The sequence below is a fragment of the Dromiciops gliroides genome, chromosome 6, assembly GCF_019393635.1.
Source record: "Dromiciops gliroides isolate mDroGli1 chromosome 6, mDroGli1.pri, whole genome shotgun sequence".
Lineage (NCBI taxonomy): Eukaryota > Metazoa > Chordata > Mammalia > Microbiotheria > Microbiotheriidae > Dromiciops > Dromiciops gliroides.
Window position 1 is genome coordinate 149,845,057 of NC_057866.1, and position 144,179 is coordinate 149,989,235.

Here is a 144,179-nt window from a genome sequence, read left to right on the forward strand (position 1 = left end):
TTAAGTAGCACTGGATTTTGAGTTAGAAAAATGCTACCTTCAGAAGAATATCTAAATCCAAGATGTATTATTTGCTTCCTGTGTGAACAAAAACTAATTATTCCTTCTCCCAGGATCTCTATTTCCTTTTCTGTAAAATTGAGTGATTTGGACTACAAAATTCCTAAAGTATCGTAAAATTGCTGAAGGGATACCAGATACCTTTTATTACAAACTCTTCATTTACTAAGGAAACTGAGATTCTGTGAGGATAAATGACTTGTTCAGGGCCACATAGCTAGGAAGTGATAAAGACAGAATTTGAACCCAGGCATATCTAAAATTCTGTGAATCTATGAACCTTAGAACAACAACTTATGGTTTGATGTTTTGATGAATCTATTAACCCATAAGCACAAATATTTCCTCCATTGGTCCAGTTCAAAAACTGCCTATACCTTCTCATCTTATAGGATTCTTGTCCAAATGTCCCACTGATAATCATTTGATATTCTAGGTGTAGTCTTCTGGATCTTTTAATAGTTCACAATAACAAGTGCAACACTAAGATTGTATACTTTTAGATCACAGACTTGTCACATGACAAGTCTATTTCCTTTTTTATTTGTTGATATTCTTCATATTTCTTCTTGTGTGTAAATCATTATTAGCAATGGGCTACAATTTATTGCTACCTACCATGCGTGTCTTCTGTTATCCTTTGGGTTATTTGCACTAATTAATTATTTTCATGGCTTTCATGATTTTTATCTGTGCATATTCCCAGAAGGATACTCATTTCTAAAACACAGTTTCACAGCAATAAGTTGGGAATATTTAAAGTATTCTGTTCAATTTCCCAAATGTGATCCAGTTTGTTCTTCTCCTATTTGATTCTAGGCCTAGTGTATTGTTTGTTAGTAGTCCTGATCAAGATTATATATGTATATGTGTGTGTGTATATTATATATATTTTTGTATTTGTGTGTCTATAAATTCTAGACTCAAATACCTAATTAATTCTGTGTCATATTCTAGCAATATGGATTTTTTTTCTTTATGGATTGGTCATTTTCTTTTTGAGCAGATCAAGATCTCAACAACAATATCCTGTAGTATCACATAATTGGCTCCATCTGCCCCACATCCTCTGCAAACATGAGAAAGTTCTTATGAATTAGATATATCATCTTCCCATGTAGGAATATAAACACTTCACATCTTTTAACATCCCTCTTAATTTATTTTTCCTGTTTACCTTTTTATGCTTCTCTAGAGTCTTGTATTTGAAAGTCAAATTTTCATTTCAGTTTAGGTCTTTTCATCATGAATACCTGAAAGTCCTCTTTTTCATTGAAGTTCCCTTTTTTCCTCTGAAAGATTATATAAATATGGAAAGATTCATATGAACTGATGTATAGAGAAGTGAGCAGAACCAGAAAGACACTGTGCACAGTGACAGCAGTATTGTTCTATGAGCAGTTGTGAATGACTTTACTACTCTCAGCAATGAAATGATCCAAGACGATCCCAAAAAGCTAATGAAGAAGCATACTATCCACTTCCAGAGAAAAAAAGTAATTGATATTGATTGAACACAGACTAAAAAAAAAGTGTACTTGTGGATTATACATATGTAACCTTTATCACATTGGTTGCTGTCTTGTGGAGGGGGGAAGAAAGGGAGGGAGGGAAAAAATTTTGTAATTCTAAATCTTGTGAAAATGAATGTTGAAAACTACCTTTAAGGGGCAGCTAGGTAGCACAGTGGATAGAGTACCGGTCCTGGAGTCAGGAGAACCTGAGTTCAAATCCGGTCTCAGACACTTAACACTTACTAGCTGTGTGACCCTGGGCAAATCACTTAACCCCAATTGCCTCACTAAACAAAAAAAAAATTTAAAATTTAAAAAAGTTAAGATTAAGTATAGCACTAGAAAACTACCTTTACATGTAAATGGAAAAAATAATTTTTTTACAAAAAAACCCAACAACAACAACAAAAAAAGCAAAACAAAACAAAAAACAACTTATGGTTTGATATTCTGATGGGTTTATTAACTCATAAGCACAAATATTTCCTCCATTGGTCCAGATCAAAAACCACCCATACCTTCTCATCTTATAGGATTCTTGTCCAAATATCCCATTTTTATGTCTGTCAATACTGATAAACAGAGAATCCTTGAAAAATGTTTATTTCTGTGTTTAACTATCAATAAATTATGAAAAATATTAATGTATTCATGGAAAGAACTATGTTGAAGAAAGAATTTAAGAATTTATTTTCTTTTATTGAGTACATTTTTTAAATTAACAATAAACATTTTTATATAACTTGTAACACAAGTGCTTCTGTGAGTTCATGTGAGACAAAGCTGAATGTCCTAAATATCCTCAAAGATTTCTTAGACTAATCTGCCACAGCTTCTAAAATTTGGGTTGGATTGTCATCTGACAGCTAACATAAAATGCAAATCCTAGGTTAAATCATATCATTAGCAGTGTTAGCACATTAACATGAATTAGATTTTCAGATTAGCAAACTACAAATGAGCAGACAAAAGAGCTCCTGTTAGTGACATATAAAGATCAAGTCGATTTAACGGGCTCAGGGAAGAGAGAGAAAAGTAGTACATTATACTGCAATATTGAGCTCCCTTGGGCACTAGGAAGGGGACTTGAAATGCCAGTAGGAAAATTAGAAGCTCTTCACATCCCAACTTGAGATACTTTTGTTCAAGGATCCTGTGATCATTGGTATTAAAGAAATTATAAAGCAAATAAAACAACAGATATTTGCCACTGACATACTGATTCTCTTGTGCAAAATTCAAATACAAGAGGTATTCTTTAGAGACAGGTGGAGTCAAGCCTCAGAACCCATAATGAGATCCATGATCACTCAAAAGAAAGATATATAGTGATCCACAAATGAAAAAGAAAAAAGCAAGAAAAATGGATGAGGATTGAGTATTGCATAGTACAAAATTCACAAAAGAAATAAATAGAAAAATAGAATATATACACATATATAATGCATTACTGAAATCAGCTGTAAATGAGTAATTCCCAGGTCTTCCAACTTGCAGTGTTATAATTGGTGTTTTCCAACTCACCATCCTAGGAAGCTAAGTGATACATTGGTTAGAGAACTGGGCCTAGAATCAGGAAAACCTGCGTTCAAATCCAGCCACACTTACTAGCTGTATGACCACGTTTGCCTTAGTTTCCTCATCTATAAAAGGAGCTGAAGAAGGAAATGGCAAACCACTCCAGTATCTTTGCCAAGAAAATACCAAATGGGGTCAAGAAGAGTTGGAAATGCCTGAACAATAATGATAACAACAAACCTCACTACCCTAGAAAAATGCTTTGTATTGATGTTGTATGTATTTTATATTTAGTTATCAGGTTTTGCGATGCTGTCCCACTGCCCCCAACATAGGCAATTTCCTTGACAGAAAGTATTGTTTCAATTTTGTGTTTGTATCCTTAGCACCTAGTATGTTTCCTGTCATATAGTGAGCATGGTTTGAATTGAATTGAACTACAAATAAAAAAAGAGGAAGGTTGAGCAAAGGATATGCATTTAAGATAAATGACATACCTAAAAATAGATTTCTGATTTCTGTAATTTTCTATAAGTAATCATATGTTCATTGGAGATGAACCATAATACAGAATGGTAATCATTTAAAGAAATAGTACTATTTTGGGTTCAGACCCATGATTTCATTAGTATTAGGGGACTCCTCGTTAGGGAACTATGTCTACAATGTAAATACACACCATTTTTTCCAACTAATATTCATAAAAAGTTGCTTTACTAACTTAGAGGTGAAGTGCCCAATAAAGCTGCATTAAATTAATCACAATGATGGAAAAATAATAAAAACTAATATTAATATGGTTTGGGATTTTCAAAGTGTTACGATACACCTCAATAATTTGATCTTTATAAGAAAGCTGTAAAGTAGGTGCTAGATTTGTCTCCATTTTATAAATGAGAAAATGGAAGCTGAGAGAAATGGAATTACTCACAGAACTAGTAAGTGATTGAGGGGCTACTAGGTGGCACAGTGGATAAAGCACTGGCCCTGGATTCAGGAGGACCTAAGTTCAAATCCAGCCTCAGACACTTGACACTTACTAGCTGTGTGACCTTGGGCAAGTCACTTAACCCTCATTGCCCACCAATAAACAAAACAAAACAAAACTAGTAAGTGATTGAGGCAGGATTTTCAATCAGGTTTCCTGGATCCAAGTCCAAAACACTAACCTCTGTGCCACCTTCCTTCTCACTGACATGTTCCCAAAGTATTCATCTTTTCATATTTTTCTAGTGACCCATGCCTATAAGCTTCCTGAAGATAATATCTAATATCTAATTTTACCTTTGTATTGCCATCAGTGTCCACTTCCATAATTTGCATATCATAACTGCTTAGTGCTAGTTTGATGTTGAATGATAAATACCCCAAAGTTTAATAACCTTCTCAAACATTGCTATGGATAAAAAGAAGAAAAAGAAATCTTCCTTTGTAGCTTCTGACTTTTGGAAAGGAGTCCTTGAATACTAAGCCCTTCAGTAATTTTCAATTCTGTCTTGATATAATAAATACAAAATTCAAAATGTATCTGGGACATGATTAAACTGAAAATACTTAGGGAAATAAAGCTAATGAGATTTTTTGCAACCAGACAATCTCCACAATGTTAGTTATTAATTATTGAGGATGAGAGACAATGATATAAGGGTGTGTTAAAGTCATCAATACAAGATGTCAAGATGAAAAAGAATTACCCTACATTCGCATTGTACATTGGTCCTTTGAGAACAGAGGACAGGTCACTATCAAGTCTTACATCATTTGAGATCTATAATCATTCTCCTCTTATGATCTTCTGATGAATCATGATTTGGACAACAGCTGTAAGAGAACAGGCATTTTGAAGCATATACTTTATTATTCATATCTCCTGCCTGAGTTGAGTTCATCAAACAGAAGCAATTCACTTTCGCTGAAAGTTAACCTAAGGACATGATTGTTTACTTGATCTTTCTCCCCTCGATGAGGACACTGAACTAAGGAGAATGTGCACAGGATGGATGATGGGGTGCACCCATATTGCAATACAGTTGAATCTATAAGCAACACAGTTGCCTTCTTTTTGTGGAAATGTTATAAATTTGAAAGATGGCAAGAGAATTACTCAATACATATGACACTTATACAATATTATCCAAGACTCGCCATGCTTTCTTCATCAAAATTACCATGAGGGCTCAAAAGACCAGGGTAAGAGGCCCATTAGCTGTTCAACAATTCAAAGTACAGCCCTATCAACATTCAATCAATCCTTTCCTTTCTTGGGGTAAGGACAAAGAAGTGTATGGTAGGGACAATTTGTCAGCATAATTGCACCCAATGTACTTAAGATTATACGAACATACTTAGATGGATGTGTTATTTTATGAGTTCAGGGCTCTTCCTCCAATATTTCAGCTCTCATCCTTTCAATGTTTTCTCCTGTTTGATCCTCTGAACTGTTTTGCTATAGATCTTTTGTGGAGCAGTTATCCACTGTCCTGAAATTCTTTCTTTCTTTCTTTCTTTCTTTCTTTCTTTCTTTCTTTCTTTCTTTCTTTCTTTCTTTCTTTCTTTCTTTCTTTCTTTCTTTCTCTTTTCTTTTCTTTCCTTTCCATTCCTTTCCTTTATTTCTTTCTTTTTCTTGCCTGCCTTCTTTTTCCCCTTCCTTTTTTCCTTTCCTTCTTTCCTTCCTTCCTTTTTTCCTTCCTTCCTTCCCTCTTTCCTTCCTTCTTTTCTTTCTTTCTGCAGGATTTAAAGTCAGAAGACTTCAGGTCTTAGTCAATCTTTTTTTTTAATTAAATACTTTCTATATTCCATCCACTAGGAAAGTTTGAATGCTGGGTTCTGCTGTTCATGACTGGCATTACTTGGCCAACTCAAACGGAATTCATTATCTTTTCCTGAAAACTGCCTCCCTCCCAACTAGCTTATTACTGTGGAAAGCACCATCATCCTTCCAGTCCCTTAGGTGTCATACTTGCAATGCAGGTGCTATTCTAGACTCCTCACTCTGCATCACCTTCCTTCCATCCCATCCGTTTCCAAGGCCTATTGATTTCATCTTTGCAACATTGCTCCAATACACTTTCTTCTTTCCTATTTCTACTGTCAACCCTTTAGTGTAGGCCTTTATGACCTTATGCCTGGATTATTGCAATAGCCATCTGGTGGGGGTCTCCCTGTCTCAACTGTCTCCCCACTCCAATCCATTCTCCATTCAGCCACTAAATTGATTTAGTAAAGTAAAAGTTCCACCCTGTTACCCGCCCACCCTCACTCAATGAATTCTAATGGCCCTCTATCTCGGGGATCAAATACAAAATCCTCTGTTTGGCATTCAAAGCCCTTGATAACCTCCCCTCTCCTACCTTTCCTGCCCATAATTAATAATGGAAAACCAGTGGAACCTGCTTGTACTAGCATTGTGTCTCTTCATTGCCTTTTGGGTCAATTTCAGCTTTGACATTTTAGAGACTGTCCTTTTCTCATAGGATAGTGCTGAAAATATGGGTCTTTGTTTCAGGGAGCTGTTTGGGATCTTAAAAACACCATGAAATTTCTCAAATACACCAAGTTACTGTTGGATCTTTGAAGCCAAGTGAGGAGAGGGTATTTAGTAGGAAGGGAAAATAAAGTACATTGAATTCCACAAGCATTTGTTGACTTCCAAAACATCACAGTTAGCTGATGTATTTTGAAAATTATGCAGTGTTTTCTATGATCTTAAAAAATGCTTGTTGGGTTGAATTGAATGGAAAGAAATGAGAGTGGTGATGATTCTGAGCACATTAGAGAAATAGAGGAGGAGAGTTGGGGGGGGGCAGGGCTGAAATCTTAGGATGATCTCAGTCTTCTCAATAAAATGGGATGCTAGGTTATCCCTTGTAAATTTGGAGATTAAAGTTGTGGATCCCCAAAGTCAATTTATGGAACTGTAGCTGGGCTATTAAAAAGGAAAAGAAGACATTTGTGAGAGTTAGTTGGCAGATGAAAAGATTTGATCAATAAGTAAATAAATGATTGTCAGGCAGTAGCAATGGCCGTGGTAGAGATTAAAGTCAGATCTTTTAATTAACAATGTATCTGCAAGGGTGTCTTTTCTTTAATATACAACTTCGTAGAGTGAGTAGATCAGTCATGAAGAACAAGGGTCAAATTTCTAACACTGGTTGTGTGGCTTGGCAAAATCATTGGACCTTTCTGGGATGTAAACAACTCTCTATGACTTTAAATTGCAAAGAATATACTGATCTGTGTGGGTAAAGGGAATTTCTTCATCCAGGAGTTCCCTATATCAATGAAATCACAGATCCTATCCCTATATCTTGTTCAGATAAATTTGAGTACCAGATGGGATTACTTCTTGGTTATTCAATTTCAACTGAAGAATATTTTCATTTGCTTTTTTTTCCTCATTCCATGGCTTTGTTTTATTAATCTTACACAAAAACGTTAGGATGTGTAAGCCTTTCATGTTTTGATGTATTCTGAAATTGCCCTGATGGATAATAAATTCTTTAAAGTCATCAGGATCTCATGTGAATGAAAATCATTTACAAATGCTCAGCAACATTCTAGAAAATATGACCCATCTTTATGGCTTACCTTGTGTTTTCTCATTTGATCAAATATTGTTTCCCCTTGGTTCAGTAAAGCAAATAATAGATTGCTAAGAAAGCTTCCCACTTGTTCCCCTGAAATATCAGTGTTATGGCACTATAACTTTACATTTACATTTTACCTCAAATTTACCCAGGGTTTAAAATTCTCTGATTCATTTTATTACTTGCCTGAACATATCAGTATTTAGAGAATAGACCATCTTCCCAGTGCTGAACTTGAGAAACAAGCTTATTACAGACTTGTATAACAACCAAAGCACGATCAAGGAATCTTGTTCTCAGGGTGAAAATCCCCACTATCTGGAGGCTCTTTTAGGATCCCTGAGAGGCAGAAGCAGATCAGAGGTAGATAGGGGGCAGCAATGGCATCCTCTATACCATGTCAGAAGTCTGATCAGAGTTTAGAGACAGTCAGAAGTGGCAGAGACTGACTGAACCTCTGTGTGTAATAAACTCCTCTGATGGTTTACTACCACGCTACCTAGACCTCAATGCACTCTGCAATCCTGTTAAACTGGACACCAGGGTGTTCCTTGCACAAGACACTCCATCTCTCAATTTCAACCATTTTCACTGACTGCTCCATCTTACTTGAAATACTCTCTTTTCTCATCTCTGACTCTTGGTTTCTCTGGCATCCTTCAAATCCTAGCTAAATTTCATCTTCTGCTAATACTTTGTCGTATTCTTCCCTTTGAGATCACTCCCAATTTATCTTTTATACATCTCATTTGTACATCATTGTTTGCATGTTGGCTCCTGGAGAACAGGGACTATTTTTTGTTTGTTTAGTTTGGTTTTTGCCTTTCTTTGTATTCCCAATGCTTATCACAGTGCCAACACATAACAGGGGCTTAATAAGTGACAGTCGTCTTACTCACTGACTGCCAGGGAGAAGGTGAAATGTTTGCTTTCAGGAGTTTGGACAGGAACTTTTGGCCTTTATCCAGTAACTAAAGAAGAATATAGAAGGAACTGTGTCATTTATAGCTAGTAATAATAATTATCTTATGTTTACATAGCCCTTAATATATATAACATAGCCCATAGATAGAGATAGAGAGAAAGAGATAGAGATAGAGAGAAAGATAAAGACAGAGATATGGGAGGCAGTGTGGTATAATAGATACTGCTAAGAGTCAGGGAGATCCAGGTTCAAATCCTGCCTTTGCTACTTGCCAACAATGGGATCAAGGCCTTGTCATTTGACTTTTCTGATTCTCAGACAACTCTCTTCTTACCGAGTTTCCACAAATTGCTATAGATAATATCGTTGCACTGGGCCCCTTGCAAACCTGAATAGTTCCATGGACACAAGCATCTTCCTAGATATCTATGAACTGTCATTTCCTTCTTTGCAATACCCTCCTTTTATGCTGAAAGTATCTCTTTTGCTGTATTTTTGTGTTGATTTAATTGAAATATCAACAAATCCTGCCCTGGAATCCCTCTATTTTAACTGCAACCTCTGGCCCAAGAACACAGCATATGGGAATACTGCTCAAAAGACTGCTCACTGCTCATAAGTGATGAGTCACAGATCAAATAATGTTCAAAGAGAAACATTTAATTAGGGACTATACTGATTAACTGTTCAGAAAGTTAGAGACTGGCATTCTTTCCCTCTTTTTTCTAGTTCTGTTCTTTAGCTCCATCAACAGTCAAGGAAAAAAAAATCTTACTGTCAAATCACTCTTTACCTCAACCCTCTAACCCTTGAGTATAATCTATAAACGTTCATCAGATAAATTAAAAACCCCATAATTCAGGAACAGCATGTAATTACTTTCTGAGATATTTGAACATCTACCTCCTATACGGCACCCTTATGAAAACAAATGACTTCTGAGACCCAGTGTCTTCCTGAAGTACAATTGTCCATGAATGGCAGTCTTCCTAAGTATCAAATGTCATTTGCTATTATGTCACTTCACTTCTTTGGCCACAAGAGATACTATAGGACCTGAGGAAATTGCAGTCAATAGGCTAGGAAACATTTTAAGAATGCTGACCTGTTTCATTTAGCAAATCGATGCAAGTAGATAGATGGATGGATAGGTAGTTAAGTAAATAGGCAGAGAGATGGATGGGTGGATGAGTGTTACACGCAGCAATCACACTGGAGATGCCGCCATGCCGGCGACCTCTTCCTCTCATCAATTCCCCCTTTAGAATTTCCATTTGCAGAAGCAGTCGCTTCCGTCGTGATCGCCTCCAAACAGCTCAGTTCAAGATTCTCTAGATTACTTTTCCTAATACTCTTCCTCTGTTCCCTGCCCCAGATTTTCAGTCCCTTTGTTGTATTGTCCTCTCCTATTAGAATGTAAGGTACCTACAGTATCAACAGCATTGGGTGTCAATCAACTGTCATAGACTTGATCCTTCTCAGAAATTCAATGGTGCAAGATATTTCCAAAGGACTCACGATGGAAAATGCTCTCCGAATCCAGAGAAAAAAGAAAAGACAAACAAGACTGTGGAATCCAGATGCAGATTGAACCATACGATTTCTATTGTTGTTGTTGTTGTTTCTTCTTTTTTGAGGTTTTTCTTTTTGCTCTGATTGTTCTTTCACAGCGTGACTAATGCAGAAATATGTTTAATGTGATTGCACATGTATAACCTAGATCAGATTACTTGCTGTCTTGAGGAGGGGCGAGGGAGGGGGAAAAGGGAGAAAAATTTGGAACCAGAAATCTGATAAAAACAAATGTTGAAAACTATCTCTACATGTAACTGGAAAATAAAATACTTTTATGGAAAAAAAAATGTACAGTACTTGAGAGAAGGAACATTCTTTTTGCTTGTATTTGTATTCCCAGTGTTTGGAAAGTGTCTGGCACATAGGAAGAGTTTAATACATTCTTAACTTATCTTTCTCAATTAATCAATAAGCATCTATCAATTTTATTTACCCATTATATTTCAGGTGCTGTTAGGTGCTAGGAATATAAGGACACACACACACACACACACACAAAAGTATTATTTCTTGCTATTGAGATTTCTGTCTTGGGAGACAGAAGGTGCAAAATGTGATTAAGATGTTAAGATACTAACAGCTAGAGCCAAATCAAGATGTAAATAGTCAGTAGACCTTGAACTGAGTTTATATGTGTGTATTTGGGAGAAGGACTCATCACATGTTCATAGGTATCATATAGATTTAGATCCAGAAGGAACCTTAGACCACATTTAGTCCAAACATTCATTCTATGAATAAGGAAACTGAGGCCTGAATAGGCAAAGTTACTTGCCTAAAGTTACAAAGGTAGTATCAGGAATAAAATTCAGGTTATAACATAATTATTAACTCGACAGAAATGTTTAAGTGTTTAAATTATAGGAAACAAGACTGTATTAAATAAAATACAGTAATACCCCAATTTAGAATGCACTATTATCATTACTGCTATTTTGTTGATTCAGATATATTAGAACAAATCATGCTCTCAGAAGGGCAATATGAAACAGCTTAAGAAACAGGTGTTGAGTTCTCACAAAGCAGCATTTTAAGGTACTACCGTATGTCAATATATAAAACATGTTGAAATCAGGAGAATGTGTATCACATGCATGCCTTACTATTGTTAGAAAATATTTTAAGATTATTGTTCAGCAGGAGGAAGAGGACATCAGGACATTTTGTTTTTAGTCACGTTACTGATTGATCATATTTTTACAAGTAGGGCAAATCTATGATCAAAGTTAATTATGGAATGTTTACACCCATCCTTAACGGCCCAGCTGGCTCAGATGGCACATCTTCTATGAAGTCTTCCAGATCTCAGGCTATATATTTGGAAGAGTCATTACAAATGATCTAATCCAATCCCCTCATTGTATAGATGGGGTTAAGTGACTTGTTTGAGGTCTATGGCTACAAAGCTGCAGAAATAGGGCTGGAATCCAGATTTTTCTGGTTCCAAATCCACATGCTTTTTCCTCTATGCCAGCGTACTTTCTCTTTTTTACCCTCCTACTCACAAAGCTAATCTCCCTCTCCTTTAGCTTCCGTAGGCTTTTTTTTATGCCTCACGTGTGTGTGTGTCTGTGTGTGTGTATGTGACTCAATTTAGCATTTTATGTGTTTTCATATCAACTCTACAGCAGTGCAGACTCCTTAAAGGAAAGAATTATCTCATGATCTTGTTGTTATTTTTTTTTTTGGCAGGGCAATGAGGGTTAAGTGACTTGCCCAGGGTCACACAGCTAGTAAGTGTCAAGTGTCTGAGGCCGAATTTGAACTCAGGTCCTCCTGAATCCAGGGCCAGTGCTTTATCCACTGTGCCACCTAGCTGCCCCCCATATTGTTATAATATACTATAATAGTACCTGACATACTCAATCCTTATTATACTATCACATATTTATATCACAGTAATGTTCACTGTTTTATTATTTAATATATATGTATATATATATATATATATAACTTATTTACATTTATCTTATTGTCTATTCATTGATAATGTTTTATTTGTCCCGCTTCTGATGATACTGATGGTGGGTAACCTGAGAAAACCACTGAACCTCTTAGTGCACCTGGACAACTGTCTGGGGCTGCCATTTGCAGGGTAGTTGTAAGTCTGTACTCCTAGAGAATTCCCTCGCTTGTAGTTCTCTACACTAATGAAGTCACAGATCTGTGTTATGAAATGGGGGACTAATCAATAAGCATATAATATCAAGAATGATAGCTGACTTTTTATAATGCTTTACAGAATTATCACTTAGGGTCCCTATAGCAATTCTGTGGACTAGGCACTTCAGGTGTTATTCTTATTATTAACCCCATTTTACAGATGAGACAACTGGGTCTATGAATACTTCTAACTTTTATAATTATGGAACTAACAAGTACATGAGTAAGGATTTGAACCCAGTTCTTGTCAGAATCTGAGTCTGAGTCTTTGTAAGGGACTAGGAAACATATTAAATATGGTGCATGCTTCACATTTATTTGTTCAACTGAATTGAGTTGTTCATAATTTGGTCTCCACCGGTTCAGGGAGCCCAGATTCCTTCTTCTTGTTCAGAATGCTTTATAGATTCTTCCATGCATTGGCTCAGATGATTTAATCTGTTTATCTGCATTGTTGAGTAATACCATTCTCACATTTTTCTAAGAGGAAAGTAGTACAATATCACAATCCCATTGTAAGTTTATTCACTACAATTTAATTTGCATGCCAGTTTTTCAATTCTATTTTTACCTTTCCTGGCAACTCAAAAATAATAACTTAGAAAACTTTGGTTAAGTAACAATGAGAAGAAATTATTTCATGTTTTTCTTGTGAATATTGCGGGGCATATTGTCAATCTATATCTTTAGTGGGGGCAGTATCTACCAGTTTCATCTATTACAGGGACACTTTTAGGTTTTCCATCTGTAGCAGAGGTGGAAAAGTCTTAAATTTGAAATACTTTTCAAGTTTCTTATATAGTCAGATCCATGACTTTGCAAAACAGGATACATTTTTCTTTGAACTGGATGGAATGCATGAGGGAAACCACATATTTCACAAATTAAAAACAACCACAATTGACACAAAGAGCAAAATCCTAGACTATTTTATATGTGTGCCAAAAGACTATACCAATGTATCATTTCACCAATATATAAGAATACAGTGGAAAAGGGAATCAGCAAATGTAGGTCCTAATCCTGGCTCTGCACTTACTAAGTTTTCAACCATGGTGAAGCGACGTTTGCTCTCTAAGCCTCAGTTTCTTCACCAGAGAAATGTGAATGATGAACTCTGTCCTACTTAGATGTCAGGTACTCTGTACATTCATTCTATTCAGTTTAATAGAGGCAGAAGATGCATAAAGCAGATTTGAGCTGAGCAATATGGTAGCAAAGTCCCTGTTGGTAAATGGCCCAGCTTGGAACATGTCCACTCAGACTCTGGGCAAGAGATAAATTAAATACATGGTCTTTGCTCACCCCCATTTCTGTCCCCTCATACAAAATTCCCAGGTCCTAAAAAATCTAGATTTTGTTTTTATTTATCTCCCCTTACTCATATCCCTCATACCACCTTCCTCCTTTAAAATGCAATATCCTTGCAAATGGGTATTGTTAGTATTTATATCTCTAGTATCCAATCACAGTGCATGGCACACACTGGACCCTTTAATAAATGTTTGTTTATTGATTGATTGTTATGCTTTCCTGGCTTTGACTGCTTTTCTCTCGGACCATTGATCAGCTTTTGCTCCTGACCCTTCCTGCATTCTAAAACTGGTTGGGTGCTCCTGCTCCTGCAGGCCATGGGTTTCAAGCCTATCTTCCATTTTACCACAGCAAGCAAGGAAATGGATGTTCAATTTTGGTTTCCTAAACATGCTCCACAGGATGACAAGTGAAATGAGTAAACACCAAATAAATTTATTTTTTACAGTTATCCTGGAAGTCATTAGAAGGGTCATCTGGAGATAGCTTTTCAACTGCTTGTCCTATAGGGATCATCTGGGAAGATTCTTATGATAATGAAAATCCTATTGTTCTGTTTGATCACAATTTCACTTCTATTAGGGAAGGATCAGACAGAATAATTGATTGTCATCCCCAATGAGGATAATTAACTTTCACATGACCATGAGAATCATTTTGAAGCTGTAAAGAAACTTACAATTATTATAGCCTAATTTCTTCATTTCATAGGCTAGAAAACTAATGGCCGGAGAAATGAAAAAACAAAATAAATTAAACTAGAAATTGATAGGCTTTCCTTCTGTAGATACATTTAAAAATGGAGCAATCTCTTACACTCCACCTGGGAATACCAAGGTCTTGGATCTGTCTTTCTTGGTGTCATGGTGTCTTGAATCCAGCAACAAGGAAACTTGAAGCTTGCCTTCACCTTGGTGAAATAGCAAGCAGCTCAGCTTGTCCCGTCATTGAAAATTACCTGCTTGGGAGCAGGTAGGTGGCACAGTGGATAAAGCATCGGGCCTGGATTCAGGAGGACTTGAGTTCAAATCCAGATTCAGACACCTGACGCTTACTAGCTGTGTGACCCTGGGCAAGTCACATATCCCTCATTGCCCTGCCAAAAAAAAAACAAAAAACAAAAAAACAAAAAATTACCTGCTTTACATATTACCTGTTTAGGCCAAGGTCTAGAGTACTTTTCAAAGTGAAAATGATCATCAAAACAACTCTGTGTGATAGGTGTTATTTTATCCACACATCTCAAAAGAGCTATAAATCAAGGAGAACTTTTTTTTTTCTCTTTTTATATGTTCCTGGAATGAAATGGATTGCCTGAGTTCAAATGCAGATTCGGGGCCTTGGGTTCTGAAGCATGGGCCAAAGAAGGAAGAAGTCCCTAGGTGGGGCAAAATGTTTGAACTCAGAGCTTGAGGGTAGGTATCCTGATGAAGGCTGAAACTAGGAAGTCTGAGCCACAGTCTCCTATGACTATGTGAAGCCTTTCAATCTATCTCTAGTTGTTAATGCACTCTTCTTCCTCCAATTTTCTTCTTTTTACTTGTGTGTGTGTGTGTGTGTGTCTTATATTCTAAATTATAATATAAACTCCTTGGGAATGGGAAGAGAGAATACATTTTTTTTCACTTTATTCTCAACATGTACTAAAATATCTATTCCCTTTGTACCTTGAACCTGAGATTTCATTAGTATGTGGAATTCAAGTTCAATTTCCTTGCACAAATGCATTTCCACAACTCATTATAATTTACGGATTTAGAGAGTTTCCTGGGGGTGATTGCAGGTACTTAGAAGTTAAGTTACTTACTTGTGTGAGAGGAAGGACTAGAAGTCATAATTCCCAGACTCCAAGGAACTAGCCCAATATTAACTAATCCATGCACCCTCACATTGTTGTTGGAGCCTGCTTAATGAATGTTTGGCCAAATGATTTGGTACGAGATGGGACCTGCCCAGAATAGGGTGAGAAGGGGCTAAGCTAATAGACCAATAGGAGGAACAGGCAGTATCAGATGTGCTGAAGGTGGGGTGGCAAGGAAGGAACCTTTCTGAAGTAAAACTCAACATCTGGAAGCTGGAATGTTAATAAGTGCTGATAAGAACTTCCTGAGAAACCCTTGCTGCCTTGAATCAAGTCATTCAGGGCCTTCAAGGTGTTATGGAACCCTAGTCCCCAAGGACATATTTGTCTATATTACCATGGCTTCTTTAATATCCTCATCTCAGAAGCCCTTTGAATTATTTTAAAGCATCAGTCACATTTTCAGGACAGCAGGAAATCTCTATGATGCCCAAGATTATGAACTGCTCTAGTACCCTTATTCCCTATACAGTTCTTTTTTTCTTTAAATTTTGTCAGTCTCTTGTTTTTCCAGATATACATGACCCCTAGCACCAGTGAGGCTATTTTTGTTAAGACAGAGAGAGATTTCAGCAAAACCAATCCATGCAATAAAAAATGTCTGACAGTATATGCAACATTCTGCATCCATAGTCACCTAACTTTCTAATGAATGGAGGGAAGTATATTTCTCCTTTCTTCTCTGAGAGATAGGTCACTACAGGATAGGTCACTACAATTATTTTCTGATTTTCTTCTGTACAAGGAACTAGAACTCTGACATCAAAAATAATTCAGAAAAGGAGGTAGATATTTGAGTTTAGTGCATTGATAGTGATGGGATGTCCTTATGGAAGTGGTGAGAGAATGGGTTTGAATAGCGGGTTGCCTATGGTACTCCCAGGTCTCCAGTCCTTGTGGGCCTATGACAAAGCCCAGGAAGGTGAAGAGAGAGACCTGATGAAATGATATTTTTTCTTCATAAAAGTATAGTTCAAGCTCTGGTAGCTGATAAAGTGCTGTGTGGACTTATTCCATGTGTTCTATAACATCCTGGAAAAAAAAAAAAGATGAGAATGTGTCTTTCTAGGAAGGCAACAGCAACATGGTTCACGGATATTATTCAATAAGTGTTAAAATATATTTGGGGTTTTAACCAATTCAGAGGTACATCATCAAGCACTAGCTATCCAGAATGGTTTATCAAATGAGGAGATTTAAAAAAAAAAAAGACTTCCAACACTGGGTTTCATTTAAAGTTGGGATTGAAAGAAAAGTTGGTATAAATTCACGCTGAAATTAAAGCCCAGAGGAACAGTGACCTATTCAAAGTCATATGAGTAGTGTGATAGGTAGGATTTGAACCCAGATCCTTTAAAACTCCTGAGTTAATTCTCTTTCCACTGTGCCACATAGACCATCTGCCACCTCAAACAGGACCTGTTTAAACACATCTGCATCCAGTAGTCTAGGAGTATTCTTATCAAGGGGTTTCCTATAATTTGCTAATTTTTTTCCTCAGAAGCTCACATGGGCCTCCTTTTTTTACAAACAGAGATTAAAAAGGCCTAATCAATATAACTTCCTGATATTTTACAATCTAAAAGCAATCCTATCTGTGTTGGATAATTATCAGAAGATCTGGATAGGGTATAGCTCTAGAGCAGCTGTCTGTCCAGGCCCCTGGCCTCTGATGCTCACCTGCCATTCCCTTTCCTCAAGAGTCTCATAAATCAGAGAGAAGGCTTTATATACTACCCAGATTTAGATTCTCAGAGAGGAATGATAGTTTTTAGCCCAACTTTGGGCCAGGGACCTAAAATACTCAAGGTGTTTCTAAAGTCAACACAGTTTTCAAATTTAAGAAATTTTTGGGACAACGTATATATTATGTGTATGTGTGTGTATGTATATATATATATATATATATGTATATATATACATACACATGCACACACGCATCTGCACATACACATAATAAAGGTATGGAGCTTTAAACCTACCTCATTCTTAAAATGTACTTAGCTCATCAAAAGCATAAATTCACATTAAATTTGACAATTGCTTTCCTGTTGATAAGACTTAATCTCTAAGTATATTAATGTTTCAGTCTGTCAGTAAAGACTTTTCATTCCATTATCTCAATTTACTGACCCCAACTCATCACCATTTACTCTCCAACATAAAGCCTCTTCTCCAATAAACCCAGTTTCTCTGTGGCTTACACTCTCCCATCTGTAATACTCCCCCTCTCTCCTTCCCCTCCTCCTCCACACATCCACCCACATCACACGCCTTTGCTTCTGTTCATGTCATTTCTAACAGGAATGGCTTCCCTCCTCCTCTCCATTTATCCATCCTTCAAAGCCTAATTCTATTTCCACCTCCTTCTTGTCATCTTCCCTACTGAAGTTTCAAGCCCACGGTAATCTCTTCTTTCTCTTAACTCCCACTATTCTTCTTGTTTGTATCATTTATTTCAGTACTTTTAATTTTATTTAAAATATCCTTTTATGAGGCTTGGCCACATTCTCTGTAATGTGTAAGTGACTTTGATAGTGTATGTTTTGTGTGGTTAGTGCTTTGTAGTAGAGTTAAAACTTTATAGACTTATATATCATTAAAAAAATAGATCCATTGACCTACACTTGAAATACATTAAGTATTTAGTACAGGAGAATTTCTTGTTAATTTGTTGCATGGAAAGCAAGATTTAAAGGGCATTAAAACAAGGATGACAAGCATTCATATTTATCTGTCTAATAAAAGCTACTTGAATTACAAACAAAAAAGAGTACACATGGTATCATCCCCATATTACCAAGGGTGTAAAAAAACTTAAAACATGAAAGTTTTATAGATTACTATTATCAATAAATAATTTGAATTGCATTTTCAAAACATTGAAGATCTTATATGTCTAGTTCCCTATCCTCTGTGTCTGTCTCTCTGACTTTTTTCTGTCTCCTCTGTCTCGCTATGACTCTCTTTCTTTTGTTCTCACTCTTTGTCTCTGTTTCTCCTAACACTCTCTTGCCTCTCTTCGTTTCTCTTTGTCACTCTCTTTTCTGTGCCTGCCTCCGTGTGTCTGTCTCTTTCTCTGCCCTTCTCTTTGTCTCTATCTCTCTCCTCACATCTATCTTGACCCTGCCTCTCTCCTGAGCTTGTCTCTGTTCACCACATGACTCTTGGACATTTTGAATTATATTTCCTGTAGGCATCTCCAACTCAATGACTCTAAAACAGAACAGAAGTCACTATCTTTCATCCTAAGTGATCCCCTCTTCCACACTTCTCTGTTACTACTAAAGGCATCACACTGGCTTAGTGCCAGCCTTCAGTATTATGCCCAACTCCTCTCATACTCATGCCACACACATAATATAGTTTCCAGTCTTGCCTTTTCTGCTTTCCTGACATCTTTCACATAGGTCCCATTCTCTCCACATACAAAGCCACAATCCTGTTGAAGGCCCTCATCACATTGTGCCTGGACTAATAGCCTTCTGGTTCCTCTCCCTGCCTTAATTATCTAACAATTCCAATGATTTTTCTACTTATCTGTCAAAGTGTTTTTTAAAAATTCCTTATATGAAGGTATAATAATACCACACCCCTACTTCATCAATTCCAGTGGCTCTCTATTACTTCCAGGATAGCACAGAAAATAAGTTTGACATATAAATCCCTTCACAACCTTGTCTCTTCTGACTTTACATCTGTCATACTTAACTCATTTGCATGCACTCAGTGATTTATCAACAATTGCCTTCTTCTTGTCTCTTACCACGATACTTCATTTTCCAACTGTCTTTTGAATGACTGTCGTTCATGCCTAGAATTTGCTCACCCCTATCTACTGACTTTCAAGATTCAAGACAGCTAAAATCTTGCCTTCTGCAAGAGACCATTCCACACTCCTCCAACTCCTAATGCCTTCTTACTGGGATCCCTTGAGGTCAAGAGGTATATTTTTGCCTTTATTTATGTACCCATAACTTACCCCAGTGCCTGCTGCATAGTAAGAGGTTAATAAATACTAGTTCAGTAATTGAATATCTGTCTAGCTATCTCATTTTAGAAGTATTTAAAACTAAAATATTCTCTTAAATAACCTAAGAAAATTTCAATCTGATATATTAGAAAGAGTTCTGAATTTGGGGTTGGGGAGCTGGGCTCATATTCTGACTACCATTTACTAGCTTTGTGACCTTGAAGGCTTAATGCAAGAGGCAACATTTGAGTTGGCCTTTAATAGAGGAATAGATATTCAAATCACCTAAGGTTAGGTCAAGGAAGGAGAGTTGGCTAGGAAAAAGAAAAAAAAAGTAAGATCAAAGAGTTGAGAAAAAGTTTAGGATATTTTCTGGTGGTAGCAAGGAGCTCAATTTGATTGGAGTATAGAATGCATAGGAGTGATAGCAAGTATTGTGGGGAAAAGTTATAAAGAAAATATAATTTCAGGTTCACAGACAAAACAGGAATGAACTTTGAGGTCATCGGGTTCAACTTCTTCATTTTAGATGAAGAAAAACTAAGGCCCAAGTGAGTTATCCACTGACTCACCTGGTTAATTTAACAAATATGAAGAGCCAGTATGATTATCTATAATGTGTATATATATATATATATATATGTGTGTGTGTGTGTGTATGTAAATGTGTATCATCTATGCATGCATTTAACATGTCTCTATCCTTTTCATGTATGCATGTAGACTATTCCTTAAATTAACCAAACACACAATTGAATTCTTCATGTAATCTTGTGTAGGTAAAGACAAATTCAATTTCCCCCAGTTGATGAAATAACATCCTGTTGGCAAATTAGGCATTTACAGTGATGGTTGTTATATTTTAAAAGATGAGGGGTTATTCAGGGTATTTCAGAAGATGTGAATAATTCTTTATTTTTTTTACTTCAATTTAATTCCAAGAAGTAGATAAGGTCTTTGATCTTTATTATATATGTGATTCCAGCAATACAATCAGTTCCTCCAATAATACAAATAGCAATTTAGCCATGATATCTCATGCTGTGTGACTCTTTTTCATGTCTTCCTTTAAATCTACTCAGGGGTACCAACCACCAAACTAGGAGTGTCAATTAGTTATCCCTACCTATTCCTTTATGGCTGTCCCTTATTTTTATTTTCTAGACATACATTTGTCTGGTGACAATCTTTATACAAGTCCTCATTTGTAGTACATGACAGGCAGGCTGCTAACACCTACTATGCACCTTAACCCTTCGGGCAACCAAAACCAATTCTTTGGGCTTGTATATTCTGTGAGTCACAAAATATAATAGGAAAAATACTCCTTTTAAAAAATGGTCATTGTGAAACCATGGAAAACCAATCGAAATCTGATGGGATATCATTTGCTTTGGACTCTTGCAGTTCCAAAGCTACTTCATTTTTCTCAGTACTTTTTGAAGCTACATTAAGTTTTTCATGACCTTGGGCCTAAAGAATCTAATAAGGGCTTCTTTCATAATAATCCTATACTGGAGAAAGTTGATAGATCTTTCTGGGGCACTTAACTTATTGTAAGGTAGCTCTGTAGAAGTAACACTCAGCCCAGAGTCATTCCTGTGTTTAGAGAGGTGGCCCAGAGATGTAGGGCTAAGGACAAACGCTCTCCTGCATCGTTTCATGGGTGACATAAAGTTCAATTGAACCTCAAGGAAATACTTTATTGAGAAAATAGATTATTAAAGTAACATATATCTTGGACAATGTGTACAGGCTTGCCCTGCCCCTTCAGCCTTAGTAATAAGATGACTAAGGACTGTAGACTAATAATATAAGCTTATTGAAGGCAGAGACTATTTCTTTCTTTTTTTTCGCTAGTGTCTGGCATAAGATGATGTTCTTCAAGCTATCAATAGACACTTGTTAAGGCCTCCTATGTGCTAGGCACTGTGCTAAGTGCTGGGGATACAAAAGATGGGAAAAGACAATTCTTGCTCTCAAGGGGCATAACAACCTAATGGACTGTTATGTTTTTAATGAAAGCTTGTTGATTGATTGACTGATTCATGTCAGCTGACAGAAAACCTTCCACCTCTTCCCTCACCCCCTTTAAAGAGCTGTCAAATAACTACATTTTTAGCAGTCCAAGGCAGACAACTGAAAGGAGTCACTCCAGGCAGAAGGTCATTGCCAGGTCTTGACTTGTCCTAAGGACGCCTTTGACTAGGAGAATTTTTTTAAATACATGGTTTATTTTGTCTTGATTCCTTGAAAAAATAAATAACAAAATTTTTGCCCCTTCAGAATTATTTTTTTCTGATTTTGAATTATAACGATTCTTCAAGTTCTTCAATTCTGGATATACCACAGCAAGTGACAGTTTGGAAAGAGGTTGAAAAATAATCCCCCAAATTACAGAAAGATATTTTGAACCACTTATTCAAAAACAATATAGTTAAAAAATATATTTAAAAAAAAACAACAACACTTTTCTTGCCCTTAATTATCTTCACTAGTCTCAACTTATTCTGCTGAAATTCCAAATAGCTATTGGAAAGAACAAAAAGGATTTAAAAAGAGATAGAATCTTTGCTTGGGGTAGATGGGACAAAGATAACTGATAACCAAAAGAAGTAAGAGTTACTCTATTATTATTATTTTGCTCTTGCTTTCTGGGCCAAAGACAATGACCTTTGCCCTGGAAATTACAGAACAAAAATGGCTAACAGGCAGATGATACTTGAGAAAAGGGAGGAGCTAATAAAAGGGCACTTAGCTGCCTTAGATGAACTAAAGTCACCTGGACCAGATGTACTATAATCTTGGGTACAAAAAAAGAAAGAAAGAAAGAAAGAAAGAAAGAAAGAAAGAAAGAAAGAAAGAAAGAAAGAAAGAAAGAAAGAAAGAAAGAAAGAAAAAAAGAAAGAAAAAGGAATATGTGACTGCCAAGCCATTGTCAGTGTTACTTGAAAGACCATGAAAAATAGGAGAGGTGTCAGAAGACGGGAGAAAAGACAATGTCCCAATTTTCAAAAAAGGGAAGACAACAATCTGAAAACTATAGACCGAAGATTTTCATTCTGATTCCTAAAAAATTTCTAGAATGGATCATTAAAGAGAAGTGTACTAACATCTGGGAAATAATTACTCAAAGTCAGCATAACTTCATCAAGAAAAGGGCATGTCAGACAAACCCCATTTCTTTTTTTTGCAGGGTTACCAAACCATTTAAATGAGAATAACTTTATAAATATATGTTGTTTCAGATCTTTGGTGAAGTTTTTAATAAAGTATTTTATACTGTTCCTGAAGAGAAGATAGAAACTTGTGGACCAGACAATGATACAATTAGTTGGAGTCATCACTGATTTGATCACTGGATTCCAGGAGTAGCTGTTAATAGTTCAAAGTCAATGGATTTGGATTCTCCAGAAGAGTACCCCAGAGCCCTGTGTTTGTCCCTAAGCAGTTTAGCATTTTTATCAATGAAATGGAAAGATGCATAGATGTTATATTCATCAAATTTACAAACAATACTTTAAAGGGATAGTTAATTCACTGGATGACAATTAAGATCCAAAAATCTCAACAAGCTAGAGCATTTTATTTCAATAGAGAAAAACCTAAAGTATCACACTTGGGTTCCAAAAAAGCAACTTCATGAATGTTGTTTGTCCTTCCTTCTCAAAGGAGACCATGATATCAGGGTGATATCATGACTTTCACTGAATTGGATTTGAGTGAGGGAGGGAGTTCATGAATACAAGATGGAGGGAAGGGAGAATGGTGGGACTGTATTTTATCTGAAAAAAAGACCTAGGGATTTTAGTATTTAGCCAGCTCAGTATGAGTCAGCAATAGATGTGGCCACCAGAAAAGAAGGTAGGGCAATTTGGGCTGCAGTAAGAGTAGTAGCTTTGAGGTCTAAGGATCTTACAATCCCTGCACACACTACCCTTATCAAACCTCATCTGGTGCACTGTTTTCAGCTCTGGGCTTCACAGTTAAATAGGGTCATGGCTAAGCCAGAAACACAAAGCAGTCCAAGGCAGACAACTGAAAGGAGTCTTAAGTACATACCATATATAAATCAAATGCGAGAGGTAACATAGCATAGTAGGAAAAATTTTGGATTTAGGGTTGGGTTGGTTTGAGTGTAATTCCAATCCCTGATACTTAGTTGTCACGTGACCCTGGGCAAGTGACTTATCTGTTTGGGCTTCAATTCCCTCAATGATAAAATGAGGGAATTTTATCTGATAATCTCTCAAGGCCCTTCCACCTCTAGAGCTATAATCTTATGAAGCGGGAATGTTCAGTCTGGAAAAGAAAATTTTCAGGGAAGAATTGATAGCTTTGCTAAAATATTTAAGGGCTGGCATGTGGAAGAGGGATTAGATTTGTTTGGTTTGATCCCAGAAGGCAGAATGAGTGGGAGGTTATGAATTTAGGCTTGATTTCAGAAAAAATAACAGCAAAACAAAAACCAACCACCTTCCACCAAAAGTAGTCTGTTTGGGAAGTTGGTGGGTTCCTCCTCCTTGGAAGTCTTCAGACAGATGCTGGATAACCTCTTGTTGGGTATGTTGTAGTGGGAGGTTCCTTCCTTCCAGACATAGGTTAGATTAGATGACCCCTAGGATTATATTCTCTCAAAATTCTGTGATTCTGTGAACATACTATATATTAAGACTAAAACAATACTCATAAATATCTATTTATGATTATTATTTAGTAGCATCATTTTGAGGAAAAAGCATTGTGTTTAGTGTTACAGGAAGTGGGTTCAAATCCCAGCTTGGCTAAATCCAGCTATATCCTGATTAGTGCAAATAATAAATCCCCTTGGAATGGTTGCTTTATTTGAATTGACTGTGCATACTTCCTTTAGACTGGTACTAATTAGCATATTTTATAAATTTTAACTTGAAAGAGTGCAATTTGAATGCTTATGCCCACTTCACAGGATGCATTATTCCCATTAAGAATAATATAGAGGGGTGGCTAGGTTGCACAGTGGATAAAGCACCGGCCCTGGAATCAAGAGTACCTGAGTTCAAATCTGGCCTCAGACACTTAACACTCACTAGCTGTGTGACCCTGGGCAAGTCACTTAACCCCAATTGCCTCACTAAAAAAAAAAAAAAGAATAATATAGGACTGGGGGCAGCTAGGTGGTGCAGTGGATAGAGCACTGGCCCTGAATTCAGGAGGACCTGAGTTCAAATTTGGCCACAGACACAACACTTACTAGCTGTGTAACCCTGGGCAAGTCACTTAACCTTTATTGCCCTACCAAAAAAAAAAAAAGAAAAGAAAAGAAAACAAAATAACATAGGACCTAGTTCACTAATGTTAACCCCATGGACAAGTCATTTAACATCCTTGGGCTTAAATCCCTTTATCTGTCAAATAAGGGAGTGAGATTAGATTATCTTTAAGGATTCCTTCAGGTCTAATGACCATAGGAGAGTCTTTTCCTGCTTCCAGAAACCTAGTTGATAGTTCTACATCTTAATCCCAAGAAGTCAATTTTTATATATGCTCTATTTATGTGTCTATGGTGGCACAACAGATAGAGCATTCAGCCTGAACTCAGAAAGACCTGAGCTCAAATTCAACTTAAAACACTTAGTAGTCATGAGACCTTCAGCAAGTCTATTAACCACTATTGCTCAGTTTTTTCCATTTTAAAATGAGAATAGTAACAGCATGTACCTCCAAGTTGTTGTGATCATCAAAAGAAATAATATTTATAAAGTACTTAGCACAGTTCCTGACACATAGTAGGTGTTATATAAATGCTGGGTATTATTATTATTATTATTATTGTCATTGTTATCATATTCCACCAGTAGATTGTACGCTCCTTAAAGGCAAGAACATCTTGTTTTTCTCTTCATCTGGTCCCCAGTTCATGGCACACAGCCTGGCACATATGGATCATTGACAAATGCTTGCTAAATTGAATTGAGCCTTTGGGGAAAAATGGATTGATGGAGTTTTCATATATACATTATAAATAGCTAAGCTATTTTTTCTAAATAATGCTGGAATGTTATATATGGAAATATAAAGAAACGCATAGGAAATTTGCATTTACTCAGCCATACCTTAGGGTAGTATTTGATATCAGAAATTCAAACAGGGATCTAAGATATTAAATTAATTCTGACTTGCACACTCGGTTTCTCTTAGTTGAAATAAAATTTGCTGCCTGGAACTGAGTATAAGGTTTAAACTCATACCCCCCCCCCAAAAAAAAAAGAAGAAGAAGAATGAAAAAAACTAGTTCTGATAAGAGATGAAAGAGATGAGATGTGAGAAAGGAGCAAAATTAAAAGCTGCAAGGCTCTTGACTTGATTAAAAATAAAAACACGCTTCTTTCAGAAATTTAAATCACCAGCTAAGCCCAGGGTCTAATTGGACAGACAGGCCCACATTGTAGCTTTCTTGGCCCTGTTTTGACAGGTTTTGCTTCCAACACACCCATCTAGTCAGGCCTGGCCGTATCTTTGCACTGCTATGTATATCACATTATATTAAGCATGTGGCATTTCAAGAGTTTGCAGGTGAGGGCTTGAAACACTTGTGGCAGCTGTCATTATCTGAGCAGCATATGAGAGGTGGGAGAGAAGTACCAAGAGTCAGGGAAAAGAAAGCCCTTTTAATATCAAAAAACACGATTTCTTCAACAGATGGCTTGATAGCTTCCCCACCCCCATCCTATGAGTTCAAAGTCTCACCATAAGTAAATATATTTCAACAGTACCTCAAGTGACAAGTTAATTTGTTGGAAAATTCAAATGTAGGGAAGATGGGTCACAGAGCCGTTGTGTGTACTCAGATATGAGAGGGATTTTGGCACAGCAGAAAAAAAAAAAAGTTCCATTTGGAATCAAAGGACCTGAGGTCAGAACCTGACTCTCACTTTCTATTTGTGTGGCCTTCAGGAAGTGACTTTGTGCTGCCACCCATGCCTCAGTTGGCTTATATGTAAATAAACTTGTTTGACTAGATGAACCTTATGATCACTTCTGGCCTTGTATCGGTGGTCCTTTAGTTTGAATCCAGCTTTACATCTATAATACTAAGATCTGAATGCTAATTCTGAGCTGATGCAAAATTCTTTGGGGTCTTAGGCTGTTGTTTAGTCAATGAGCAGATTGAGAGGGTAATCCAGCTTTGTACTAGGTATTGTGACAAAATAGAACAGTGCCTAGCACATAGTAAGTACTATATAAATGTTAATTGTTACTTTCATCATTATAACAGATTTTGGATTGTATCTGGGTAAGTAAAGGAAATGGGATTTAAAGCTGTTTCCACCTCTTTCCAGAAATGATTTTCATATCACTCGCCCTCACCCCCCTCACCCTACCCTCCACATACATTCTATATTCTAGTCAATCAGGCCCATTTTCTGTTTACCATACATGAACTGACATCTCTCACTTCTGTGCCTTTGTAAAAACCAGCCCCCATGTCAGGAACATGTATCAGGCCAACCCCTTGGAAATCTCTAGCTCTCTTATTGGTTAGGCTCAGGTCTTTCCTTCTACTTGAGGCCTCTTCTGAAATCCTAGTGGTTACATTTTTCTTACTGTTTAAATTACTTAGTATTTTTATGTATTTTATATTTATATAATATTTCAATGTCCTATCCTCCAATTAGAATGTAAGCTCCTTGAGAGCAGGTAATATTTTGTTTTTGCCCCTCAACTAGCACCACTCCTTATACATAGTAGATGTCTAGTAAGATTTTGTTGAATTGAATTGGTATCTGCCCTCAATTAGCTTATATTCTTATTATAAATGTGATTCAGAGAACAATTTAAGATAATATAAAGTCCTATTCCAGTACCAATGGATACAAACTGGGGAGGAAACAAACAAACAAAAACTAGGCCAATAGAGCATAATTTCTATACTTAATAAAATAGGAATAACAATGCACAAATTGGTTTGCGTTGGTAGCCAACTTTTTCAAAATGAGGACAACGGCACTACAGTGTGTGCCAGTCCAATTAGACCAAAGGTTTATCTAGTGATTTAAATTTCTAAGAGAAGCATGTTTTTATTTTGAATCAAGACATGTGCCTTGAAGCTTTTAATTTACTTTTTTTTTTCATTTCATTTCTTTCAAGTTAGGAAACCTTTGAATATAGGCCTAGAGACAAATTCCATACATACTCCATGGGAAATAGCCTAAAGTTAAGACATTGACTTTGACTACTGTTAGAAATGTGTAGCTGAGACGAAGCTGTTACTGTGAAAAGGAGGCCAAAAAAGCCCATTAACCTGCATAGACATTGTGTTTAATCTTTTTGTTAAGCAGAAGGGAATGGTAGTCAAAGGCAGCATATCTTTAGAGTATGAACTCATTTGTAAAACGTTACAGAAAACAGTAGATGAATATAAGCAGTATCAATCCACAAAACAGTGAAATGGAATTAAGAAAATGAGACTTCAGAGGGCTGGACATTCATTACAAATAAACAAGATTATCATCAAAACTTGTATTAAGCAAAATCAGGAGAACAAATATTTGCAAAAAGCAACAGATCTGCCAGTGTTTCCATAGACATATTTCTTATCAATAATGAATGATACTATGGGGGCAGCTAGGTGTCTCAGTGGATAAAGCACTGGCCCTGGATTCAGGAGGACCTGGGTTCAAATCCATCTCAGACACTTAACACTTACTAGCTGTGTGACCTTGGGCAAGTCACTTAACCCTCATTGGCCCACCCATCCCCCCCAAAAAAAATTAGTGATGGTAGGTAGAAAAACATCTGGATCTTGTCACTTCTATACCCAATACACTTTGTAAAGAATAAATCCCCTTTTCCAGGAGATGGCAATATTTTTAAAGTATTAGCATCATGACTCAATATTTTCTCAAAGTGGAGATTCCAGATCAATTAAACAGATTAGAGACAACCAATAAAAAAAAATCGGGATCTTTAAAAACCTATATAGGCTCACATCCATATTTCTCATATCCACCAACATTTCCTTCCTTCCTTTTTTTCCTTTCCTTCCTTCCTTCCCACCTACCTTCCTTCCTACCTTCCTCCCCTTTCTTTTTGTCTCTCCCTTTTCTCTTTTCACTGGATCTCCTTATCTTACCACTGGAAAGGCAGGGTCCACTCATGGCCTTAATTCCACTAGTGATCAGCACAGGAGATTTGGCCTGTTTTATTTCCAACCTGGGTTTTTTCACCCCTCCTTAGCCAGCCTGGTCCCTTATTTCTCCTGAGTGCTTGCCATATTGGAGCAAGATAATGCAGATACCTCATATGCTTGGCCTACTGCAGTTCAGGTTTACCAAGCTGAAGTGCCCCATTAGCCTCAGTCTTGCTTATAGTATGGACCATAGGCATGTGCTACTTTGCCTGGGATCTTTTTGAGACGTTTTGGTTGTCTGCTTATTTTCTTTTTTCAGCGTGTAGAAGATGTATGTGTGTGTGCGGTGGTGGTGGTGGTGGGGGGGAATAATGCTTGAGAATTTTAAAAATAATGTTTTTAATCTTTCTGAGAATCAGCAGAAGATAACAATAAGGCTGTCAAAGAAGCCTTTATATTTTAGAATGACTTAACATTCATACTTCTGATCAAGATATATAGATAATATAAAAATCCAACTATAATAATAGTTGGTTGATTTTAAGAAGTCATTTGATTGAGTGGGAGAAAATGCAGTTTTAACAGTTTTCCTCAAAAAAAACATCCTTCAAAATTCAAGGAATCTATGAAAGAGACAACCACAAAGAAAAAGATTTTTCAGTGATACAGAATATTAAGGAAACCATGAAACAAGGAGATAGATGTACACTTACCAGAACTGTTTAACAATGCCAGAGAGTAGATTCTGTGGATAGTCTAAGCAGGTAATGGATGCAATATTTCTCATATTTATCCCCTCCCTTAAGGAAAGCGTCACCACCCTAGTTGAAGCTCTCTTATCAAAGTGAGAGATGTTTTCTGCAATTTATAATCTTAGAAATTAGCCAGGAGGCATTAAGAGGTTAGCTGACTTGTTAGAGGTCACATAGCCAGTAAATGTCAGAGGAAGCCTTTAAATCCACATGTTCCTCAGTTCAAGTAGAGCTCTCTATCCACTCGACTACTCTTCTTTTCAGACTATTCCTTGCCCAATGTAAACATTTCTAAGCAGCATAATAAGTAGCAGATAGAAAGAAGGTCCTTGTGTAAAAAGGATTTTGTGTGACACAGACAAGATTCATGTCTCAAAGAAGCTCAATATGAGAGATCAGAGAGGGAGTGAAGTGAGATGGATTATACAGATCTCTCTTTTGGCCATTTTCCTGCTCATTAGCACTGCCAGAGGATGCACAGAAGTTGGAGAAGATGAAGCTTGGATTTATTAATTTGAGGGATTTATTCACAAGTCTCACATCAACACACTGAAATGTTTGCATACTTCTCTGTGTGGCTTGGAGCAATAAACAAAGAAATGAACAAATAAATAAATGAATGGATATATAGATAAATAAAATGTCCTTTCAATCTGCCATTTTATTTTTATTGTGTAAATAAATTGCTATATTCTCTATTTTGTTGTATATTTCCAAAACAAAAGTTTCACATTAACAATGATTTACGACTTACAGTAAAATGGTCCTAAGCAATTATTAGGAGAATATTCTGTCTACACTATGACAACACCGTGTACAAACCCATGAAGTTTTGTTTATAAATCATGGCTAAATCTTGTGCTTTTTACATTTCATTCTCAGTTATTCTCAATCAGGTTCATGGTCACACACATGATCCTGAGATGAGAGAAAGATTTGATCTCTAGATGAAGACCTTACAAATCCAGCATCTGCTGGATCTCAGGTATTTCTGTCATTCTTGCTCAGCCAATGACAGGCTGAGCTACAAGTGAACCACCCTACCCACCCACCCACCCAAAACCCTCCCACAATAAAGCAAATTAGATTATCTCTAGGGAGGGAGAGACTCCACCCAGGTGGCTCAAGCAAAATTCTGGCTAAAAAGCATTTTACTAGGGGAACAAGGTGTGTACTACTAGGCACATAAATAAGCAAATACATTTTCTAGATAGCTATGTATCTATACACCTTTATACATTCATATGTATTCATACATATGTGCGTGTACAATATATACATATACATTATGTATATACACATCTATTGTTACACACAACATGCATATACACGTATATATCGTACAAATATGCATATTTAACATCTCTATACATGTGTAGATATACGTCTTGTTTGTACACATGTAACATGCACAGTATATGTGACATACACAATGTGAAAAATATTGTATATATGCATACATGTATTTATACATAGTGTGTATATTTACATTATGTATAATGGGTATGTGTATATAATTCATGTTTATGCATGCATAATGTTTACATAAGTGTGTGCATATACACATGCATACACAAATCTATCCTTCCCCCCACTGTCTGTCTCTGTCTGTCTGTCTCTGTTTCTGTTTCTCTCTCTCTCTCTCTGTCTCGCTGTCTCTGTCTTGCTGTCTTTTTCTCTCTGTCTTTGTCTCACTGTCTCTCTGTCTCTCTGTCTCTCTCCTCTTTCTTTCTCCTTCCCTCCCTGGCTTATATATACCTACCTAATTTATATACTAAGATAAATGAAGGAACAAAATAGGCTTTTCCAGCCTGTGGGTCAGGTAGATGAATCAGATGATAGAATACAAAGGCATTTCTGCAAGACTTTACTAACATTTGGCAAATTCCAGATAATCTTATCATTTCCATGATCCAAAGATGCTGCTTTCACATATTAGAGGAAACATGTTCCAAGTCACGACTATGCAATCCTTGCCAGTATACATATGAAAAGAAAAAAATTCAACCTAATTGACCACAGAAAGCCACAGAAATGAGGAAGTGTTATTCCTTTCATTTACATGAGTCATTCGGGACCTTTTGGACATTAAGTTTAATGTGATTATATTAAATATTTCCATCTATGTCCTACAGGGACAAATTCATACTTTAAAAAAAATACTTGCTAATATGGAAAAGTTTAAATATCCATAGAACCAAATTGAAGAAAAAATACTTGCATTTTTTCTATGATTTAAAAAATAATCACAGAATCTCAAAAAATAGAAAGAACCTAACAGAATATTTGGTCCTACCTAACCCTGAACAGAAATTTTCTCTCTATGCAATCTCTGGCAAGTGGTTAGGCAGTCTCTGTTTCATAATTTCACTTTTGGACTGCTTTCACAGTTCATAATTCTCCATCCATCAATACTAATCCTGTCTTTCTTCAATTTACCCCATTGCTCTCTCTTTGACATTTAGGGCTAAATCATATCAAGTTTAATGCCTAATTCAAATGACAGCCCTTTAAATGTTTGAAGATGACTAATAAGTTACTGAATTTCACTTTTCTCCACCTTCCTTCCATCTGCAGACTTCAGCTCATTCTGCTTCTGTTCCCCAACACAAGGCCTCTAAACTCTAAAGAGGAATCATGCCCTTTTATAGGAAGAAAAGTACAAAAGATACTTTGATGAAGCTTGTGGAGATGTGACTGTGGCTATGTTGTCTCTCTAGTACTAACACTGATAATTATAACTAAGATTTGGAGTGGTCAGAGAAAGATAAATCCAAGTTAAAGGTAAAGAATGATGATTAAGCAAAGACCACTGTATGTGGTTCCTTAGTGATCTTATTGTGGTGTAATGGATAGAGTGTTGGACTTATAGTCAGGAAGTCTTGGGTTTACATCCCATTTTACAACCTTATTACTCATTTGATCTTGGGTAATTTACTCTCTTTAAGCTAAAGTTTTCCCATCTGTGAAATGGGTACAATAATACCTGCACTTCCTGCCTCATGGTGTTATTGAGGGAAACACTTTGCAAAGCTTAATGGACTCTATCAGTCTTGGTGGTGAAAATGATGGGATTAGGTAATGAGAAAATGGGCATATAAGAATAAACAGAATATTTCAGTTATGAAAGAAAGGAAAAATCAGGATAGCAAATAGAAGGAAGGTGGGGAAAATATTCCATGCTTTTTTCAAAAGCATTAATGATATAAATAACATATCTTACAATTATATAAACATGTATTAGTATCAACATAACTTAGATGTTAAAATTAAACATATATAAATGTATTATTCATCTTATCAATTATATTCATATGAGTCATATTTTGTTACATTTTATAACGTATTTATATATTTTATTTATAATATAACATTGTTCTATATATCAATAAAATAAGTTCACATTTTCATTTACTGAATCAAATTTTGAAGCCACGCATTGACTGGCCTACTTTACCTGTCTAACCCTATCTCTTCCTGACCAAAGTTTGAATATTTTCCACTTTACCTTTGCCAGTGCATTTAAATGAAATCAACATCTATTGATCTATTTCTTATGTCTTTAAAAAATCATACTGGGGTGGCTAGGTGGCGCAGTGGATAAAGCGCCGGCCCTGGAGTCAGGAGTACCTGAGTTCAAATCCGGCCTTAGACACTTGACACTTACTAGCTGTGTGACCCTGGGCAAGTCACTTAATCCCCATTGCCTCGCTAAAAAAAAAAAAAATCACAGTCTCTTCTTTGCCATGTATACTACACAGTAATGCACAATTAAACTGCCTAAAATAGCTCTGTCCATAATACGTCCTCGCTCAAAAAATGTCATTGGCTTTCCTTTGTTTTTGTTTTTGTTTTAGTGAGGCAATTAGGGTTAAGTGACTTGCCCAGGGTCACACAGCTAGTATCAAGGGTCTGAGGCTGGATTTGAACTCAGGTCCTCCTGAATTCAGGGCTGGTGCTCTAAGCACTGTGCCACCTAGTTGCCCCATTGGCTTTCTTTTAACCTAGCGTAAGTGCACCCCGGTCCCTAGATAAACTATATTTTGGGCTCCCAACATTAGATAGTATTCTCCACATGTCCCTGAACTCCTGCTTTCATACTTTGCCCACAGTGTTTCTTCTGACCAAAAGGACAACCCCCACTCAGATATAAACATCCCTACCCATGTGTGATTACTATCTATACTTTAATGACTAGTTCAAATGTCACCTCTTCTGTTGAGTCTTCATTCTGGAATACTCTCTTCCTACTCTGAACTTTATGCCTAAATTCAGATACTGTTAGAGTTTAAAGGGATAGCCTCTTCTAGCTCTTTCATTTTACAAATAAGTAAACTGAGGCCTAGAAACATTCAAAGTTGTATATCAAGAAGAAGGCATACGATGGAAGGAAACAAACATTTATGAACTGCCTCCTATATTGCATGTACAGTGCTAAGCATTTTAAAGCTATTATCTCATTTGGCCCTCACAACAACTCTGAGACAGGTGCTATCATAATCCCCATTTTACAATAAAGTACACTGAGGCAGACAGAATCAAGGCTCAATTTTCTACAAGATGCACCATCTTGCTACCTTTGTGTAAAACCCAGGTCTCTGAGTCCCAGCCCAATTCTACTTATGCAATATGTTGATTCCCTTCTTTTATTGCATTTTCACATTATATCTTCTAATTTAATTATTTATCATACATTGTACTATAGCTATTTACTTGTGTATGCCTTATTTCTGCTACTAACCACTAAACTTGGAGAAGCTAGGTGGCACCATTGTGCACAGAGCACTGGGCCTGAGCTCAAATCTAACCTCATTCTAGTTGCAAGCCCCTTGGCAATTCACCTAACCCCAACCTCATTTGTCTAAATTTTCTCATCTGTAAAATGAACCAGATAAGGAAATGATGAGACACTACAGTATCTTTGTCAAGAAAATCCCAAGTAGAGTCACGAAGAGTCAAAAACAACTGAAATGACTGAACAAAAACAAAAATCACTAAACTCCAGAAGGACAGTGATTTCATTTTTTTGTTACCCCGCCCCCAGTGTCTAGCACAATACTTAAGATACAGTAATTACCCCAAAAATATGTTTTGACTGGAGGGATGGATGGATGGATGAATGAATGCATGTGAAACACTCATCTGGTGCTGGTTTTAGGCAGTTATAAAGCAGACAGTGCTAGACTTAGCATCAGCAAAACCTAGGTTTTGATCCCATCTGTGTTAATAAGTGTCTATGTGATCTTGGACAATTATTACTATAATAACTTCACTAGGGAATAATTATGAAGCTTAGGTATACAATATGTGTAAAGTGTTTGATAAATTCTAAGCAATGTGGCTTATTATTATTTTAAAAAATCATCACTCGTGATTCATTACCTATCATCTCTAGGGTATACTTTGTCTAACATCAACAGCTCCCCCCACTCAAATGTATTACTATTTGTATTCTGTGGTGCTGTTAGTATACTCTGATTGATGGTGGTGGTAGGAGTGTGTGTGAGTGTGTGTGTGTGTGTGTTTGTGTGTGTATGTGTGTTTGTGTAATCAAAAGCTTCAGAAAGTTGGGGATCCTGTCATCTTTAAATTTTTGTATTGTAGAGCACGTGGTTAATCTTAGATAAATGCTTGTACAATGAATGGAGGGAAATGTTTCCCAAACTATGCAAAAGTAACAGTAAACATATGCATAACTTTCTTCCCTAAGTTTTCACTTGAGGCCATAGACTGAGCATATCCATGGAGACAATGAGTGAAACAGTAACTGTCAAAAAGAAAAAAAAAGAAAATAGAAGATGCCATGCATGCAGAAACATCCCTGGGTCCACATTACGCACTTCCTAGCAGAATTTCTTGTTGAGTAAATGCAGAACAGTTTAAAATGAATGAACAGCTCACTGAGCAGGCAAATGAGAATGATTAACAAAATACATTCTCTTACTGGAAAAAATAAATATATAGGGTAAATTATGTGTGTGTTTTATACATATTTTGGTAGGAAAGAGGTTTATGGATTCCTGTTTTTTGTCATAATTTAAAGTTCTGACCAGAATAAAAAACCCCAAGCTTGCCACCCCAAAATGCTTTCATTGCATGTCTCTATCCATCTTAGATGCTAATCTTTGTTACTCCCTTAATCACTCCTATTCCTTTCTAATATTTTCTGGTTCTTTCTATAGAGATATTATAATTCTTGACTTTGGATAACTAAGAATCACTGCCCAAATCTTAGTTATTTTTCCTTCCCTTCCCCCACCCCTCCAGGAGAAATGGAGGTAGATAAGAGCCATGACTATCTCAGGAATTGACCCAGAACACCAACTGATAGCTCTTTCAATCCTTCAGTAGCATAGAAACAACTGAGTTTTTCAGATGAACAGTGAAGATGAGTTAGAATAGAAAGCTGACAATATAAGGCTTTCCTCTCCTTGATCCCCAGGGAAATTCTACCCTAATGCCAATGGACCCCTGATTCTTGCTCCTCATAATCTATCATTAGCCTCATTGTATCCTGGGATCTGTGCCACCTCTCTCAACCCCGTCCCTCCTGCAGTTGAATTGAGAATGAGTTCCATGCAAAGTTCAAAGCTTGTTAGTTACAACTCTGGGTATAAGAAATAGGAAAAAAGAATGTCTGGGAGGCAGTTTGGGCCCCAGGAAAATTGTGACGTTGAGGAAATTTTCAATAGCTATGAATAAATATATACTTCCCAGATAATGGATTGTATAATAACCCTTTTTTATTATAAAAGATAATGTAATCTCATTGGTATATAAATTCAGAAAATAATAATGCTGATGTTGACAGACCAACACAGGGATAGATTCATTTATTTATTTAAAAACTATAAATTGAATAATATAAGGAGGATATGTTTCTGATTTTAAGGAGCTGAACATATGGTCGAAAAGGAAGGAAGGATAAAATGGGCATATAAGTATTTTTAGGACAAGTCACAAGGGAAAAGAGAGGTGTAAACAAAGTGTAATGAGGTTTTGGAGGGAGGATCAGTCACAGATTGGTAGGGTGGGGAAATCATCAGCAGAGAAAATGGAAGGAAGGATTTTGTAGAAAAGGCAGAATAACAGCGTGTACCTAAGGAACTGGTAGGATTTTGGAAGGTGAAGATGAGAAGACAGTATTCCAGGTGGAAAAAATCTCATGACATTCTCAAAAGCCAGAAACAGAGTTGAGGGAAGGATGAAGAATGGTATGGTTGATTGGCTGAAAAGATGAAGAATATGTAGAAGGAGAATAGAATATAAAGCTATAAGAGTGGGCTGGATTCAAAGTAGCAGGATGGGCCTTGATTGCCAAGGTAATGAGTTTCAACTTTTTTCATTAAATCATGCAGAGGCTTTAAAGATTTCTGAGCAGGAAAGCAAGATGATCAGAACTGTGATTTAAGGACACAAATTGAGCACGCACGTGTGTGTGTGTGTGTGTGTGTGTGTGTGTGTGTGTGTGTGTGTGTGAGAGAGACAGACAGACAGACAGACAGACAGATTGAAGGAGGGGAGAAACAGGACATAGGAAATGATCAAACAAACAAAAAACAGCAGTTCAAGTCAGAGATAATGAGAACCTGAAGGAGGGTAGTGATAGAAATGGAAACAGGGGAAAGATTACCATAAACAATAGAATGAGAGAAAGGAAGCTAAGGATCACCACGATCTTTCAAGCCTTGGTAACTGGAAGATTATCAATGCCATTAACAGAAATAGGAAAATGCAAAGGAAGATTTAGGAGAATGGAAAAAGAGAATAAAATTGAATATATTGGAAGTGTTTGAAGATTGGTGCTCATTCTTTGCTGATTGGAATATCCAAAGGAAATATCCAGAAATCAGTTGGAAATACTCACCGGTGCTTAGGAGAGAACCTATGCCTGGGATTATAGACTTGAGAGTCATCATATAAAAATGGGAGTTGAAACTTCAGTAATAGATGTGAGTCCCAAGGAAATAGTTGAAAGAGAGGAGGGAAAAAAGGTTCAGAATAAAAACTTGGGAAAGACCAAAATCATGATTGGGAGGGGGAGGGAGGGAGGTGAAGAAGAGCAAATAAAGATGATACTGTAGGGTCAAGACAGTCAAGCGAGAAGAGGATTTTGAGAAGATGTTAGTCAGCAGTGTCACTTGCTATAGTCACAATGAGGAACATAATATCAGAGATAATTATTAAATTTGTCTGTCAGAAAGATGTCATTGGTGACTTCTGAAAGAGGATTTTCAGAAAGTTATTGATGGGGACAGAAACTATGTTGGAAGAAAATAATAATAGTAATCACACTAATAACATAATTTTGGATTGTTTCACAGTTTACAATATGCATCAAATTAATTATTTAATTTGGTCTTTAAAATAATCCTCTAAATTAGGCAGGGCAGATACTTTTTTTTTTTTTTTGGTGGGGCAATGAGGGTAAAGTGACTTGCTCAGGGTCACATAGCTTCTGTAAGGGGCTAAAATTCTAGCTATACTGTGTAAAATATCTAAGGAATGGTCACCAATAAATTATAAGCTTTAGCAACAGTTTAGACTTTGAAGCATTTATTAAGGAGAATAAGAATTTGGTGAAGAGAAAGAGAAAGGCCTAGATTCATCTATCTATTAAAGGGAGAGCACATTTCTAACTCCACTCTCCACCAGTGTCCTGAGGAAAAAGAGCAATTGAGCCAACCTCTCCCCCTCTTCCTCCCACCAGCAAACAGTCACTTCCTGACGCCAAAGAAAAGCTGCATGGCCTTGCCCTCAGAAGAGGCCTTCTCCTCATGGTGGAGCTTTCCTACACTAAGTATCCAGCAGGTGGCATCATTCCAATTGTTACACTATTAAGTGTCAAGTGTCTGAGACCACATTTGAACTCAGGTCCTCCTGAATCTATGGCTGAGACATTTTGGGCTTTTCCCAAAAGAACACACACATGTAGGAAAAAAAAAAAAAAGGAAAACAAAACAAAAACTGGAACCTATATCTTAGTCCTAACCTGATTACTTCTCTCAAGGCTAGAAATGGAAGAAATGAGTATAGACTATTCCCATGAGAATTTTGAGGATGAAAGGAAGAGGACTTCAGTAGTAGTAGTGATAGTTCGTGAAGGGAGCTGGATTGAAAAGATGATTGGTGTTTCAATAATATGGAAAAGATTTTAAATGTCAACTATGCAGAATCCTAAAAAGATAAATAAAATGATTTTGAGCAGCATTTGAACCTCCAAAAACTTGATTTAATGATTAGGATTTATGATTGAAGGGGATAGGGATTTGGTAATTTTAAAAGGGGGAAAAAAGAACATAGAGAATAACAAACATGAAAAACAGCAAGGGTTTATGGGTCATGTCCTTGGCCATGGACCAAGGGAGGGAGGTGTGGAGGAAACCTGAGGAGAGAAGTAGATTGGACCCTAGAAAAAATGGGAAAAGTATTTGAGGTAAATTTTCTTGCGCTTTAGATCCCTAATAGGAGATGAGGTGGTTGAGTTGTGTGGGGACAAATCTTTAATTGGGGAGTGCTAGCTAAGCGGCTTGCCGCAATATTGGGGCAAGGAAGGAGACCAGCAGCCTCCCTCAAAGCAGAACAAGATTTATTTTAACAAGAACAAACTTAAAAAAAAAAACACAAACAGGATCAGTAGGATCAAGGGAAAGTAAATAAAATTGGGAAAGGGAAATTATAATACCTGAAAAATACCACCGCCCAGGAATCAGCTGATAATACGCAGCAGAACGCCTGTCGCTTTCCAGCTTCCACCTAGAATGCCCAATTCTCCTCCCCCAAACCTAGAAACTCCCCACACAGCCCCAGCCAATGGGATGGCCGCTCTGACAGTCACATGACTGCCCTCACTAGGTTTCCAATCGTTATAATTTTGCCAGGCCCATGTAGGTGTCAGTGAGTGGTGATGAAGTGAGGTGCCAGACCCCTGGCAAGGGCTACAACCAGTGGGTGGAGCACCGTGAGGTTTGCAGAGCCCCAGGCCAGTGCTCGCCAAGGCATGAAAACCTCAAATAACAATTAATTCTTTACAGTTGCTGTATGAAGGAGCCAAGAAGTAATGACCCGTAAATCAGATGACTTGGAAGATGACAACTTCAATCTGAAACCTAATGTGGTGGAAGAACCAAGCTTGCAGAGACCTTGCCTTATCAAGTTGGGTTTGATGAATAGTCTGAAAACTACTTGATATTTAGTTTATATTATATCAGGGGGTTTTCCTCACTATAGTAAAGGAGTTTTACCTTTTATTTGGCTAAGTTTGTATAGTATAGACAACCTGAAATGGAGAAGGGTGACAAGTGACCCATGACTGCCAGGTTTCCAGATTCTAGCATGGTAATAGAAAACGGGGAAAGGTTACAAAGTGTTTTTAAGGTGAGCTCTTGTCATTGACTTTCTGACACAATTGTTACTGACAGATACCTTTGGTGTATTATGCTCCTAAAGACCTCAAGAAATTCCTAGCATGATTTGGGTTACATATACCCCACTGGAGATTATAGACACACAGAGAAAGCGACCCAGGAAACAACAGATCTCCAAAGCTACACTGCTATGCCTTACTATTTCACCACTCCAAAACAGATTCACAAAATGACAGGTTCTGATGAATACCAGTCATATTTCTACTTACAGTTCACAAATTTCTCTATTTTCTGCCTAGAAATTTTTTTTTTAAGTAGAAGAGATAATGATATCATCCTCAGGGCTTTCTTCTCACAGTTACTATTTTGTCATCCCCATAAGCTTACCTGATCATGCTTTCAGGAACAAGAATGGGGGTTTTAAAGGAGAAAAATCTGATCCCTTCAGTCATGGTGGTGAGTGACCAGGGAATTGGTGAGTCTTTGTTTCAATATTAACTTCACCTGTAGATAATCTGCCTTGAGACCCAGCTGTGGGCTTTTTGGGAAAGGAATATATAAAGGCTACTTTATGAATATAATATAGGCTTCTTAAATCCAAAGGAACCTCCTTATGGCTTAATATTTTTAACCTCACTGTGGGTTGCTTTTATCTGGTAGCGTTACCAAATACATATTTTTAAAAAGTTATAGTTTATTAGAACCCTTAAAATCTCAGTCATTCATTTCAGTCATTCCCATTATATTTTAATTAGTGCTAATAATAATGATGATAATAATAACAACTAATATTTATATAATACATACTATGTGCCAGATATTCCGCTAAGTGTTTTACAAATATTATTTGATTCTCACCACAACCCTGGAATATTATTATCACCATTTTACAGATGACAAAACTGAGGCACACAAAAGTGACATGACTTGTCCGATGTCACACAGGTAATAAGTATCTTAGTCTGAACTTGAACTCAGGACTTCCTGGCTCTAGACCCAGTGTTCCATCCACTTCACCTAGATGCCTAATTATTTTGAAAGTTTTTCCTTACATTAACTAAAATTGCCTTACTCTAACTTCCACCCATTCCCCCCACCCACCTAGTACACCCTTGGAGGACAAGCAAAGTGAGTCTTTTCCCTCTTCTGTGTGTATGACCTTCAAATGCTTATGATAGCTATTTTGTTTCCCCTAAGTCAAAAATCTCTTCTTTTAACTGAAAGGTTCTTAACTTGGGATCCATGGATAAATTTTATGGGCTCCATGAACTTAGATGGGGGAAACACATCTTTATTTTGGCCTACCTCTTACTGAAAAAAATGAATTTCTTTCAATTACAAATATAGGTAACGAACAGTGTGGAAAGAGATCCAGAGTCTTCATAGCAAATGAATCTGCAAGACAAAAACAAGTCAGAAGCTCTAATTCTTCTAAATTGGGCATGGCCTTGAGGCCCTTCCTTGCCCCGATTGCCCTCTTCTGTGTGTGCTCCAGCCATAAATGTACCCACAGGACTGCAGAGGTAGAATCATGGCAAGAATCTCAGCCCCCAGCTAGGTGGCTCAGTGGATAAAGCTCCAGCCCTGCATTCAGGAGGACCTGGGTTCAAATGCGACCCCAGACACTTGACACTAGCTGTGTGACCTTGGGCAAGTCACTTAACCCCAATTGCCCCACTAAAAAAAAAAAAGAAAGAAAGAAAAGAAGAATCTCAGCACCATCAGTTATAAGCAGGAATAATAAGAATGAGCTAAAATAATAGTGGGAAAATCAAATGAGAAAATTTATGAAAGTGTTTTGTAAAGAAGTATTATTATTGAGCACATATTTCCTGTTTTGTTCTTGGAATATACTGAAATAAAAATGGCCCCCTTTTCACAGTTTCAAATATGCCTCCTGTTATCATTGCACTGTAAATAAGAGCAGGTTATTTCATGAAATATTCCAAATCTTGAATTAATTCAACATAGATGAATCTATAATCTTATACAAAAATCCAGAATCATCTAATATCTTTAGCCTTTGTTGACATAAAGTCATGGTCCATGGCGAAGCCTCCTGGATAAGATTCATATCCACTCAAAAGAGTTTAATGAAACCATTCATCCAGGAAAAAAAAAAGATGAAGAATGCCAATTTTCAAGAGTGTGACATGCAGTTGTCTGGATAGTCTATGGAGGCTATCCATCAGTGTATTTATATCAATGTCTATATCTATAGATCTAGGGCAGATACTTAACATGGATAATGACTTGGACCCACAATTGAATAGGAGAGTGGGCTGCCTAACCTTTGGGAAATTGCAAGTGACCCTAGACTTCGCTCTGAAACAAAGGTCCATATTTTTAGTATTTCTGAAGTGTTATATATAGCTGTAATACATGGAACAGTTCAATCTCCAAAAAATTGAAAATTAATATTGCCCAGAGGGAATTGGAAAGTTATATGGTGGGAGTGAGTAAGCTGCAACCCATTAAAAATGGGAAATTATGAAAGAGAGGAGGAGTGAAGGATATCACCAAAGAAATGGTTGAGCTAAAATGAAGATGGACTGATCTCATGGCATCCCTGCACCTCTGTTGCTTCATTCTTCCCTTCCAGCACAAATTGTGATCCTGTGTATTATGATGGACCATCCTTGCATTCAATTAGTGTCTTCTAATATCAAGAGAAAGCAAAGAAAGTCCTTAGAATGTTGGGAGGACCTCTTTGGTTATCTTTTGGGAGGTATAAACAGTAAGAGTAACAGAGGATCCTCAGTCACTGATAAGATTGCAATCTCCATCACTGGAATTAATATCCACAGCAGTGGAAATCGACAGTGTCATGTGAATGGATATATAGCTAACTCAGCATGGTATCTAAAGGCATATTCGGTATTTTATAAGAATTGAGGCCACTTTGGTTAAACTAGGATGAGGTTGAGAATGACAGCAAAGGGTGAGAGAACTTTACAAGCCCTGAAATAATCATTCCCTTGAATGGAAAAATTTCTCATAGAAGTTAAGGACATTTTCTCATTGAGCCTCATGCATTTAAAATCTGTGCTGTTCAAAGCCACATAGAAAATCATGTTCTAGTCTGTGGCTTTGATGTTCCTTACTGTCATCTGGCAATGGAAATGAGAGCTCTTCCTGGAAGGAGGAAGAGCTTTGTATCCTTAACCTAATGGCATCACTCCAGCCAAATCAAGCAAAGAAAACTATGTGTCCATTACGTTTTTTTCTCCTTATTATTCTGAAGAAAATTAAAAAAAAAACAGAGAGAAGATATTTGTTCCAAAGCCACACTAGAGGGGAGTAATGAATTTCAGAAAAAAAAAAGGCAACTTACATAAAACCCACATGGAAGTTGTCTCTCGGGAATCCAAACGCCACTTTCCATTCTCTTAGGGTTTGAGTAATTAGTCTAACGAGATAGATAGCTGTGTTTGGAGGAGCTTATGGGAACCAAACATTTTTTGAAGTTTATTTGTCAGTGGTGATAAGTGTAAAAGTTCATGTATGTGTTTTTTCCCTCCAATTTTTAATGAGACATTCAAGTTTCTTCTCTCATCTCATCTCCATAATGTTATGAGAAAACTGGCATATAGCTGAGGCAATGGGAACAATATAGTAATGTGTACAAATCAATGTAAAGGCAAATGACTTTAGTGAGACAAATAAAGTTATTTACTGCATTTCTATTTTAGTTTATATACATTTCTAATGCCGAATACTCAATAAAATAGTCAAATGCTAAAGTCATTTGTGTTATTATATTGAAAACTAAAGTGTCTTATAATATGGAAAACTGGAGGCTAATTTTGTGGACTGTTAACATATGCATCTGTCTCTATCTCTTTTTCTGTCTGTCTCTCTGTCGCTCCCTGTCTCTTTGTCTCTGTTTCTGACTGAACCTCTCTGCAACTCACTTTCTTCATCTGCATAATGTGTGGATTTGATTAGATATCTGAGATCCCATCTAGTTCTTCATTCTGTGATTTTCTATGAATAGAAAGTCTCAATGCATTTGCCCAGAAACTATTCTAATGACTAATATGTGGAACAGTGCAAAGAGTTTTGGATTTGACATCAGTGGTGCAGGGCTTAGAGTTAAAGAACATAGTTTCTTTTTTTTTTTTTTTTTTGTGGGGCAATGGGGGTGAAGTGACTTGCCCAGGGTCACACAGCTAGTAAGTGTCAAGTGTCTGAGGCTGGATTTGAACTCAGGTACTCCTGAATCCAGGGCCAGCGTTTTAACCACTGCTCCATCTAGCTGCCCCCAAGAACAGTTTCTAATCCTGCCTCTGACACTTTTCTACCTGTGTGACCTCAGGAAAGTCATTGAACCTTTCTTGGCCTCAGATACCTAAACTATAACATGAAGGGATTAGACTACATTTAATTAAATTCACTAAACACGGGGGCAGCTAGGTGTTCAGGAGGACCTGAGTTAAAATCCAGCCTCAGTCACTTGACACTTACTAGCTGTGTGACCCTGGGCAAGTGATTTAACCCTAATTGTCCCACCAAAAAACAAAATCACTAAACATTTATTAAGCACCTATTATGTCCCAGACACATATAGTTCCTGCCATCAGCTTTCAGTCTAATAGGGGAAGACAACACATAAAAAAAAAGCTGAAAATGGGTAACCAGCACAAGGGCATGATATTTCCTGAAGTCCAAACCAAGGAAAGCTGCTGGTGGAAAATAGTTACCTGGAAAATTCTGAGCTCTCTATAAAGGAAGGCTTTGGGGAAATTTTATTACATTATCTTCTAGCCTTCCAATAGGGGGAGAGACAATTGCAGGAGTGGAAAAGGTATTGAGTATTAGAAACTTTGTCAGTCTTCATGGTGAGGAGATTCCAGGTCATCAACTTATCCGGAGGGAGGTGGAATGTCCTGTGGAGTCCAAGTCAAGCAGAACTACTGATGGAGAATGCATTGACATGACAACTGAAGATTCCTTCTATCACTAAATCTGTGATCCAGTGACCTTGAATTTGATCTCAATTATTCCATTTAATAGTTTCATGACCTTGAAGCAATAAATTAATTTCTCTCAACCTCAGTTTCCTCCTCTAAACTCAGGATATTGGCCAAGATGATGTTTAAGTTTCCTTTGCTGCCTAAAATTTTGTCAGAATCACATATGATACGTGGACAGGATTTAGAACTTAAAGGGACCTTAGTAATATATGTATATATGTGTCTGTCATATGGATAGAAATGCATATTCCCAGTGTTTTCCAAATCTCTGAAGAAAGAAAAAGGACTATATAGGAAGCTAAACAAAAAGATAAACCTCATTCTTCCTATTCATGTTAATTTACCTTGCTCTTTTCTTCATTCTTATTCTTCCCTTTTAAAGATGTATTAATATGAACTTGTTGAAATACAAGAACCATGAACATTTGCATATACAAAGAACAAAATAGAACATTATGTATGAAACTATGAATCTCTATCATGTATAACTTGTTTTCTTTAAAGAATGTCATATAAAATAGTAGTTCCAACTATCATGCTTCATTGTGTCTCCTTTTGAACTACCTTCTCTTCTCTCCCGCATATTTTAAAAATATTTGACTAATGATTTTTGTTTCTTTCATTTCCTTCTTTCCTTTCTCCCTTCCTCCCTTCCTTCCTTTCTTTTTTCTTTCTTTCTTGTAAGTGGGGAACTCTACCACTTCCTCTTCCCCTAGCACTTTCCCTGATATAAACATAAATTTTTAAAAATACCTCCCTCATAACAAATAAGTATAGTCAAGCAAAAAAAAAAATCACACATTAACCATGTCTGAAAATTGTTCTCATCTCTGAACCTCTCTTAGCATAATTCATCACCCATGTTCTGGAAGCAGAACTGTTTATTGCCCTAGTCAATTTTTTTAAATAAGTCTTTTAGAGTTATTTTCCATTATAATATTTTAGTTACATGTTATTCTCTGGGCCCTTCTTATTTCACTCTGCATCAAGTCATACAAGTCTTCCCCTGTTTTTCTTTTTCTTTTCTTTTCTTTTTTTTTTTTTTTAGTGAGGCAATTGGGGTTAAGTGACTTGCCCAGGGTCACACAGCTAGTAAGTGTGTGTTAAGTGTCTGAGGCCGGATTTGAACTCAGGTACTCCTGACTACAGGGCCGGTGCTCTATCCACTGTGCCACCTAGCTGCCCCTTCCCCTGTTTTTCTAAAGCCTTCCCTTTAAAGGCATTGTAGTATGGTGGATATAGAGCTGACCTTGGAGCCAGGAAGACCTAGGTTCAAGTTTCGCCTGTGACTCTGTAACCCTGAAAAAATCACTTAACCTTTTAATGTTCTAGGCAAGTCTCTAAGAACATAAATATTAGAGAAAGTGCTGACCTAGAGTTAACGTTTATATGGCACTTACTATATGCCAGGCACTGTGCTAAGCACTTTACAATTTCCAAATATTCTCACATTGGATTCACATAACAATCCAGGGAGGTAGGTGTTATTATCCTTCTTGTTTTATAGTTGAGGAAACTGAGGGAGGCAGAGGTGAAGGGACTTGCCCAGGGCTCAGGTGTCTGAAGATGGATTTGACAACAGGTCTTCCAAGCCCAGCACTCTATCCACTGTGCCACAAACAGCCTCAGTGGGAGCAGAGTTCTACTACTGTCTCTTATGATCTGAGAGTTGTCTATAAAGAGGTCATTATTGAAGTTAAGGGAACTGATGAGATCAAAGTAGACAATGCCAAAATGTAAGAGGATAGAGTCAAAAACGAGCACTAGGGGATAACCACTCTCAGCAAGATGGGGACAAGGTGATGATGTAGCAAAGGGTATTGGAAAAAAGAAAGGTCAGAAGGTAGCAGTAGAATCGAGAAAAGAGCCCGGAGGTAATATAGTTAGAGCAACAGGCCTGGAGTCAGGAAGACTTATCCTCCTGAGTTCAAATCTGGCCTCAGTTACTTACTAGTTGTGTAATCCTGGGCAAGTCACTTCACCTTGTTTGCCTCAGTCTCTTCATCTGTAAAATGAACTGGAGAAGAAAATGGCAAATCACTTCAGTATCTTTGTCAAAAAACAAACAAACAATAACAACCACCTAACTGCAGTTATGAAGAGTCAGAGAAGACTGGAAAGACTTAAACAACAGGAACAGAAGCAAGAGCAGTGTTGTGGAAGTGAAAGGTTAAAATTTCCAGGAGGAATAGGAAATGATTGCCAGTGTCAGAAGTTGTAGAGGAACCACGTATACTATACATTAAAGAAATGCCTTTGGGACAAATCCAAAGGACTCAGGATAAAAAATGCTATCCATAGCTAAAAAAAGAAGTGAAGGAGTTTGTTTGTCCTTCATTTTTTTGAGGCAATTGGGGTTAATTGACTTGTCCAGGGTCACACAGCTAGTAAGTGTCAAGTGTCTGAGGCTGGATTTAAACTCAGGTACTCCTGAATCCAGGACCAGTGCTCTATCCACTGCTCCACCTAGCTGTCCTGTCCTTCATTTTGTTGTTGTTGTTGTTTTTTGGTGAGGCAATTGGGGTTAAGTGACTTGCCCAGGGTCACACAGCTAGTAAGTGTCAAGTATCTGAGGCTGGATTTGAACTCAGGTCCTCCTGAATCCAGGCCCAGTGCTCTATCCACTGTGCCACCTAGCTGCTCTGTCCTTAATTTTTTAAGAGGACCAAGAAATCAGGGTGATGCCATAACTTTCAGTGAACTGGATTTAAGTGAGGGAGGACCATGGAAGGAAGGTCACCAACCTCACTCTCTCCTTCTGAGCCATCTGGGGCCAGTGGAAAGATATACATCAGAATGACTAGAGATGGCCACGGATATTTGAGGCAATCTGGAATCAGATTTGAACTCTGGTCCTCCTGATTCCAGGGCCAGTGCTATACCCACTGCACCACCTAGCTTCCCATGATGAAGTTTGAATGCAGATTGAAGAATACTATTTTCACTTTATTTTTTTCTCCCCCTTTTTGTTCTGTTTCTTCTTTCACATGACCAATAAGGAACTATGTTTCACATGATTGAACATATACAATCTACATCAAATGGTTTACCACTTTAAGAAGGGGAAAGAAGAGGGAGGGAGGGAGAAAATTTGGGACTCAAAATTTAATTTAAAAAAAGAATGTTAAAATTGTCTTTACATGTAACTGGAAAAAAAAAAGAAAGAAAGAAAGAAAAGCCTTCAGCTCTTCAAGCAAAAGTCTGAACAAGCACTTGTCAGATACATTTTAGAAAGGGATTCTCATTTAGGTGTGGGGACCAATTTTTAATTGGGGAGTGTTAGCTAAGCGGCTCACCACAATATTGGGGCAAGGAAGGAGACCGGCAGCCTCCCTCAAAACAGAACAGGATTTATTTTAACAAGAACAAACTTAAAAAAAAAAAAAAACAGGATCAGTAGGATCAAGGGAAAGGAAATAAAACAGGGAAAGGGAAATTACACAACCTAACAAAATACCACTGCCCAGGAATCAGCTGAGAACACACACCCCCGCTCCTGTTGCCTTCTAGCTTCTAGCTGGAATGGCGAATTCTCCTCCCCCTTCCCAGCAAACCCCAGCGGCCCCCAGCCAATGGGATGGCCGTTCTGACAGTCACATGACTGCCCACACTAGGCTTCCGATCATTATAATTTTTCCAGGCTCATGTAGGCTTTGGAGAGTGGTGATGACATGAGATGCCAGTGCCATGGAGATGGCTACAACCAGTGGGTGGGGCACCTGCTGTTTTCGGAGCCCCAGAGGCCAGTGTGCATGCTGAGGTTTCTTTTTAAAAAAAATTCTAGCCAAAAGATGGGGTCATAAAAACCTCAAATAACCATTAATTCTTACATAGGTATGGGTTGGACTAGATGAATTTTGAGATCCCTTCCAACTCTAAGATCTGTGAATCTGTATAAATGTCACCCCTGTTCCCACCATGGTCATAGTGAGGCAGTGTTGTTATTGTTGAATTGTTATGTCCAACTCTTTGTGACCCCATTGGGGGGTTTTCTTGGCAAAGATACTGGAGTGGTTTGCCATTTCTTTTTCTGCCTCATTTTACCAATGAGGAACTGAGGCAAACAGGGTTAAGTGACTTGTTCAGGGTCATATACTTAGTAAGTGTCAGAGGCCACATTTGAACTCAGGTCTTCTTGACTCCAAGGCGAGGCAGCTAGGTAGTTCAGCGGATAGAGCACTGGCCCTGGATTCAGGAGGACCTGAGTTCAAATCCGGCCTCAAACACTTAACACTTATTAGCTGTGTGATCCTGGGCAAGTCACTTAACCCGAATTGCCTCACCCACAAAAAAAAAATCTTGACTCCAAGGCCAGAGACTCTATTCACTATGCCAGCCAGCTGCTCAATGAGGCAGTATAGCATAGCAAAAAAGTAAAACGAAACAAAACAAACCAACAAAAATATTGTCCTGAAACTAAAGTGACCTGGACTCTAGATAACTGTCTAGTATGTGACCTTGGGAAAATCTCTTCACTCTTTTGTAATCAGTTTCTTTATCTGTTAAATGATTGGTTTGGATTTGTCATCATTCTCATATCTGCCTTCTATGTATAAGATTCTATAATTTTGTGAAAGGAAATTTCAAGAAAATGAATCCAAAAGAGAGAATAATGTCTCAGGGCCAAAAACAACTTTATAAATAATAGTTTCTCTATTTTGCTCATGATGCTGTCAGGTTATCCATAAGGTAACTCACTAAAACACTGCTCAGTGAAGTAACGTTAAGTCATACAATCAGCTTGGACCATGAAGGACTCAGAGAATGCCTTCTACCTGAATGGGACTGGTAAAAGGCCAATATTTTGCTTGTCGGGAATAGCTTGGGCCAGTGGCCTCAGAACAACTGGATATCTGATTCTGTAATACCTCAAGAAAATACAAGCCTTCATAACATCATCCAACTCCAATTTTGAATATTCTTCTCACAAATGCCTAAAGAAGTCAGGTACTAAAAAGTACAAAGAAAAGAGAATAATACCGAGGCATGGTCATAAAACAATGACATATTTTTCCTAACTCTTAGAAGACAAGAAAATTTTAAAGATTGATAACCCTCGATGTGGCATAAATCACATTTTCTATCTATCTATCTAGACCTATCTATCTATATTGTTAGTGTAGGAGGGATCATTTTTGACAAGCTGTTGCTCTTAGCAACAAGTCATCCCTGATATTTTCTTTGATTATAAGTAAAGAGTAATATCCGTTCTTGCTACGTGGGTAAAAAGCATAATTTAAAGCTCATTAAAAGTGTGGCAGGTGTTCACCAAGAATGTGAGGGGAAAAAGCATTTTCCATGGCTGAGCTGTCAAGGCTCTAAATGCCTAATTTATTTTGTATAACCCTTTAGCAAATATTTCTGAATAGATATCATTATAATAGGGAGAGAGTAGGGTACTAGAAAGTAAGCACCAGCCATAAAGCAAGCAGAGTTAGACTTCTGACTTAAACAGGATGCTTTCTCTTTGAATATATTTCAAACCATTAACAATTGCAGTTTTTTCACATGTGCTAACCTACTTTTCTTCCCAAGTGCTTTAATAACATCCTTTTAACATGGATTTTGTAAGCCCCATGAAAGGCAGGTTGAAAAATTGAGAACTAACCTCCTTCTATACAACATAAACTCTGTGAGTTTTTTCTAAGTTCCTCACATATATATATATATATATATATATATATTTGTTCATTTATTCTGCATTGATTGGATTATGGTTGTGTTGAGAGATACTTATTTCATATTTTAAGGACTTGTGATTTAATCCATGTGGGTCCTCTAGGGCTTGACAGAACAAAGACCCTGCTTGCCTTAATGCGAAACTTCATGAGTTGAATGGCCAAATTTTTTTGTCCTTTGGGAATCAAATATCTGGGGAGAGCTCAACCTGATTCTAATGAGGCTGGCTCTTGTAAAATAGAAATCAAGGCCTTGACCTGGTCTTTACTGAAAGCCTATTCATCTTGGCATAAATTGCCAGACCTTATCCTCTTCTGACAAAGCCTTTGAGAACTCGGGGTCACTCCCTCACTGCAATGAAATGTCAGAGTGGAACTTTACATATGGGAAGATTGTCTAAAAGACGGGGGTTCGGGCAGCTAGGTGGCACAGTGAGTAAAGTACCGGCCCTGGATTCAGGAGGACCTGAGTTCTAATCTTGCCTCAGACACTTGACACTTACTAACTGTGTGACCCTGGGCAAGTCACTTAACCCTCATTGTCTGCCAAAACAAACAAACAAATAAAAAAAAAAGAGGGGGGTTCAACCCTTTGGCCAGATTTTGGGGGCTACAGAGTTAATTGGTAGGTCCACAAAGAAATACATACAGGTAGTTTAAAATGGAAACTGTAGTGGTTTCAGACTTCTCCTCTCTGAAATCACAAAAAGCACCAACCATCTCTGTAAATGGTGAGAGAAAAGACTATTTGGACTCTTCTCAGAACCCTAAAAGCAGAGAGTGAGTCTGGTTTCAGGCCCTAATATTTTGTTACCCGCCCACCCAACCTCCCAGCAGGGGGTTGCCTGGCATACTAGGCTCTCTGAGGATCCAAGGATCCTGGGCCTTATGCCTAAGCAAGACCTGGAGTGGAGCCTGAGTTTTGTGGGAGTCAGGCTGGACTGGAAGTTCACCTTGAGGCACCCTGAGGTGATCTCCACGTGACCCCAGTGTTCAAACCCTGACTTAAGTTTTGTTTCTTGACAAGTTGTGTATGGTTATGTGTATTCACACAGCACTTTTCTAGTGAGGAATGGGGACATTCTTTCCCAGAATAAGGTTAAGGCCTAGTGATGCAATCTTATTGGTTGACCGGTGCTATCTGATTGGCTGTTAATGGGGCTGTCTGATTGTCCGACTGATACAATCTGATTGGTCCTTACAGCTACCATATATGGGAGGTTGGTACGATATGCTGTGATTGGTTGTTTTTGTAATGCTGTATGTAAGTGGGAACTGTAATGTGATTGGTCCAGAGAGACCCTTGAGGGTTATAAATAGAGGTGAGGGACCTCACTTCAGTGCACTCTCTGGCACATTCAGAAGAGTGCCCATCTTCACAAAGATGAATAAAGATGCCTTCACCCACCTGCTTGGATTCCTTGAGTGATGACCTGCTAACAACACTAGAGCTGCTAACACTCAAACTGCAACACTAGGGCTGCTAACACTAGAGCTGCACAACATTATTTGAGTGGTTAGCTGCATTTCTAACAATGGCTCAGTAACATAAGGAAGCAAACTGAGCTTTAATTAATAATAAATAACATATGCATGGAAGCATTAATATTTTTCAAAGCTATATAGAAAGAAAATATTAGATATTTCAAAGGTACATGTAGAGAAAATGTTGAATATTGGCAGGGTTCAAGGCCTACTTCTGACACATACCAGTTTCATACATTTACTAGTTTGTGATCCAGGGCAAGTTACTTAAAAAGCCTCCTGCCTCTGTTTCCTCTTCTGTAAAAATTGGGGTATTTATAGCACCTACTTCCCAGTTTTATTGTAATGTTTATGTAAGATTGTATTTATAAAGTGCTTTGCAAATCTTAAAGCAGTATATCAGTTTTAGAGGGAGATAGGTGGCATGGTAGATAGAGCACTGGGAATGGAATCAAGAAGACCTGAGTTCAAATCTAATATTAGTTAGATTCTTATTAGCTGTGTGACCCTGGGCAAATTCCTTATCCTCTGTTTATCTTAATTTCCTCAGGTAAAAATAGGGGGGGGGGTGATAATAATAGCATCTGCATCCAGAGATTATAAGGCTGAAAGGAGATAATATTTGTTAAGCAATTGGCACAATCACCGACCCATAATAGGTGCTATATAAATGTAATAAATAATATAAATAGCATTAACACACTGCTTCTAAATAGTCTAGGCTTCATATGTGGAATTTGTGACTAGAAGTATATGAAGAATTGTCAAAATCCACTTTCTCTTGGGCCACAGGAAAAAAAAAATCCTAAAAATGAGATAGAAATCATAATATAACACTTCAAATTAAGATGTTATGATGCCTGCTTAAAAGAGACAGAGAAGAGAGACATTTGATAGCCCAATAGACTAAAGTTTCTTAAACTGTGGTTTGCAACCCCATATGAGGTCACATAACTGAATGTGGGGTCATGAAAAATTGGGTGTTAAATGTTTGATTTGTATACCTAGTTTATATACCTATATACCCAGGGTTACATAGAAATTTTCTCAGGCAAGTGGAAAAAGTTTAAGAAGCCCTACAATAGACAACAGCAAAGTAATTAGGTTTTGCAGCAACAGTTTCACCAATGAAAAATCCCAGTCCCTTTATGTTAACAATTTTGTTTTTATATCCTTTTAATTTTAAAGTATATCCTTCCTAGTTTCCATACCCAACAAGCCATTGCTTCTAAAGGCTTTTTTAAAAGTTGAGGGAGAAAGTGCATCAGAAAAACTAAGGGGCCTATCAACCAAGTATAACAATAAATCCAATGATTCATAGCTATAGGCCCCACCTTTACAAATTAGGAACAGAGATTTATTTTCTTATCTCTTCTCCCAGATGCAGCTTCTTCCAGACCATTATAATTATGTAAGGGTTAGGTTTATTTTTATATATTATTGGGACTTACATTTCTATTTAATTTTCTGATTCAGTGCCCACTTAATTTGAATTTCAGGTTTTTGTGAATGGGATTTTAGTATTTTATAGTAAAAATAATTTCTATATTAAAATAATCATCATAGAATCTTAAAGAAGAGAAATCTAATCATATCTATATACTAGTCTACTATATAAAGATATCCATAGGCAAAATTCTGAAGAGAACTTTTTAATGACATCCCTGTTGGGTTTTTTGTTTTTGTTTTTGTTTTTGTTTTTTGTTTGTTTGTTTTGGCGGGACAGTGAGGGTTAAGTGACTTGCCCAGGGTCAAACAGCTAGTAAGTGTCAAGTGTCTGAGGCCGGATATGAATTCAGGTTCTCCTAAATCCAGGGCTGGTGCTTTATCCACTGTGCCACCTAGCTGCCCCCCCCATTGTTTCAATGACTCTATGATATCTTAAGGAAGTGAATCTGCATCACTTTTGATGGAAATTTAACTTTTTCCATGTATTCTCATCTTGTGTAATTCTCCATGTTATTTTCATAAATCATCAGAGAGTATTTGTCAAATGCACTAGAAGCTTCCCTCTTGTTCTCCAATTAGTTTCTGAATAACAAATTCACCGTTCATTCTAACTATATGCCTGACATACTTCTTTTACTAATTACCTATATTCTAGATGATATGTTTCAGCTAATTCTCAATAAGGAAAGTCCTCATCGGTAAAATTTTGCATCTAATCTATGATGATTATGGATCTTTCCATTGAGTTCTGGGTTGACAGTCATTTGAATAATTCTGTAATCATGATGTCCCATGATTCTTAGTTATACAGCACGATCAGGAAATTATAGATGTTAAAGAGATGGACGTTTACAGTGGTGGGCAATTTGTGATCTCTGAAAGCATGATACAGTTTCTCAATTATAATTAAATCTAGTCTATTCTTCTCATCCATCTGTTAGCCTGGCTTATTGTACATAAAGAGCAATTACCCAAGATATACAGATTGGTGGAATAATTTAGTGGCTGCTCCATTAAAATCAAACACAGATTCCTCAATGTGCATAAAGATGGCCTTGGGTTTTTAAAAACAGTGCCAGCAAAGCTTAAGCTTTTTCAAGTCTTTCCAAATTAAAATGGTTTTAAGAATGGACCAGTGATAGACTGTGTGTCTGTTGTGTGTTTGATGTCAGAAGGCCTGTGTTCAAATCCTAGCTCTTCCCCTCACTAGCTTTGTGACTATGGGCAAGTTCACTTTTCTGATCCTTAATGAATTTATCTTAAAGAATTGGAGTAGTACTACACATGATAATCTAGTAGACTTGACTTTGCCTCTTGGGAAAAAAAAAAGTTATTGAATAGGTACTTAAAAATCTAGAAAAGGAAAGAGTGGTCCCAAATAGTCTCCATGGCTTTATCAAAAAGCAAGTTTATGTCAGACCCATTTCCTTATTTCCATTTGTGATGGTGTTAATAGATTTGTAGATCAGAGAAATTCTGTGATGTGTTTTTCTTAAATTGTAGTAGAGCATCTGTTGAAGTTTCTCACACTATTCTTATGGAGAAGACAGATAAATGGGGGTTAAACAATAGTACAGTTAGGTGGATTTGGAAATGCTATACTATATGGATGCAAAAAGTAGTAGTTAATAGTTAACCAATGTCAACTTGAAAGGAAGTCTTTTACTTCAGGAGCAAGGTGCTATTTAATCATTTTAGCAGTGTTTTGGATAAAGACCATGATGATATGCTTAAAGAACTTTGCAGATGACACATGGAAAAAAAATAGTTATATGGTAGAGTTAGTATCTAAACAGGCTTAAACATTATGCTGATTCTAATAAGATCAAAAGCAATAGTGATAAAATTCAATTGGGATAAATTCAAAAAGTGTAAAATCTTCCTTTTGTGTTAAAAAGTGAACAACACAGATACATTATGGGAGGGTTTGGCTAGACAGTAATTCATTTGAAATTGGTGTGGTTTTTATTGTTGTTGTTGTTCTTGTTTTGTAAATTGTAATCTAAATTTAAGTCAACAGTATGACATGGCAACCAGAAAATCAAATGTGATGTTAGGCTATATTGAAAAGCATAGTTGTCATGAATAAGAAGACAGTACTTCCATAAACTACTGTTGCAGTCAGACTATACTTGGAGTATTTTGTTTAATTCTGGACACAACATTTTAATAAAGATTTTAATAAGATGAACAACATTTAGAGAATGTCTTTCAAGGTGGTGATGGTCCTTGAGATTATACCACACCAGAATTCCTCAGGGGAACTGGGAATGTTCAGCATGTAAAGAAGAATACCTGAGGGGCACCTAGGTGGCACAGTGGATAGACCACTGGCACTGGATTCAGGACTACCTGAGTTCAAATCCTACCTCAGACACTTAACACTTACTAGCTGTGTGACCCTGGGCAAGTCACTTAACCCCAATTGCCTCGGTAAAAAAAAAAAAAAAGAATACATGAAGTATTAGAAGGGATTTTGCTTAGAAAAGGGAATCAACTTAATTCTGCTTGGTGTTGGAAGACAGAATTACGAGCCAAGGCAAATTTGAGCGTGAAGTAAGGAAAAACATTGCAACAATTAGAGCCATCCCAAAGTACACACAGAATGAAATACTGAGTTGTTGGCCTTGTTGCTGTTGTTAAGGCATGAGTAGGAGTGATCTCCACTTTTTAAACTTTTTCCATTCACCAGAGAAATTTTTACACAACCCCAGGTGTATAGGCACATTATGTATACATAACCTTTTATTTTTCATGACCCCCACATTCAGTTAGGCAACCCCCTATGGGGTCAAGACCCACAGTTTATGAAGCTAGGGACTAGATGGCCTTTGAGATACCTTTCAATTCTTGGGTGCTTAGATGACCACTGAGTTTCTTTGTACTTCTAAACTTTGGTTTACTGGCCTGAAAGTGCAGTGAATTAATCACCATAAGGTTGGCTGTAAGATAATTTTTACTTTTTTTTTTTTTTTGGTGAGGCAATTGGGATTAAGTAACTTGCCCAGGGTCACACAGCTAGTAAGTGTTAAGTGTCTGAGGCCAGATTTGAACTCAGGTCCTTCTGACTCCGGGTCTGGTGCTCTATCCACTGTGCCACCTGGCTGCCCCAGTTTTTTTTTAATCTATGAAAACAATTCCATTTTCTGTCTCTCCCCACCAATTTTCCTTAAGTTATTTTTTCTCTTTTTTCTAATCTCACATATCCCCTTTCAACTCTGGGAAACCTAGGTTACTTGTGTCCATTCCTCTTTCTTCCCTTTCTGAACTCATCCAAACTTGCTTAATCTTGGCCCCTTGATAAAGAGTTTTCAAGCATGAGTGAACATGAAAGATAAGGACTTTGGTGAGTAAAAGAACAGCTTCTACATAAAAAGCAGGAAGTATCACAGTAGTTGTGCTTATTGTGCATACATGAGTATGTGTGTGAAGGCTTGCATGTGTAGCATGCATTCCAATAGAAGGTAAGTTCTTTGAAGTTAGACACTGTTTCATTTTGTCTTTGTATCCTTTGTTCCTGTGACAAAGTAGGTGCTTAATGAACGCTTTCCAGTTGATGAATTGATGGTGGACCTTTATTTTTTTCGATAAAAGTATTTTATTATTTTCCAGTTACATATAGAGAAAGTTTGCAATATTTGTTTTTATAAGATTTCTTGTTTCAAATTTTTCTCCCTCTCCCTTCCCTCCCCTCTCCCCAAGACAGCAGGTTATCTGATTTAGGTTATATATGCACAATCACATTAAACATATTTCTGCAATAGTCTTTCTGTGAAAGAAGTATCAGAGCAAAAAAGAAAAACCTCAAAAAAAGAAAAACAACAACAAAAATAATAGAAATAGTATGGTTCAATCTGCATCTAGATTCCAAGATTGTTTGTTTTTTCCTGGATTTGAAGAGCATTTTCCACGATGAGTCCTTTGAAACTATCTTGGATCATTTGTATTGCTGAGAAGAATCAAGAGTATCACAGTTGATCAACATATAATGTTGTTGATACTGTGTACAATATTCTCCTGGTTCAGCTCATCTCACTCACCATCAGTTCATGAAAGTCCTTTGAGGTTTCTCTGAAATCCACCTGCAAAGCATTTCTTAAAGCACAATGGTATTCTATGATATTCATATACCACAATTTGTTTAGCCATTCCCCCAAATGATGGGCACCCCCTCGACTTCTAATTCCTTGCTACCACAAAAAAGAGCAACTATAAATATTTTTGTACATATGGGTCCTTTTCCCTATTTTATGATCTCTTTAGGAAAAAGACCCAGTAGTGCTAGTGCTGGGTCAATGGGTATGTATAACTTTATAGCCCTTTGGGCATAGTTCCAAATTGCTCTCCAGAATGGTTGGATCAGTTCACAGCTCCACCAACAATGCATTAGTGTTCCAATATTTCCACAGCTTCTCCAACATTTATTATTTTCCTTTTTTGTCATATTAGCCAATCTGATAGGTGTCAGGTGGTACCTCAGAGTTGTTTTAATTTGCATTTCTCTGATGAATAGTGATTTAGAGCATTTTTTCATATGGCAATTGATAGCTTCAATTTCTTCATCTGCAAACTGCCTGTTCATATCCTTTCTATAGTTCTCAATTGGGAAGTGACTTGGTTTCTTATAAATTTGATTTAGTTCCCAATATATTTTAGAAATGAGGCCTTTATCAGAAATACTGGTTATAAAAATTGTTTCCCAGCTTTCTGTCTCCCTTCTAATTTTGGATGCATTGCTTCTGTTTGTACAGAAACTCTTTAATGTAATCAAAGTCATCCATTTTGCATTTCATAAAATTCTCTATCTCTTGTTTAGTTATAAACTGTTCTCCTTTCCAAAGATCTGAGAGGTAAACTATTCCTTCCTCTCCTAATTTGCCTATGGTATCACCTTTTATGTCTAAATCATGTGGCCATTTTGACCTTATTTTAGTATAAGGTATAAGATTTTCATCTATGCCTAGTTTCTGCCATACCCTCTTCCAGTTTTCCCAGCAGTTTTTGTCAAATACTGAGGTCCTATCCCAGAAACTGGAGTCTTTGGGTTTATCAAACAGTACATTACTAAAGTCATTTACTACTGTGTCTCCTGTCCCTAACCTATTCCATTGATCCTCCATTCTATTTCTTAGCCAGTAACAAATAGTTTTATTGAATGACTTTTTATAGTAAAGCTTCAGATTTGGTACAGCTAACCCACCTTCCTGTGCATTTTTTGTCATTAGTTCCCTAGATACTCTTGATAATTTGTTTTTCCTGATGAATTTTGATATTATTTTTTCTACCTCTATAAAATAATTTTAGGTAGTCTGATTGGTAGAATTTTCATTTTTATTATATTAGCTCAGCCTATCCATGAGCAATTGACATTTTTCTAATTATCTAGATCTGATTTGATTTGTGTGAAAAGTGCTTTGTCATTGTGTTCATAGTTTTCCTGGGTTCATCGTGGCAAGTAGACTCCCAAATATTTTATATTGTCTACTGGTACTTTAAATGGAATTTCTCTTTCTATCTCTTGCTGCTGGACTTTGTTGGTCATATATAGCAATGATGATGATTTATGTGGATTTATTTTATATCTTGCAACTTTGCTAAAGGTGTTAATTGTTTCTAGTAATTTTTTAGTTTATTCCCTAGTATTCTCTAAGTATACCATCATATCATCTGCAAAGAGTGATAGTTTTGTTTCCTCCTTGCCTATTCTGATTCCTTTAATTTGTTTTTCTTCTCTTATTGCTAAAGCTAACATTTCTAGTACAATATTAAATTATAGAGTTGATGATGGACATCCCCTTTCCACCCCTGATCTTATTGGGAAGGCTTCTAACTTATCTCCATTATATATAATGCTTGCTGATGGTTTTTGGTAGGTAGTGCTTATTATTTTAAGGAAGGCTCCACCTATTTCTAAGTTCTCTAGTGTTTTTATTAGGAATGGGTGCTGCATTTTCACAAAAGCTTTCTCTGCATCTATTGAGATAATAATATGATTTTGGTTAGTTTTCTTATTGATGTGGTTGATTATGTTAATAGTTTTCCTAATGTTGAACCAGCCCTGCATTGCTGGTATAAATCCCACTTGGTCATAATGTATTATCCTGGTGATCACTTGTTATAATCATCTTGTTAATATCTAACTTAAGATTTTTGCATCAATATTCATTAGCAAAATTGGTATATAATTTTCTTTCTCTGTTTTGGCTCTGCCTAGTTCTGGTATCAACACCATATTTGTGTCATAAAAGGAATTTGGTAGAACTCCTTCACCTGTTTTTCTAAATAATTTGTATAATAGTGAAATTAATTTTTCTTTAAATGCTTGATAGAATCCATTTGTAAACCCATCTGGCTCTGGAGATTTTTTCTTAGTGAGTTCATTAATGTCTTGTTCAATTTCTTTTTCTAATGTGGGATTATTTAAGGATTTTATTTCCTCATCAGTTAACCTGGGCAGTTTGTATTTTTGTAAATATTTATCTACTTCATTTAGATTGTCAAATTTATTGTCATACAGTTGGGCATATTTATTCCTAATTATTGCTGCTTTAATTTCCACTTCATTATTGGAGAAATCACCCATTTCATTTTTGATACTGGTAATTTGGTTTTCTTCTTCGTTTTTAATCAAATTAATCAAAGGATTATCTATTTTATTGTTGTTTTTTTTTGCATAAAGCCAGCTCTTAGTTTTATTGATTAATTCTATAGTTTTGCGTTTGTGGTTTTTTGGTTTTGGTTTTGTTGGGTTTTTTGTTTTTGTTTTTGTTTTTTTGAGGCAATTGGGGTTATGTGACCTTCTCAGGGTCACAAAGCTTGTAAGTATCAAGTGTCTGAGAACTGGATTTGAACTCAGGTCCTCCTGAATCCAGGGTCAGTGCTTTATCCACTGTTCCACCTAGCTGCCCCTAAATCTATTGTTTTCTTGCTTTCAATTTCCTTTCATTTTCAGGATTTCTAATTTAGTACTTAATTTTTCATACTTAATTAGTGATTTTTAATTTGTTCTTTTTCTAGCTTTTTAAGTTTCATGCTCAATTCATTTATCTCCTCTTTCTCTTTTTTATTAATGTCAGCATTTAGAGATATGATATTTCCCCTAAGCACTGTGTTGGCTGCATCCCATAGAATTTGGTATGTTGTCTCTTTATTGTCATTCTCTTGGATGAAGTTATTGATTGTTTCAATGATTTGTTGTTTGACCCACTCATTCTTTGGGATGAAATTATTTAGTTTGCAATTCATTTTCAGTCTACTTTTCCATGGTTCTTTATTACATGTAATTGTTATTGCATCATAATCTTAGAAGGATGCATTTACTATTTCTGCCTTTCTACATTTGACCATGAAGTTTATGTGCCATAATATATGGTCAATTTTTGAATATGTGTCATGTACTCCTGAGAAAAAAGGTATATTCCTTTCTATCCATTCAGTTTTCTCCAGACATCTATCATATCTAACTTTTCTAACATTCTATTCACTGACTTCTTTCTTATTTATTTTTTGGCTACATTTATCTAAATCTGAGAGGGGAACATTCAGATCCCCCACTAGTATAGTTTTGTGTATTTCCTCTTATAAGTCATTTGACTTCTCTAAGAATTTGGATGCTATAGCACTTGGTGCATACATGTTTAGTATTGATATTACTTCATTATCTATAGTACCTTTAAGCAAGATGTAGTTTCCTTCCTTATCTCTTTTAATTAGATCTATTTTTACCTTTGCTTTGTCTGAGATAAGGATTGCTATCCCTGTTTTTTTTTTTACTTCAGCTGAAGCATAATATATTCTGCTCGAACCTTTTACCTTTACTCTGTGTATATCTCTCTGCTTCAAATGTGTTTATTTTAAACAGCATATTGTAGGATTCTGGTTTTTAATCCACTCTGCTATTTCCTTCTGTTTTATGGCATTCACAGTTCACATTCACATTCACAGTTATTATTACTAATTGTCTAATTCCCTCCATTCTATTTACCCCCTTTATACTTTCCCCTCCATTTGCCCTATTCCTCCTCACCAATGCTTTGCTTCTTACCCCTGCCTCCCCCAATCTGTCCTCCCTTTTATCAGTTTCCCTCCCTTTTCTTTACCCTTTCTCCCCTGTTTCTGCCCTCCCTTCTGTCAGTGCCCCCCTTTTCCCCTTACCCTTTTATTTCCCTAAAGGATAAGCTAAATTTCTTTATCCAAATGAACATATACGTTATTCCTTCTTTGAACAAAATCTGATGAGAGTAAGGTTGAAACAATGCTCACCCCACCCTTCTTTCCCTCTATAGTACCAGGTTTTTTGCACCTCTTCATATGATGTAATTTAACCCCATTCCACCTCTCCTTTCCTCTTATCCCCATAAACTCCTTTTTTTCACCCCTTCATTTTATTTATATCATCACATTGAGGACAATTTTTATTTATACCCTCTTTGTATACTCCTTCTATCTGTCCAAATAGAGATATAATTCTCAAGAGTTATAACTAGTATCTTCCCATGTAGGGATGTAAACAGTTTAACCATAATGAACAACATTTTTCCCCCTGTTTACCTTTTAAAACTTCTCTTGAGTCTTATATGTTAAGATGGAATTTTCTATTAAGTTTTGGTCTTTTCATGAGGAAACCTTGAAAGTCCCCTATTTCATTGAATATCCATCTTTTACCCTCCAAGAGAATGATCAGTTTTGCTAGGTAGTTCATCCTTGGTTGCAATATAAGCTCCTTTGCCTTCTGGAATATCATATCCCATGCCTTGTTAGCCTTTAATATTGAAGTTGCAAGTTCCTGTGCAATCCTGACCATGGCTCCATGATATTTAAATTATTTCTTTCTTGATGCTTGGTGTATTTTCTCCTTCACCTGATAAATTCTGGAATTTGGCTACAATATTCCTTGGAGTTTTCCTTTTGGGGTCTCTTTTAGGAGGTAATCAGTGGATTCTTTGAATGATGAATTAATCAACAGATTCTACCGTATCAGGGCAGTTCTCCTTGAGTATTTCCTGGAGTATGGAGTCTAGACCCCTTTTCTGATCATGGCTTTCAGGTAGTCCAATAATTCTCAAATTGTCTCTCTTGGATCTATTTTCCAGATCAGTTGTCTTTCCAATGATGTATTTCACATTTTCTTCTATTTTTTTTTCCCTCTTTTGATTCTGTTTGACTGATTCCTACTGTTTCATGGAGTCATTAGCTTCTATCTGTCCATTTTGAATTTTTAAGGCATTGTTTTCTTCAGTAAACTTTTGCACCTTCTTTTCCATTTGGCCAAATGAAGTTTTTAAGGAATGTGCTTCATTTTCCAAGCTGCTGATTCTTTTTTCTTAATTTACTTGTGTTACTCTCATTTCTCTCCCCATTTTTCTTCTATCTCTCTCAATTGATTTTTAAAAAATAAATGTATTTTATTATTTTCCAGTTACATGTTGAGATAGTTTTCAACATTTGTTTTTATAAGGTTTCCAATTTCAAATTTTTCTGCCTCCCTCCCCTCCCTTCCCCCACCCCCCAAGACAGCAGGTAATCTGATATAGGTTATATATGTACAATAACATTAAACATATTAAAACATTATTCATGTTATAAGAGAAGAATCAGAGCAAAATGGAAAAACCTCAAAAAAGAAAAATAACAGCACCAAAACCAAAAGAAATAGTACGGTTCAATCAGCATCCATAATCCACAATTCTTTTGCTTTCTGGATTTGGAAAGCCTTTTCCATCATGAGTTCTTTGGAACTTTCTTGTACCATTGTATTGGTGAGAAGAATCTAGTATATCACAGTTGATCAACACATAATGTTGATGATACTGTGTACAATGTTCTTCTGGTTCTGCTCACCTCACTCATCATAAGTTCATGCAAGTCCTTCCAGGTTTCTCTGAACTCCTCCTGCTCATCGTTTCTTACAGCACAATAGAATTCCATTACATTCATAAATACAACTTGTTCAGCCATTCCCCAATTGATAAGCAGCCCCTCAATTTCCAATTCCTTGCCATCACAAAAAGAGCAGCTATAAATATTTTTATACATGTGGGTCCTCTCAATTTATTTTTAAAATCCTTTCTGATCTCTTCCAAGAAGGCTTTTTGGTCTTGAGACCAATTCATTTTCCCTTTTGAGGCTTCACATGTAGGTGATTTAAGAGTATTGTCCTAGGGGCAGCTAGGTGGCGCAGTGGATAGAGCACCGGCCCTGGAGTCAGGAGTACCTGAGTTCAAATCCGGCCTCAGACACTTGACACTTAATAGCTGTGTGACCCTGGGCAAGTCACTTAACCCCAATTGCCTCACTAAAAAAAAAAAAAAAAAAAAAAAAAAAAAAAAAGAGTATTGTCCTCATCTGAGTTTCTGTTTTGCTCTTCCCTGTCCACACAAAAGCTCTCAATGGTAAGAGCCCTCTTCTGTTTCTTACTTATATTGCAGTTTATTTTTTTAAAAATTGAGCTCTTCTCCTGGGGCACAAGGGTCATTGTTTCAAGCTTCTTGTGCTGGGGGATAGGAGCTGTGTCACTGACTTTCTACTCTGAGGTTTCTATGGCTTGTGGATTTTTTTTTACCTCTCTGGGCTTGCTCCCGGTACTGGTATTGCTAGGCCTGGTCATGCCTGTCCTGTTGGTGGCCCTCCAACTGGCAGCTTATCCTCTCTGCTGGTGCTGGTGTACCTGCTCTGCCACCAGCTTGCTGAGCCAGGATCAGGGGGCCTCAGTTGTTCCACTATGGCCAAGAGCTTCCTGCTGACTTGCCCAGACCCTCTCCACGCTGTGCGGCGCTGTGAGCTACACTGCACTCTCCTTTTGCCTGAGTGAGACCGACCTTTCCTGAAGTCTTCTAAATTATCTCAAGTTGGAAGATTGTGTCTCTCTGTCTTTTTGTAGGTTCTATACTTTCAGAATCCATTTAGAGGCTTATTTAAATTATGTTTTTGAGGGAAACTTGGGAGAGTTCAGGCAACTTCCTGGCTCCTCTCTGCCCTCTTGGCTCCAACTGATGGTGGACATTTCAATGATATTGTTCTGTCATTTGATACTGTGATTTTATTGATGTAGGTCTACCTTCTCTTTATGAAGAAGGGAGAAGGGTATTAGACCAGAGATTTCTATGATATAGGGAAAGTTTAATGAGGAAATCCCCTATCACGATACTTAGTGATTTGCTCAGAGCACTTAAAAGGTTAAATGACTTGCCCCCAGTCACAAGACCTATATTTGTCAGACCATTTGAACCTAGGCCTACATTACTCTGCAACCCTATCTACTCTACAATTGTTTCTCATAGCATTATAGCTAAAAGTAAGTATATTTTTTTACATCCTATATATACTTCAATAACCACCTTCCATAGATCCTTGCCATAGCCAAACAAAAACAAACAAATAAACAAACAAAACCAGTTGGTCCAGACCAACTGAATCAATCTCTATATCTGAGAGCAGAGGCGATGTTCCATACAAGTAGTTAAACATATAGCTACCAAGATGAGGGGAATATGTTTCATCATCAGTCTTCTGAAATCAAAATTGGTTCTTGCATCTCATGTGAATTTGAAGACTTTGTTGTTATTTACATTTATATTTTTGTAATTATTATGTATCTTTTTCCTTGTTCTGCTTACTTAATTCCACATCTATTTATATGTCTTCATGTGTTTCTTTGAATATTTGTTATTTAATACCAAAAATAATATTCCATTATTATTGTATACCACTTTTTTTCTGTCATTGCCCAATTGATGGTCATCATGATGTTCCTTGTTTCCAGGGTAATTTTTCTACTGCAGAATTGTAACTATGAATTTGTGGGACGTAGGCTTTCATTGTATGGCTAGAAATGAGGCTCACAATACAAATACTACTGGGAGGGGTCATATTGGGTCATTATAAATATATAAATGGTCATTCTCCCTCCTACCCTGAGATTGGTTTAGGGGGTTATAATGATGCAGAGAAGATGACAGGGCACTTATTACTCGAATAGGAAAGTTGTAGATTGCCTAGATTAAGGACAAGGAAGAAACAAGAACTGAGTGGCACTGGAAGACACTTTCCTCATTTAAAAATCTTGCCTGGGCATGTCCTTGGTGCTAATTTATTCAGTAACTTACAAATGTTTTAAGTCAACACTTTTCCTGTCTCATGGTCTGGATAAAGGTCCTGTTTTGTTCCAGTGTCTCATCTGCATCTTCCTTTGTCCCAAAGGCTCATCAGTGTCTTGCTTTAAGACCTTTGGGGTTTATTTATTCTGTTCTTTTACTTTCCTTTCCTCTTTTGTAAAATATGGATATCCACATTGGGAAAGCCCTTTGAGATCTGCCGAGGAATTTACTATGTAGCTGCTAAATATTATTATCCTCTTTCAGCATAGGCTTACATCTTATAGCTTCATCCAACAATGTGATTTCTATGGAACACAATTCTCTTGGGTTTAAAGGGGAAAATAATGAGCAAGAGGCACCCCAAGGAGTGGCTTCCATACACACGCTTTCTTTATCATTTTCAATTTGAATGCTGGACACACCAGGACAAAAAGAAAACTCCCAGGATAGTCTCTCCCTCCACAGGTTTATAATGAAATATTTGCTTCCTCAGAATCTGTGAAAACCGTGTCCTATTTTCTGGTGAAATTGGCTATGATTTTATGGTGGTTTTATTTTTTTTTTATCAGAAGATCGGCATTCAAATTTTTTCTCAAAATATCTCTGACTTCAGTATGTCCCTAGCTTGCTGGATGCTATCAGCTTTTTTTTCCCTCCAAGTGGTTTCAAAAAAACACTTATTTCAAAACTGCAAAGAAATTTTTAACTGCTTAAATGATCCTGGTTCTGATGAAACGCTGCTTTGCTAGTTCCGGCTGAATGCAGTGATGAGGCAAGTAAATGTGTAATTATTTTATTTTATTTTTTACTACTTAGACATCATATCTGCTAGGCATCTGTTTCCTCTAATTTTCTTGTGGGAGGGTTTGGTTTTTTTTTTTTTGGTTTTTGGTTTGTTGGGTTTTTTTTAATCACCATGTACCTAAGCAACAGCATCAAAATGAGTTCTGGGAAATGAAAGAACCATTAGCTTCAGGCCTAGGACTATATCCACTGTGCCTTTTAGCTGCCCAGTTTTGTAGATTCAGTGCCTGGAATCAGGAAGAATCATCTATCTGAATTCAAATCCAGCCTCAGATACTTAATAGCCATGTGACCCTGGGCAAGTCACTTAACCCTTTTTGCATCAGTTTTCTTAGCAGGAAAATGAGCTGGAAAAGGAAATGGCAAACTGCTGTAGTATCTTAAGGGCTTTAAGTATTTTAAGTAAAGGTTAAGGACCAAGAAAAACCTAAATGATGTTATAAAGAGTCAGACACAACTGAAAAGCTACTGAACAGCAGCTAAACCTCTGCAAATTGGATACTATAATAATGATTTCATGGGGTTGTGAGGAGGAGCAAATGAAATTTCATGTTTATAAACCTTTAGATAGATGATCGACAGACAGAAAGATAGAATGCATTTTTGTGTGTGCTATAATTATTACTACCCACTTAGTCTTTTTATTTGGCTGTGTAACTTGGGCAAATTATTTGCCTCAGTTACTCCATCTGTGAAATAAAGGTATTTGATTAGATGATCTCTAAGCTTCCTTTTATCTCAAAATTTCAGTGATTTTGTGGATGCCTAAAAAAGAGTTAAATGATAATATTCTAAAATCATGTGCTTCTAGGTGATTCCTAGAGAAATTAAGTTTCTGAAAAGATACCAACTTACATTTGCAAAGGGAGTTTCTTCACCTTATAGTTTCTGGTTGTTGGAAGGGCTAAAATTCTAGCTAAACTGTCTAAAATATCTCATGAGTGGTCACCAATAAATTATAAGCTTTAGCAAGAGTTAGACTTTTAAGCATTTATTAAGGAGAATAAGAATTTGGTAAAGAGAGAGAAAGGCCTACATTCATCTATCTATTAAAGGGAGAGCACATTTCTAGCTCCACTCTCCACCAGAGTCCAAAGGAAAAAAAGCCAGACCGAGTGCTAGTCTCCTCCTTCTTCCTCTCACTACCCAACGTCACTTCCTGATGCCAAAGGAAAGACTCCTGGTCTTGCCCTCAAAGACCTTCGCTTCATGGACAGGACTCTTCTACAGTAAGTCTCCAGCAGGTGACATCATTCCAATCATTACATGGTGCTCATGAAATTTCAGTTCTAGTCCCTATTCCTATTGAATCATTACACTATCCTTAATGAAGGGAAAAAAACCTAACTACTGGCACCTGGTCTGTCCCAAGGACACAGAGAGTCCAGCTTGGGGTACAAAACAAATCATGTCAGCCCAGGGGAGCTTCATCCTTAACACATTCAGGGCCTCCTGTATGCTCTGAGTTCAGTGTCCCTGGAAAATATAGCAACTCAAAAAGACAAGTTCAGGGGATCTCTTAAAAATACTTAACAAGATCAACCTCCCATCAATCTTTGGGACAAGTGTATAATTCAAATGGCTGGTCAACTTTGTGATTTCAAATCCTCATAACTCACACTATCAAAAAAAGAAAATTATCAAAAGATCAGCCTCATGAAAAAGTCACCAAAGAGCAAAGCCTGGTAGCTTCTAACATTTGTTTGTTTCAGGCTGATTGCTAGTATTTAATACATTTGTAGGGAGACAAATATAAAAGTGAAAATATTGCTGCCTTAAAGGAACTTATGTTCTAACATGGCAAGACTTTTTTGCAAAATTTACTTTTCTAATGGATTTGGAATAAGAAATATGAAAAAATAAAAAGGCAGTTCACACGTATAGACATTTCTGACATTAAGGACTGCAGATCTTAACAATTGTATATATTACTACTATGTCTTAATTCCAAATCCTTTTTTTTTCTGTCACTGGAAAAGAAGAACTTCTGGTTTGAACCAAAGTTTATATATGCAGAGAAACATTAATGTTGCTGAGTTTCTACTTATGCCTAGTGAGTATTTTTTGGTGAGTGTTAAATTTCTTCCAGATTGAATGCTACAATTTGCATGTAATTTTTAATGTGCCACATCAAGCAAGAAGAGAAAATAACAACATGCTATCAAATGATATTAGAAAGATCTCCATTCCTTGTAAAAAATGAAGCAAAACTTCTTATTGAGAAAGCTGGAATATCTACTTTCTTGCAGTTTCTTCTTTTCCCTTCTTAGTCCCCTGTTGCTCAGCCAGTGAATTTTCAAAATTTATATGGAAACATAGAGTCTTTATTCAAATATTTGTTATAGAACTGGCCCTCTAAAGAAAGTTGACTTTTAGTGAACTGTTTAATTACTGTGTATGTACGCACATCATTGTGGTATAGTGCATACAATGCCAGACCTGGAGTCAAAAAAATTCAAATCTGCTTCTCCACCACACACGAATTAGCTCTGTGATTGTGAGCAAGTCCTTTCACCATTCCGAGTTTCATTTCCCCATCTGTCGAGTAGGGATGATATTACTTTTCATTCCCATAACCTTACTGTGGTTAACTTAGACTCAAATGAGAGATTATATGTAAAGTATTCATCACTCCTTTAAGTATTACATCAATGACCTAAAAATGTGTATTTCTCCTAAAGGAAAGCCCATTGACCCATGGCTTCTCAGTAGATGAATGAATAAGCATCTTTAGTACTAATGCATACCTAAACAAGTGGGGTTAATTCCCAGTCTCCCATGCATTGAGGAGAGAGCTATAATTATCTGCTCTGTTGAGAAAGCTCTATTGGTTGCCTGGAAATTTCACAAGGACCACTCTCTTTGATGCCTGAAATGAACTTCATTTAATACTGATACTAAATCATAGCTAGAATCACCCTGTTGATTTCCTCTCCATTTGTGTTTTGCTATTGTTTGCCAATTTCAACTCAATTTAGTCCAAAAAGTATATGTCATACAATAACTCTGTTGAAGGCAGAATGCTATGTACTGTGATATAAAGATAAAAAAAACATTAAAGAGGACCTGATCTCAAGGGACTTACATTCTATATTCTCAGAAAAGAGATTTTGCTACATATGCTATATGCCACTCTAGCAAGTGATCACAACCAACCCTATATACACACACAAACACAAGCTCTAGTCCTCAATTCTTATTTCTGTAAAACAGGATGATAAGATTAGGTGATCTCTAAGGTCCTTGCTATTCTAAAATCCATGATTTGACTATCAACAAAAAATTGTATGCCAATCTGCATCCTTTGTAAAGGCATCAATAGTGCCTGGTCCCTTAATGAGATGCTGTTCCAAACTCCATTTGAGTTAGCATAATTATTATTTAAAGAAACCTAAATCCTAACCTGCTTGTGTCCCATTGACTTGTTAAATAGCTTCCAGCTAGTAGGTTCACCTTGAGATAGCCTGTTTTTCATTGGTTAACACTGACAGTAGAGAGGCCAAGGATCAATCAATTCTAAAAATTCAATTACCTTTCTCAAGGATGGGTCATGCTTGGTACGTTTTTTCCCCCACTAATAGATAAGAGACTATATTCTGCTGGACTACTAACAAAGTGCATATCATGTTTTATACATATATATGTATATACTTATACATACATATAGAAAGAGATATATACACATATATTCACAAATATGTACACACATGCTATATGCATACAGAAAAATGATGAAAAGATCACTTTCGCATTATATCCCATTCTTCCTTCACTATTTCACAACACTGATTTACATTTTAGTGATGAACTCAATGAAAATCGAGCAAAACTCTATATACACTTAAAACAAATGTCTTTATTCTTTAGATAGTAGACTTTTCTCTTCAAATGCTGAATCACGGACTAAAAAGAAACAAGCAAGCCAACAAAAATTTGCAAAACCAAGTAAAATCCATTTCCCCAAATTTAATTATCTATCCTTTTCCATCAGGAAATAGCCTTTTCCTTAAAACATTAATGTTCTTTCCTTGTCCTCAAATCTCAAATTATTCTCCCATATATATATATATCTTTTTTTTTAATTGAGCCAGAGCTTTTAAAACAAGAAAGGCATTTAGAAAGAGAATACTTTGCACCTTCTTCAGTACCTTGCATCATTATGGCATAGGTTTTTTGTTTTGTTTTGTTTTTGTTTTTTTGTTTTTGTTTTTGTTTTTGTTTTTTTAGTAAGGCAATTGGGGTTAAGTGACTTGCCCAGGGTCACACAGCTAGTAATTGTTAAGTGTCTGAGGCCAGATTTGAACTCGGGTACTCCTGAATCCATGGCCGGTGCTCTATCCACTGCACCATCTAGCTGCCCCTATGTCATAGGTTTTTAAACCACCTTTTAAAATAAAAAGTTTTACCTTTTCTGCTTTAATATAACCAAAAATGGAAGCCTTGGTATGAAAGGGAGGAAGAATGGGAGTTGAGAAAGAGGAAAGGAGGAAAGAAAATGTGTGATTTTAAAAAATATTTCATTGATAATTCCTTCAGTTAATTAGTAGGTAATATTTTCATAAGGTCATAGATTGAGAGCTATAAGGGATCTCAAAGGCTATCTGGCCTATCACCCCATCTGCTTTATTTTTAATTTTTATTTTCTTACCACACCTTCTTTATAAACTGAGACCTAGAAGCAGGCTTTGGGTCCAATTCTTTATGACCAGAAGTCTACTGCTCTAGGTCAGAGGTATCAATACTCCCGATTCAGCTGAACCAGATGCAGTAACAACAATATTTTAAAACCAGTTTTGAATGACTATGTCATTTTAACTATTATAAATACCCAAATTATCAATAAATGATGTATGAAGGAAGGTGCTACCTGCATCCAAAAAAAGAAAAAAAGAACTGATAAATATAAGTATGTATAGAATGGTTTTACATATATGTGTGTGTCTGTGTCAAATGATAGTCATATGTAGCATGGAGGGTAGGGAAAGGAAAGAAAAAATGGAAAAGAAGAAAATTACATGATAACTCCATCTATTTAAAAGGTATAGCAAGTTGAACATAATAGATTTGCAGTTTCATGTACAATCATCTTTTTTTTTCCCTTCCATTCTACTTTTATGGAAATGCTTGCTTTATTTCTTAAGTTCATTATATAATAAATAACATTTTTTAAAATTTAATTGGTATATCTTTAGCAAAAATAATAATACAATAAAACATAGATAACATTACTTTTTAAAACTAAGTGAAAACGGGGCATATGGAGATCTTTGTGTGGGGTTTATTTGCCCATTTCTATCTGAGTTTGTCAGCACTCACCTAGAGCAGTAGTATCAAACTCAATGCAGAGTCATATTGACTGAGAAAGTCACATATTAACATTATCTATATTTTATTCTATTTTAAAATTTATTTTGTTAAATATTCCCTAATTGTTTTAAGTCTGGTTTGGTGGCACTTGCAGATACTTGTTTTCCTTAGCAACAATTGATATACCTAGTTTTTCCCTTCAGAGCATTTTTCCATATTTTCCTTTTCTAAGATTGAAATTTTGCATCCCCATATATGAAGGAAAAATCTATAGCAGCCAGGTTCTTTGGAGACCAATAGTGAGGCCATTTTACTTGCTACCAAGAGATATTGTGAATCACTTCAGACCTCATTTTGTCAGGAGGAATTGGTGTTCAAAAAATCTAATTTTACTATGTTCCTCTCTCCATAGTGGTTAACTTAATTCCCTTCCTATTCTCTTGTCTGTCGATTTACCAATTCTGCCAGACAAGATTAGAAAGAGAATGGGTAATAGAGTAGAAAGCATTCTAGATAGAGTATCAAGGAAATCGGCTTTGAATCTTGGGTTTGTCATTTAATACCAATGATACCTTGGGAAGATGAAGGCGAGCGAATGTACAAGAAGAGTTCTATTCTGAAAACTTAGTAGTAATAGTAATTCTAATGGTAGTAGAAATAATTAGTAATAGTAGTAATTGTTACTAATCGTTAATAGATGCCATACATCTATATACTTATGGTGTACAGTTTACATCATTAGCTTCTTTAAGATTCTAAAGTTATAGAGTTAGAACTGGAAATCCTTCACCAGATATAACCACTCTATTTTATGAATATAGCCCCTGAGGCCCAGAATTAAAATGACTTTCTCAAGATAGTATATGGTAAGGGGGCAGCTAGATGGCATAGTGGATAAAGCGCCAGCCCTGGATTCAGGAGGACCTAAGTTCAAATCTGGCCTTAGACACTTGACACTTACTAGCTGTGTGACCCTGGGCAAGTCACTTAACCCTCATTGCCTTGCAAAAACCAAAAAGCTAGTATATGGTAAATTCAAGTCTTCAGAATCTAGGTAAAACATGCCTTTAACTCTGCCTTTTTCAATAGATAGCATTACTACTATTAATAATAAATAATATTCCCAAAGCTCCTTATAAAGTACAAAGTATTGAATTAATAATAACCTTGTGAGATAGTACAGGCATAATTCCCATTTTAAACTAGTGCTAGAAATTTTGGGGACAATATACTTGTTGGAAACATCTCCTGGAAAGAAGAAAGAAGATTTTTTTCAAACTTGAAGAGTCTGTAAGTCCTATTTCTAAATGTCAACAATTCCATATTTGGAAGTACTACATGTATATAGACATACATATATACACATGCAGAGAAAGAGAGACAGAGAAAGACAGAGAGAGAGAGACTCCCTCCATTTATTTTGTCTAGACTTTTCATCATAAGGAAATTCTTTTGAATTTTCTAGACTCTCCTCCTCTGCTTTTGCTTGCTTCCCTCCCTCCCCCTGTCCTAGGAGAGAATCACAGCTGTTAAGTTCATGAAGAGTTTTTAATTTGTTTCTGTTTTTTTAATTTACTGATTTCTTATGTTTTCATATCACCTACATTTCCCAATATATTTCTTTCCTGTTCCTTCCCCACAGTTATCTCTTACATAGTTCTTATATAACTATATAGTTATATATAGTTAAGCAAAAGTAAGCAAATGAAAGAAAAAATAAAGCATTATATGAAGTTATCACACATCAGAGTACCCTCAGCCCTTCAAAGGAGACAAAAGTGGGATTAGGAAGGGGAGGTAGGAAATGCCTTCTCATGTTTCTTCTTTGGGGCCAAGCTTGATCATTATATATACACAGTATTCCATTTCAATTGTATGTGGTTGTTTATTTACATTATTTTTTCATTGAACATATCATTTTCCTGGTTTTACCTATTCTGTTACACATAAGTTTTCTAAGTTCTTCATACTTTTTTATATTCATCATAATCATCATTTCTTATAGTAGAATAATGCTCCATTATATTCAAGTAGCACAACTTGTTTAACCATACACAAATCAATAGATGTTTCTTTAATTCCCAATCTTTGTTGCTAAAAAAGTGTTGCTATAAGTGTTTTGGTGAATATGGAGCTTCCTTTTTTATTATCGACTTTTAAGGGGTTTGTAGTTAACACTGGAATCCTTAGGTCAAAGGGTGTAAAGATTTTAATCACTTTTTTCACATAATGCCAAACTACTTCCCAGATTGGTTGGATCAGTTGACAGCTCCACAAAAAATGCATGTGTCCCAGTCTTTCCATAATCCTTTAACACTGATTATTCTCATCTTTTCTGCATTTTTAACAATTTGCTAAGTGTGAGGGAAAACCTCAGATCTGCTGCACTCTTCATTTTTCCTTTTATTAATTATTTGTAACATTATTATCAAATGGTTATGAATAGTTTACAATTATTATTTTGTGAATTGCTTATTCATATCTTTTGGCTACTTATCTTTTGAGAAATGGTTATGGCTCTTGAATATTTTTTACTTTCTTATATATCTTAGATATAAAACCCTTATCAGAAATATTTAATATAAAATCCACCCTCACCCCCCCCCCCCCCGCCACCAGGTATCCACTTATCATCCTGGTTGCATTCATTTTGTTCCTACTAAAGTTTCTTAAATGGATGTAATTGGAATTATCTATTTTGCCTATGTGTTATCCTCTATCCTCTTTTTGCTTAAGATTTCAGTCCTAGTCATAGTTTGGTTTGTTTGTTTGTTTTGTTTTGTTTTTGGTGAGGCAATTGGGGTTAAGTGACTTGCCCAGGGTCACACAGCTAGTAAGTGTCAAGTGTCTGAGGCTGGATTTGAACTCAGGTCCTCCTGAATCCAGGGCCAGTGCTCTATCCACTGTGCCACCTAGCTGCCCTCTAGTCATAGTTTTAAAAGCTATCTTATATGGTTCTATTCTAACTTTTTTTTAATCATAAGACTTTTAATATTCAGGTCACATAGCCATTGAGAACACGATTTCTTACCTTTCTTTTTTATTTCAAGGACTCTTTTGGCAGACCAGTGAAGCCTATGGACCCCTTCTCAGAATAATGTTTTTAATTACAATTAATTAAAAAGAAAACTAATTATATTGAAATGCAGTTATCTCTGTCTGTCGGTCTATCTCCCTGTCTGCTTCCCTGCTTACAAGTTCATGAACCTCAAGTTAAGAAGCATTGATTTAGAGCTGCTTTGAATAGCCATGGGTTAGAAAAAGAAGCATGGCTGGCCTTTTTGTTAAATACTACCTCCCCCAGCTACGAAGGATGCTGAGGGTGGTGGGATATTTTGAGCTCCAGAATTATGAGCTGCAGAGGGCTAAGCTGATCAGGGGTCTGTAAATCTGGCATTAATATGTTAAGCCCTGAGGAGTAGGTTGCTACCAGTTACCTAATGGAGGGGGAGGATGGACCCTCATTGGAAACAGAGTGGGACCTAGCCTGTGAGTAATTTCAATACTTCTAGCCTGGATGGAATAGGGTAGCACAAACTTTAAAAAAAAGTATGCTTAGTAGCAGTGATTAGACATTGCTATCCTTATCCAGCTTCTCCTTGAATTGAATTATTGGGATGATTGTCATTTAAAGTAACACACTCTAAAGCTTCACTTTATGTATGTATGTATGTATGTATGTACATATTTATTTATTTAGTGAGGCAATTGGAGTTAAGTGACTTACCCAGGGTCACACAGCTAGTAAGTGTTAAGTGTCTGAGGCTGGATTTGAACTCAGGTACTCCTAACTCCAGGGCCGGTGCTCTATCCACTGCGCCACCTAGCTGCCCCAGGCTTCACTTTTTAAAAAAGAAAAAATTGAAAAAAAAATCAGTAAACGCCCTTCTTGATATAAAATTCATTTGCACAAATGTTTTCCTCATAAACACCTATGATTATAAAAACAACTCAAAGGAGATTAAATATATTAAATTATTTGGAATCTCCTACTAGCAAGAAACTATCTGACTTTGAGCATTAGGAATTTTAGTTTTGACTTTAAATGAAGAAGCAAAGCTTTCCCTTATAGACTTAAAATCGACGTATTGGCAGTAAATGACAACTTTGTGCTTCTCTAAGGGCCCTTAGAGATCATAAACTTTTGAGTTAGAAAGGACCTTAGGGGTCATATTATGACCCCTAATTTTTCAGCTGAAGAAGCTGAGGGTCAGTGACTACCTGAAGTTACCTACGTGGCAGAGTGTGGAGTCAAAGCCAGGTCCTCTGACTCCAAAGGCAGCCCTCTTTACCCTATGGCCTCTCTAATCAGCCACTCCAACCTCCTCATTTTATAGAAATCTGAGGGCCAGAAAAGGAAGAGACTGGGGTCAGCTAGGTGGCACAGTGGATAAAGTACCAGCCCTGGTTGCAGGAGGACCTGAGTTCAAAGCCAGCCTCAGACACTTGACGCTTACTAGCTGTGTGACCCTGGGCAAGTCACTTAACACTCATTGCCCTGCCAAAATAAAAAAAAAGAAAAGAAAAGGAGGAGACCACCCCAGGCTACCCTATAAGTGCTTTATATATCTTGAATGGAGTTCTAATTTCTTACTCTTTCTATAATATATTATATATATATATGCCATATACATATATATACCATACACACACACATTTATATATATATATATATATATATATATGCCATATACATATATATACCATACACACACACATTTTTATATATATATACACACACACACCAAAAAGGTGATCAGTACACTCTAAAGTTATAAAATAGGCTAGGTATACCAACCTCCATCTATTCCAGTATCTCAGAGGGTCTCTAAATAGCCACATGACAAGAAAGATGGAATACCCTAATTATCTAATTCACAAATAGAAAATGAAGACAATGGGGCTCATTGCCCCATTCCATCAGTAACATTTGACTCAGAAATTTATTAGGTCCCTGAGCTACAGAAGTATGGAGTGTTATATAATGAACTTTAATCTTTTCTTTTTTCATACTAAATATTATAGTGAAGATCTAGGGCAGGGGGAGTTTGTGTTTTGTCTTTGCATTCATTGAATGCCTGGCATACCACATAAATTTCTTATATTGAAGTTCTGCTGCTTAAATGTAGAGTAGACTACCTATGTAGTATGTTTTATTGGATGAAAGTAAGAGACCTTTCCACAAACTTATAGTCTCATAACCTGTCATTGATGTTTACAATTATACCATTAGGAAGATAATCTAGTTTAGTTTTGTTTCCTTTTAAAATGCAAATTCCCTAGGAAGGAGAATATAGTAAGCCAATAAAATTTTAGTCTGTATTGAGAGGCATAGCAAAATGGAAGGTGATCATTCCTCAGTATGGGGGACTGTAAAAAGCAGTCCCCCATATTTATTTATCCCAGCATATTTATCTAAAAATAAATAAATTAATGGATAAATATAATAAAAATACACTATGTATGAACATAAGTAACTATATAACTATTTAAAAATATAATTGGTTTACTTTATTGTTATATGTGTTTTATTGTATGCACTAACTTTTTTATCCTGAGAAATGGTCCATAGGCTTTACTAGAATGCCAAAGGGGCCCATAACAACTTAAAAAAAAAAAAAAAAGGTTGGATACTCTTCCTTGGTCAGCAACTCACTGAAAGTTTTGTGTTGAGATACAGGAACCATATTTTAAGGCAGACATTGATTAGCTGGCGAATGTATAGAGAAGAGTAACTGGAATGAAAACATCAAGTCTGTCTTGCATGGGGACTTGTCAAGATGACTGGCTTAGAGGGGGAAAAACCTGATAGGTAGGGAATAATGGCTTTCTTTAAGAAGGTGAAGGGTGTTCACCTGGAAGAAAAACCATATTTGTTGATTTGACTCAAGGTCACAACTAAACGCAATAGGCAGAAGATACAAAAATGTAAATTTAATCTTGAAATAAGGGAAAAATATCCTAATAAAGCCATCAGGAAGTATCAGGGGCTTCCTTGAAAGGCCATTGGGATCTCCTCCTCATTGGAGGTCTTCCAGAAAAGGTTGGATGACAATTTGTCAGGTTTGTTATAGACTATATTACTATTTACGTATGAATTTAAAGGCATTGAGATTCCTTCCAACTTATAAATTAGGACATTTTATGATTGTATTATTATTATTAAGAGGCATCACATATTCTGACCTCATATCAGAGGGCTTATGTTTGAATCCTAGTTTGGCTACATACTTGACCATACATGTGATCTTGACTATGGAGCATCAGGGCTGTTTCTGTGTGGTAGAAGTATGCTGTAGCCAGTTTGAAGCATCAATTAGTACATTTTCAGTGTGAGCATCTGTACCTCAAAAATCAGCAAAAGCTGCAAATCAGAACTTGATTTGTTGTTTTGTGGATTGTCTAGACCTAATCCTAAATGCAGATTAAACTTAAAAGTGTGTATTATTCAGACAAAAAAAGAAAAATAATAAATGTTGGAGAATCTGTAGAAAAATTGGCACACTAATGCATCGTTGGTGGAGTTGTGAACTGATCCAACCATTCTGGAGAACAATTTGGAACTATTCCCAGCGGGTTATAAAGCTGTGCATGCCCTCCCCATGAATTGGGGAATGGCTAAACAAGTTGTGGTATATTACTGTAATGGAATATTATTGTGCTGTAAGAAATGATAAGCAGGCAGGTTTCAGAAAAACCTGGAAAAACTTAAAAGAATTGATGCTCAGTGAAATGAGTAGAACCAGGAGAATATTATACACAGTATCAACAATATTGTGTGATGATCAACTGTGATAGACATAACTTTTCTCAGCAATGCAATGATCCAAGATAATTACAAAGGACTTATGATGGAAAATGCTCTCCACATCCAGAAAAAAAGAATTGTGGAATCAGGATGCAGATTGAACCATACTATTTCTACTTTTTTTTCCTTTTTTGAGTTTTTTTCCTTTTGACCTGATTTTTCTTTGACAACATGACTAATGCAAAAATATGTTTAATGTCATAGTACATATATAACTTAGATTGCTTTGGGAGGGGGGAAGGGAGGGAGGGAGAAAAGTTTGGAACTCGAAATCTTATAAAAAATGTTGAGGGGCAGCTAGGTGGCGCAGTGAATAGAGCACCGGCCCTGGATTCAGGAGTACCTGAGTTCAAATCCGACCTCAGACACTTAACACTTACTAGCTGTGTGACCTTGGGCAAGTCACTTAACCCCAATTGCCTCACTAAAAAAAAAAAATGTTGAAAACTATCTTTACATGTAACTGGAAAATAATAAAATACTTTCATAATGTTTAAAAAAGTGTTATTCGGGGGGCAGCTAGATGGCGCAGTGGATAGAGCACCAGCCCTGGATTCAGGAGTACCTGAGTTCAAATCCGGCCTCAGACACTTGACACTTACTAGCTGTGTGACCCTGGGCAAGTCACTTAACCCCAATTGCCTCACTAAAAAAAAAAAAAAAAGTGTTATTCATACTTTTTTTCTTTAAAGCTGGTTGTTAAACATTTACCATCACACCTGACCAAGTGATTTATAAAAACCCTTATAGTGAATCTAAGGGAAAAAATTTTTTTATTGTTTTCCAGCTAGTTGAAAATGTATGGCGCAGTGGAAAAAGCACCCACCCTGGATTCAGAAGGACCTGAGTTCAAATCCAGCCTCAGACACTTGACACTTACTAGCTGTGTGACCCTGGGCAAGTAGCTTGACCCTCATTGCCCCACCCAAAAAAAGTATTAGGAGTGAAGAGATAAAAAAGAAGAAAAAGAGAGTTTTCAAGGGAATTCTTAGCTAGTCCTTCATAGTGGGGGTCTTTCGGAATCCACAAGGGACATCTATGGCTGAGGTTACTTGGGTTAGTAATTGACATCAAAAAAGGAAGGGAAAGTGTTTCTAAAACCACTTATTTTGTGAATTAACTTTGTCTTTATATAACATTTAGCCAGTTATTTATCAGCAAGAAATCTTATTTTTTAAAGTTATATAAGCAAGTACAATTAGAATCTTGAAATAAATGCCAAGGTTAATGAGTTGACCTCTATTTAGACTAAGCTAAGAATTATGAATATGCTAAACAACATGGAACACACATATATTATCATTATCAACTAGCGCAGTATTTCAACAAAGTTAGTATTATCATAAATAGTTTATCAATTAGTTTTGTTTTTAAGGAGGACTGGGAAAACAATTTTTGCATTGGTAGGTAGTTCCTTGAACCCTAATCATTATAGTGTTTTAGGAGAGATTTAAGGGAGGTAGACGGTTATTTTGGCAGACATATAAGATAAAACTGTTCAAGACATTGAAAGTATGCTCATCTATAATGGTGAAAGGAAAGGATGAAATGAAATAAAATTTTGCAGAGCCAAAGGGGTGAGATAAGGAGTGGGCTGAAATGTGAGAAGACATGTAGGAGGGAGAAAGTAGGGAATAGTTTTAAAAATAAAGGAAAAAAGTTTGAACTTGATGTAAAGGCATGGAGGGATGGAATGTGCCATGGACAATTTTAGAAGTTGAATTTCCCAGTTCATTTATCAAGCAGGTACTGCTAAGTGGTAGTGCTAGCTTGAAATATATCACCCTCCTTGACTGCATCTTTGTAACTATCCACTGTCCCAAATGTTTTAGTCTATTGGCATTTCTGTAAGCCTAGAACAGAACTGAAGTGGAAATGTTTTAAACCAAATAGAAATCTGGATTATTTTATTAATTTTGCTCCAGATCAAGTTGGCATTTCATGAGGATTCTTCATTGTATTAAGAGCAGGCCAATTATTCTAAAAACTAAGGCTTACACTTATGTTTCAGGAATATTGATCCTTAAAATGACACATGGATTCCTCTTTAAAAAAAAAAAAAGGAAATTCCTATCTTTTTAAAAGAGCTGTGTTCATAATAATAACTTTGGAGTCCTTGATATTTCTAATCTAAATGGAAGATATTATATGGTCTTTTTTCTACTTTTAACCAGTTTTTCCTCTAAGGGTTATGAACCACTTTTTGAAACATAGATGCCCCTTATGAGGACGGCGAGGTATAAAAGCTACTGGACTTAACGAAATACCTGGATTTGAAGCACTTCTTCAATACTTACTAGCTGTGTAACCATGGACAAGCCCCATAAACAGATCAGTTTCCTCATCTAGACAATGAAAATAATAACATGGGAACTGCCTACTTCAAGGTTTGTTATGAGGACAATGTTTTATAAAATTTAAAATGGTACAAAGTATTTTACTAATATTACTGTGGTGATATTTAGTCAATTACATTTATGGAATATCCCAAATATACAAAGTACAAATATATTGGTTTTATGAATCTGTGGCAAATGAAAAATATTTGGTAAAGTCTATATGAAATTTCACATTGTAACAAATGGGCAAGAAAACATATTGACAAGATTCGTGTTTAAATTTAATGTTCGGGAGGCTCTTTTCCAATGATTATAAAATACCAAAATATGGAAACATATTTTTAGATGTTGTATCAAGGAATGAACCAGAAACCCAACAGACTCTGGAGTCTATGCCATTTCTGGTAAAGAAAATGCCCTGGAAAAATACACAAAATTTTAATACTGCATCACATTGAATCTCACTACAGGAATCTCTTTGAAAGTAATACTTTTGTCTTAGGAGGCTAATGTCCTCTTTTTGACCTCTTTGTAGGTCTAGATGAGAGATACCACCATTTTATTCACTGTAATTTTTTCCATATAATCCCTTACCAAGAGACATAACTCTTTTCCCTGACACCCACAGTCTGATGTGTTAAAAAACAGGGGATGTTTTTGGCCATGTCCATTTGTATGTGATTGAAATGTTCTACAGAGTAGAGATAGTAATGGATCCATTCTAGAATGATTAGGAGAACTGAGGAGAGAATAGAAATGTTTTGTCTTCTTTTCATCTTGTATATTTTGCAGCTGTTAGTGGCAGGTTGTCTTATAAATGCATTTTTTGGAACATTTCCATAAGATCAACAATGATACAATCTCCCTTGGTTTTTAAACCAATGTCTGGAAATTCAGAGAGGTAACTATAACTGAATTATTTCCTGTTCCCTCCAGCTACCAGTACCTCCCACCCTGCCCCATCCTTCAATGCACCCACCCACTCACCAACCCACACCAACATCCACACACACCAATTACCTTGTACTTATTTTGGTTGTAATTACAGATGTTCATGTAGTTGACGCAAAAGAATGCAAAATTTTTTGAGGACAAGAACTATTTAATTTTTGCCCTTTTATCCCTAGCACTCTTCCCACTTTGCCTGTTCCTGGTTTTTGTTTTTGTTTTGTTTTTGTTTTTTGTTTTCTTTTGTGTTTTATTGTTTTGGTTTTGGTTTAGTTTGTTTAGGACTTGTGATTTTTAAGTGCAGGTAATTTCCTGGTGAGGAAATTTCTGCCAGTACAGATTGGTAAATTCCATTCTTAGTTGCCTGCAATACAAAAAGGTTGGGACTTACCTATGGTCACATAGCCAGTATATGTCAGGGAATGGACTTGGACATAGGTCTTTCTGACTTCACAGGCATGGATAGACATCCATCTATAGATAAATAGCTGGTTGGAACCATGCCCATGCACTGCCTCTGAATCTAACAGGTACAATGACATTCCTGAACTCTGGTTTTACTTGATGCTTACCAAATACTAAAACAATCACTTAGTCTCTCAGCTTCAATTCCCTCATCTGTAAAATGAGGAAATTGGAGTTGATGGTGTTTAATATCTTTTCCAACTTTATATCTAATAAACTAGGACCCCATGACTACCTGTTGGTTATGTTAAAGAGAGAATTTTTGTTGAGAGATTATTTGGATTCAGCCTTGGTTGCTTCACCAGCAAACAGATCTTTTGAGAAATTTGGGTCAAAATATACCCAGAACAACAGAGCAAGATTGAAGTGTTCACTATGTGTCAGTTACTGTGCAAAGCACTGGGGATAAAATCCAAGCAAAGAAAACAGGGCCTTAAGGGGTTTGTATTCTAGTTGTAGAAGACAACATATAAAAAAGCACATAGGAAGGAAGCTTAGTGGAGATGCCCCTGATCTGTCATGGAAACTTGGTTTAGAACAAGATAAGGCAAAAGCTCAATTATCAAATGACTAGTGTAGAATTAAAAGACACAAGGACAAGCCAAACTGTCTTTATGCAATGGTTGATGACTTGCTGAAGAACATTTTTTATCAGAATTTAAGTAGAAAGCTGCAATTTACCAAATAGCTAGTTCTCTCACTAATCTGAGAGATGAGTGGGTAAAGGACATATTAACTGACAGAAATATAAGACTGTTTATCTGGCAATTGGGCAAGAGCATGAAAATATTAAAAAAGAACAGTTAATTCCTCTATTTGGAAAAGCTGGGATGTCAGTAATGTCTATGCATAACATTTAGCATGAGAGGTGGCATGGTATGATAAATAAGATAATAATAGCTAGCATTTATATATTGCACACTATGTGCCAGAAACCATGCTAAGTGTTTTCAGATCTTTATCTCATTTGATCCTCTTAACAACCCTGGGAGATAGGTGCAATTATTATTATCCGCATTTTACAGATGGGGAAACTGAGGCAAGCAGATTAAGTGACTTGTCCAGGGTCACACATCTAGTATGTGTCTGAGGTTGGATTTGAACTCAGGACTTCTGGGATGTAGGCCTAGTGCTCTATTCACTGTACTACCTAGCTGCCCACCGGGAACTAGGAAGACCCTGGTGTAAATTCTACCTCTTACACTAACTGTGTGACCAGACATAAACTATATAATTGCTGAGCTTCAGTCTCTTCATTCGTAAAACGGGATAATGATATTTTCAGTTGATCAAATGAGATGATGTTTGTAAAATTCTTGGACAATTTTACAGTGTTATTTAACTTATGGTTATTATCATTACAGACTGAAGAAGAATTTAAAACTGAAGAGCAAAAACAGGACAGGTGGACTTGGATGGCTACCAACTCATAACTAGCAATATTGGCACTGAGGGAAGCAGTACAAAATCTGTTTAGGCTAACGAAAACTATCTAAATCCATGTGAACGTTAAAAGATAAACTTTAAGAAATAAGTTTTAAAAGATAGATGTAATGACTACAGCTCGGTACTGAGAAGATATCCTGGGACCACACATAGCCAACAATGAGGCGACTGCCAGGATTGCAATAGAGAGGAACTCCCTTAAAGTGCAACCATTTGGTCCTTCAGTATTTTAATCAGCTTTACATTTTAATTTAATTCTTGTCAACCCCCTCTAAGTTCTGGTGCCATAAAGCAAAACTTAAGTTGATTTATCCTATGCCTCTATCTCTCTGTCTCTCTGTCTCTCTGTCTCTGTCTGTCTGTCTGTCTGTCTCTCTCTCTCTCTCTCTGAAACCTGGTTTCAACGTAGTCCTTGATAGTTTCTGGAAGAGTTCTTCATGAGCTCAGAAGGGAATTTCTGTCCCTGAGAAGTTTGTATGTATGTGTATGTTTATTGCCTGTTGTTCTCTCTCTGCCATCTCCTACACAATTAAGTGAACTTTTAATGCATTACACAAAAATTATAAATTATGACCCCAGGAAAACATAGTTACTATTTTGTCCTGTCTTACTAAAGGTGTTTTATCTGCAAGTTAATTTGAATTATAATTTTGCATATTTACTTCAATATCTGATTTTTTCTTTCTATAGACATATACATGTATGCATGTATTTAAGTGTGAGTGTGCTAACATCTCATGGATATTAGCCCTATTCTTCTGCCAGTCTTCTACTATGTGTGTCTTTCTCACCCTCTGCCTCTGATGTTATTAAAGAAGCTATCAAAACTAGGTTTCCCAAGCAAAATCTGAGAAAATTTCTCATGATTCCTGAAGACTCATATATATATATATGTGTGTGTATGTGTGTGTGTGTGTGTGTGTATGTATATATTTGTATTTGAGCGATACTGTCACCTAAATTAACCAATGTGTATTTTAAAACCATGTTTCACATTTTTATCCTCCTCATTTCAAGTAAGGTTGTGTAAAAGTATGAAATCACTTGGATACCTACTGTGTGCTTAATAGCAGTTAAGTACTATTGAGCAGTACAGTCAGCTTATTAAAAGATAAGTCCCTAAGATATTTTTTCTTTTCCTTCTTTTTTTTTGGCAGGACATTGAGGGTTAAGTGACTTGCTCAGTTTCATACAGCTAGTAATTGTCAAGTGTCTGAGGTCATATTTGAACTCAGGTCCTCCTGAATCTAGGGCTGGTGCTTTATCCACTGCTCCACCTAGCTGCATCCTCCCCCAGTGTTTAAGGTGAAGCACATACATGTTCTCAAGAGCTCTAGTACCACTGAATGTTATACTACCAGCCCATCAGAGTGGGTAGAGGTTGGAAGGAAGTAAACCATGAAAGTACAAATGGACATTCAAGTGGGATTCTAGCAGCAGCCAGGTGACCCAGTGGGCCTAGAATCAGGAAGACACATCTTCCTGAGTTCAAATCTGACCTCAGACACTTAACTAGCTGTGTGACCCTGGGTAAGTCACTTAATCCTATTTGTCTCAGTTTCCTCATCTGTAAAATGTGCTGGAGAAGGAAATGACAAATCACTCCTGTATCTTTGCCAAGAAGCCCCCAAATGGCCTTATGGAGAGCCAGAAATGACTGAAATGATGGAACAAAAGCAACTGTTTCCCTAGTAGCACAGATTTTGAAACATGATGTCATGTCACTTCAAAATTACTCATCTCAGTTTCTTTATCTTTAAATGACTGCCTACTCTATCTCTCATATGATTCTCTCTCATCCTATAAATTTAGGGCAGTGGGACTCACTTTACTTTGATAAGTATAGTCTAACCTTTCAGATGAGCTCTCATTTTTTCGATCCTTTTCTAAGCTCAATGAGACAGGACTGAAAAGAGAAGACTGAAATCTTTATAGTAAAAGAAACAATTGCCGTCATAAACTCTCTCGTGATAACAGGAGTCATGCCAATAGCTGCCTAGTGGGTGTATGTCAAGCTACCTATCATTTGGCCAGTGAAATGAGCATATACATCCAAATCAATCTCTTGCTTCATGGTTTCATTTTATTATGAAAAATGTAAATAAGCCATATGGAATACAGAAAACACTCAAACAAAATCTCATACATTTAGATACACTGACTTCTACCATAAAAGATAGAGGCGTTTACAACCTCTAAAAGAGCAAGGGATGTTCATTTCAGATGACACAAACAGAAGAAGAATAGCTAAGCTGAAGATACATGAACTAATGTGGTAAAAATGCCAATTTGGTGGAGCAAGCATTCACTCATGCACTCAATCACCTCATCTTCAATAGCATGTCCAGTTCTGGGAGCCATTTTTAGTAAGTATATTGATCACCCACAGACTATCCAGAGGAAAGAACCAGGAGGTTAAAAGTCTTCAGAATCATGCCATATCAGAACAGAAGGATCAAGGGATGCTTAGCATGGAGAAGATAATGCATGGGATGAACATAATATAGCTATCTTAAAGTATTAGAAGGATTTTGAGGACTTACATGAATTTATTCTGAGCAAAGTCTGCAGAACCAGGAGTTACATAGTAACTGCAACATTGTGTGATAATCAACTCTGAAAGAAAACTCTTCTCAGCAATATAATGATCAAGGGAAATTTCAAAAGACTTATGATGAAAATGTTCTCCACATCCAGAAAAAGAACTATTGAATCTGACTGCAGATCAAAGTATAGTATTTTCACTGAATTTGTTAATTTTTTCTTTCTTGTGGTTTTCCCCTTTTGTTCTGATTCTTCTTTTACAACATGACTAATATGGAAATATGTGTAACATGACTGTGTGTATATATACATATATGTATATATATATATCTTATATCGTATGATATGATTATGGATTTGAGTCAGATTAAACTCTGAGGATGGGGTCTGGAAGGTACCCAGCCCTGACCCAATATAGTTTGTTTAGAAGTTTATTGCTTGTCAAATTCTCACTGTCTCTTTTAAGTTTTATTGCCAATTAACAGTATTTTTAATTCTGCTCAGTCTCCCCACTTGTCAGCTACATATTAATTTTGTCTGCAATCCATCATGTGTCAGAACCCCAGTCAGTGGGTCAGGGAGTTTTCCCACCAATTCAATACTCGGGACTCAAGAAGAAAGGACGGGACTCAGCACAAGATGCAGCCATTGAATTGAGACCAGATGTTAAGTAACATTGTCTCTTTTTCTCAGAGCAGAATCCCCTTGGCCTTGGGGTCCCAACAATGGATTATTCTTTTCTTCCCAACATAGCCGAAGATAAATTTTAACCCTGTCATCCTTATCTTTAGAGACAGGGGCCTGGAGAGGGGAGTCAGTGGGAACTGTGAGATGTGAAACATCTGACTCTCACTCCCCTGTCTCCTTTTCCTTTGGTTTGACCTTGTTCCCCCTCCCCTTTTCCCCCCTTGTCCCTGGAACACGTATGCATGTCTCCATACGCACCCTGGGTGAGACAGGATTGGATGTTAGATTGTGAGCTCATCTACCCTAGGTGTACGTGGGGACAGTCCTTTTCAAGATTACTATAAAAACCTAGAGGATTGGGCATATCTTTGCAAGACTTCAATGTGTAATTGGGTTTTGCCCGTCCTCATGAGGATGTAATAAATCTGTCTCTGCTTGACTTGGTGGTCTCCTCGAGTTATTTGGGTAAACTGAGGCAGTTTACTCCATACATATCTATCATCCATCTATCTATCTAGAACATATTGCTTGCCATCTTGGGAAGTGTGGAAAGAATGAAGGAAGGGAAATAATTTGGAACTCAAAATCTTAAAAAAAAGAATGTTGAAAACAATCTTTACATGTAAGTGGAAAATAAAATAAAACACCACTAAGAAAATGGAAAAAAAAACTAGAAGGGCTATCAAAAGAGGTTATAGTTGTTCTCTAATAAAGTTATTCTAGTAGAAAATAGAGTTGGATGCTACTAAGGAAATAGTAGGTGCTCCCTCTTTCCCAACACCCAGAATGTAAGTGTTCAAGCAAAGGTTAGATAATTTCTTTGTTACATATGCTGTAGAAAGAATTCTTTTTCAGGTCTGTGGCGGAAGCTCAGGTCTGACCTCAATCACTCTAATTCTATGAGATCACAGTCAGTCCAGTGGTCAGGGAAGGTTTTAGGAGGAGGTAGGGCTTGAACTGGTCTTTGAAAGACCGGCAGAATTCTTCATAACAAAATGCCATTAAAAATATATCTATTTATTAGAAGAGAAACTTATCAAAATAAAAATTGTACTTAGCTGAAGGTCCCTAAAAATGGCTTCAGATATATACACAAATATTTTTACATAAAATGTTTCCTCTTTCTTCTCAATACAAAGTGAGATATTTTCCTTTTTAAAATTTAGGATGTCAACCACAGCCTGCTCCATTACACACAGAACACAGAGATGCTTGGTTACTTGAAAGACTTCAATACATCTGGGTTATTTCCTGCCTATTGACATATGTCTACTAGCAATGAGGAGAAGAAACTTCAAGGATGAGCTCCAATCATTTCAGCACTTGTTATTCTGGACTGCTAGTTCAAATGGATAATTGTTAGTGTGATAGGCAGCTAACATTAACGTCAAATTAACATAAAGCACAAGGAAGACAGCATGCTGAAATTTGTATAATTTACATTCCAATCTAAAGGCACTTTGGTATCAGTTTTCAAGGATTAATAAAGACATATCAATTTATTCAATCTAAAATTTGGGGAAAGTTATTTTAAAATGCCACATTCTAATTTCAACCTTGAAAGTCAGTGGTCTGCGGCTCAGAAAAAAGGACAAGGCGGAGATTTTGAAGATGGATTAAATTAGTTCTCTGAAGAATATATTTCATATAGATCATTTTATCCCATAATCACGCTTTTGACAAAGATTGCCACTTTCAAAACACTTTTCTAGTTTTCTAGTTGCTTCTCTCAAATAAGTCATATTCTGATGTCTCAAGGTTGTGGTGTTGATCCCAAGGGCTTGAAAGCTGTGCAGGTGGAGCACAAGGCACAACAGGTCCTTTCCAACATGAAGACCTTGACCCTTGGTGTTGTAACCCACTTTAAATTGAGGCCTAGCTTAGGAAAGTTCAAAGACTCAACACTAGAAAGTAAGTTTGTTACCAAGTGATGATATTTTTATGTGGTTGGGAATTGGGTTGGGTCACAGCAGTTAATGAAAGCCTTTCTACACAGATAAGGGTTGTAATTTTTAGCAATAAAAAATAAGAGAAAAAGTAAAAGACTTCACTTGGATGAAATCATGAATCTTGTGAAATGTTAGGGAAGGACATAAGCCATACTTGTTTGGTCATTCACAAATCACAACTTAAAAATAATGAAAGTAATTAGAAATGATGATTGAAATCCCATTACTATGAGAGTAGCAATATATAAATTGTTTCAGGTGTGTGTGTGTGTGCGTGTGTGTGTGTGCGTGTGTGTGTGTGTGTGTGTGTGTGTGTGTGTGTGTGAGTGTACATTTATTCTGTGCTTCTTTGCCCTGGCTCTGTGTAGATTAGTCTGGGCCAGGCCAAAAAAACTGCCAAAGGGAAAAATTTTAGGGAGTGGACTGTTCGTGTCTGTATTCATACTCCCTCACACAAAGTGTTCTGATTGTGATGTGTGTTTCAATTAATTGTTTCCTAATGAGGAAATTAAAAGATGCTAAGGAATAATAGATAATAGTATATAATATATGTATGATATGTATTATAATATTAAAATAATAAGTTTTCATGGCAATTTGTAACTTATAAATTATGTAAAATGCACCCAAGCCCTAGAATGCATACACAAGCATGAACACAGGCACACACACACAGAAAACCATTTGACTTCATTCATTCATTCAGTAGACATTGAATAATTTCCTCTTATGTTCCAGAATCTGTGCTGGAGATATAAAAACAAACATGAAACAATTCCTTTCCTCAAAGAGCTTATAATCTATTTGATGAGAGCAAGGTAGAGGAGAGAAAACATATACAGATATAGGTAAATACAGCAAACTATCTATAAAATGACTTAAGAGGAAGGAGACAGTAATAATTGTGCATAGTCACTTCCTCCATTGGTACAAATTACAAAGCATTCACCCAATCTCATCTAGTCATGGAGATGAGAAGGGAATGCCATCTCTTTAAGCAAAAATCAACCACAGAGGTGACTCAAGGTTTTAGAATGAAAGCTCTTCCAGGGAAGGGACTAAATTGTTGTCATGGTTACAACATGACAGACAATGCTTGTTGATTGATTTTTGACATGCTTAACTTTTAAGTGACTCCTCTGAACCTAATGCCTCTTATGAGTTTCGGCAGCTGAGGCTTCTCATAATGTAGAAGTGTGATCTTGTGATCTTTGCCTTTGACTCTTGGGAATTAGTCTCTCTCCAAGTTTTCTCCTTGACTTTATTTTCCTTTGAAAATCAAAATGAATTAATGATATAAACTTTGAGCTGTTTACCCTGTAGAATAGTTGCTTTTCAGTGATGCTCCAATGATCTCTTAGGTGTTTGCCTTTGTAATTATTATTTTGCATTAGTAAAACTTACACATTTAATTATGGATAACATGTATGGCAGCTATGGAATCAAACAACCATATCTGGCTTATGGAAACAATAAGAAAAAAAAGCATGTGGTCTTTATATAGCATTTTAGAGTTGACAGTCACTTTCCTGAAAACAACCCTGTGTAGCAGGTAGTGAAAGTATTATTGCCCCTATTTTACAAATAAACAAACAAAAAACAAAACAAAAAAATGGAGGCAAAAAGAGGAGGGGTGTGTGCGTGTGTGTGTGTGTGTGTGTGTGTGTGTGTGTGTGTGTGTGTGTGTGTGTGAAAAATGCCTTTCCCATAGTCATACTAGTTAGTCATAGTAGAACCCAATAGTAAAGACAGGACCCAACTGTGAAGATGGGCTTTCACATTCAACATCTGGTATTTTTCCCCAGTAAACTACGCTATCTCCGCAGAAGGACATTATATTTCCAAGTTTAGTCTTGTGGACTTCTTGGCCTATTCAAATAAACTGGATGTGCTAATTTTGGGAGAAGGGTGTAATTTAACAATGATTAGCCACATAACTCTATTTATACTTGAGTGTGTGTATGTGTGTGTGTGTGTGTGTGTGTGTATGTGTGTGTGTGTGAGAGAGAGAGAGAGAGAAATACAATGCTCTAATACTTGTAGTTTTGCTGTGCTACTCAGATAATAATAATTCTTACTTGCAGCATTTAAAAATTCAAACAAAATGTAGTAGCCATAACTTATTACCTATAATGCCATTTTCAGATGACATAGTCTATTTAAAAGTTAGTAAGAGATAAATATTGAAAAGTTAGTCCATGGGCCATTTTTTAAAAAGTGGCACTGAGTTGTTTTATTTCAACATACATAGAAACCACAAATTGGAGACATCTGATGTCCAACTGTGCAAGCAACAAACTGTAGGGTGAGCAAGGCAACAAAGAATCCAATAAAAAGGTCAACAACAGAAAACAAATCCCCGAGACAGTAGTATGAGACTTGTGCTGGCAAAGTCATTCCTGGCAGGGAGGCTGAGGATCTGTGTGCTTCCCATTTTGTGTGACCAGCCTGACCTTGGCCTAGGGGTGATAAGTATTGAGATCGAAATAGCTCATCTGTGAAGGGCTTCACTCGACTCTGCACACTGTTTATCTAAAAGTATAACTAGGTATTGTAAACTCAAAACCAAACCAAGAATGAAGGCATAAAGATGGTCAATGCTTCCAGTAAAGCATCAGGGGAGTGCTGGCCCTGCCCTTTTTGAACTGGGAGGGCACAATGGCTCACATTTTCAGATTCCCCAGCAAATTAAACACTCAGCAACTTAATAAGAAACCAGCAGCCTCAAGTTAAGGAGAGGCATATGTCAGGAAGTTGGTACTAAACCACAGACTTCAGGGGAAAAACAGTGTGTTCTACTGTTGTTTTGGGGGGTCTCAGCTCAGCCCTCAGTTTTATCCCCTGTACTTTCCTGTATTACTTGGGCAAGTCACTTAACCCTTACTGCCCCACCAAATAAATAAATAAATACATGAATAAATAAATGAATGAATAAACAAATAAATACATACATACATAAGTAAATAAATAAATAGATGAATGAATAGATAAATGAATGAATGAATAAATAGATTAAATAAATAGATAAATGAATAAATAAATAGATATAGATAAATAAATAAGTATATATACATATATACATATACCTATATATATATAAGAACAAGAGCTTTCAGTAACATTTCAGGAGACCCCCATACCCCAAACGGCTGTCCTGAGGGAAGGACTTTAAGGCAAAGGCTCTGGCTTCTTTGCCTCATCAACTGGTGGGGCCTCAGTCGTGAGATGGCTGGAGTCTCCCTCACTGTGACTGAGTCATCTTCCACGCCAAAGTAGACTCTTTTGGCCATGTTGATAAAGAGAGCCATGCCCAAGGCTCCTGGTATTATTGTGATGGCTGCGTTCACTTTGCTACTTTTTTGCAACAGGTCAAACTTCCTGTCCCACAGAAAGTTCCCATTGTTTGTCACCATGGGGCCTGCCTTGCATTCGGCCATGCACAGCTTAGCCACTCCACCAAACATCTGGGTCAAGACTCTGGTCATGGGCACATACACCATCTGGATGACTTCAGTAGGAATTCCCTTCACCCAGTGGTTGCCAAGGTTCTTGGAATCCTTCCTACAATTAGCAATAAAGATGAAACATTTGGCACAGCTGGCTACAATGTTCTCTTGGGTCAGGCAGCCTCCAGCCCCTCTGATGAGATTGAGGTCAGCATCTACCTCATCATCACCATCAATAGCAATATCGAGCTCTTGGTGTCGGTCTAGGTGACTTAGGGGCAAGCCATTCTGAAATAGTAACCACAGCCTCAGCCACTAAATATCTGCTTCCCACCACCAAGGGCTCCTTCTGGGGTGGCTGCATGTGCAGCTCTCCTGCCTGCCAGCTCCATGGACCATTTTTAAGAGTGCCTAGTCAAGGGCAGCTAAGTAGCACAGTGGATAGAGCTCTGGAATCAGGAGTTCCTGAGTTCAAATCAGGCCTCAGACACTTAACACTTACTAGTTGTGTGACCCTGGGCAAGTCACTTAACTCCAATTGCCTCACTAAAAAAAAAAGTGCCTTATCAATACCCTATTCAATTTACATCCCACAGAACAGGATAATATGCTTTTCTGAACATATGTGAGCACATATACAAATACATCAATTTACCGCCTCTTATAGTAAGCCTTTCCTGAATCCCATATTTGTTAATATTCTATGTCACTTCAAATTGTATAGTACATACCCATTTCACTTTATGTACTGCATCTGCACAGTGGAGTATAAGCTCCTTGAGGGAAAGGGATATCTTTTAGTTTGTTTGGTTTTGGTTTTGTATTCCCACCCAACACAAATTGACATGGCAGACACACACACACACATGCAGGAACATTCACTTTAAGTAATAAGCATGGATTCTCCAACATTGGAAACAATTATACCCCAACATTTAAAAGCAATATTTGCAGTAGAACTAATATATAAATATAAATATCAATCTTGATACAAATATCAAAAGATGGTTAGTTGTACCCCTTTGTTCTGGAAGAGGACCAAAAGGATATCACTATGCTGGGGGTCAAGGTACAGCATGACCAACTTGACTGATCAGACTAATGCAAGGTCTGAAGGTTCTACCACAGGTGGGACACCAATAATCCATATGAACATTGGGAGTGGAGATGTCTCTAGATTTGTGTAACTCATGTTTCTTTTGAGCTACTACAATTCTGCTTAACTCATAGAACACAGTGCCTTCTTTGATGTGGGCACACCATGCTGGGCAGTCCTGTGCCAGTGTCTCCCATGTCGTTCAATTGGTTCAAAAGTTCTTTAAAGAGACTTTGAGTGTCCTTGGTTAGCTTTTTCTGACGTCCGTGTGAATGCCTGCTTTGTAAATAGCCTTTTAGGTAAACATACATTTGGCATTGGAACAATGTGGCCAGCCCATCAGAGTTGCACTCTCTGCAGTAGAAATTGAATGTCATTTTAGCTCAAGAAAGCACCTCATTGTCCAGTACCTTATCTTGCCAGGTGATCTTCAGAATCTTCCTAAGACAATTCAAATGGAACTGATTCAGTTTCCTGACATGGTGATGGTAGACTGTCTAGTTTTCCAGACATATAATGAGGTCAGCCCAATGGCTCTGTAGACTTTCAGTTTGGTAGAAAGCCTAATACCTTTTCTCTCCCACACTTTCCTTAAGAGCCTCCCAAACACTGAGCTAGCTCTGGCAATGCATGTGTCAACTTTGTCATTTATTTGTATATCCCTAGAAAGTATAGTGCCAAAGTAAGTGAACTTATCCACAACATTCAATATTTTTCCATTTGTTGTAAATGATAGTTTCAGCTGTGGATGGTGTGGTGCTGGCTGTTTGATAATCTGTGTTGTCTTAGTGTTAATTGGTAGACCAAAATTAGCATAAACAACAGAGAGTCGACCTGTACATTTTGGCTCCAGAGGCTGTATTGAATATATAATCATCTGCACACAAAAATTCATGCACCAACTCTCCCTCCACTTTAGTCTTGTCTTATAGCCTTTTCCACTTAAATAATCTACCACCAGTGTAGTAGTTGACTTTGATGCTGTTTTCATTCTCATTGAAGGATTTGATAACATTGCTGAAAATATGATAAAAATTTAGCAAGTACACAGGCTTGCTTTACTCTCTTGGTGACTGGGAAAGTGCAGGAGCATTATTTATTATCCAGGACCCAGGCAAGCGCCATCATGAAACTGACATAAAATACTGATTAACTTCTCCAGACAACCAAATTTTGCCATAACTTTCCACAAGCTCTCACAAGTGACAGTATCAAAGGCCTTTCTCAGAGCAACAAACATGGTATATAGACCTCTCTTCTGCTCTTGGCATTTCTCTTGGAATTGTCAGGCAGCAAACAGCATATCAACCATTCTTTTTTTTCAATCTTAATAGTATTTTATTTTTTCCAGTTACACATAAAGATAGTATTCAACTTTCACTTTTATGAGATTTGAAGTCCAAACAATTCTCCCTCCTTCCCTTCCCTCCCCCCTCCCTAAGACAGAAATCAATCTGATACAGGTTATATATGTAAAATCACATTAAATATATTTCCACGTTAATCATATTGTCAAAGTAGAATCAGAATAAAAGGGGAAAACCTCAAAAAAGAAAAAAAAGCAACCAAAAAAGGGAAAAATAGTATGGTTCAATCTGCATTCAAATTCCATAGTTCTTTTTCTGCATATGGAGAGAATTTTCCATCATGAATCCTTTGAAATTGCTTGGATCATTGTATTGCTGAGAAAAGCTAAGTCAGTCACAGCTGATCAACACACAATGTTACTGTCACTGTGTAGAAGGTTCTGCTCACTTCCCAACACATCATTTCATACATGTCTTTCCAAGCTTTTCTAAAGTCATCCTGTTGTCATTTCTTATTGCACAATAATATTCCATCACCATCATATACCACAGTTTATTTAGCCATTCCTCAATTGACAGGCATTTCTTAGATTTCAAATTGTTAGCTACCACAAAAAGAGCTGCTATAAACATTTTCGTACAAATGGGCCTTTTTCTCTTTTGGGGGATGTCTTTGGGATATAAACTTACTAGTGGTATTGCTGTGTCAAAGGGTATGCCCAGACCCATTGTCCTTTGGGCATGGTTCCAAATTGCTCTCCAGAATGGTTAGATCAGTTCACAATTCCGTCAACAAAATATTAGTATTCCAATTTTCCCAAATTTTCTCCAACATTTATTATTTTCCTTTCTGGTCATATTACCTCAAAGTTGTTTTAATTTGTATTTCTTTAATTCATAGTAATTTTGAGCATTTTTTCATATGACAATTGGTAGCTTTGATTTCTTCATCTGAAAACTGAGTGTTCATATCTTTTGACCATTTTTCAAATGGGAAATATTTTAGAAATGAGACCTTTATTAGAAACACTGGTTGTAAAAATTGTTTCCCAGTTTTCTGCTTTCCTTCTAATTTTGGCTGCATTGCTTCTACTTGTACAAAAACTTTTTTATTTAAGTTAATCAAAATGACCCATTTTGCATTTCATAATAATCTCTATCTCTTGTTTGGTCATAAATTCTTTTCTCCATAGATCTAGGAGGTAAACTATTTCTTCTCCTAATTTGTGTATGGTATCACCATTTATATCTAAATCATGTACCCATTTTGATATTTTGGTATGTGGTGTAATATGTTGGTCTATGCCTAGTTTCTGTCATACTATCTTCCAGTTTTCCCAGCAACTTTTTTGTCAAATAGTGAGATTTTATCAAAGAAGCTGGAGTTTTTGGGTTTATCAAACCATAGATTACTATAGTCATTTACTACTGTGTCTCTTGTGCCTAACATAGTCCATTGATCCACCACTCTATTTCTTAGTCAGTACCAAATAGTTTTGATTATTGCCACATTATAGTATAGTTTTAGATTTGGTATGGCTAGCCCACCTTCCTGTGCATTTTCTTCATTAGTTCCCTTGATATTCTTGACCTTTTGTTCTTCCAGATGATATTGTTATAATTTTTTCTAGCTCTATAAAACAATTTTAGGTAGCTTGCTTGTTATAGAACTGAATAAGTAAATTAATTTAGGTAGAATTGTCATTTATATTATATTAGCTCAGCTTATCCATGAGGAGTTGATATTTTCCAATTATTTAGATCTGGTTTTATTTGTGTGAAAAGTGTTTTGTAATTGTTTTTATATAGTTCCTAGGTTTGTCTTGGCTAGTAGAGTCCCAAATATTTTTTTTTGTCTATAGTTATTTTAAGTGTAATTTCTCTTTTTGTCTCTTGTTGCTGGTCTTTGTTGGTCATATATAGAAATTCTGATGATTTATGTGGATTTATTTTATTTGCTGAAATTTTGCTAAAGTTGTTAATTGTTTCAAGTAGTTTTTATTTGATTCTCTAGATTCTCTAAGCATACCATCATATCATCTGCAAAGAGTGATAGTTTTGTTTCTTCCTTGCCTATTCTAATTCCTTCCATTTCCTTTTCTTCTCTTATTGCTAAAGGTAATATTTCTAGTACAATATTGAATAATAGAGGTGATAATGGACATCTCTGTTCCACTCCTGATCTTATTGGGAGCGTCTCTAACTTACCCCCATTACATATAATAATCATGCTGTATCAAACATTCTTTGGCCCTTTCTGAAGCTACATTGGCTCTCAGGTAGATAACCATAATCCAGGTAAAACTTTAACCTGTTATGGTGGACAAATTGTTCTTATTGGTCCATTCTACCAAGGAAAGTCTTCACATGCTCAGAGTAGATACCCCTCAACTTACCAAAGGGTTTTCTATCCCTCAGTTACCTTCACCCTAGTTTAGCTGATCTACCTAAACAGTTACTGGGGTGTGGCCACTGTACATGTTATAGCTTCTTAAAGTCACAGGTGAAAGTTGGGTGAATCAGGTGGAAGCCAAAGATGGATACAGTCCTGAAGCCCTCAAACTAAAGGAACTAGTCTTCCCTGAACACACCTAATACTCCACATCAAAAGATAGGTGGATAGGTAGGTAGGTAGATAGATAGATAGATAGATAGATAGATAGATAGATAGATAGATAGATAGATAGATAGATAGATAGATAGATAGATAGAGAGAGAGAGAGAGAGATAGACAGATAGATGGATAGACAGATAGATAGATAGATAAATAGATGGGTAGGTAGATAGGTAGGTAGGTAGGTAGATAGAGAGAGAGAGAGAGAGAGAGAGAGAGAGAGAGAGAGAGAGAGAGAGAGAGAGATAAAGAGAAACAAAGAGATAGAGAAACAGATGGATGAAGAGAGAGAGGTACTATGGATACTATTGAATTTTTTAAATAAATATGGTATTGCATCAGCTGTAAATTAAGCATTTGATATGAATAAGAATGCCAAAAGGAAGAAAAACCCACATTAACTTCCTAAAAGTTATGTAATGTATTCATAATAACTTGGAAAAGAGACAAATGTTTCAGATATTACTTGGCCAAAAACTGACAACATTGCTGCTACTTGTTATAAAAATAGTTTTCTGAAAATAATTTTTAGATTATTTGGAACAATGATGCATTTTGTACATGTGATTCAGAGCAACTTTCCCCTCATCTTAAAAGCTTTAAATTTATTATTTCTCATGCAGTATCATGGCATAAATATAATGTCATGTTTTTGATGGGATATCAGTTGAATGTGGGGGACTAGTGCTAAGAAAGAAGCCAGGACTGATGATATCAATTTTGGAGCAATCAGTATAAAGTTGATAAAGGGGAGAGGTGACCAGGAAAGGATGAAGTTGCAGGGATGGTTAATGGAGCCAAAGGACAAAGAAGTGACTTAACCTTTCTAGAAGAATTGTAGGCTTTATTTGATCATTGTTCCCTGAATGAGCTAGAAAGGGGAAAGACAGGAAGGGGCGGCTCAATGCACATTTACAACAAGTCAATTAATCATGAATACTTTCTGCCTAGAAGAAAAATCATCAGATGTTGGATGTAGTGAGCACTGAACAGCACCACCTACCCTCAAAAAGTATCTTTTAACAGCCAAAAAATAATTCTTCTCTGATGCAAGAATCATTTCAGAATGATCTCTGTGCAGGCAAATCATCAACTAATTCAAGAGAAAATAAAATTAATACAAAATCAGAAACAATGCATATCATAAAAATGAGAAATAAATAATAAAAATTGACTGAGCATGAACATTTTTAGAGAAAAAATAAAACTAATATAAAATAGTATCACAATCAAAGAGATGAAGGAACTAAGAAACCACCTCAGCCAGTGAAAATTTTTATTTTATGATTTTCTTACGAAGTACAGATGCAGCTTCCAACAGCATAACCAGTTTAGGTACAAGTTCATTTACAAAACATAAAGAACAATAATAGAAGATAATAAGTAGTGTCAGTATCATCTCACAAAATAGCAAAAGAGTACTTGAGAGCAAGGAGGCATCTAGGTGGCTCAAGTGATAAAGTGTTGGGCCTGGAGTCAAGAAGACCTGAGTTCAAATTCACCCTCAGACTCTTACCAGCTTTGTCACCTTGGAAAAGTCATTTAACTTCTGTTTGCCTTAATCCAGTGGAGGAAATGGGAAAACACTCCAGTATCTTTGCCAAGAAACCCTATAGACAATATTGGCATGCTATGGTTTGTGGGGTCACAAAGAGTCTTACATGACTGAACAACAATAACAATTGAGGTTAAAGGTTTTAAGTCAGTTCATATATAGAGGCACACAAAAGGAGGACAATAGGCTTACCTCAGAACTATGTTAGTGTAACAGAAAATGTCCTTTGATGATAAAAAAATAATAATTTTCTACCAATAGTGAAATTCTCCTTCCACATGACATGGTTCTAATTTTTTCAAGTACTAGGCATTAAATCTCACATAAGAAATTTCATTGGGCAAATTACAACCTCTCTGGGCCTCACTTTCTTTATCTGTAGAATTAGGGGCCAAGACTAAAACTTTTACGTCCTTAAAACCCTTCATATTATAAAACTTTCATAATAAAATCTGTATAAAAATGCACTGGAAACGGATGCCCCCACCATCAACATCGGAAAAAAAAAAAGTTGAAGAAAAATATAAAATGCCTATAATGACATGTAGGTGAATGAACAGCCCTTTATAAGAATATAGTCTTTGAAGAATTGAATATGGGTGTGTCACTCAGAGGACAATAGAGAAGGGCAGATGGGGTATGAGAAGATATATTTTAAAAATTCACTGATTTGAAGAATAACAGAAGGAAAACACATCAACAGACCAATGTATGAATCAAAGATGGGCGAATCATGTGAGAGAAAAGGGTGAGGGATGAACAGTAGAAATTATCTGTAATATCCCCACAATATTAGAAAGGGGAAATGGCCTTGGCACACTGGGAAACTACATGCTGCCAAACTTGTGGAAGGCTATAGGCAAGAGTCTTATAGGATAAGCAAGTGAGCATGGTGTATGTATTTTCAAATATCACTAAGATGAGATGACAGGTCTATGTGTTTATATATATATACATATACACATACATACTTCCAGATAAGAAATGTTTGTCCTAAATATGTCTAGTATTTGGGAAGAAGAAAAGATCACAGTTACATATGGGAAATTGAACAGAATTTTCAAAGTTCTGAAAGGAATATATGCTGGAAAGACCCACATTTTTTTACATCTTTAGTCTCACATTCATATTATATGACTGAAACTCATGGAACTCTATAAACTCAGAAGGATAAAAAATATAGGGAACTGAAAAAGACAAAATAATGATGTATACTTATGCATGATCTATCTTATCAATCATTACTTGCATACAAGATGTGACATCATAGTTGTGTATGACCACAAATAGATAGTCATGGAATGGGAATGAGGGAAGACATATGAGCCCAGGTGCTACACTGGTAACTATGGAATGTTAAAAGAACTAGAGGAGGACTTCCAGTACATTGGGCAGAAATCCTATGGAGAATTTCAGAAAGACAAGAACTGCAGAGGGTGAGGTGGTGTGAAGGAGTAGCAGTCAATAGTGGCAGGTGAATGAATATGCCAAAGAAAATACCAAGTTCATCAAAGAACTTTAAAATCAACAACATTTATTCAGATTATTATTGTATGCACAGTGCTAATCAATTTTCCTACTGGCACATATACATTTGATCTTGTCAGCTTTTCACAGATTTCTCCAAAAGGAAATGTATGTGTATGTGTATGTGTATGTGTATATGTGTATGTATATGTGTATGTATATGTATATGTAAATGTGTTTATTATCTCTTGTTTTTATATAGTGATTTTAAGATTCATATTCACCATATTTCCTTTATGTTGTAATGTGAATAAACACCAATTTATTCTCAAGAAATCCAGAACTATGTCAGTTTTGATATCAAATTAGGTATCTTGGGACTTAACCTTCTTGCTCCTTTTTTTTCAACATTTCATGTTTCTGAATACTGACTAATCCAACCAGTTTAGAGTTTTCAACCTTTCCCTTTACATTTGAATAAGGACATAACAAACCTGAAACAAAGATCAAAGATTAATCACTGATCCAAGGAAATAAAAATCAATGTCAGATTTCTAAAGTCTGTTATAGACACAACTGCCTGAAACAATAGCACCATATAATGGGTAGCTTGCAGTTCTATAATAATATATCTATATCTCATTCTATAGATATACATATGTCTATATTTCTCTATGTAGAGATATATAGATATCTCTAAATATAGCTATATCTATATAGAGATATATAAATTTATTTCTCTAAATATGCCCATATTGAGACAAAGAAATGTATCTCAATATCTATAGATATATACATATCAACATATCTATATACATATGTGCATGCACACACATGCACATATATGTATATATACACATATATAATTTGTAACAAGTAGAGTGGGAGTAAAGACATCATGAATCTCTTAATTCGAGGACTAGGGACAAGAGGTTTCTTGGAAATGGTAAATCCTAACGAATTCATTATTAGATTTGTGCAACACTTTCACACAGCATTTTTTCCTCAAAACTTGTGAAATATAAACAAAGAAACATGGGGAGAATATTTACTCATTCATAAAAAGTAGAATACTTTTTTATTTGCTTAAAACTACTACTTGCTCAGAAATATAATTGAAGAACTACATGGTATAGAGAAAAGATATTTTTCTAATAATCCTGTTTTGTACTAAATAATCTTTTGGGATTATTGAAAACCAGAAATCAGAAGCTATCCTAGACATGCAGTGTTTGATCCCCTGGCTATGCAGTGACACAGTCATCCAGGGTAGCACCAGTTAATACAAAACTATATGGAAGGGGGAAGCTAGGTGGCACAGTGGATAAAGCACCTGCCCTGGATTCAGGAGGACCTGAGTATAAATCTGACCTCAGACACTTGACACTTAACTAGCTGTGTGACCTTGAACAAGTCACTTAACCCTCAATGCCCTGCAAAAAATAAAATAAGAAAGAAAAAATAAACACATGGAAAACAGCAGTGAAGGATTATGGAAGTTCATGAGCATTATAGCCTAATAAAAGAGCAAAGGGAAAGCATGTCTGTGGTATAAATCATATTATGCTAAGAGCATTCATATATGAAACTGGCAGAAAGACAATAAATGCGATGAAATTTTCAGCTTTATTATAAAAATCTATATTGATTTTTAGTGATTGAAGCACTACCATATTTGTGCCCTACCAGTTCATTCCATGGCATGCTATATAAGGAAGATGAGGGGAAGCCAAGTGGCACAGTGGGTAGAATACTGCCCCTGAAGTTGGGAGCACCTGAGCTCAAATCTCACTTCAGACACTAGCTGTGTGACTCTGGGCAAGTCATTTAACCCCAATTGTGTTAAAAATCTAGGGTCATCTCCAGTTGTCCTGATATATGTACATACATACATACACACACACACATATAGATATATACATATACACATTTATATGTATGCATGTGTGTATGTCTATGTGTGTGTGTGTATATATATATATATATATATATATATATATATATATGTATATGTATTTTGCCATTGGACCCAGATGGCTCTGGAGGAGAGAGTGAGGGTGGTGACCTAGCACAGCCCTCCCTCACTTAAATCTAAACCACTGCAATTCATGACATCCCCTCCTGATGTCATGGTCCTCTTTGAGAACAAAGGACAACAATATAAGGAAGATAAAAATTCCTTGACAACAAGTTAGGAAGAGCAGCTAGATCAGATGAAATATACAAGGATGAATCCATGTTGGAGTTCAGTCTTAAAAATGCTGATGTATCATGACAAAAGCTATCATTTTTTTTTTGTGAGGCAATTGGGGTTAAGTGACTTGCCCAGGGTCACACAGCTAGCAAAAAAAGAATATGAGTAAATCCTGCCACATGTAATAACTATCTTATCTTAACTATTCATATCTTTTGATCATTTATCTAATGGGTAATGACTATTATTCATTGTCCCTTTCTACTACATACACTGCAACTTACTACTTCCTAAAATGCATTACTCAGAAATGAACCTAATATTTTCAGATGTGTTTTGATTTAATCATTGTGCTATAAGATTATGATCTCCCAAATTCTGGACGCTGTTTCTCCATTCTTTATATACTTATAACAGTTTTGGGGTTGCCATGTTACAATATTGTGTTGTATTACACTTGTAACCCAAAGTCCATTACAGATTTCCAAGGGACAATAATAACAATTACGAAAGATCATCATGACTAGGTGAAGAGACAACCATTAAGTAGAGGATTTGGCATCAATAGTGTTTTTTTAAAACTCTTGTTTTATATAAGATTTGTGGTAAATAAAATTTTGTCCTATTTTATGTAGCCATTTAGCTTCCTACAAGCAGAAATATTTCTCATCCTAAGCTAGTAGATTGTTAAATGCATTTGATTAGGAGCATATATTATGTACTATCAACACTAATGTTTTAGACTTCTCAGGAACACTCCATCATGCCTTTCCTCCCCAGAAAATTTATCATTGCAAAATCTCATTATCGTACAAAATTGAATCTTACTGCTATTCACATCTCATCAGTACTCTCTGTCCCTCTAATGGCACCCTCTGACTGGAGGGTAATGCTATGGGCCCCAGGCCCTACTATTTAAGGAGGCAGCTCAGCTTGGTTTTTATCTCAGCATTCCCCATGAAGCTACATGCTTTTGGTTTCTTTGGAACTTTGCATCACATGCCTCTCCACTTTTTTTCTTCCCCTTCCCACATTTTTAGCTTTATCTTCCTTCTCTCATTAGATTGTAAGTTCTTTGAGGGTGGGGACTGTTTTATGTGTATTTTATTTGTATTAGATAGGATGCAAAGATTATTTGCTGGAAGTATCAATAATTCCATAAATCATCTTTGAATATATGTGTGTGTGAGTGTGTTTGTGTGTGTATATATAGTGCCAGTTTATCTACATTGAAAAACTTCTGTGTTCTTCTCTGGCAAAGAGCAGATTAGAAATGGGAAATTGCTGCAGATTGAGGACCCCTATCATGTAAGGGTAAAGTTACTGTGGATTCCATTCTCTCATGACTATTGAATGTCAATGAGAACATCCAAGGAAAGAAATAATTTTAACATTTAAAAATTCCTCACAGTTTTTTTGGGTTGGAAATAGAAATTAAGTAATACATTAATTAGTAACACAGGAAATAATATTACTGCAAATTCAAGCCTCAGTTATATTTGAAGGAAGCTGGCAAAGGAAGAGCAACTTTATTAGCATAGATATGGATATAGACATACATATAGATATAGATGCACACATATTGTAAGGTCTTTCAAGGTAGAAATTTTTCTTTTCAATTTTCAAATTTATCTTTGTATATTGACACATAGATACATAATATGTTTCTTGGATTTTGGTCATATAACAACCTGGAAGGTTTTTCCCAGGCACTCTGAAATGTAAGGTAAACTATACAAATAGGAGGGAGGGAGTGGCGTTTTTTTTCTTTTCATAAAGATTGAAATCCTTATGTTTTGCAAACCTCAGCCTCCACCATCATGCATGTGACTGCAATCAGATTGTCAGATATAGGGTATCATCAGTACTCTAGCCCTCTCTTGGGACTGCCCCTCTACAAAAACACAAATCAACCATTCTGGGAGACAGGTTTTCTTCTCCCATTGTGTAATGAGACCTTCAGTCAAACTAAGAAACTCTCATTCTCCCTCTCCCCCTGCAATAAAATTTTCCAGGGTTTAGTAATTGCTAGTTATAGCTCATCTTCTTATATGTAAATGATGGGTTCCTTTTACCTATCTAGTACAGTAAAATGAGAGGAAGAAAAGGGATTAAACGGATTTCTGTGAATCCCAAAAGGACAACTTTCACAGAAGGCAAAAGGATTTAAGTATAGCATATGTGACAAGAAGAAAAAGTAACATATTGAAGGAATCAAGAGAGATTTTTTTTCTTCTTTATAAGATTCAGGAAAGGGGCAAATGTGTCTATGTTTACAAGTGAAAGAAAAGGACAAAAATTTTAAAACTGTAAGCAGATCATGTGATTCCTTCAATTTTTCTGTGCCAACTTTTTATCAAACAATATCTCTATTAGTAATTAAACTAGTGATCCCAACAGCACAACTGTGAAAGTTTTAAAGAGAATTTTAAATGAACTTAAAACATTAACTCATATGCAGATTAGAGGAGAATTTATTTGCTCTACAGGCAGATAAAAGCAAGTCATGGAACTAGGTCTTCACAAGAACAGTACTATAAAATAAAAGAATTCCAATAAGATAAGCTCAAATATTGTAGTGTAAAAATATTATAATTTCTTGCTGCCCCTAAAAAAATGCTTCAGAAAGTGTTCTGAAACAGAAAGGTTTTGTTTGAGAAGGGGCATTAAATAAGGGAAGTGGATTTTCAATACTAAATTATCAGTTCCCACTTAAGGATGAACCTCTACTGTTATTGTCCTTTGGGGAATCATGATTAAAGACTTAACTAGTAGAATTCAGATTCTGTCCTCCTTTCTCCAAAGTTGGAAAGGCTAAGACTTATTGTGTTTTGTCCCCAACAACTCTTTTTTTTTTGGGGGGGGGGGACTGGACAATGAGGGTTAAGTGACTTGCCCAGGATCACATAGCTAGTAAGTGTCAAGTTTCTGAGGCTGGATTTGAACTCAGGTCCTCCTGAAACCAAGGCCAGTGCTTCATCCACTGCACCACCTAGCTGTGCCCCCAACAACTCTTACACAATCCAGAAAGTCAATGGGGGCGGGGGGTATAATCTGCACTCATATGGCAGTGTAGAGTGCTATACTTGGAATCAGGAATAAATGAGTTCAGATACAGCCTCAGACACTTTATTAGTTGTGCAACCCTTGACAAGTCCTTTAACCTCTCAACATTAGTTTTCTCATCCATGGAGATACTAAAACCAATGAGAGCATAGATCCTCAAAATTTGAAGGAAACACTATATACCAGACAATGTAGCCCAGATTCCTGGTTAAGTTTGTGGAAAAGAAAACTGAAGACTTCTAGAACATAGGCATGTCCACTGAAAATTTTATTTCACTTTGCATGGTCTGTCTTTTGTCTGATACACATATTCTATTTTTTTTTTACTTCTGTGGGAAAAGTTTGGACAGGAAGGATGAAAAAGAAGAAAGGAAAATTGGACCTTAATAAAAAGGATTAAAAAAAATTGTGTAGGTGTTTTAGAGGGGTTCAGATTGGTGAGTAGGGCCAGAAATTAAATTGGGGAATGAGAAATTGGGGGAAATTTTGAACATTTTAAAGGTGAAAAATATCCTGTTGTAGATCCTACTTCCCAAGTTCATTAAGAGAAAGCTGAAAGAAAAGTAGTATCAAGGAAAATTAAGGAGTAAGACCTAAAGATGAATACTAAAGAAGGTTAAGTAATCCATCAACAAGCTACTACATGCCAGGCACTATGTTAACCACCAGGGATGTGAAGACAAAAATGAAACCATCCTTGCCTTCAAAGAGTTTAAATTGTCTTTTGTAAGCCAATAGATGGATGGGTAGATAGATAGATAGATAGATAGATAGATAGATAGATAGATAGATAGATAGATAGATAGATAGGTTGTTAGGTAGGTAGGTAATAGGTAGTTAGATAGATAGATATGTATATACTATACAAAGTATATAGAAAATGTAATTTGGTGCAGGAGGGTTCTAGCTGCTGAGGGTGAGAGGAGAAATCAGGAAAAACAATGTAGAAAGTGCTGCTTGAGCTGAATTTTTTATGGAAATGAGGTCTTCTAAGAGGTAGAGGTGAGGAGGAATTCATCTGAATCCTTTTATCATGGCAATGCACGAAACATTTTCCACATGTTATTGGTGCCTAATAAATGTTATTGTCATTGTGGCTACAGGCAAATGGAAGGCCACTGGTTTGGAACAAATTGTTTCTATTAATGATGAAGGCACAATAGTACACAGTACAAATTTTGCTGATTGGAAAGTAAGACCATCCCAAAGCAGTAGTACTTGAACTTATTTTTGTTTTTCTTTATCCTTTGATGTGAGGAATAAATATCACAGTGAATGCTAAAGTTGTCAACTGCAAAGGCGAATGCACATACACTTGCAAAATTGGACACAATTTGGAGTAAGCTTCAAGGTAGCATGTACACTTTAAGAACCATTGTCCAAGTGTTACTGGAAGGGTGACAGATTTAACCCTTGCTTACAGTGGTTAGGGCAATTTAGGGATGGATAAAGAAATCTAAAAACCTCATCTTGTCTTTTGAAAGTTCTTTCAGTGAAAGATTAAACACTCAAAGAAGGCAAAGTACAGATATTCACCATCATTAAGCAGAGTTAATGTCTGGTCATATTTTTGCCAACTTCCTGCCTTCCACTGTTACCATATTCATTGAATCTATGGATCAAGGCATTACTCAACATAGGCAATGTTATTACTGAAAAGATTTCGTAAGTGAGTTGATCAATCATGCTGGCATTCTAAAGGGCCTCCTATTTCAATTTAACATAAAAGATGAAACGTTTAGTGATGTTGGTGCTCGGAATTCTGTTTAAAGATCATAGAGAGCTTGGGGGAAGCTTGTAGAGGATCTTTTCTCAAAAAATAATTTAATTACTTCGGAACAAAATCTCACAAAACACACACATGACTAGGATTAATTCTCAGAATGACAAATTTGATTCTACCCTTATAAGTAAACTTAATAAAAATGAGAAATAGGAAAATAAATCTAAAAAGTATTTTATATGGTATTTAGCACTAGTAAATATGGGAACATGTAATTCTATGCATTTATCCTACTTTGATGTTCATGCAGAAGTTGATATTTTAAGCTACTAATACGAAGACAATTTGGTAACACTAGTAAATTATTAGAACTTCTTTAGTTAATAGGAGCCACTCTGCTAATGCTTTAAGAAAAGATCTATCTAAACAATATACTACAACAAATGATAATAATTTGGGGGTTTATCTTAAATGTTTTTTTTTCTTTTTTTTTTGGTGAGGCAGTTGGGGTTAAGTGACTTGCCCAGGGTCACACAGCTAGTAAGTGTTAAGTGTCTGAGGCCGGATTTGAACTTAGGTACTCCTGACTCCAGGGCCGGTGCTCTATTCACTATGCCACCTAGCCGCCCCTATCTTAAAATTTTTAAAGTGGAAACTAGCCCTCTATTAAAAGAATTTTAAAAAGCTCTGGTTTCAATAATTATCCCTTCTCAGACTTGCCTTAATTTTTAAAGCTAATTTAAATAATATCCATCTAATTTATTTAAGTCTTAATTCATAGAGGATATAACCAAATGTAAAGACCAGAGTGGTATAACAAATAGTAAATGAATCTATTGTCGACTCTTTAAGAATTTTGTCAATTTTCTCTCCAAGAAAAAGGTCTATATCTGTATGTATATTAATAGATCATGAAAGATGTAGTCCCTCCATGCTATTTATTGACTCTGTTGTACAGTGAAAAAATCATTATGTTAATCTGAACATATTAGATTTGTGATGAACCAATGAGATGCTTCTCTTGGCCAGGTTTTTTTTTATTGTTTCAAAATAGACAATACTATAAAAAGGTAATAAGCAATATACAAGGTACTTGTTACTAGAATTTTCATAGATATGAAAAATGCAAAAAAGACACCATGGTAAGAACAGTATCTTAAATCCTATCTTCATGTGGGTCAGATTATTTTTCTCCCTTAAAAGGCATTGAGACATTCCTACAGACTTAGTTGGCTTAGGGGACAGCTAGGTGGCACAGTGGATAAAGCACCAGCCCTGGGTCCAGGAGGACCTCAGTTCAAATCGGATCTCAGACACTTGACATGTACTAGCTGTGTGACCCTGGGCAAGTCATTTAACCCTCATTGATCTGGAAAAAAAATACTTAGTTGGCTTAGAGGATTCTACTGGCTAAGGTTTTGGTTCCTGCATCCTCAATCCTAAATCCAAAGCAGCCATGATAATCTGGGTAAAGCGGGAGCTCTTGGAGGTTTACCTAGTTGATCATGATGGGTAACACATGCAAGGGAGCTTGGTTCAGATGAAGCAGTTCAAAGTGTCCTTAGTACCTGTCTTTATGGAATATCCCCCTGCTGTGGCTGAGTATATGTCCTTCTGTTAATTGTTCTATGTCTCACACATATTTCATCTTGTTCTAATACTGGAGTGCTGTCTTGCATCAAGTTTAGCCCAGAACAGATGCCTATTGGGTTTGCAAATAATATAGACCCAGTTGAACCATTTCAGTTGTTTGGTTTAATAGGATTGTTGAAAATATAACAAAAATGAAATATTTGGTGAGAAAAAGTACTTCTGAATAATCTGTATTGTGGATACACATGGGAAAATAGATTGTAGTTTTTCTGTGACCCATATATTCAAAATTATGTGGAAAGTTTAGAAAATGGGCACATTATTACAACTGACCTGAGGGCTCCTTCCCCCCTTACAATCATAAGCATTTTTAAGCTACAAGAGAAAAACAGCTCTTATTTGTGCATAATAAACACATTGAATCAGTTTGGCAATCATAAAGTAACATTAGTTCACTCTGGATTTTAGGGGTTTTTTTGTTTTATTTTGTTTTGTTTTGTTTTTCTTTTTAAATTCAGGATCATAGCCACATTCTTTATCCTAGATCATTTATAGCCAGGGTAGTGCAGTGAAAAGAGCAGTACACTTGAAGTCATAGGACCTGGGTTCAAATGCTGATTCTACTTTGTATTACCATGGGCAAGTTAGCTAATTTCACTGGGCTTCATTATGTTTTCCCATCTGTTAAATGAGGGTGATAGAAGAGTTTACATCAAAGGTCTCTTCCAGCCTTAGATCTATGTTTCTATAATTTAGGACCTACAGCTTTTAAAGAAAATGAATATTTTTACTGCTGGAGAGTTTCACATAGACTCCACAACATACTTTGTGGGAATGGTTTCTTACGCTTAATCAACTAATCTGCTTAATGGAGATAGTATAGTATATTACATTTAAAGCTAAAAGAGACTAATTTAAAAACTATCTAGTCTAAAAACATCTAACAATTATATCTGTATGTGAGTAGAAGGTCTAAGCCTTTAATGCAAGGGCCATTTAATTTTTGTCTCTTTTATCTCTCAGCACCAAACACATAATAGATCTTTAATAAATGTTTATTGAACCCAGTTTAATCAAATTGGATAACTTAAAAAACACATATACCTCTCATTTCTTTATCTATAAATGATGAATGTGACCTGAAAAAATGGACAGTAAAATAGTTCATTTGGTCACAGTTCTCTGCACCACTGAATCAGACCACACAAGCAATTATTATTGATGCACAGTCATGGATTTGATAACTAAATACATCTACAACATTAGAAACCATATCCAAGACAACATCAGGTTAGATGTAGCCTTCATTTTAGTGAGTGAAACACTGCTTAATGCCTGTTAAACAAAGTCCAGGGCTACTGATCAAAGACAATATTTTATTTTTAGGATTTTCTTTTGAAAAGTCTTTCTCACCTGCCTATTGAATTGAGTGATTCTCAGAGATATCTCCCAGTTCCAGTATCTCTGATTTTTTTTTGTTTTTTTTGCAGGGCTATGGGGGTTAAGTGACTTGCCCAGGGTCACACAGCTAGTAAGTGTCAAGTGTCTGAGGCCGGATTTGAACTCAGGTATTCCTGAATCCAGGACCGGTGCTTTATCCACTGAGCCACCTAACTGCCCCCAGTATCTCTGATTTTTAAGTCTGCTTTCTCCATTTATTATAAAGTCCAGGATTTACAAGTGAAACATTTTGACTTCATGACTAAGAACAGAAGTCTTTTACCACACTACTTGACACTTGGGAATTATCAGTGTACAAGTTGCTCCTTTGTTTGGTCATCTCCTCTAATAATAATCACAACTCACATCTATATGGTGCTTTTGAGTTTTGAAATTGCTTTCCATATGTTATACACTTGGATCTTCACAATAGCCCTATGGGGTAAATGCTCTTGTTACCCACATTTAAAAAATGAAGATACTAAGATTATAAGTCATATAGATAAGAGTTTAAGGCAAGATTCAAACTCAGGTCTCTCTAACTTGGAAGCCAGTGCCTTAACTATGCCAAGATGCTGCCCTGCTCCCTTTTAGCTTAATTTTCAAATGTCTATGTTTGATGTTTGTCTATATCTAATGTATGAATTGCAGCTCTTATAGATTCAATACAAGTTTTTTAAGCCAATGAGATTATTCTTTTGATTCTGCAAACAGTAATACCACTTTATGCATAATGATAAGCCTGGGAATAGAAATATGGACATCATATACATTTATACAGTTATTTAAATGGACAAATTTTTCTTAAAAAGAAGCCTTCCAGTAAGACACTGTGGTTTGTGCCTTAGTTTTGGATCTTACTGACAATACTGAGATGTAACATGGAGAAAGTCACATGTAAATCAGTATTGATTTTGAGCTTGAACTACCTTTTACTTTTGTCTTATATGCCTTTTCACATGCATTTTCTTCCATGTGACATTAGAAACTATGCTATGAAATGGTATCCTATCGAATGTAGGCTTCTTTAAGTAGTACTTATTATCCCAAATTTAACAGTTACTTGCTTCGGAGTAAGAATTCAAAGCCAGTCTAATCATAACAGAGAAGGATACAAATAAAACTTGATATTCTAGCAGATGCAGAGAAAACCTGCCCTCCCCTAAACACACACACACACACACACACACACACACACACACACACACACACATGTATACAGAGCATCAGTAGCAGCAGCAACAGCAGTAGCGTTTGATTTATTTTTTGGAATATAAATATTGGCTGTTTTTTGAATGTGATTTAAGGCTATCCTCATAGGACCTTCCCTTGCCTCATCTCCTATCATGTAGACCTCATATCCAGGTAAAGTGCTTGGAGCGAGGAGATTATGCATTGTGAATGCAGGCTTTGGGAAAGTACAAGCCCCCTGGGATTTGATGGGCTTGGCAATGTCTCCGCATACATTCCACAGCTTTTGAGTGCACAAGATGCAAAAATAAAACCTTTAATGATTCATGCCTTAAATTCTAAAGCTTCCCTTATAGTTCTCAAGGCAATCAGACACATACAGCATTTCAAAACTAGTTTTGCATTTTTGATATTATGAAAAGCTGTAGGCAGCTGGAAATGAATAGCACATAAGGCCCGAATGGTAATAACAATGCAAGCTGTTAATATGCAGATTCCATTCAGAATAGCAAATAATTTTAATTATTTTTTACCCAAATAAGAGGCTTTCTACTTCTAGAAAATTAATTTCCCATATTATGGTACCAGAGTCCTCTTTATGGTATGATAAAGGATAGTAGGAAGCAGTATTCTATCAGATGATAGTACTTGAGGGCACAAAGACTAAATTATAGAAGGAATTTTTAACAGCATTCAGGCAAAGTATGGTTGTACTATCATAGATTCTAAATGATATGAGTATCATTTTGGTGTGATGCCAATTGGTCTGAGCAGAGGTTACTCCTAAATCACTGAATTAAAGGACAAGTAGGACTGTTCCTGTTCTATGTTTATATTTCTAAGACCCTCTGAGGTCATGTTGTTCAACACACATGTGAAGCAGGGGTTTTCTCTAAAATAAGTCATCACTCTGATACGATTCTTTTAGGAATTTCATTTACTACTCTATCTGATTCATGTTTTCTTCCTCCCAATCTGAGCTCTCCAATGTGAATTCAGGTCTGTCTCTTTATATAACATTTCTTTTTTAAATATAATTTCTTGTAATGACAGTGTCAGAAGCATATGGTTCTTAAAACCCTATGGTAATAGTCTTCTTGAGAAAATTTCCCTTTTAGAATATGAGGTCATGGAATTTTATATGCCTTTTATCAGAAAACTTTAAAATGCACTTTTCTACATTTGAGAGTATCTGCTAGACTATGCCAAGCATCTTTCTCATTATGTTATAAAAAACACCAAGCAACAACTGCTACCACCAACAACTTATTTCCCATACAATTCTCTTCATTTGTACTTTGACAATGAGTTCTTCCCATCGATGAGAATCAGATTCAGTATAATAGTACCTGTCTCCCTTCTTCCACCTTCTAATTGAGATTACCATAATGGCAAGTCAAACATGAATCCAGTCATCTGAATTTAGCAGAAAAAAAATGCCTTCAGAAGATGATCGTGTCATTGAAGTTCATTATCACAATGTCCTTTTTGCAATTTTCTTATGTCTTGAACTCACTCTCTATTTCCTCCATCTGATTAGATAGTATATGGCATATTGTCACATAAGTATTGCATTTATTCTCCCTTTTTTATTGTCGTTGAGTCATTTTTCAGTAGTATCCAATTCTTTGTGACCCCATTTGGGGTTTTTCTTGGTAAAGATACTAGAGTGGTTTGCCATTTCCTTCTCCAGCTCATTTTACAGATGAGGAACTGAGGCAAATTGGGTTAAGTGATTTGCTCAGACTCAGACAGCTAGTAAGTGTCTGAGGCCAGATTTCAACTTAGAAAGATGAATCTTTTTAACTCCAGGCCTTGCGCTCTATCTGTTGCGCTACAGATTTCCCATATACTGCTTCTTCTATTCCTTTGTGTTCATGGTACAGGCTTCTCTTGCCATACCTTAGTCATGAATCATGTGCCACCAAATCCCAGTGATATTTCTGAGGTTATATTTACCTCCCTGTGTGAAGAGAAATTAAATTTAAAAATATTGTTGTTGAACCAAGTGCTCTAAACAACTTGTTACTATCACCTAAATTTCTTTCCTGTTGCATGAGCAATGATCAGAGAGAGGAAGCTTGATATATAGAGATAATTCAGTGCCAGCCATGGGGAAAATGTTAACTCACCCCAATAAAATGAGTCTCTGGTTGCCTACAGCTTTTCCTTCTCCTGAATTTTTTAGTTACATGAGTCCTACATAGTTTCCATTTTTATTGGCCTTATCCAATTATTACTCTGGCTGTCTTTCTGCAATATATTCAAATGGAAATTCTTGTTTATTTTTGTAGGAAATAAACAAAACCAAACTACTGCACTGACATTTGTTTATACTTCAGAAGTAACAGAAAAGAGAATTTTATCTATCCATTGGGACATATTCTCATGCAAGATGTGCTCTTCTCATTCCATAGGAGATTTATCACAAAGGAGTGATGACAAACCTTACCTAACAGTAGCAAATATAATGCTATTAGTAAACAAATATTTCAAACAGTGATCAACAATTAATCTCACATAACTATATAGAAAATGTATTTTCTTATCCCCACCATTAATTTTTCTAATGGCTTATCTTGCTTCTGAAACATCCTTCTTCAGCACAGATGCTTTATCTGGCATATGTGACTTTATATATTCTTCTTCCTCAAAATATCTGCCCCACATTTATTGGGAAATTTAATACAAGCATTTGTATAAGTCAAATTGACTAATTACTTAACATGTGCTAGACTAAAGAGAAAATGAAACAGAAACCAATAGACTGGACTTTATTGAATAATCTAAATATTTTTTTCTTTACTGTACCAATACAAAACATTTCAATACTTTTTTTTCCCCTGTAAAGAGAGAGAGAGAGAGAGAGAGAGAGAGAGAGAGAGAGAGAGAGAGAGAGAGAGAGAGAGAGAAACAGCATTGAAGACCTACCTTGAAGTATGAAGGATTTGAGTTCAGATCCTAATTGTCCATGAGCAAGTCATTTAACCTTTCAGTGTCCCAGGAAACTCTCCAAGATTATAAATTACAGGAGAATTGCTATTCTGAAATGGTGGAAGGAACTTTCAAACTGAAAATTTCCAACTTTGATAAAATTGCAAGTATAGAGAAAGAGTGAAGAATCGTAACAATGAAGGGCTCAGTCAGTACTAATCATTCTTTCCCATTTAGTTTTTTAACTGGTAATAATTGCTTATCTAGATAAATCAGATGTCACATTAAACAGCACTTGTTATTGTAATTATTTCCATTATCCTTTGCTCTAGTGATCTGTAGTGAATAGAGTGCTAGAAATGGTGTCAGGGTACTGGAAGTTGGAATCCTGACTTGGGTATTTATTAGCTGTGTGCCCATGGTCAGGTCCCCTAACTTCTCTGTCCTTTTATTAACTCATCTTTAAAATGAGGGTATTGGACTTGGTTTCTCAGGTCCCTGCTAGCTCTAAATCTGCAATACGCCTGAATATTTGACAATAAAGCTAAAACAGGAGCTGACTTCTTTGATTTGCTTTGATGTTTTCAAGGCAAGAAATAGTTTTAAATTTTTTTCTGAGTTCAGGTAAAGAATGTTACAACTTGTTGGAATGCTAATTAAATCCAATAATAATTTGGATAGCCTGCTGAGATGCTAAAGTGGCTAATAGCAATCACTCGGTCTTCCCAAGATAAAGATTTTGTTTTATGCACATGCCTAATTTAAGAAGTTCACTATTTTATCTATCTGCATAATATTATCATTAGCATGGAATAATCAGAGAAATTGTTCTGATTCTTACTAAAGTGACCTACTTTACAACTGAATATACACCCACCAAATACAATTGGGATCCGCAGGAAGAAATGTAAAGAGCTTTATGGAGCAAACACTGCCTCAGTTAGCCCAACACTATACCAAGAAGCCAGTTCTAAGACAAATTGTTTCTAATTTTTGAGAGTTTGAGAGTTTCAACACAGCTAAATCAGTCGTTCAGCAGAGGCAGAAAGGTAGCAGTTGCCCCTAGCCCTAATGAGGGTACCAGTATCTATCCCCGTTCTCAGGCTCCTTGTAAGTCTCAGTTAAAATGAGAAAATCCTAAATCTCTGGTATGGTCGTCTAGGCTGCCATTTTACACTGGAACTTATAGAAGTGATTGCTCTTAAAAGAGAGACATAGAGATGAGGACAATCAGGCAAGACCTTCTATTCTAAAACAGGACAACTATGAAGGTTTGGTTTCCTGGCATGGGCTTTCCTTTTTTTTTTCATTTCTCTTGAGCATGTTGGGGAATTCTTATGTGCTGTGAGTGGCCCTTGGCATATCCACAGGGAATACTTCGGAAGTATTTATTGACAATTGCTCTGTTCCTCTAGGTAACGGCTAACTTCTGAGTCATTCTCAGTCTTGTTTAGTTGTTTATTTCAGAGGTAATTGGGTCATAACACTCATAAGACATAGGGTCCTTAGATCTTTTTAACTTGGTTGGGGATTGTCCACATGTGAGATCAACTTGGCTCTCTAGGAGAAGGAGTTGATCCTAGAACATTATGTAGCCACCCAAACCGCAAAATTCTTATTTTCCCCTTAAGAAAGAGCAAAGATGTTCAGAAAAATGCGGAGATGCCAGTTTCACTGCTAACATACAGCCGGATGTTTTCCTATCCCAATGTGGTTTCCATCTTGAGGGAGTTGTAAAAGATCATCTATATATTAGAGAAGGCACAGTGTTTGTTCAAGAGAAACTGACACAAATTTAACAAATGCTTATTTCTCCCATTTCTCCGGCATTCATCAAAATGTGCTTATTTAACAGGATATTCACGATAGTTTGAGACGCATTCAGTTGTTCTGAAAGAACCTAATGTCAAAGATAATCATTAAGATTCCTCTCAGAATGCAAAGGGGATCTTGACACAAGAATGTTATTCAACTTTATGAAGAGTTATTGTGATCTTCCTTTGCCCATAAAAGTAGAATGTGTTTGCTGAGTTAATGTCGAAAACTGCCTCATTAGCTAGACACTTTAGTAATCAGAGAAGAAGGATGTCTTTTCACCATTATTCACAGAGTGTTATGTAAATAGCTTGAGTACCATTATTATGAATCAAAACTTGATTTTCATTGAGAATATGAGGCATCTTGTACAGGAGTATATCTAATTAGGTTCATAATGATGTGTTTATTGATACATTGTGTCAGAGCCACAAAGGACTTCAGAGATCCTCCAGTTTGGGGTTTCTTAACTTTTTTGTCTCCATGATAAATCCCTTTGGCAATCAATGTGGTAAGCCCTATTGACACTTTTTCAGAATAATGTGTTTAAATGCATAAAATAAAAGGCATAGAGATTACTAAGGAAGCCAGTACTAATGATGTACAATTAACAATTTAAAAACAAAAAGTTCATAGATCTCAGGTTAAGAACCCCACTGCTCTAGCTCCAATGTGTAGTAACCCATTTAACAGATAGGAAGCAGCATGTGTCAGACAAGTCAAACTGCTACCACCACCACATTGACCACCATGTTCTCTCAAATTCTGATAAAGACAGCCCAGGATCCTGAACCCCAAGGTCTTAGAAAGAGCAGTGTCTTCTAAACTACTCAACCTGCCTTCAGAGTGTTTGCCATATCAATTAGATGGGAAAAATTACTGTGTAAAAGATGGCCACCTTCCTCATTGCCACCAGAAATAACTGCTGACCAACTGCAACTCATGGATACATAGACTCAGGACCCCTGGGAGTGGCAGTACTGTAATTGTAACCCCTAGATCATAAGTGCTGCTTCTAGTCCAGCCCTTACAGTCATCATTCAGAAATATGATTCCTGTAGAAAATGGGCCAGCCATCTCCAACAAATTTCAAAAATCCTGTGAATCACAGAGTAGGAAATCTAGCCTACCTGAACATAAGGCACCCGAAAGGAGAGACAAGAGGCAGCATTTGCCTGCTAAGTCAAACTACTATCACTATCTGTCTTCAGATTCTAATAGAGATAGCCTAGGACCCCAAATCCAAGAGCCTTTGGAATAGCAATGCTTTCAGCTCACTTTCTGTAGTCATCACCCTGGGAAAGAATCCCTATGCCAATGTAGCCTGGCAACTGCTCTTGCATATGCTATAGTCACATGTATTGAAGACCCCCAAAAGAAGATTCTCATTCCCAAAATCATTGGAACTGTCAAATAGCTGAACATCAGAACCTCCCCACCACCCCAACTATGACTACTGGAAAGAAACATGGAGTGACTAAATCAGGATATATTTGAAGGTGGTATTAATTATGGTTCATTTCCAAAGTCTAGGAGACAGATGGACTTAACAGGTGATTGAGGAAACTGACAACAATCAGTGTTAATAAAATCAAGAGAGTGATATTACAGTAGTTGGTAGAATAGATCAGCAACAGCCAAAGCCAACCATTCACTCCAGAGTAAAAAATGGAAAAGACAAGATGGTTCTCCCTTCTTGAACTAATTTAAAGCACAATAAAAAAAAATAAAGTTGGGTATTGTTAGGATTTGACATAACTAAATTCTGAGAGATCAATGTATGTAGTTGTGATAGCATCTTCCAGAGATGTGACTGTCTAGATTTTCCCTTTTGGTCTCCTTTGCTTAGTTATCATTGATATCTGGCCCACTTTGAATGGCTATACGCCAACGATATATCCTATGCCGTCTTTTCTTCTCTCTACTTTCTATCAATGTTTTCATCACCTTTCACAGGTTCAATTACCTCTTTTCTGAAAACTTAGAATACCTTTAGTCCTTTATTTCTCCTGACCCTGAATACCACATTGCAAATCACTTATTGGACATTTATACCTCTATATCCCATAAACACTTCAATCTTAAGATGTTCCAAAAAGAAACTTTTCTTCTCCTTTCTCCTTATCTCCCCCATATCTTCTCCCTTCTCCATTTTTTTTCCTATTTACATCAAGAGCTATTATCCTGGGGCAGCTAGGAGGTGCAGTAGATAAAGCACCAGCCTTGGATTCAGGAAGACCTGAGTTCAAATCTGGCCTCAGACACTTGACACTAGCTGTGTGACCCTTGGAAAGTCACTTAACCCCCATTGCCCAGCCAAAAATATTTAATTTAATTTAATTTAAAAAGGCCTACTATCCTTCAAGTTACCCAGATTCTCAAACTCAGTTCTCAACTCTATACTCTCCCTATCACCCCCATATCCATTTGAGTCTTTTTCCCTCCAATAGAGTACAAGCTCCTTGAAGTCAGTGATTTTTTCATTTTTTTTTAATCCTCTGTTTAGCATAGTGCTTTTGCACATGCTATGGCCTCCATACTTATTGAATTGAATTAAATGGAGATTCCCCAGTGTTGGCATGGGTAAGCTTTGTCTTCAAGGGCCATTGGGCCTTAAAATTCAGCCAAAATGTTTTTTCATTGTTTTGTCCCAAACCTACAAGATAGAAGAATTTATTTGGGACATATGATTTCCTACCATATGACCCTCTCTTTGTCTTTCAGGCCTTTGCTATTTAATCCACTGTACAGCTAGGGATGTTGGGAAATTTAGTTCCCAACTCTGTTCTTTCTCACCCCTAGAAGGGCCCCCTTTTGGATTGTGTAGAATCCTGGCTTAGTATTTACCTTATGATACTTATACTATTTCATGTTTGTGCCTGAGTCCAGTGCCAATTCCTCTGCTAACATCTGATTTCCATATGTTCTCATTCTGATATATCAAATTTGAAATCAGAAGATGCTGATCTTGAACATTTGTTCACGTCTCAGGTTTGTTATTTGTAGTGATCCTGGGATATCCGTTTAATTTCTATAAACACTCAGTTTTCTCATCTGCAAAAAGGGAGCACCTGCCTTTCCTATCTCAGAGGAAAACTGTGAGAATCATATTGGATTATATAAGTGGACAAATTTTACAGATGATGAGATACTACATAAATGTCACCTCTTTTCTTATTTTCTTTATTATTTTCATTGTGATTTTTTTTTTAGTGAGGCAACTGGGGTTAAGTGACTTGCCCAGGGTCACACAGCTAGTAAGTGTTAAGTGTCTGAGGCCGCATTTGAACTCAGGCCCTCCTGAATCCAGGGCTGGTGCTCTATCCACTGAGCCACCTAGCTGCCCCCATTGTTATTTTTATATCTAGTCAAGGGCAGCATAAAATATTTTACTTTAATAAGAATGATTGATGTACTTTAAGTCAGCATGCTGCAATGGGGGAAAAAAAGCTCTGATTTGTTTGGAGTCAGAAAACCTGTATTGGGATCCCAGCTCTTTACCCTTAAGTAGCTTACAGTGTAAAATGAAGATGTTGAATTAAATGATGTCCCAGGTCCCTTCCAGCACTAAATCAGTGATCCTAATTCCATGATCTGGGACAAAGAGGAAGCTAGCATTTGCCCAACTGAAAACAATTTGCTCAATGTGGTATTTCTGTTTAAAATAACTGCCCTTTCTGAACTCAAAGAAATTCAGAATGTAGGGGGCAGCTAGGTGGAGCAGTGAATAAAGTATCAGCCCTGGATTCAAGAGGACCTGAGTTCAAATCCTGTCTCTGATGCTTGACACTTACCAGCTGTGTGACCCTGGGCAAGTCGCTTAACTCTCATTGCCCCACCAAAAAAAAAAAAAAACATCTAGAATGTTAGAAAATAAAGCACACATGTGAATTCAGGCCACCTAATCTTTGCAAAGTGTATGTATGCTAAAGATAAATCATTTTTTGTAAATGCAGAATAAAAATGCAGAATTTTAGAGCCATACTAAATGAGATCTTCTGACTTCATAGATGTTTGGATTAAGACCCAGCATGATTGTAACATCTGAGGTCTCCTTCATGAATGACTGCAGAATCCAGGAAAACAAAACATGATTAAAAAAAAAAAAGTAGTTGGAATGGTTATATGGCAGAGATATGTGTGAAGAGGAGAAAAAAGATGTGGTTCAATCAGCTTAAAGTGGGCAACCTGTATGTTCTATTGATACATGCACAGTATCCAAGGATATAGTGTAAGATCCCATAACATTTTCAGTGGGCTTCCTACAGAAAATTTTTAGGAGCTATGGACAAGAGCTGCCCAAGATGGGCTATGATAGACCATTTTTAGAGGTACTAATCACATCAGTAAGATCATGAATCTGTCAAGACTGATGAGATAAACCAAGAGATTCTAAGCACAAGCAAACATATCACATTAAAATATATGGAAATAATAAACATCTGATAAAAGTTCAATTATCTGTATATTTTTCTGCATATTAGAAATCATAAGCCACTCCAGTTCACCCTCATCACCCTCCATGGAAGCAACAGGGATACATTTGTAAAATAAAAAATGGACTCAAAAAATTAAATGCTAGTTATCAGTCACAGTTAAATATAAATATCTAGATAAGTTTAACTAATGTATAAGTCTCAATAATAGAAAATGGAAATAGCGCAGAGCTCAAATGTGTTAATTAGTCAAGTGTCAAAAAACCTGAACAGTGTTCTAGATGAAGACTAAAGTGGGAAAATTGACAGAGCATTAGCAGAAAGAAAAGTAAACTTAGAAAGAAGGGTTTGTTGATTCTATATCTCTGTGAACAGAGGCATTTTATCTAACAATGATTTGCTTAAATACTCATATTTAAATGACTACATAGAACACAGCTAATTCACTTCTTGGAATTTTCCTTCATGGAATACTTCAACATGGAATACCCCAGTACTTCACCAAAGTACTGACATGCCCTGGAGTCTCAAAGGCTATACCAAATGTCTATACACACATCATATCAGAATATTACAAGTGTAAAAATGTTGCATATTGTCAATCCATCAATGAAGACATTTATTAAGTGACCTCTGTATGACAATAAACTGTCCTAGGCAGATGCAAAGGCAAAAGCAAAGATTTTTGCTGCACTCTAGGACTTTATATGCTATTAGGGGAAACAATATGCATACATTTAAGTATATACATTAAAAAGTAACTACAGGGGGCAGCTAGGTGGCACAGTGGATAGAGCACCGGCCCTGGATTCAGGAGCTCCTGAGTTCAAATCCGACCTCAGACACTTAACACTTACTAACTGTGTGACCCTGGGCAAGTCACTTAACCCCAATTGCTTCACACCAAAAAAACCCCAAAAAACCAAAAACCAAAACAAAAAGTGTGTGACCCTGGGCAAATCGCAACCCCAATTGCCTTACCAAAAAATAAATAAATAAATAACTACAGTATAATTTGTGAAAGCGGGGAGTGACTAGCAGCAGAGGGGAATCAGCTAAAGAGAAAGGCTATGTGGAGGAGACAATGCTTAAACATAGGTGAAATACAGGTTTGTTCCAGGCATGGTGGACAGTTTGTGCAAAGTTAAAGAGATGAGCAATAGAATGTTCCAGTAGTGAACTGTCCCCGCTGTCTGAGGGCCAGTACACCTATACACAAAAAGGCTCATCATCAGAAGGTCAACCACTAGGTGATGATGGGTTTTGCTATGGCAAACCATGAAGTATACAGACAAGTAAATATGTATTTCACTCCAATACAGCCCTTTTCCAATTTCACACTAATGATGTTACCAGGATGTTAGAAGAGGTAAAAGGTGAAGGTAAGAATTACACTGATATTTTGTCTAGAAACAATAATTTAACCGTTGGTATTTTAAATGGGAGCTCTTTGTTCATTGACCAATAGGTTGCTAGGGAAATGAAATACATCAATAGTAACATCATGGCTCTAAGTAATAAAAAAAAAAACAAGGCATAAGGATGTTGCAGTTAGATAGCAAAATAGCTCACAGGTTTTCTTTGGATTGGCAGCTAGAGCAGTTGATTTTATCATGTGTCCAAAGATTCTAAGAAACAATCCATACAAAACAATCATCAGTTCCCTGTAGCCTCATGATTGACAATCTTAATTAGTTGACTTATTTAGGTTTCATATGTCAATAATGAACTTACTTAAGTAACCTCACATCCCAATAGCATATATTAATTAAGGGCGTGAATAGGTACACATATAGTGTGTTTTGATATTGTTCATATGGCACTGAAAAATCATTACAAGCCAATCACTCATGTGGATGTAATCATTCATTGTTAAGGGAGTGGGCTTTTGTCTGAGAGGATAAATTTTCAAATGGTCTCTAGTTCAGGATTTCTGTGCAAACATCCCTGAACTCTGATCTTCCTGTATTGAGATATAGTCAATTGGATAGGGGCTAAATATTTATTTAGAAGTCCTCCTGAAGCTCTGCCATGGCAATATCTTACTAGTCCTTTCAAACTTGCCTTTTATCCGTTTGCTGACAAAGTTTATGCCATGTGTCTTTAGCAGAATAAGCAATCAGCTGAGTGAATTCTGAGTGGTAGGCCCCAACTAATTAAGCAGAAGAAGATTATATCTTAGTGGGATTCCCCTACTGGCCAATTTGATATATAGAAATGACAGAATAAATGGATAAGCATAGAATCTCACCAATAATCTTATCCCACTGATACAGTGGAGGGATACCTCCCATGTAGATCATTACACACTGTAGACCAACATCTGTTATATAGAGTATGAAGGACAGAGAAATTCTTAAAAATAATTTGTTTTGTTTTGTTTTTTGTTTTTTTAGTGAGGCAATTGGGGTTAAGTGACTTGCCCAGGGTCACACAGCTAGTAAGTGTTAAGGGTCTGAGGCTGGATTTGAACCCAGGTACTCCTGACTCCCGGGCCGGTGCTCTATCCACTGCACCACCCAGCTGCCCCCCTAAATATAATTTGATAAGAACCTTTAATCCAGTTCCATATAGGCATTGATACTCAGTAACTTCCATGAGAAGGTAAGAATGAAAAGGATGGTAAAAAATCTTGAAAATACAATCTAAGAAAAAACAATGAAATGGATAGATCTCATGTAGAATACACAGAAGCTACATGCCCATGTAATCATAAATACTCTTTTCAAGAAGAGGGTTGAAAAGCATTGGACATATAAAACCTCATAAAAATATCAATCCAACTATTTTAGCAATCAGGAAATCCCACCTTATGCAGGAGGCCTATCCCTAGTCCTTCCCACCTATAGCTTATGTCTTCTCCCTTGTATTAATAGGATGTAAATCTTATATGTACATATTGATTTGCATGCTGTTTCCTCCATTAGAATTAAACCATTTCATGGCAGGGAATGTGTTTTTGCCTTTTTTGTATCCCCAGGATTTAGCACAGTGCCTAGCACAGTGTAAGGTCTTGATAAATGTTTATTGACTGATGATGGAATGACTGGTTATTGATAGGATATGATTTTAAAATCCACTTTCTATATTCAGTCAGATCATCAATGATTTAAGGCAGAGCTCAGAATCAAAACCAAATTAGAAGATCAGTTGATAATAAATAAAGTTATAACAGCTCCATCTTCGTGAATTCAAATGAGGTTTTGATTCTAGGGGAAAAAAGAAATTGGGTAAAAATAAATATATTGACTTTGATTATCAACATTTTAAATAGAAGTTTAGCCCAAATTGAGCAGTTGCCATAATAAAGAGGATAAAATAATCCAGAAACTGCCTTTTGTAATAAAAACTAGAACCTTTTGTCAAACAGAAGGCTGTGACAGTCAAGGTCAATGTAAGTCAAGTCAAGTTAGTTTAAAATGAAAACTAATTTAAAATATATCTTGGAGGATAATAATGGAAGGTTATGAATAGTATCATCTCATAAAACACTGAAGAGTAGTATATGGAAAAATAAGTTAGTATTATGTTTGGCATAAGACTCACTAAACCAGATTACAAGGAAAACATATATAGATAAAATGGGAAGGAAGGAAATAGGCGAAAATGGGATTGATTCATCAGAATTTTTATAAGTGCTTTTCATCATTAATGACAACAATACTACATTTAGCTTCTATAATACTTGATAAGATAAACGAAGAAGGAGCAATGGTATATAACAAGATAAATTGGGAAAGACTAGCCTGTTCAGACAAAATACATATAGCATTTGGAAGCAGTGGTTTCCATGCTATCTCAAAGAAGGGAGAAAGATCAGATGACAAAGGAGAAATTAAAGATGAGATTATTATGACAAAGTCATTTGGGAAAATGCCATGTTTTTAAAAACTTTATGAAGATGATCCATATTATTATTAAGAATATCCTTTGGGGGCAGCTAGGTTGCACAGTGGATAGAGCACCGGCTCTGGAGTCAGGAGTACCTGAGTTCAAATCCGACCTCAGACACTTAACACTTACTAGCTGTGTGACCCTGGGCAAGTCACTTAACCCCAATTGCCTTGCTAAAAAAAAAAAAAAAGAATATCCTTTGCCCATCAATTGGGGAATGGCTGAACAAATTGTAGTATGTGAATATGATAGAATATCATTGTGCTATAAGAAATGATGAGCAGCATACACTCAGAAAAACCTGGAAAGACTTACATGAGCTGATTCAAGGTGAAATGTACTGTGGGCAAAGTAACAGCAACATAGTAAGATGATCAGCTGTGAACGACTTAGATATTCTCAGCAATATAATGATCCAAGACAACTCTTAAGGACTTATAATGAAAAATGCCAACCATCCAGAGAAAGAACTGATGGTGTTTGAATAGAGATTGAAGCATATTTTTTTTTACTTTTTTTTCTTGAGGGTTTTTTTTTTCACAACATGACTAATACAGAAATGTTTTGCATGACTAGACATGTATTACCTATAGCAAATTTCTTGCCTTCTTAAAGGGTGCGGCCAGGGGAGGGAAGGAGATAATTTGAAACTCAAAGTTTTAAAAATGGATGTTAAATATTGCTTTTTACATGTAACTGGGGAAAATAAAATACTAAATAAAGAATATCCCTCATGAAAATATTTACGGAAGAAACATGCTTTTGCAAAAGACTATTTGCAGCAAGCAGCATCTTCCTAAATACACAATAAAGAGAAACATTTTTGGTGCATTCATTTTTAGTTTACTGTAATAATTATTATTATCATAATTATAATAATAGCAATAATTTAGTTCGGTAGCACCAACTACAGCTTCCCAGGCTGTCCAACAAGTTGCTTCCTATGCATATATTAAAATTCAATATTCAAAAAAAGTGGTAACTTCAATGGCTGTTTCATTTCATAGTCTTGATAATCAAAGACAGTTAAGTGGCACAATGGATAGAGGGTTGAGGCTAGAGTCAGGAAGCCCCGAGGTTAAAAAAAAAAAGTAGTTAATCTTAAGTTCTCAATTAAGAATTGAAGACACCTGCCTTATACATCTTCTTATCTTCTAGAGCCTAACTTCTTAAACTGTGGTTCAAGACCCCATATGAAGTTGTGTACCTGAATGTGGAGAATGCAAAAATTATGACAACAGTAAAGGGTTGTGAATAACTAGTTTATATGACTATATATATAGGGTCATGTAAAAATTTCTTGGACAAAAAGGGGTCACGAGTGGAAAAAGCCCTGCTCTAGAAGAGCAATGATATGTTCCACCCTTTTTCTATACAAGGAGTTCTTAACCCTTTTGGTGTCACCTTTAGTATTCTAGTAAAGCTTATAGAGCTCAAAAAAAAAGGTTTTAAAATGCATAAAATCAAACATATAGGATTACAAAGGAAATTAATGGGACCCCCCATATATTGAAATACTTAATAAATAAGTTCCTAGATCCCAGGTAAAGATTTTTTCCTCTCTAAGGTGAAGACTGTTCTCCTAGATCTTGTAGAATATCCCTTTTATTTTCTCAACCCTAGATGTACCTACTAGCTACAACCAGAAAAAAATGAATAAATAAATACTGACAACAATAGCTAATATTTATTTAGTGCTTTAAGGCCTATAAAGTGCTTTACCCATATTATCTCATTTGACTTGATTCTCAAATGAAGTATTCAGGATGGATAACACTCATATACTAGGTACTTCTCTTCTTATCTACAAATTTGAATTGACAGAGTGGCTCCTATGAGGTTGGAGAATGAAATCAATGCAACTCAACAAACATGAATAAGTACCTACTCTGTCTACAGCACTTTGCCATATTCTAGAGATACTAAGAAAATCAAAACTTTCCTTGAGCTCAACAAGCGTATAACTTATTGCCAGGATTTTGAAATGTATACAAATAAATAGATTTAAGAAAATTACAAAAAAAGAAAGCACGGACAAGTAGGGGTATCAGGAAAGGCTTCCTGAAAAAGGAGACATTTCAGCTGTGCCTTGAAAGAAGCAAATGGGGAGAGAAGGACATGAATGTAATCAGGGTATATAGAGGACAGGCTGTGCAAAGCCCTAGGATCAGGAGCTGGGAGGCTGAGTTCTAAGAACAAAATGGAATATGAATTATCTGGAAAGGCTAGTTTAGAACCAATTTGTGAAGGCCCTTAAATAATGTAAGAAAAATTGGGGATGCGGTCATAGATGAGGGGCAGAATGGACAGGGATATTGAGATGACTGGGTCAGTTTGACAATTTCATTTCCATATCTGACAATGAACTAGAAATTATTCTTTGGAGTTTATGACAGACCTATAAAAATCTGTTAATTTTCCAAGAAAATATAAATCACAGCAAAATCGCAATAGAGGCCTTCATAATAATTGATAGTTCTTGCTTTTAGGGGAGTTTAGAGACAAAAGATGCATCTTTATATAGATAAAAAATAAGAGGTTTGTATTGTCTTACCTTAAATTAAGTTAGAAATAGATACATATAGGAATCAGTGGCATGTCTTTCCCCACACGCACACACCACAATGTCTTTCTTTCCATCTTTGCTTTATGAAAATAAAATGAGACAATGACTGTCATTTCCCTCTTTAAGGAGCTCTAGAAATGTGATCTACTCATCAGGGAGCATAAACAATTTAATCTTCAAATGATCTCAGAATGAATTACTCAAGTATCTAGGAGTTCTGGGAGTATGGGGGACAGAGTATAATAAATCTTAAGAATTACAGATACAAATATTAAATCATAGAATGAAAAATTAAAATTGAAGTGCTCTGAGTGCATCTCCTTACCAGCATAACACATTTAGGATGCTGGTGTTTTGGGGTTCTTTATCCAAATAAATCTTATTTGCCCTAATGATGCTTAATGATTGCTTGCCTATAGGTATACTGTATTTTTTTTTCTTACCTTGATTTTAAATTTTTTGAGGTGGTTTGGAAATTGCTATTAACTTCATCCATTATTTTTCCTAACAGTTCCTGTGCATCTTTTATATTTTCCTATTTCAGAGATGTTTAAATAGTTGTGCACCTTCGATTACCTCAAGTCTTTTCATCACCAACCATATCAATATCACTGTGCTACTGCTAGGAATTCAGAGACAAAAGTAAAACAGTCCTTGAATCCAGAGAGCTTATGTCCTAGTCATTATTAATAATCATAGGATTCAAAGCTGTTCAGTTCAACTGCCTCATTTTATAAGTGAGGCTCAGAGAAAAGGAACTTCCCCAGGTCACACAGGTAGCAGAACAGAGATAATTTATGAGTTCAAATAAAGTGACTTTCCATTACAACATGGGTGACTTAGTTAAGTTAGTAGAATATTAGTTCATAATTCAGTTTCTACAGCATCTCAACATTGGTGTTCTAATTTCATTATTTGCATCCATAACTGTAAACATGCAACTTAATTGGAATTTCAGCCCCCTTGTTTTATAGCTGAGGAAACTGAGGCAATCAATACTCATCTCACAAATGTTCTAATGGTTGACATACACTATTATGAAATTGAATTTCTGAAGTATAAAATACAGGAAAAGTGAGGGGGTTGTGATTTGGTCAGCATCTGTTCCCTTAGTTAGAATAACTAATGTGGTGGGAATTCCCTGCACCAAGGGCTATTGATTAGAACCTGGTTGTGATTTAGTAGATAATACTAGGCAGTTGGCCTGGGGCACAAAGGGTGAAGGGACTTGCCCAGGGCCACATGATTAGTAAATGGCAGAAATTGGACTTGTGCCAGAGCTTTAAGGCTACTTAGGTGATATTCTACCCACTGTGCCACACTAAAGTATGGAAAGACAATTTTCTCTGCTGACAATCGCCCTCAAAAAGGGATTGATCTCCCTAACCATCATTTTTGTTTGTTTCCTCTTCAATGATTTAGTTTGTGTTTGTTTAAAGTGTATTGTGGGGGCAGCTATGTGGCACAGTGGATAAAGCACCGGCCCGGAATTCAGAAGGACCTGAGTTCAAATCTAGCCTCAGACACTTGACCCTAGGCAAGTCACTTAACCCTCATTGCCCTGCAAAAATTAAATAAAGTGTATTATGTTTGATTCTTGGTTCTACCATTTGTTCATTAAATTTAAGTTTATATCTTCCAGTGGGGGCAAAGTGGCATAGTGGATAGTGTCAGGCCTAGAGGCAGGAAGACTGACTATGGATATTTGGCTGCCCTGGACATTTATTAGCTGTGTGACGCTAGGCAAGTTGCTTTATCCTGTTTGCCTCAGTTCCTTATCTGAAAAATGAGCTGGAGAAAAAAATAACAACCCATTCAGAATCTTTGCCAAAAATGCCCCAAATGGGGTCACAAAAAGTGGGGCACAGCTAAAATGACTTGACAATATCTTCCCTTTTTTGCCAATTACCAAATTCACATCTTTGTGTAGATCATTAAACCAGTCTCTCATCCACTAGATAAATTAAGCAAAGCTATATTAGACTTATGGAGAAGGAAATGGCAAGCCATTCTAGCATCTCTGCCAACAAAACCCCAAATGATATCATGAAGAGTCGGGTACAACTGACATGACTGAACAACTAAATATTAGATCTGTAGTTCTCTTCTGGCTTTAGTGCTAAAATATGTTAACTTATTATTCAATTTAATTTGCAGTTGGTTTGTAAGCTTAAATGAAATGGTCAGACAGTTTCGGATTAAAAGTGTATTGGCTCCGGCCTCAGACATTTGACACTTAATAGCTGTGTGACCTTGGGCAAGTCACTTAACCCTCATTGCCCCACAAAATAAAAGTGTATTGGCTGTGGGGTAGCCCCCATTCAAAACATTTCTACTTTACTTAAGCTATTGGGTTTTTTTTTGTTAGAATGAAGAGAGGCTCTAAAAATCTGCCAGACCTTATTCTCATCCTCCATTTTTCTTCTTTTAAAAAAAGGGAAGGGGCAGCTAGGTGGTGCAGTAGATAAAGCACTGGCCTTGGATTCAGGAGGACCTGAGTTCAAATCCTGCCTCAGACACTTGACACTTACTAGCTGTGTGACCCTGGCAAGTCACTTAACCCTCATTTCCCCGCCCCCCCCCCAGAAAGAAAAGAAAGAAAGAAAGAAAGAAAGAAGAAAGAAAGAAAGAAAGAAAGAAGAAAGAAAGAAAGAAGAAGAAAGAAAGAAGAAGAGAAAGAAAGAAAGAAAGAAAGAAAGAAAGAAAGAAAGAAAGAAAGAAAGAAAGAAAGAAAGAAAGAAAGAAAGAAAAGATATTGGCTATAAAGACTTTCAGAGGGTAATAAGACTGGCCATTTCTCTCTTCCTTTGAAAAGGTGGAGAGGCCCAAACCATAAATAGGTAATGAAGTTGTAAGCAGCAGTGGCTTTCAGCTCTGATGATATATAAAAGGGTTCACCTGCTTATGGAAGGATACCATACAAATGAATAATATGCACTAATTTTCAAGAGACCAGACTCCTGCAAAGGGATTTGGGCTTGTCTATCCTAATAAGAACTATGTTTATTGGAAAGATGGGTAATTGAGAAAAAGAGGATAGTGAACAGTTAAAAGTGAAAAGTAAATATATGGAATATTTAATGTTATGTAGATCTCAATATGTAAGTGTATAAATGTATTTAAGTGTACATACAAATGCACATACACACATGTTCCCACTATTTGATTACAAATAGTAACAGCCTTCCTTGAAGGGTATGATTCCAGTTTCTTCTTTGTATCCCTAGCTTTTGGCTGACTACATTGTTTAATAAATATTTGTTGAAATAAAACATGCAATAACTTTTTATGAGATACAGGAAACAAAAAGTTGCTGTACTATTTTCAGAAGAAATATAGTGTCACATTATAATGAGATCATATCAAATATCTCTCTATTGGTTGGCCTTTGACAGGCCGCCACTTATAATTAAGCTGACTATCAAACCCTAAACAAATAATAACAATTCTTATTGTGGGTCATATTGGCTTAGTGCTTTAGGGATTGCAAAGCACTTCACATATATTATCTCATTTCATTATCACAGAAACTCTAGGTGCAATTATTATTCCCATTTTATAGATGAGAAAAGAGAAGGAGGTAAAGTAATTTGCCCAGGGTCACTCAGCTTATAAGTATCTAAGGCCTAGGATTTTAATTTCCAGTCTCTTTACTCCAGGTCTACCACTCTATACACTATGCCATCTATGTGCCCAGTAACTTTTATTATCTGATGGAAAATAGTTTGGTGTACTTTCTTCACCACAAATCCTTCCCCAAACCCTACCAATGTGCCTTTGGCTCACTGCACACACACACACACACACACACACACACACACACACACACATCCTCCCGCCCCAGGAAATACCCTTCAAGGGGCACTTTAAATCAATAACAACACAAAAGTCACTTAATTACACCACTGTCTTGCTCTTTGCTGGCCATTTGTTACTATATGGTAGACATATTAAGTAGCCTACCCTACCCTGAAGTCAAGAAGATCTGGGGGTTAAGTCCTACTTCTGACACTCACTATGTACGATCATGCACAAGTCACTGTCCCCCATGCAGCGATCTGTGAATATGTTACACATGAGAGTTTCTACACTGGGAATTTTCTCCTCCCACCCCTGGTGAAATCACAGGTCTGACCAAATAGAAAAATGAAAAACACAAATAAAAAATTAAACAAATCCATCTGTGTTAACTCTTGTGTTCCCCAAGGCCTAAGTCACAGCCAGAAGAAATGAGATACTTAGGGATGTGCATTAGTAGGGTAGCCAATGAGTACAGGATTGGGAGTGACAGAGCACTTAGGAGGAGAGAAGGTTTTATTGATTTTGCTCTTGATACATTTTTTCCCCCAAAACAACTTAAACACATTACAAATAAAATGAGAAATGTTTCCCCTTTCCTCTATATTTAATTCAACCAATACTCGATATGTAAGGATTATCTTAATTTTGGATGTTTTTTCCAGCCATGTCTCCAAATTTAAAATGCAATTAGAAAAAAAACACAAAGAAAACAAAAACACAGCTATTTGAATTCTGTGCACCAAACCAGCCTGCTTATATTACTGCCTCATCAGTTGACACAAATCACATCTCTAACTCCCTAAGTAGATTTCCCTCAGTCCCTCTCTGTGAACTTCTGAGTTATCATTTAGCACACAGTACTCAAATATATCTCTTCTGAGCAAACCCTCCAATGTAGCAATAAGTATCCAATTTCCTTCACCTATTTCCTGAACGATATCTACATCAAACATTTGAACCAAGACTTTTTTTATACTTTTCCTGAAGTAATAGCCTCTCTTGAATACATTTTCCTACTTTTTAAAGACATCTCCCAGACTGATGGAATACTTTATACTATTTCCTGACTAACATTTTCATTTTGACAGGGCTTACTCAACTTCTCTATCTCTGTTATTAATACTAAAAGAAATTCTTATTCTTCAATAGTAAGCTGTTTTATTTTTCTCTGTTTGATTCACTTATTCTTTTCCTTTCTCTAAATTGCCAACTTTGTTGTTATTTATGTTACTATGTTAATATATTGTGTAACATAATATATTGTTATAATATATTGTGTTGACATTAATTAATAATAATAATAATAATAGCTAGAATTTATATAGTACTTCTTTGATTCTCACAGCAACCCTGGGAGGTCAGAACTATTATCACCTTTTTATAAATGAGGAATTGAGGCAGACACTAGGATAAACATATGACCCAGAGTCCCACCATAAATGTATGAAGCTGAATTTGAACTTAGGTCTTCTGGATTCCATGCCCCATGAGCTATTTACAGTACCATCAATCTGCTTTCATTTCTGACTTAATAGGGCTTGCCTTTTGCTTACTTTTTTTCCTAATCCTTTTACTTTATAGGCCAGTGATTGCTCTCCGCTTCAACAACCTCCCATCATTCTGCATCATTCCTCTTAACTCACATTTTCCACGGAAGTTTGACATCCTTTCCTTATTATAGAACACCAAACATCTACATGCTAAATTGCTATTTTCTTGTCTTCTCACATCTGGTATAGGACCCCTATGTCAAGTAATTCTGAAAATTATAACCCTTAGTGACACTGAGTAAAATAAAATGAAAAGTATATATAGAAAAACAATTATATTCTACAGTACCTCACAGAACTGTTTTTGTCTTTGGTGTTTAAGGAAAAGGAACAACCCAAGATCTGAAGAAGGGTTTTAGGATCATATATATTAAAATATATATATATATATATGTATATATATACATACATATATGTATGTGTATATATTAAAAATAATTATATAAATGTGTGTGCATAGCCACATATATATATATATATATATGTATGTATTTTTTCTTGATTTCTTACATAGATTTAGGAATGATCCAACACTTATAGACAAAGCCAGAAGGGATGTTAGAGACCATCCAGTCCAACATTCTAATTTTACTGATGAATAAATGTGTTCAGTGGCATGTTCCCTTTCTCTTTAAAGATCATCTCAAACACATTTTCCAGCTTTCATTGGAGGGTGGAGAACTTATGCCAGTGGAATATTGAATATGCTGTCAGAGATAGTTGCTTAACTGGTTTATTTATTATAAGAGAAGGCTTGCATGCTGGGAACATGAAGTGGGCAGATATATATCTAGGATGATTGTCATATCAAAACAAAAGGGTGCGGAGCCAAGATGGCAGAGGAAATGCAGTGAGCTCTCGAACTCACTACACAATCGCTCCAAAAACATCCAAATAACGCCATAGGACTATTCCTGGAGCAGCACAACCCACAGAAGAATGTGCTGAGATCATTTTCCAACCAAGGACGGCTTGAAGGTCAGAAGGAGGGAGCTGCTGTGGCTGAGACAGGAGTCAAGCCCAACCCCACAGTCCACCCTGACACAGATCCAGTCCCAGGAAGCCTCACCAGAGAAGGAGACCCCCCAGAGCCCTCTGAATCAGCTGAAGCACCAGTTTCATCTGGAACTAAGCTCACAGTCTGGTGAGAGGGCTGAGCCCTGGGCAGGGGAGAGACTACAGGGGTCTATGCTGGTGCTGAGACAGAACTTGGGGTTTTCACCCCAGCTGGGAACCAGGAGGTAGGTTTGAGTAGCGGTGGCCCAGGTGGGGAGGGCACAGACTCATTGGAACTGACAACCACAGCACCACAAAGCTGGTTGATTAGCAAGTTTTTCTGGGGTCATCAAAGGGACCCAGGGAACAGGCCAGGCAAGTGAAGAACTGATGCTTCTTAAATCATACCAGCTGGGACCTCCTGAAGCTTGGGATAGTACAGCCTGGAAACAGTGTCCCAATTTAAGGAAACTAAAAGTCAAGTAAAATAATAGGAAAAATGAGCAGACAGAGAAAGGTGAGGACCATAGAAAATTTTCTTTAGTGACAAAGAAGATTGATGTGCACCCTCAGAGGAGATGTCTAATGGCAGAGTCCCCTATATCTAAAACTTCTCCTCTCAGTAAAATATGAATTGGTCTCAGACCATAGAGGTATTCAAGAAGGACTTTGAAGATAAAGTTAGAGAGATAGAGGAAAAATGGAAAAGAGAAATGAGGGTGATGCAGGAAAGACATGACAAAAAAGTCAACAGCTTGAAAAGCCAAATGGAAAGCTCTCTGGTGAAAATAATTGCCTAAGAATTAGGATTGAACAAATGGAAGCCGGGTGACTTTATGAGAAACCAAGATCCAATAAAGCAAATCCAATGAATAAAAAAATAGAGGACAATGTGAAATATCTTCTGGGAAAAACTGCTGACATGGAAAATAGGTCCAGGAGAGATGATTTGTAAAATTATACTGGTAACTTATCAGAATAGGCTCAAAGACCTTCATCTCATCAAAGTTGGCTCAAGGAGAAATTAACACGCACACCAATTTAGAGGAGTAATCTATCTAAACCTGCAGAAAAATAGGAGGGGAAGTGGATAAGGAGAGGCAAAAGAAGAGAGGACACATTGGGGGAGGGGACAGACAGAGTAAATATTATGGGGAAGAGAAAAGGATAGAGGGAAATAGTTAATAGTAAACATGAAAAAGAGAAAAGGGGGGAAATTGTACAAAAACTATTTATAGCAACTCTTCGTGGTGACTAAGAATTGGGAATCAAGGGAATGTCCATCAATTGAGGAATGACTGAAGAAGCTGTGGTGGTATATGATTTTAGTGGAATGATATTGTGCTATAGGAAATGACAAACAGGATGATCCCAGCCGAAACCTGAAAGACTCATATGAACTGATGTATAGTGAAATGAGCATAACTGGGACGACATTGTGCATAGAGACAGCAGTATTATTTGTATGAGCAATGGTGAATGACAACTACCCTCAGCATATGGTCCAAGACATTCCCAGAGACTAATGATGAAGCATACTATCCACTCCCATGGATAGAAATCATAAAAAGAGCACCTTTGGATTGAACATATATAACCTATACCAGATTGGTTGCTGTCTTGTGGAGGGGGAAGGAAAGGAAAGGAGGGAGAAAAATTTGGAACTCTAAATCTCATGAAAATGAATGTTGAAAACTACCCTTACATGTAACTAGAAAAAATAAATGTTTGTTGCAAAAAAGGCAATGGACAAACCTGGGTGGGGAAAAAAACCCCTCTACCTCCAGATATAGTACACCATTCATGTCTTGCACAGTGACTGCAGACTATGTAGTTCCAACTAGGTGACACTATAATGACTAGAGCTCTGGGCCTAGAGTTAGAAAGCCCTGAGTTCAAATTTGCCTCAGACATTTACTAACTGTGTGACCTTAGGCAAGTCACTTAACCTGTCTGCCTCAGTTTCCTCAACTGTTAAAATAAAAACAGATCAGTATATACCACACCTTGGGGGTGGAGTGTTACATCTACATTCCTCTTGGTCAAGGCCCTAAATGTACTAACTATTTTTGCATCACATTTTGGAAGTTGCATACACACACACACACACACACACACACACATACACATATATATATACCTACACATATCCACATCCATCTATATATAATATATTATTAATTATCAGGCAGCTTATAAGCATTTCGTTTATTAAGTAATTATTTCGTGCTAAATACTGTGAAATCTCAAAGGAATGGACCTTACTATGTGGTGGGCTTCAAGCAATGTGTCTAGGCATGGAATTCTAGTAGTAAAAATATATATTTATGAAAAGATAACAAAAGAGGATATTTGGTGCCTTCTGGTTTGCTCTCAGGATTATAATTTCATATTAAGTTGTAAGATCCCTGAAAGAAGCAGCTAAGGATTATCATTTCTGTTTCTGCATTGCCTCTAAGCAGAAGGCTTTATGCAGGATTCAGTGAATGAAGAAATAATGAATGGATGGTTGGATGCATGCTTGGGGATGTAGGAAAGGAATGGGACTTATTTTATTCAAACTCAGGTCAATAAATTCCTTTCAAATTCTATTTTTGCATTGTTAATACATTGAATAACTCCCGTAGAGAATAACTTGAAGAGACATAAGTCTTCACTGTTAGAGGGAGTTCCTTTCTGGAAATTCCTGGACCCAATGAAATCACGTCTTATTTTAAAAAAATAATCCCTAATCATAAGAAAATTGCAATTATTCATTTCAAACTGTAATATTTTGAATGTTTCCTGATTTTATCAGTATGGTTATTCTCTCTACCAACATAAATTTTAACTGCATTTCACTTACCTAGGATTGTTTGTAGGGTTTTGAATCACAGTATTTTATACATGGAAAAGCCAGTCAGTAAATAAATATTTATTAAGGACCTACTATGTGTCAGCATTGTGCAAAGTGCTGGGATAAAAATATGAAAGAGTCCCTGCCCTCACATTACAATCTAATGCAGAAAGATAGACTAAAAGACACAGAAATGTGGGGAGGTGGAAAAATTGAGGAGCCTGATGGCAAAATCCAAAGGAGTGTAGCCAAGAGAGAAATGAAGTCATATCTGGCTTCACTACAACACTCCTGAGAAGTATTCAGCCATCCATTGGTCAAAGCTTTCCAATGAAAGGGGACCCATGATAGCCAGAGATAACCCATTCCACTTTTGAATGGTTCTAAGGTTATGAAGTTTTCTTTACATTGAATCAAAACATCTTTCTCTGCCATTTACACAGTTGTTCTTAATTTTTCCTTCTTGGGTCAAGAAGGATGAGTTTAACCCTTCTTCTACATGACAAATACTTGAAGAAAACTCTGTGTCCCCTAAATATTTTCTCTAGGTTAGTGTGCAAAGTTTTTTTTTCAAAATTATCCTTGTGTAAGGTATTACCCCTTTCTGATTTCTACAATTGTATTAAGAGACAGGATCAGAAATAGATACAATAATGAGAAACACACTGAAACAAAACAGCCCCTCAGAGAAAGGACACAGAGTAAAAAATGGTTGAGATGCCAAGTTTCCCAGCATTTAATTTACATACAGCTTATATGAGGAGTATAAGGTTGCTATCTGGGAAATACAGATAACTAAAACTCTTTGGAGATCATAGGACAACTATATATTACCTAGTTGTGGTTTGATAAATATAAATACTGACTTTTTTTTAATTGAACAATATAGGTGAGCCGATTAACATAAGAAAACCTGCTTTAGAATTGTATGGCTGATCAAGACCATATCTGGGAGTGATAAGGCCTGAAATTGGTCAGAGAAGAGTTCCCAGCATGGTCTCAGCCATGACCTTAGAGCAGAGCTAGGTCTCAGTACAATCTTAGAGCCTACACTGCCACCTGCTGCTTGCAAGAGTGAATTAGAGCAAACATTTTTCTGTGAGAAGAATTGGAAAGAAAAAAAAAAAAAACTTTGGTGAGTTGATTTAAAGAAAAGTTTTGTGGATTGGAGGGGAAAAGTTCTGTGCATTTCCATAGATTGCCTTAAAGTTGGAAACTCCTCAGATGCCAACCAAGGCGGCAAATTTGGAAGAGCTCTGCAGTTCTAAGCTAAGGGTTATATTTTCCTCAAAGAGCCTAACACTGCGTGAACCATCCAAAAAGGGAATGTGACCAGAAGAAACCAGCAAAAAAGTGAAACTACTTCTTAGGCAAATGGAGGAGCCTAGAAGAGGAGTGTGCATATAATACTTAAAGGAGACAAATGGCATTAAGGCTGACAGTCCAAAGTTCTAAATTGATCAAGGGACATATGATTTACACTTAATGTGCCTACATGTTATGGTTTTCACTCACCCTCACAGACAGACACTTTGCACATTGGTGGGAGAGTATGCTCTAAGCTTATGGGTGGAATGTTATATTTTAGTTACTATTGCATTTCCTTATTTTTAGTACATGTTTCTGATCAAAAGATAAGGCTGTCATCTTAGCTGATTTATTGCATGGAAAGCACACCAGTGGGAGCTTAAAGAAATCAGATTCTTTTTTTTTTTTTTTTTTTTGGTGAGCCAATTAGGGTTAAGTGACTTGCCCAGGGTCACACAGCCAGTAGGTGATAAGTGTCTGAGGTTGGATTTGAACTCAGCTCCTCCTGACTGCAGGGCTGGTGCTCTATCCACTGCGCCACCTAGCTGCCCCTAAGAAATCAGATTCTTAAAGGATGATCATTCTCCAAAAAAAAGTTTTTAAGTGACCAATGAGCATATTCTGTCGCAGGAGAAAGTGGTTAGTTTCAAAATTTATTTAAAGAAGGTGAGGTCGTGAGAGTTCTTGGACTTGTCTAAACTTATGAAGGCAGTCATTAGAAAAGATAGATGATTAGCAAGTCCTTTTGGGGAGTATGGAGTAAGGCCAGTATTTCCCTGAGAGATTTCCATATCTTGAGATCATTTATCCATCCATTAAGACAAGCATAAATGACTTCTCAGTAAGTTTTAAAAAGCTTATCTTCACTGTTGTTGAAATCTCAAAATCTCCTAATATAATGCCAAGAAGCTGTACAGCTCCCCAAAGTATCAAATGGTAAAATGACACTGAAGTCTTAAATGTAGTATGTAACAAAATCCTAGAATAGATATTGGTCTTTTTCACCTGGGAGTATTTTCATGGTCAGGTTGACTTTTCTTGAAAAATAATAGTTTATAGGAGAAAAGTAGAGTCATTTCTATTAAAATGGACCACCATTACTGTGGAGTGAATTATAAACATTATTTGATTTCTTATTTTCTTCTCTCATATTTGATACTTCAGCAGAATATACAACTCTTGAATATATTCCCAAGCCCTAACCCCAAGATAATTCTCACATGGATACCCTTCATATTCTAACTAGCTAATTGCAGGAAATTTATTAACTTACACTTACTTCTTTTATAAATAATTATCATTTTTACATCACTTAATCCCATCTTACCATCATCAAAATATTTTTCTCCTACTTGTATTTTTCACTTAAGACATCTATATGTGCTTTATAACATAGAATTCTACACCTTTGACTTCAGTGCCATGGTAAGGATGTACATGGGAGCATATCAGATGTCCCTGATGCCATTGCAATAGCCTAAATATTACCATGCCAGTGAAATGACCCCATAGTTCTCTTCTATAACAGAAAATAATGGACTGTTGGCCAGCAGTGCCATTTTCATTAAAGAAAAAAACCTGAAGGATGATCATTTTCTGCCATAGAGAACAAGCATTGAAATCGGCTTCCCTTCTAAAGCTGGATACAGTATTTGGTTGATTTAGAGGAACTCTAAGAAATAATCATATTCACAGAATCTTGGAATTTTAAAAGATAAATAGGTGGACATCAAATACTCACAGAATTTCAGAACTGGAAGGAAACATAATATTTATTCAAAAATACCCATGAAAATATAATTCCTGTATAACATACCGAATAAATAGCTATTCAGTCTTTGTTTAAAATCCTCAAGGGAAAGTAAACTCACATCCAACCTGAATGCTTATTTTACTTTGGGTTAAGTCTAATTAAAAAGTTTTTCCTAATATTAAGCCAAAATAGGGTCACACAGCTAGTAAGTGTCAAGTGTCTGAGGCCAGATTTGAACTCAAGTCCTCCAGAATGTAGGGCCAGTGCTTTATCTACTGCACCACCTAGCTATTCCCCCAAATGTGTCTTCAGTTAGTATTTTCAGTTCAGTGGTAGAAACATGCTATTTGTTCTTGGAAAACTGATCATGTTACTTTTTCTTCATTTGAATATGGCAAAAAAATGTTTGAATACTAGTAGGGCAGAGAAGTTCTGAAATTGTTCATAAACCGACAACTAACTCTTTCAAGCTCAAATTTGGCATTTCACTAAGATCGAGATCCTTTATATATAATATTGCAACAAAATATATAGCCTTCCTAGTTAAGCCTTCTAAAGCCTTGTTTCCTTTCATTCTTTCCTCCTTCCTTCCTTTTTCTTTCCTTTCTTTCCTTTTCTTTTCCTTCCTTCCTTTTTCCTTCCTTCTTCCCTTCTTTTCTTCCTTCCTTTTTTCCCTTCCTCCCTCTCTCTAAGTCTCATTTTTTACATCAACTCTACATGAAAATAAAAGCTTAACCTACTTTACAAGGTTAATAAAATAAAAAAATATATTTTACAAACTTTAAAACTGTAAAACAAGACATATCAGATATTAGAATTGAGTAACAAAATATTAAAATTATTGGTGTCCCTCATGAATCTTAATAGATGGTGTAATAAAGTCCATCATAACATTCAAGGATTTTATCATTAATTCTGTTCACGTTCTCACTGCAAGAAGTTGGAGGAGTATTAAGAATTCAGCCTTTTTCTATCATGAAAAAATAATAATTGTTAAAGTTTTCATTCAATATCAATCAATCATACTTTGCCATCATGAAACAATTTGGGGCTTCAGCTGCTTAAAGGTATAGATTCACAAATGGCTGAAATCATATGAAGAAGAAAGGCAGGGAAAGGTGGGAAGAGACCTGTTTTGAAGAGGATGAGTATGTGGTCACACCCAAAGATGCTTTTTGAGCCAGAGTTCTCAGTACTACAATGTGTAGAGTTCATGGTAAGGCAGAAAAACTTACAGGTGAAAAGATTGTATAACCATTTAGCAAAACTCCTATTTATAATTTTGTGGATTTTTTTCTATTCAGCCAATAAATGTTCAGATACATTGTTCCCTAATGTAATTTGGAATTTAAGAATTTGTATATTTGACCCTCATATAAGTGTAGAACAATTTAATAGGAAAAACATGCCATTGGGAGGAAGAGGAGCTGTTATTTTGTTTTAACTTCTCAATGACCTTTGCTCAGTCCCTTAATTTTATATGAAAACCAAAAGTAGATGATCCCTAAGTTCTTTTCTTTTTTTCCATAAAAGTATTTTACATGTTACATGTAGAGATAATTTTCAACATTTGATTTTATAAGATTTCTAGTTTCAAATTTTTCTCCCTCCCTCTCCTACCTCCCCCCTCCCCAGGAAAGCAAGCAAACTGATATAGGTTATATATGTATGATCACATAAAACACATTTCTGCATTAGTCATGCTGTGAAAAAAGGATCAGAGCAGAAAGGAAAAACAAACAACAACAACAAAAAATAGAAATAACATGGTTCAATCGGCAAATAGATTCCATAGTTCTTTTTTTTTTTCTGGATTTGGAGAGCATTTTCCATCAACTGTCCTTTGGAACTATCTTGGACCACTGTATTGCTAAGAAGAGTCAAGTCTATCACAGTTGATCAACACATAATGTTATTGATAGTGTGTACAATTTTCCTCTTGTTCTGCTCATCTCACTCAGCATCAGTTCATGTAAGGTTTCCAGGTTTCTCTGAAATCTGCCTGCTCATCGTTTCTTACAGGACAATAGTATTCCATTATATTTATATACCACAACTTGTTCAGCCATTCCCCAGTTGATGGGCATCCCTTCAATTTTGAATTACTTGCCACCACAAAAAGAGCAGCTTTAAATATTTTTGTACATGTGGGTCTTTTTCCCTTTTTTATGATCGCTTTGGGAAAAAAGACCTAATACTGGTATTGCTGGGTCAAAGAGTATGCAAACTTTATAGTGCTTTGGGCATAGTTCCAAATTGCTCTCCAGAATGGTTGGATCAGTTCACAGCTCCACCAACAATGCATTAGTGTCTTAAGTTCTCTTCTTATTTATATTTGTATGTTCTGATTCTGTAATAATTTTCCAAACTCCTTAGAACAAATTTTCCCCTCCACTTTGGGGGAATTGCAAAGGGAAATGGTTAGTTATCATCACAAAATTATAGAGCTAAAAGGTACCTTAGAGGAGATCACCCACTCCAATATTTTTAGTCATCCATTTTCATTCTATCCTCACCTTCTTCCATTCCTTTTTATCATACTTCTCTTAAACTTGGAATAGATTTTCTATCCCCTTTGCTGACAGTTGTTCACTTCTTCACTTATGGTCTATTTTGGGCACCACTTCTTCCATGAGGCATTTCCTCATTCCCCCAACCTACACTGTATGAAAATAATCTCCTCCTCCACCAAATTCTACTTTGATTTCTCCTTTGCACTTTTCTCACTCTTTCTATTTTCATAATCATATAAATAAAACTTTTATCTGAACCTATCTCTTTATCAAAGTTAGATTTGGGTGACTTCCCTGACTGATTTTCCTCACCTATATTATATGTGAACTCAGACACTCTTCCTAAGTGTTACCATCAGGTCTCATGAAAAGTACTGAAGTTCATGAGCAAAAAGAAAACTATCCACTAGTGAACAAACTTCCACGTTGAAAGTTATACAAGCTGAGGATACTATTCCAAGGAAATATTCAAAAGTTGTAGTTCTTAAAGATTAAACTTCAATAATGGTTTGAGATAAGGCAACAGGTGTAGATATGTATAATTTAAGCATCTCAAGACTCATTCAAACCCATAATGATATAGAATAAGCAGTGATGCTTAAAAAGACATGTAGTTCAGAATTTTTAAAAACAAATTCCAAAACTTGATAAAATGCTGCTATGAAAGAACCTAATTAATTTTCAGAAGAAAAGAAATACCCACAGAATGACCTAGCAATTAGTGGGGTTCTTATTGCTTCCTTAGTTATTTCTCTTCAAAAAGTATTTTAGTCTGGGGGCAGCTAGGTGGCACAGTGGATAAAGCACTGGCCCTAGATTCAGGAGGACCTGAGTTCAAACCTGGCCTCAGACACTTGACACTTACTAGCTGTGTGACCCTGGGCAAGTCACTTAACCCTCATTGTCCCACCAAAAAAACAAAAACAACAACAAAAGTAGTTCAGTCTTCTTTAAAAAAAAAACAAACAACTGCTGGAGACAGTTAGATAATACAGTGGATAAAGCACCGGCCCTGGATTCAGAAGGACCTGAGTTCAAATATGGCCTCAGACATTTGGCACTGACTAGCTGTGTGACCCTGGGCAAGTCACTTAACCCTCATGGCCCAGCAAAAAAACCCCAAAAACCCCAAAACCAAAATTGCTAACTATTGCCATGAAGAATAAATGCTTGCCATGTCATAGGTAAGATAATATAAAAATTGACATACTGAATATTGGACAAAAGTAATTTTAAATGATACAACTTGCTTTTTATTCAAGGCTATGCCAAAACCATTGTCAGAAAAATACAGGTGAGCCTGTCTTCATTAGACTGTAAAAAACACTCTCCAAACCCTGGAAAAAGGAATTAAAGGCTTGGTAAGTTAAAATGGTGACAGGGAAGATCAAAATACAAATGCCAAAGAAGACTACAAGGTCAAAACTGTTACATCCCAAAGCTTCAAAGAAAAATGTGAATTGGTCTCAGGCCCCAAAAGAATTTTTTGAAGAACTCAAATTTTAAAAATAATTAAATAAAAGAGATAGAGGAAATAATGGAAAGAGAAATGAGAGTGATGAAGGAAACTCGTGAAAAGAGAATCAAAAGCTTGGTTAAGGAGACACAAAAATACTGAAGAAAGCAACACCTTAAAAACCAAAATAGGCCAAATGGCAAAATGGGCACAAAAATTCATTGAAGAAGAGAACTTCTTTGCCATATGGCAAAATATATGAAAAAATTACTGGACAACAACATAAAAGGCAGAATTGACCATGTGGAAAAAGATATCAAATATTAATGAAGAGAACAACTTAAAAAGCAGAATTTGCCACATGCAAAAAGGTACGCAAAAATTTATTGAAGAAGTCCTTGAAAATAAAAATTGGTAAAATGGAAAAAAAGAGATACAAAAGCTAACTGGAGAAAATAATTCCTTAAAAATTAGAAGTGGACAATTGGAAGCTACTAATTCCATGAGATCAAGAAAAAACAAAACAAAATCAAAAGAATGAAAAATGGAAGAAAATGTGAAATCTCATTGGATAAACAACTAACATGGAAAAAAGATCTAGGAGAGGTAACTAAAGCATTACTGGATTATCTAAAAGCAATTATACAAAAAGAGCCAAGACATCATCTTTCAAGATATCATTTTTAAAAACTGCTCTTCTATTCTAGAACCAGAGGTTAAATTAGACATTAAAATAATCCACTGGTCACATTCTAAAAGAGATCCCCAAATAAAAACTACCAGGAATATTATGTTCAAATTATTGAGCTCCCAGATCAAGAAGAAAATATTGCAAGCAGCCAGAAAGAAACAATTCAAATATTATCGAACTACAGTCAGGATAACACAGGATTTAGCAGCTTCTACATTAAAGGATCAGAGGACATGGG

At 36.4% G+C, this 144,179-nt stretch overlaps 1 protein-coding gene across 1 annotated transcript; it reads right to left on the minus strand.

Moving 5' to 3' along the window:
* Positions 1-9,797: 9,797 nt before the first annotated feature.
* LOC122732121 (ribose-5-phosphate isomerase-like) lies at positions 9,798-110,541 on the minus strand. The gene is made up of 3 exons (XM_043972273.1): positions 110,485-110,541; positions 91,841-92,461; positions 9,798-10,028 (listed from the first exon to the last, which is right to left on the minus strand). The coding sequence occupies exons 1-3, from the start codon at positions 110,539-110,541 to the stop codon at positions 9,798-9,800; spliced, it is 909 nt and encodes a 302-aa protein (XP_043828208.1).
* Between the last annotated feature and the right edge of the window lie 33,638 nt (positions 110,542-144,179).

What these genes read in the sequence shown, in the direction of transcription:
- LOC122732121 (XM_043972273.1), bottom strand. Translation starts at nt 110,541, where the DNA reads ATGACCAAACAAAGGAGCAACTTGTACACTGATAATTCCCAAGTGTCA. An exon ending in CCCAAGTGTCAAGTAGTGTG is followed by an intron (nt 92,462 to 110,484) that starts GTAAAAGACTTC and finishes GCAGATATTTAG; the next exon opens with TGGCTGAGGCTGTGGTTACT. An exon ending in CCTCAGGACAGCCGTTTGGG is followed by an intron (nt 10,029 to 91,840) that starts GTATGGGGGTCT and finishes TTGATACTGTAG; the next exon opens with GTACCTTACATTCTAATAGG.